Source organism: Phodopus roborovskii, unplaced genomic scaffold (genome assembly GCF_943737965.1).
Source record: "Phodopus roborovskii unplaced genomic scaffold, PHOROB, whole genome shotgun sequence".
Lineage (NCBI taxonomy): Eukaryota > Metazoa > Chordata > Mammalia > Rodentia > Cricetidae > Phodopus > Phodopus roborovskii.
Window position 1 is genome coordinate 30,894,457 of NW_026126525.1, and position 144,179 is coordinate 31,038,635.

A 144,179-nucleotide genomic window follows, 5' to 3' on the forward strand; every position below is an offset into this window, starting at 1 on the left:
GAGCCCTCCCCTCTTGTTCAGCTGTCTCTATGAGTTTCTGTAGCTTAGTCTTGACCCCTTTGCTCATCGCTCCTCCCGCTCTGAAACTGGATTCCAGGAGTTCCGCTCAGTGTCTAGCTCTGGGTGTCTGCTTCTGTTTCCATCAACTACTAGATGAGGCCTCTAGGATGTTATATCTAGGATGTTATATAAGTTAGTTATCAATTTCTAACGAAATCTTGAGCTGTCTTATTGCCTACTTCCAGTTTGTAGATTCCACTATATTTATTCAAAATATAAATATTACTGTTTCAAAATATCAATAACACTGAGCACTTGAGTTAAAATGAATAACAAGTACAAGGATAAGCATTGCCCTCTTATAACTTCAGACCTCAGACTACTATTCTGAAATCATAGGCTTTTAGTTCAGTACTTCAATAGTTTGAATTGAAAATGAGTATTTGTTTTGCAGAGTTGTTTGGAAGCTTACTTTCACTTTTTAAAAACATCAACAATAAGTTGTGTTTTTCTGTTTGATAAAGAAATAACATTGGCTTTTATGATTCAAGAATAACTACAGTAATATCAATTCTTTGTCTATAATATATAATGAATAACCAACTGAGTTGTTTGAATAAAAACATAATCTGTAGAGAAATATAGAGATATTTTTTAAATGAAAATAGATTTTTTTCCGTTCAAAAATTCTGATTATAGTTCCTCCTCCCTCAGCTCCTCTTAGACCCTCCCCAACTCCTTACCCACCTAAATTTATACCCTTTATGGATCTCTCTCATTAGAATACAAATACATATATAAAGGAAGACAAAATAAAAAGTAAAATATAAAACAAATATGCTTGAATGGAACTAAATAAACTAACAAATTAATAAACAGAAAAACAAAGGACCAAATGCACAAGGAGCAAGTATAGGCACAGAGGTATATTTATTGGCAAACACAGAAATTATATTAAAACACATTATCAGAAGCTATAATATATAAGCAAAAGACCTGTAGGGTAAGAAGACAAACAAACAAAATACCCAGATAAAGTATTCAAGACATGAAAACTATGAAAACACCACTGAGCTCATTTTTTGTTGGCCATCAACTGCTAAGCCTGGCTAGTGTATTTCCATGGAGAGTCAGCCTTGGATGTTGGAGGTCAAAACTTTTATTTTTTGTTTTTAATAATAACTGCATTGGATTCTTAGGCATATTCAATACTAAGTCAGGTTGTGCCTATAACCTTCTGAATAGGAAAAAGTGAACATGCTACTGATTTCATTAAACAAGGAAAGACAATTGTTTTCACATAGCAATCAATGTCCTAGTCACAAGTACAGGGTGAAATTTAAGGTCATTTTCAAATTTTTCATATTAAGTGTTTTTGAGTCATAAGAATATTGTATACTCAGTTATTTTACATTTATTTCATTACCAAGGGCTTCCAGGTCTCCATAAACTGGCATGTGCTGAACATAAAGAAGAGGTGATGAAAAGGGACTAACTCATAGCCTTTAACGTAGAAAGGAGAGCACTTACAAGCTTTTAATAAAGTTTGTAGTCTTCATACTGACAGTGAAGCAGGTATCCTCATAATTTTATAAATAAGAATATTTAAATAAGATTATTAGAGGCTGGAAAACACTGCAAGGTCATGGAAACTTTAAGAAATGGGATCTAGTGTGAAGTCTTTGGTTCATTAGGTTTGTGCCCTTTAGGAAATGTATTCCTAACTCTTAATTCTCCCTTTCCTTATCTCACTATCTGATCATATAATGGACAGTTTTGCATTGTTTTGTTGTTGCTCCCCACATATAGCCAAAGCTCCAGGGTCAAAGAACATGGACATAAATCCTTGAAACACTGAGGGAAAAAAATGCACCTTTGTCCTTTATAATTTAATGATCACAGATATTTTTTCTAACTGGGAGTTAGCAGAATAGCTCACCAAATTTACAATCATATATTTATATGTTTAAGTATTTATGCACCAATATATGGGTCATCTATCTGTTTATCTCTCTAAGATTATCTATCATTTATTTATAATTACCTATCATCTCCCTCTTTCATTTATTTAACATTTTATTATTTATCTTCTTGACCATCTTGCCAAAAACCAATTCATGAACTATAATGAGTTAAATTTCCCCTTTTCTTCTTCTTTTTAACTGACTTCTACTGGCCCTTCAAATCTTAGGGTGATTTCTCACTTACTTTTCAAGAATTCTAAAAGTTCATCATATTTTTATATTTGTTTGAAACTCATACATGAACATTTTGGATTAAACAAGAAATATCTCCTACAAGTTTAGTTTGAATGTGAACTGACTCCTACAAACATGGTTGGAAAGTTTTTCTTCAGTCAGAGTGCTATACTTGGGGCCAGTTGGGTATATGAGAGGTGAGGCCTTTCTGGTAAAAGTCTGTTATTAAGGGTGGGCCTTTGGGCTGGGTGGTGGTGTCAAACACCTTTCATCCCAGCACTTGGAAGGCAGGAGAAGGGAAACCTCTGTGACTTGAGTTTGAGATCAGCCTGGGCTACAGAGTGAGTTCCAAGACAGGTTACAAAGCTGCACATAGAAGCCCTGTCTCCAAAAACAGCCAAAATTAAAAATAAACCAAAACAATAAAAGGTGTGGACTTTGGCATCTTGGTGTTGTTCTCTATGCTTTCTTGCTCATAGTGATGGAAACAGCATTTAGCTCAGCTCCTGCAGACATGAGCTGACCTGCTCTGCCATGTCTTCTTTAAAACTCATGAAGCTCTCAGCCACAATAATGCTCTCCTCCTTCAAGTTCCTTCTCTTGTGTACAGAGGTGTTAGAATAGCTAATAATATGATTCAAAAGACTATTTTCTTTCTCAGATATTCATAATTTAGTAGGATTTCTTTCCTGATGTTTTCCAACATGTGAATGTGTGTGTGTGTGTGTATATATATATGTGTGAACTTTTATAAATAACCATCTTATTGTTCACAGCATTCTACAAAAATCAATGTAATTTTTCTGTACTCTCATACATTGTGATATAATAAGTTTTGCCTTTATTTGAATTTGTATCTGGGGACATAAATAATCAAAGAGGTTAAAAGTTCCAAATTCTGGAGCATCTATCCCAAAGCTTTGTAAGAACAAGCTTAAACTTATGCATCACTGTGCTTGTGCGAAGCTTTTCCAACAGACTAGAATACAATTATTTTAGGATGGAGTGACTGTTCAGAGGCTTCTGGATGTGGAGAAAATTAGGTTAGTTCATAGTCCATGGTTAAGATATCCATAAAATGATTGACTTAAAAATCATACAAGCTGGGATGCAACATTTATCAAATCAAGCAGATTTCCTTATACAGTATATCCATGTTTATATTGTCCATTTGAGGGCAGTTTATTCAGTCTCTCACATTGCAAAGCCCAATTACATTTCTCAGATATTATTGCTAGTAAGCAATCCTTTATTGTAATGTGTGCTCATCTTGTACATATTCTGGTTCCATTCTTGTGAACACTGGGAGGTGGCTCATCTGCATTCTTTTCTAGAAGGAAAATAGACTTCTGAGAGACAACTTCTATAGATAGTGTGGTACTCAAGTTGATTGCAAACTGCTAACTATCATTTGCACTAGCAGAAAATATAGAAATTATGGGGTGCTTTGATGGAATACAATACTCTGAAATATAGTTAAAGTTTTAGGTTGTGATAAATTATTTTAGCAACTCTCCTGTGGCAAGCTTTTCATGTTAAATAGAGATGTATTGTGTTATTGTGATGTCATATATAAGTTGGTACCTGAGAGGGGTAGTGTGGATTGAGAATGGGCAGATAAAGATGCTAAGAAAGAAACAAAGGCACAGGAGGGCAATCCAGTGAATACTTAATGCCCCAAGTGTATTCAATATTCTTAAATAACCCAACCAAAAGGGAGGCAGGGTTGAAGACTTCTATTATCATGTATAAGTAGCAAACAGACTTATTTCTCTTAATTATCCAAGGATTTGGTAACCACACCTGTTATCCAGCCTTGAGAGTCAACAGTAAACACACCAGAGAACAAATCTTTTGTTATTTAGATACAAAGACCAAAACATCCTTCAGTAGACAAGCCTTACACCTCTAGGTCTTTTGAATTACTAAGGACAGTTTTGAACTCTCTGACCTTGAGGTAAGATGAAGCAAACCCATGTTTATGGGCCCTGACAATATGGCATTCTTTTCTTATTCAACCTTTCCATCACTCTACTTTTGAGGAATGGAATATGTGTATCTTTTATGTAAAGAGCCCTTAACAGTCACAATATTGTTAATCATATTTTATTTTACCTGCCATGACAAGTATAAGGGCAATTTGATATAGCATTTTTGTAAACACAGGTCTCTGAAAGCCTGCAGTGAGATCTTTTCTGCTGATTAGTGTTTTACATAAGACATAATGAGAAATATGTCCAGTTCTTGTGTCAGTTGTGTCTGTAGTATAATAGACCCCCTTATGGCAGATACATACCATTTGAAAATTATTTCAAGGTATGTAGAAAATCCACATTATCATGGATATTAGTTTTCAAATCAAAACAAAGGTACCATTTTTTTTCTGTGTAAAAGAATTAATGATTGTGAATTATGACTAACTGACTCTATATGTAACTTTGAATTCCCAGTTAACTATAACTAACACCTTAAAGGAACATACTAGGCAATTGAAAACAGTTGATTTTCTTTAACTCTTAACTAGTTAAATGCTTAACTATACTTTTTTAGGAGAGAGTTTAGAATTTATCTAAAGTATTATCCATACAAAACTTGAATAATTGAATTCCTATATTTTAACTATATTTTTTAGGAGAGAGTTTAGAACTTATCTAAAGTGTTATCCATACAAAACTTGAATAATTGAATTCCTAGATTACCACATCAATAAAACCTGGCCATTGTTTCCACCGGTAATGTTTTTAACCAAAGCACAAAACTCTTTTTTTTTTTTAATTTTTATTTTATATATTGATCCCAGTTCCCTCCCTTCCTCTTTCTCTCTCTCCCACCCTCCTATATCCCCCCGACCACGTTCCCTTCCCATCTCCCCCAACTCCACATGTAGGGTGATGTCTTCCAGGAGGGGCCATCTAAATCTGTCAAGTCATTCTAAGTAGGGGCTAGGTCTTCCATCCTGCCTCTAAGTTAAGAGAGTATCCCTCCATGGGGAATGTGCTCCTAAAGTCCTTTTGTGCACCAGGGATATGTCCTGGGTCCACTGTCAGAGGTGCCTTAGACTGCCCAGGCCTTCTAACTCTAACTGAGACCCATGTTCAGGGGATCTGAGTCAGTCTAATGCTGGATTCCCAGGTTATCAGTCGAGGCCCATTAGCTTGTTCAGGTCACCTGTCTCTGTGGTTTCAGAAGCCTGGTCTTGTCCTCCCTGTCTGCATCTGGATTCCAGTTCTGCTCAGTGTTAGTTGTGGTTGTCAGCTTCTAATTCCTTCAGCTACTCGATGAGAGCTCTATGATGGTGGATAAATTAGTCACCAGTCTCATTAACACAGAAGGACATTTATGGTAGCCTTTCCACTGTTGCTCAAATTATTAGTAGGGATCTGTCTTGTAGGTCTCTGGATGTTTCTCTAGATTCAGTTTTCTCTTCAAACCTATAATGGCTCTCTCTATTATGGTCTCTCTCTCTCTCCCTCTCTCTCTCTCCTCTCTTCTCTCTTCTCTCTTATCTATCCCCTGACTCAATCTTCCTACTCCCATGTGCATTCCTCACTTCCCCTTCTCTTTCTACTACCTCCCTCTCCACTCACTGACCTCCTCCCACCACCACACACACATACTCCCAATATACTCAGGAGATCTTGTCTCTTTCTCCTTCTGTGAGGGACCTTTTATGAATTTCTTAGGTTCCTCCTTGTATCCTAGTTTCCCTGGCGGTGTGAATTATAGGCTGGTGATCCTTTGATCTATGTCTAAAATCCATACATGAGTGAGTACATACTATGTTCCTCTTTTTGTGACTGGATTAACTCATTTAGAATGGTTTCTTCAAGTTCCATCTACTTACCTGCTAATTTCAATTTTCCTTTGGTTTTTTTTGTTTTGTTTTGTTTTGTTTTGTTTTCTACAGAGTAGTATTCCATACTGTAAATATGCCACATCTTCTTTATCCATTCTTCAGCTGAGGGGCATCTAGGTTGCTTCCAGGTTCTTTCTTTTTCTTTTTCTTTTTCTTTCTTTCTTTCTTTTTTTTTTTTTTTTTTTTTTTTTTTTGTATCTGTTGAGCTTTGTTATGTTGCCTAGTATGTGGTCGATTTTAGAGAAGGTTCCATGTAGAGCAGAGAAAAAGATATATTCTTTTGTGTTTGGATGGAAAGTTCTATAGATGTCTGTTAAACCCAGTAGTGACATAACTTCTGTTAGTTCTTTTGTTTCTTTATTAAATTTCTGACTGGTGGTTCTGTCTAGAGGTGAGAGTGGGGTGTTGAATTTTCCCACTATGAGTGTGTGAGGTTTTATGTGAACTTTCAGTTTTAGTAGCATTTCTTTTCCGAATGTGGGTGCCTTTGTATTTGGTGCATAGATGTTCAGAACTGAGACTTTATGTTGATGGATTTCTCCTGTGATAAATACGAAATGATCATCTTCAAACTTTTTGATTGATTTTGGTTTGAAGTCTAACTTATTACATAATAGCATAGCCACATCTGCTTGCTTCTTGGGTCTATTTGATAGGAAGATCTTTTCCCAGCCCATTACCCTGAGGTAATATCTGTCTTTGAAGCTTAGATGTATTTCTTGTATGCAGCAGAAGGATGGATTCTGTTAGCCTGTGTCATTTTATAGGTGAGTTAAGACCATTAATGTTGAGGGTAAGGACCATTGATTGTTGTTGCTTGTTTGTTTTAGATTATTGTTGGCAGTGTTATTGTGAATATATTTGTCCTGCCTTACCCTTGGGTTCTGGTGTAGTTAGATCATCTGTTGCCTGTGTCTTTGTGAGCATAGTTAACTTCCTTGTGTTGGAATTTTCCTTCCAGATCTTTCTGAAGGACTGGATTTGTAGATACATATTGTGAAAATCTGTCTTTGTCATTGAGAGTGATTGAGAGTTTTTCTGGGTATAGAAGCCTGGGCTGGCATCTATGGAGTCTTTGTACTTGTAAAACTTATATATAGGATCTTCTGGCCTTGAGGGTTTCCATGGAGAAGTCAGGTATGATTTTGAAAAGTTTGCCTTTATATGTTACCAGGCCCTTTTCCTTCACTGCTCTTAATATTCTTTATTTTGTATGTTAGATGTTTTGATTATTGTGTGTTGAGGGGTCTTTTTTCTTTGGTCCCGTCTATTTGGTGTTCAGTATGCTTCTTGTACTTTCATGGGCATATCCTTCTACAGACTGGGACAGTTTTCCTCAATGATTTTGCTGAATATGTTTTCTGTAGCTTTGTGCTGGGCTTCTTTGCCTTCTTCTATGCCTTTTATTCTTAGGTTTGCCCTTTTCACAGTGTCCCATATTTCCTGGATGTTTTGTGTTAAGGATTTGTTGGATTTACGATTTTCTTTGGTCGATGAATCTATTTCCTCTAGTTTATCTTCAATGCTTGAGATTCTCTCTTCCATCTCTTGTATTCTTTTGGTTATGCTTTTGTCTGTAGTCCCCAAACATTTGCCCAGGTTTTCTATTTTCAGCATTCCTTCAGTTTTTCTTTTCTTTATTGTTTATATTTCAGTTTTCAAGTCTTTAACTTGAAAGACCTAAAAAGTAATGTTAATGATGGACTAACCTAGAAACCAATATCTGTTCCTTGGAATTTGCTAGCTTCCTCTCACAAGGCCCTGAGATAAGAAGAATTCACACTGCCCCTCCTTTCCTGTGAGTCAACAGGTGGTAAATAAGGTCAAGAGATAGCTGTAATTCTGGTTTGCCCAGACAAGATTAATTAGCACACCTGAGGCCCTAAGGTCTGCTGACCCTAATAGCAGACCATCTGGCCTCCAAGGGTCACTTACTCAATGGACAGAGGGTCCTACCCCCTCCCTAAGCTTGTGGGTTTGCCTTTAAAAACACCTGGGCCCAAGGAAGGGTGCTTCTTCCTAGCCTGCATGCTGGAGGAGCCTGTTTGTGCAAATGTTTCCTGTTCATTAAAGCCTCTTGCATTTTGCAGCGACTGGACTGGACATTGTGTTCTTGGGGTATCGACCAAACCTGGAAAACTCCTCATTCTGAGGGTCTTACAAACTGTTTCCTTCACCTGCTGAATTGTTTTTTTCTTGGCTTTCTTTTCTTTCGTAAAAGATTTGTTCATTTCTTCCACTTTTTTGTTTGTTTTTTCTTCCATTTCTTTAAGGGATTTCCTCACATCATCTTTGTAAGCCTCTATCATTTTTATGAAGGTATTTTTTAAGTCATTCTTTTTTTGCTTCATCTGCTTTGGGGTGTTCAGGTCTAGTTGGTGTAGAGTCCCTAAATTCTGGCGGTGTCATGCTTGTCTTTCTATTGTTAGGTGTTTTCTTGTATTGCTGTCTGCTGTCTTCCCATTGCTTCCTCCAGTGGGTGCAGGTGGGGTCTCTCTCTCTCTCTGTCTCTCTCTCTGTCTCTCTCTTTCTGTCTCTGTATGCTACTCCCCAGTATGGTTAGGTAGGTTAAATTTTTGATGTCTGTTACTTTGTGTGGTCCAAGCTCTCTAGGAGGTCTCTCCTCAGGCAGGGGCCCGGTGATGGGGTTCAAAATCAGGCTCCAGAAGAGGCCTGGATATGGAAGTCAATGACCCTGCAGGCAAGGACTCAGGATGGTCTTATAAGGATCAGAGAATCTCTGGGGGATGGGTCAGAGCTCCGGCAGAGGACTGGCAGTGGGGGTCAGAGATCAGGCAGACAGGGACTCAGGGTCAAGTTACAAAACTCTTAATTAAGGGTGTTCTGATTCATCAAGTGTAGAATAGTCATGTGTGATGAGCTGATATATTTGCATTTTTTCAGAATTTATTGGTAATCATAAATTGAATGTTTTTAAATGCTCAAAAGTACTTCTCTGTCAGTGTTAGTAGATGACACAGGTTGTCCTCTCACACACAAGATACTTGGCATCGACTCACTAGCCTATTAGGAGGTAGACATACAATAAATATTATGGTTCTAGATATGCCCATTCTACCTATCATACGCCTACTTTCTATAACAATATAATTACTAAATAGTTTGTAACTCTTAAATATGGAAGAAAGAATACTGATAATGATTATGCTTTAAAATTGTACCACATTGTAAATATTTTCCATGATGAACTTCGGTGTTTCTATCCAGAAACCATTCACATTATAATAAATGTCTACCATATTTCTTTTACTACCATTTTATTTGTGATCTTCATCATACAAAAATGACCAAATTTTCCTAGAGCAGACTTATTGCTGACAGTTCCTTATTCTCTAATGTATTTTCTCTGAATCACTAATGTAAGTCAAATGTAATACCTTGTACAAATGAAACAAAATAGAAATCAAACAAGTATATCATTGGAGCCAACACAATGGCCAATGTCAAAACTCTTCTGAAAATTTTAAGCAAAAATGCTTATAATGGAAAATATATCCAGATAGTCATAAATGGGTAAGTGGATAACAAATGTATACAGATAGTAGAATATTACTTCTCCATGAAAGAATGGCATGTTGTAATTTGCAGGAAGATAAAGGATATCATCTTAAGTGAAATTATCCAGGCATACAAAGAAAAAAATTGATATCTTCTCTCTCACACGTGAATGTTTAAATAGGTGATATAAAATGTAATCATCATTACCAGAGGATAGTACAAGTGGAGAAGTGAGTTATAGGGAAATTATAAAATAATGTCAAAAAATCAGATAGAAGAAATAAGTCCTCGTGTTCTACATGACAGTGGGGGGATGATAGTTTACACTTACCCAACATGTATCATACTTCTAAGTAGGAGGGAGAAAGTCAAAGATGCTAATCACAAAGCTTTATAGGGAAGCAGAATCGCTGACTATGCTGATTTTGTCCATGAACAAATGCAATTACAGAGGGCCCTTGTATAACCACAATTATTATATATTAAGCAAAACAGAAAGCATGTAAATAGTATTTTAAGGACCCCAAAATGTTAATTAGCCTGATTTCATCACTGAAGAATGTTCATTTCTATATATTTACCCTAGTTTACTCTATAAATATGAACAAATTAAGTGATGATTAATACAAATAATAAGCCACTTTTGAATCACCATTATTACTTCACCAAAGTATTTATATTTTATATGCAAGTTTTTTTTCCATGATATTAGGATTCTTGTACCATACATACAACTCATAATATCAAACCACAAACATCATTTGCTATCTGTTTTCTGTGGAGGAGTATTAAGAATATCTTAGCATTGTGCCCACATGCTATTTCTATGAGGTTTGTACTGAAGAACCAAAAAGTGAAGTTAAATGAAGGACAGTCTGACCTGGAAAGCTAACCAGTATCTGTTCCTTGGAATTTGCTAGCTTCCTCTCACCAGGCCCTGAGATGACAAGAATTCACACTGCTCCTCCTTTCTGCCCCTCCTTTCCTGTGAGTCATCAGATGGTGAATAGAGTCCAAATAGAGTCCTTAGGAAACAAAGAGATAGCTGCAACTCTGGTTTGCCCAGACAAAATTAATTAGCACACCCTGAGGCCCTAAGGTCTGTTGACCCTAATAGCAGACAATCCGGCCTCCAAGGGTCATATACTCAATGGACAGGGGGTCCCACCCCTCCCTAAGCTTGTGGGTTTGCCTTTAAAAACACCTGGGCCCAGGGGAGGGGGCTTCTCTCTAGCCTGCATGCTTGAGGAGCCCGTTTGCGCAAATGTTTCCTGTTCATTAACGCCTCTTGCATTTTGCAGCAACTGGAGTGGACATTGAGTTCTTGGGATATCGACCGAACCTGGAAGACTCCTCATTCTGAGGGTCTTACAGTACAATCAGTGAAGTCACAAGTTATATGCCCTGTCAGAATACTAACCACTTAATAGATTTTTAATTTTTGATTCTGATTATCAATATACTTATTCTGTTTGGAACACATTGAAAAAGGTCATAATAGTAAGAATTTATAAAACTTACTCTCACGAATGATGAACAATATTCCTGAAAAATGTTTAAATATGAAATTTATACAAAGACATAATATCCTCAGTTGAGCAGAATGCTGGTAGTCTTCAAGTTTTGACATAAGCAGTAAATAAGAGAATTATTGTCTCTTGTCCAATGTCTAACGTCCAGTTTGACATTTATAAATCATCTACAACCATGTGACTTCTATTTCAGTGCAGTAATATTATTTAGAAGAACATAATGAAAGTATTGGAATATTTTGTAGAAGAGAAACAATGCTTTGAAAAAGACAAGAAAATGTTTGCTTTTCTGAAAACAAACAACAAAAGTTAAGTAACAAAAGACTTTTATTTCATAGCAGAATGGATTTCTGCACCTATAAAGCAATGAGAAATGTGGCCTTCATATAAATATCTAGATCTTCAAATAAATAGCAGTGAAAATCAGGAGAAATCACAACATGCCCAGATTTAGATATCAACCCATAGGTGAGATGAAATAAATGTTGTGGAAGGATATTTATCTTCTTTTGAACTAAACTATCAAGTAGAATAATGTATAATTAGAAAATATAAACATATTAATTAAAAATTTCTTTAGCTTTTTTGAGATTATAATTACATTATTTTCCCTTTCTCTTTCCACCCTTCAAACCCTCACATATAAAAACATATGCTCTCTTTCAAATGCATGTTCCTTTTTCATTATGAGTTGTTATACACATACATACGTATATACATGAATAGAATGTTTTAACTGAAATAGAATTATATTACTTTACCCCTCAATCTCTTTCATCCATAACATTTTAGGAATCCTACTTCCAATTTCAATTGTGCTCCTCTCTCAGTCTGAGAGACTCTTTTTCTTTGATTATGGAACAAATATTTAAATATTACCTGATTAGTTTATATTTGAGACTGAAGTCACTGCTTTTACTTCTTTGAGAATACAGGGGCCTAGATAAAAGAAGCAAAGCATTGTGGTATACAAAGAGTAAGTATCCAACAATTAAATAGAAAAAAAAAAAATCAAATTTGAGTCTAGAAGTTATCAAGTAAGTCCCTTCTTACCACTGAGTCACATTTTAGGATTAATAATTACAGATTAATATTTGTATAATGTTTGCTTCTATAAAGATAGAATAACTTTTGATATATATTTGAGAGTTGAAAAACCAAATTTCATTGTCTAAATATATAAACTAAAGATACAAATAAAAGTTCAGGATACAATTCTATTGAGTTAAAGAAATAATCTGCACTCTTACACCAGCCCTTGGCTAGAGGTGAGCCTGGGCCCAATTCGGGCAGTCTCTCCCCTACACCCTCCCCCTGGAACTCACTGGGTTGGCACCAGATTCCCCTGCTCCTGTGTTAAGTCCCCATCAAGAGCACTCTTGAAGCTCTGATACACGCTCATCCACCCCCACCTTGAGCCTGACCTCCCCCTACCCTGTTCCCTACCATGCCCACTGTCCCACTGCTCTGGTTGAGCAAGAAAACACCTAACAACAGAAAGACAAGCATGGCACCACCAGAATCTAGGGAATTACACCAACTAGAACAGAACAAAACAACAAAGCAGAGGAAGCACAAGGGAACAACTTAAAAATTATTATCATAAAAAAGATAGAGGCCCTCAAAGAAGATGTGAGAAAATCCCTTAAAGAAATGGAAGAAAAAACAAACAAAAAAGTGGAAGAAATGAACAAATTTCTTAAGGAAAGTAAAGAAAGTACAGAAAGCCAAGAAAAAACAATGATGTTGGTGAAGGAAATGGGTAAAGACTTAAAAACTGAAATAGAGAAAATAAAGGCAACACAAACTGAAGGAATGCTGGAATGCTGGAAATAGAAAAACTGGGCAAAAAATCGGGAACTACAGACACAAGCATAACCAACAGAATTCAAGAGATGGAAGAGAGAATCTCAGGTGCAGAAGATAAACTAGAGGAAATAGATTCATCGACCAAAGAAAATCGTAAATCCAACAAATCCTTAACACAAAATATCCTGGAAATGTGGGACACCATGAATAGACCAAACCTAAGAATAATAGGCATAGAGGAAGGTGAGGAAGGCCAGCTCAAAGGTGTCGAAAACATATTCAACAAAATCATCGAGGAAAACTTTCCCAATCTGAAGAAGGACATGCCCGTGAAAGTACAAGAAGCATACTGAATCCCAGATATGGTGGACCAAAGAAAAAAGACCCCTCAACATATAATAATCAAAACACCTAGCATACAAAATAAAGAAAGAATATTAAGAACAGCAAAGGAAAAAGGATAGGTAACATATAAAGGAAGTCCTATCAAAATTACACCTGACTTCTCTGTGTTAACCCTCAAGGAGAGAAGTCCCTGGATAGATGTTGTACAAGTAGTAAGAGAACATGGATGTCAGCCCAGGGTACTATACCCAGCAAAACTCTCAATCACTATAGATGGAGAAAACAAGATATTTAATGACAAAGCCAAATTTTCCCAATACTTATCTACATATCCAGCACTACAGAAAGTATTGGAAGGAAAACTGTAACACAAGGAAGTTAACTATGCCCCAAAAGACACAGGCAACAGATGATCTAACTACACCAGAAGCCAAGGGTAAAGCAGCACAAATATATTCACAATACCACTGCCAACAATAATCTAAAACAAACAAAACAAAGAAGTAGAGGGTCCTTACTCACCCTCTACATTAATGGTCTTAACTCACCTATAAAAAGACACAGGCTAACAGAATGGATACAAAGACAGAATACATCCTTCTCCTGCATACAAGAAATATATCTAAGATTCAAAGATAGACATTACCTCAGCGTAAACGGCTGGGAAAAGATCTTCCAATCAAATGGAACCCAGAAGCAAGCAGGTGTGGCTATCCTATTATCTAACAAGTTAGACTTCAAACCAAAATTAATCAAAAGAGATGAAGACAGTCATTTCATATTCATCGCAGGAGAAATCCATCACCATAAAGTCTCAGTTCTGAACTTCTGTGCGCCAAATGCAAAGTCACCCACATTCGTAAAAGAGATGCTACTAAAATTCAAAGCTCACATAAAACTCACACACTTATAGTGGGAGACTTCAACACACCACTCTCAACACTAGACAGGACCACCAATCAGAAACTCAACAAAGAAATAAAACAACTAGCAGAAGTTATGTCTCTACTGGGTTTAACAGACATCTATAGAACATTCCATCCAAAGACAATAGAATATAACTTCTTCTCTGCTCCACATGGAACCTTCTCTAAAATTGACCACATACTATGTCGCATAACAAACCTCATCAGATACAAGAGAATTGGAATAGACACCTGTGTCTTATCAGAGCACCATGCTTTAAAATTGGAATTCAACAACAACACAAATCACAGAAAACCTGCAAACTCATGAAAACTGAACAATGTGACACCAGGGTCAAAGAAGAAATAAAGAAATAAATTAAGGACTTTCTAATGTTTAAAGAGAATGAGGACACAACATACCCGAACTTATCGGACACCTTGAAAGCAGTGCTACAAGAGAAGTTCTTTGCACTGTGCCCATATGAAGAAAACTGAGGATAGTCACATAAGAGAAATAAAAGCACAACTGAACGCCTTAGGAAAAAAAGAAGCAAACTCACTCTGGAGAAATAGATGCCAGGAAATAAACAATTTGAGGGCTGAAATCAACAAAATAGAAACCAGGAAAACAATACAAAATAATCAATGCAACAAAGAGTTGGTTTTTTGAGAAAATCAACACGATAGACAAACCATTATCCAAACTAACGAAAAAGCAGAGAGAGAACTTGCGAATTAACAAAATCAGAAACGAAAAGAGGAACATAACAAAAGACAAAGAGAAAATCCAGACAACTTTCAGGTCAAACTTTGAAAACCTGTATTCCACAAACATAGAAAACTCAAAGGAAATAGACAAATTTCTGGATAACTATCACTTACCAAAATTAAATCAAGAACAGACAAACAACTTAAATAGACCTATAACCCTCAATGAAATAGAAGCAGTCATGGAAAGTCATCCAACCAAAAAAAGCTCAGGGCCAGATGGATTCAAGTAAGCAGAATTCAAGTAAGAACTAATACCAATACTTCTCAAATTGTTCCACACAATAGAAACAGAAGGTTCCTTGCCAAAATGTTTCTATGAGACCAGAATAACCTTGCTACCCGAGCCTCACAATGACACAACAAAGAAAGAAATGTACAGATCAATATCCCTGATGAACATCGATGCAAAAATACTCAATAAAACCCTGGCAAACTGTATTCTAGAATACATCAGAGAAAGTATCCACCATGACCAAGTAGGCTTCATCCCTGGATTTCAGGAATAGTTTATTATACAAAAATCTATCATCGTAATACACCATATAAACAAACTGAAAAAGAAAAACCATATGATCATCTCCCTAGATGCTGAAATGCCTTTGACAAAATTCAACACCCTTTTATGATAAAGGTCTTGGAGAGATCAAGGATAACAGGAACATACCTAAATATAATAAGAGCAAAATATAGCAAACCAACTGCCAACATCAAACTTAATGGAGAGAAACTTAAGGCAATTCCTCTAAAATCAGGAAGAAGACAAGGCTGCCCACTCTCTCCATCTCTCTTCAACATTGTACTTGATGTTCTAGCTAAAGCTACAAGAAAACAAAAGCAGATCAAGGTGATCCAAATTGAAAAGGAAGAAGTCAAACTCTCTCTATTTGCAGATGATATGATAGTTTACATAAGCAACCTCCCAAAAAAAAAAAAACAACTACCAGGGAACTCCTACAGCTGATAAACACCTTCAGCAAACTAGCAGGATAAACTCAAAAAAATCAGTAGCCCTACTTTATTCAGACCACAAAGAGGTGGAGAAAGAAATCAGAGAAACATCACCATTTACAATAGCCACAAGCAACATAAAGTATGTTGGGGTAACACTTATCAAACAAGTGAAAGACCTATATAAGAAGACCTTTGTGGCTATAAAGAAAGAAATTAAAGAAGATTCCAGGAAATGGAAAGATATCACTTGCTCTTGGATAGATAGGATAAACATAGTAAAAATGGCAATCTTGAAAAAAGCAATCTACAGATTCAGTGCAATCCCCATTAAAATCCCTCCACAATTCTTCACTGACCTTGAAAGGATAATAACTACTTTATAAGGAAAAAGACCAAGGATAGCCAAAACAACCCTGTACAATAAAGGATCTTCAGGAAGCATCACCTTCCTGACTTTAAGATCCACTACACAGCTATACATCTGAAAATAGCTTCATATCGGCCCAAAAATAGACAGGTAGACCAGTGGAATCAAACTGAACATCCTGACATTAACCCACACATCTATGAACATCTGATTTTCTACAAAAGAGCTAAAAGAATACAATGGGGTGAGGAGAGCATCTTCAACAAATGGCGCTGGCACAATTGGATGATGGTGTGTCGAAGATTGCAGATAGACCCATGTCTGTTGCCATGCACAAAACTCAAGTCCAAATGGATCAAAGATCTCAACTTCAATCCAGCCACACTGAATCTCGTAGAAGAGAAAGTAGAAGGTACCCTTGAACAAATTGGTATAGGACACCACTTCCTGAACACAACTCCAGGGGCACAGACATTGAGGGCAACAATTAATAAATGGGACCTCCTCAAACTTAGAAGCTTCTGTAAGGCAAAGGACACAGTGGACAAGACCAAACGGCAGCACACAGACTGGGAAAATATTGTTACCAATCCTATATCAGACAAAGGGCTGATCTCCAAAATATACAAAGAACTCAAGAAACTAGTCAACAAAACACCAAATAACCCTATTAAAAAATGGGGTACTGAACTGAAGAAAGAATTCTCAATAGAGGAAATCAAAAAGGCTGAAAGACACTTAAGAAAGTGCTCAATGTCCTTAGCTATCAGGGAAATGCAAATCAAAACAACTTTGAGATACCATCTTACTCCTGCCAGAATGGCTAAAATTAGAAACACCAATGACAACTCATGCTAGAGAGGATGTGGAGAAAGGGGAACACTCCTCCACTGCTGGTGGGAGTGCAAACTCATTCAGCCACTTTGGAGATCAGTATGGTGCTTCCTCAGGAAAATGGGAATTAGTTTACCCTCTTAAGCATATTCTCAAATAATCCACATCCATGCAACAAAGACATCTGTTCAACTATGTTGGTTAGCAGCATTATTTGTAATAGCAAGAACCTGAAGCAACCTTGATGCCCCTCAATTGAAGAATGGATAAAGAAGATGTGGCACATCTACACAATGAAATACTACTCAGCAGAAAAAAATAATGGAATCTTGAAATTCGCAGGCAAGTGCATGGTACTTGAAGAAACCATCCTGAATGAGGTAACCAAGCCACAAAAAGAGGCACATGGAATGTACTCACTCATATATGGATTTAGGCCTAGAGCAAAGGATCACCAGCCTATAATTCACACCACCACAGGAACTAGGATACAAGGTGTATTCTAAGAGATTCATATAAAGTTCCTCACAGAAGGGGGAAGGGACAAGTTCCCCAGAGCACAGGGGAAGAGGCGGGGGGGGGGGGGCAGTGAATGGAGAGAGAATTTGGAGAAAGAGAGTCGGGGGAGAGGAAAACTAGTGCGACTAGGAAGACTGAGTCAAGGTATGAATAGAAGACAAGAGAGAGAGAGAGAGAGAGAGAGAGAGAGAGAGAGAGAGAGAGAGAGAGAGAGAGAGAGAACATAAAAGAGGGGGCCAATATTGGTTTGAAGAGTAAACTGAACCTAAAGAAAGGCCTAGAGACCTACAAGACTCTGCCAACTAACAATTTGAGCATCCACGGAAAGGCTAACATAAATGCCCTTCCTGGATACTCAGATCCAGGCTAACTTATCCATGGAGCCCTGTCTAATACCTGTTGGAAACACCCATACCCAAACACTGAGTTGAACTAGAGCCCAGATGCAGATATAGAGGACAAGACCAGGTTGCAGAAACACAGAGAGAGACAGCTGACCTGAAAAAGTTGCTAACAGGCACCCCAGACTGATAGCTGGGAATCCAGCATGGGACTGACTCAGAACCCCCTGAATTTGAGTCTCAGCCAGAAGGACTGAGCAGTCTAAGGGACCTCAGACAGTAGAACCAGGATGTATTCCTGGTGCACAAAAGGACCTTGCATACACGCCCCCCATGGAGGGATACTGTCTTAAACCTAGAGACAGGGGAGAAGTCCTAGTCCCTATTTCAAATGACCTGACAGATATACATGACCTCCCCATTCCCACCCCCCAGATGGCATTGCCCTACATGTGGAATTGGTGTGGGGGGATGGTAGGGGAGTGTGGTCGGGGTGCATGTGAGGGGACAGAGTGTGTAAAATGGAGAGTGGGAGGGAGGGAGAGGGAACTGGGATAGACATGTAAAATAATAAATTAAATTAAAAAAAAGAAATTATCTGCTAACTAATCAGCTTTTTGAAAGCCTGCATACAGAGGGAAGCCTTAGAGATATGATATGCTAAACTATTTGGTATCATGCCTGTAAAGTTTACCAAGTTTACCAGTTTGGATCCTGATCTTTTTTTTTTTTTTTTTTTTTTTGTATGTCAAACCCTAACAGTTACCCCTTACTCTTGGCTTAATTCATTTGCTTATTATAAAAATTCCAGATTCCAGTTCAAGTACTAAAGTATTATCTTTGCCAGCAATAATTACCCTACTAAAATATTCAAAAATAAATTAAACTAACTTTCAATTAATCTGTAGGTGACTGGATACTAACAAGGAGATAGAAGGAGAAGGAACATGGAACAATCAATCACACATGGTTAGAGAAGTGAAAAGTTGCATAGAGACACTTAGGTAATTTGGCTTGGATTTGCATTAGCTGGCATTGATCATAGACATCGGGGCTCCATTTTCTTACAAAGCAAAGGGTATAGAATGTGTTTCCATAAGTCTTAACTAGAAACAAGAACAAATTATTTAAATAACCTTGACTTTTCTCGAGCTCTAAATGGTATGATTGAGACATATTACCTTAAACTACTGGAGTTTTTGTTACTGAGTGCTACCTCCATTTTGCAGAATTATAATTATAGCCTAATAGGGATGGGATTTCAAATAAGGTCTTCTGGAGTTCAATCTGCATGTGAATTTGTGGTACCACACGAGACCCTGACATGACACTGGGCAGCTCATTCTCTCTTTTTTCCTTATCCAATCTACAACAAATCTGACAAGCAGAGGGCCTTGTTTTATAGTGTATTATCTTATTTCTTAACTACAAATATCCTTGGCTATGCCCCCAATCAGTTCTCTAGTGAAGTATCTAGTCTTGTCATAATGACTAATGAAACACTCCACAAGTTTTGTTTGTTATCAGCACTTTCTTTTAAAACAGTGAAGACGAATGTTTATTGTAAGACCTGCACATTTCTCATAGTCACAATTCGTCTTTGAATTCATCTTTGATAAAATTACTGAGTACATGGGTGGTAGTGACATAAATAACATTTATGTGGCTGCTATATAAAAAGTTTAAAGTAAAATATGACATTAAATACTCTTTATTTGCTGTGGAAACATCAACTAAGACAACCCATTGAGAAAAATTGTCACTGTAGTTACATGAATCATAGCTGGAAATATGTACTGTAATTCCTAACCTGATTAATAATAGTAAGAGAAGGTAATAGTGATTTAATGGGGGAGTGGTTAAGACTGCTGGCACTCTAGATCACAACTTTGTGACTGGTATGAAACAGAACCATAACTGGAGCTTATTCTCAAGTAAATAAAAAATATTATTTCTAAGGTGTCTTTTATTTTCTAGATCAGGTTCCAATATTAGCTTCTCCTTAGTATTTCCTAATCCTTAGATTGTAGTTATTGTGATGTCAAACTGTGTGCTAAACTTTTCTATGCTAAGCCTTAGATTTTCTTTTTGAGCTTGATTTTTGTTCTGTGATGATAATGGGTCTTTCATAGTGATAATATCTATAGAAGACAGAATATGTTCTACTATGTTCCAGTGATATGTTATGATTTTTATAGATGGACACTATAAATTATACAGATACTTTTTCAGAATGTGTTTAAAATTTTTCCCTATTAAAAAATAAAAACACTGAGAAAAATTCTAGGTACTCTATTCTTGAATTCCTTTCCTCTAACAATGTGTTTGAGTTTTGTTGCTTTCTTCATGTTGTATATACAGATCTTCCAATCCCTTCATCCGTACCTTTCATATCTGCCATCCTTTCCTTTTGCTTAACTAATTTTACATCATCATGTGTTTCAACATATGATGAATAGACTTGGAGGGACAAAAAGGTTTTCTCAGCCCCATATTGTGATCCAGTTTTTGAGATATTTACAATGCTTAAGAACAGTCTGTAATTTTAGCACACAAAAGCAATCATTGTCAAGTTGATTGGCTCACTTAACCTTTATGGAACTCTTTTCTTGAAATATGATTCAACTACATATTCCCACATATTTTGGATCTTGGATCCTGTTCACCTTAGCCAACCAGATGAATTAATATTAAATTTGAATTTCAAAGTAATATAAGACAGAGGTGTATAAACTTATTCCCTCTTGCTCTTTCTCTTTCTCTTGATCCTGAGAAATTAGGGATACAGTTTTGGGCTCAAAATGCTGGAGAAGTATTCTCAGTTCATAGTTGTTACAGGCAATTGCTCTTGAAGACAATAACTGTACTAGTCCCTATGTTATTTTCAATTCCTTACTGACAGAAGTTTAGTCAGTCATTCCTAAAGGTTTACCACTGAGTCTGTATTGATATTTTCTCTTGTTTACCATTTTAAAATTTTCCAAATGGTGCCTAGCATAACACCTCTGATCAAGAAGAGGGTATTATCATTCATGAATTATATATATCCTGCTTATGAAATTCAAAGCTTCTATGAAATAAAGGACAAACTATTTTGTTCAGCATTTTGTACAAACATCATGATAGACATATTAAAATAGAGCAACCTATGAAAGCATACTGTAAAAAATAATAACTTTATTCACAAATGGATACTGTGAAAAAATATGTTAGGTTTGAGTTGTAGATTTAAAAATACAGTTGAGGCTTTATTATATTTCTTTATCAATAAATACCTTGAAAATAATGCTTACTTTCAATTTCCATAAAGTTTTAATAATACATTGAAACATGCCCCTTAAGAAAGTTAAGTATACCAATATAATGGAAGCTAACATGCATGTCAATGCTCAATATTCATGCATGGATGACACAATAAATTCAATCTATATCACATTTAGAAATGAAAATCCTGTCATACAAATTAAATTCATTTTAATGAATATTTTGAGCACTTTAATAGAAAAGATTTACTCTGCATTTTTTCTGTGCATTTATCACAGGGAGCATGAATTAAGTGATATTTTAATTAGATTAAGAAATTATTTTTCAAATTAACTGAAGAGGAAAATATGGAATTCAGAAAGAGCCATACTCGTGATAGAATCCTTAATCTTTAATTATCTTTTAAAATGTTATATACTTCAGTAATTATTACTACATTATTCATTAAAAATGAAGGTAGTTTTTGAAAGCCATGCAGAATTCTAAGTATGATGACAAAAATTATTTTTGAAAAAGTAAGGAGAAAGTTTCCATATTTAACACCTCACTGATCCATTGTATTTATTTTAACTATGCATATGCTTTTCCTCAAAATCCTAACCTCAGCTTAATCAAAGTAGCTGATATGTGTCAGGGATAGGACATGATACTTGCATTAAGATACCAAATAATTTATTATTTAGATGTACACATAGACATACACATAAACATTACTTAAATGGACTGTGGTTTGTAAACAGTTTTATAAACAGTTTTGGAGAAATCTCATGGGAAAATATCATTAAAGAATGTGGTTGTCAGATACTGTGGAGTAAGATGAACAACAGAAATTGGGTATATGAAACCCAATGATCTGTGAGCTTGTTCCAGCCAGTTCAAGCACCTATTCTATCTTCTTTGGACAATGAGAGTCATGAAAAGTTTGCCTTAGAGTGCAAAGTTTCATAACAGAAATTGAGAACAATGAATTGTGTTAACAAGATATTTTTAAATGACTGGTATATTTCAAGGTCTACATATTCAGGGAAGTAAGTCAAGTCTACAATAGTCCTTTGATTAATGTGAAAGACATCACGTAAGACCATTTCTTTTTTGTGACCTGTTCCTCTCTATGAAGCTCCTCATTGCTTTTCTTTGTGTTAGTCTTTATTCATTCATGTTTTATTCAATTTGTTTTTAAAAACACCAAGTCCCAGCTGTATTCCACACACTGGAGACATGAAGATGAATAGTGCTCAATTCTCTTCTCAAATTCTCAGTTAACTCAGAAGACAGACGCTGAATATAATTTTTCAAATACAGTGGCAAGTGCTCCTATGATGTTTGGCATACTCAAATAGAATCAAGGCTTTTAAACACAGAATTACTTCAGCATACTCATATATAACTGAAGCCTTTGAAGGCAAAATTATTCTTTTCTTTTTCACTCTGGATAGCAAATCTTTAGTCTAACATTCAGAAAAGGCCCTTGTAATCCATATATCAATATGTAGCACTATCTGAATATACTTTTGTATTAACTTTTTGAAGATGATTAAAACTAATTTTTGTTCATTTATGAAAACTATACTGAATTTACCACACAGCTATGCATAGGGAACTGTGAGAAAGAATGAATAATTTTATATTTTTATTCAAAAAATATCAAAAATAAAATCTTGGTTCTGGCTTTTACCCCTTACTTTTCCACCTCAAAACAGCATGGGGTTCTTTTTTACATATTCTGGTTTATGCTGAATTATAGTATCTGTCTACCAATGTAGATTAATGTAGTATTAATGTTTCCGTGGCAATCTGGATAACTGTGTTTCTGGGATCTCCATCAGACCTACATATTCTCTCAGGTATCATTTTCTCCCTGCTAGCTAAAGATGGGTATCTTAGGATTTTTATTGCTATGATAAAACATCATGGCCAAAAGCAAATTTCAGAAGAATGGGTTAATTTTGTTTATGCTTTAGGAAACAGTCTGTCACTGACAAAGTCAGGATCTTGGAGACATGAACTACTTATTGCAGAGACCAAGGCAGAGAGCTTCTTATTGACTTGCTCCCCATTGCTTACTCAGCTTGTTTTCTTATAACACACAGAAATAAACACTCAGGTATAATACTGTTCATAGTGGTCTGGCTTTCTTATTTATTTATTTATTTGTTTATTTGTTTGTTTGTTTTCTTGCTTGCTTGTTTGTATATTTACTTTATTTTGCCACCTGACTGCAGCTTTCCCTTCTTCATAGTCTCCAAGCTCCCCTTCCCTTCCCCTCCCCACCTAGCATAATAAGACTCTTTTACTTTACAGCTAATATCCATCTATAAGTGAGAATTTTATTACATCAATCATCCATTGAGAAAATGAACCACAAGCCAATATGATGGGGACATTTCATCAACTGATGTTTCTTGTTCCTAAATGACTCTACCTTGTGTCAAATTGACATAAAAATGTGCAGATGATGGTATTAATTCAAGTCTCACTGGGTCCATATCAAATGGATCCCACATTGTGCACAGGATAGTTCCATGGTTACGGTCAATAATGTTCCATAACTGATACTTTCATCATGTTTTAGGAAATAGCACATGGACCACATGCAAGGGCAAAGTCAATGTAAATGTAAATTATCAGAATATATAGCAGATTTTACTGGGAACAATGTCCTCTTGGGAAATCTTACAACATGACAGCCTTTACTGTTTTGCATTATCATAACAGTAGCTTCAAATATCTTTGAGATATTACCAGGCATTTATTTTACTATCACAGAGTGACTTAGGCTTCAGAGACCATAGCTTAATATTTGCTTATATGATTGTTTTTTTTTTCTTTGTACTATTCCCTGTAGTCGCCTTACTGCTTGTATTTTTATGCTCAATAAATTATGTTCATCTCTGTAAAACAGTGGCCATTTAATCTTGTCTGTGGATAAGCCTGCGATGCCTCTGATGAGAGAATCTAATAAAGACACATGAACTGGTGTGTGTGTGTGTGTGTGTGTGTGTGTGTGTGTGTGTGTGTGTGCGTGTGTGTGAGAGAGAGAGAGACTTGATGACTTAGTTAATAAATTCTGACACCCTGAATTTAATCTGTAATCATAGTGTCCTGTTAATGAACCCATGCATGTAATAAACAAGTTAGAAAGAACAAAGGAAAAAATGGTGGGGTTATCATTAAAAAATGAGGTGGCAAAAGTAGTTTTTAGTTACTTCATTATTCAAGTCATACATTTCCCATGATTACAGAAATCGATGCTTTCTGTACCATTAATATCTGATTTAAAATTTTCTTCTTGATTTTTTTCTAGCATCATGTTATTTTAAATAAAGCAGATGTGCTCTTAGCTTTAAGCAGCCACTTAAAACTTTTGAAGTATGGTGGAAACAGTAGGGTGCTGTAGCTCGAAATTTGGAGATTTAAATGTCAGTTTTGCTATTTTATGCTGTGTAACCTTAGGCAACTAATCAACTTCTCTGGGTTTCCATGACTCCATCAAGAAAATTATTGCAATAATATCACAATATCTTTCTATTGACTGATGGAAATAATAAACCTATGAAAGAAAACAATGTAAATCCCATCAAGAACAATTATAATTTTAATAACAGCTATTATTTTTATCCACTGGAATATTAAATCTTTAGTTGTGTTGAATGTGAATATATTAGAATAATCTGTTGACTATCTGTCATGTTAATTTAGAATATTCTAGAATATTTCAATTATCCTTCCAGGGCTGGTTTTCTTCTTGTTTTTAAAACTTGTCTTGCAATATTGAAGACTAATTTATTCTTACATGGAAAGCTATAAAACTAGAAGGGCAAAAAGTGAGTACTAAACTAGTCCTGGAGGGATGCCCTAAGTTTATGAAGACATGGGAAGATGTCATTATAAAGGCATTTTTACTATAATAAAAGCTTTTATATGTTATAATAAAGCATATTTCTTCAGCAAAAAGTAATGTTACAAACATATTTTGAAGAATTTTAAATATGGGGAGGTACTTGAGAAAGCAAAATTTAAAAAAGTACCTCCAAATTAGAAAACAAATCCAGTAATTAATATAAATATTAAATATCTAAAAAATAGCAATGCTGAGTGGTAATGAAAATTCAGATAAAGTGTCCATATTGCTCCCAAAATCTAAGTTCAGTAGTTATATGAAATATATAAAATGTATCCATGAGATAATATAATATATTACCTAGAAATTGCCATACTAGTCTTATATCCCAAGGGGAGAATGCATTTGTCTACAATAATTACATGCAAATGTTACAGCATTAATATGGAAGCCAACAGTCAATCTGTTGTTGGATAATAAATCATCTTAGAATATCTATACAATACAAAAGTATCAATAAAATGATCAATATAGTGATGTTATCTAATAAAACATAATCTTCAAATTATGCTAAATAAATTATTTTTATATATGCATATATGTATATCAATCACATTAAATTATGGTTTCTCTATAGTGCATAGTAAAACATGAAAAACTGCATAGTTGGGGATTTGCATCAGTGACATCTAGATATTCTACAGTGGCAAAGTGAATATAAGGGATGCAATGAAATTTATGGGTAACAAAAATAGTTCACACCTTCCTTCAGATAGTGAACTTCCTTCAGATAGTAAACAGGATATGTTTTACCATTTGTAAATTACTTCTTGATTGTTAAGATTTAAACAACCCAGATAATGTTCTGTCTACTTTTCCCTGTTATATCTTCAACCTTTAAAAGTTGCTATCATCACTTCTTTAAAAATCTTTTCTTAGCCTCTTGTTTTTATTGTTTCAAAAGAAAAGATGTCTTTTAGTTTCCCTCCTGGTTAAAAATCAATTAGTCTGCATTGTCCACATAGATTAACATTACCAAATACAGGATAGCAATATTGTCTATTAGACTACTGAAACTGTAACTCTTTCCACTGCATTAGCAGCAAATACTATTAGTATACTTAAAGATGTTATGGAGAAGTTAGATGATGACATTATCTCATGGTAGCAATCCATATTTTGAAGACTATTATGAAAAAAAAGCAAATTACTGACTTTATCTCATATGAAATTAATATGAAAAATAATGGTAGATAGCCTTATTCATTTATAATACCATATTTTTTATTTTATTGGTGGAAAAGTTTGTGGTAACATCACCAAAATTCGAAATATCTATCATGTAGGTATGTAGAAAAGATCAACAAATAATACAAACCAATCACTATATGAGTATTAGAATGTTGGATACTTACCACTGATGGACCCATTCATCTCAATGATAAAAATATGAAAAGATTTGCTAAAATCTTAAATGCAAGGATAATACTGTATGTGAACACTTGAATCTCATCCATCTTTTCCCTTAAAGGTCAACAAATCTTCAAAGGAAACTCACCAGTAAATGTTCACCAACTGGGGAACATGTAGTAAGATCTAGGAAATATTTTTATGTTAAAAAATAATAAATTTAGCAAAGCCATAATCAGTTCATCTATGTATTCATTGCCAGTTGTCTACATAGACTAAATTTGCTGCTGTATTTTATATTTCCATGATGGCTGAGCCGTTAAGAGTATGCACTGCCCTTCCAGAGGCCCCAAGTTTGATTCCCAGCATCCATCTTATGAATCTCACAACCTACTGCAACTCCAGCTCCAGAGGATCCAACACATCTGGAATTAGCTGTTACCTTTATATACTATGTACCTTGCCTCTTCACATTCAATGAAATAAATTAAATCTTCAAGAATCTCTTGAGAAATGTTTTTAATTTAATCATTTCAAAATCATGCCTTCTCAAACTGTGCAGTAGATGTAAACAGGCAGAAAGTCTTTTTTTTTTTTTAAATTTGGCAGGTATTATTGTTGAGCACCCACCTTGAAAATATGGTTTGATTTTTGTTCTCTTAGGGTATTCCTTTTGATCTAGCTTCTCTGGAGTTGTGTATTGTAGCCTGGTTATCATTTGTTTTATTTCTAAAATTCACTTATGAGTAAGTACATACTGTGATTCTCTTTTTGGGTTTGGGTTACCTCACTAAGGATGTTTTTTCCTAGTTCTATCCATTTGCCTGCAAATTTCAAGAGGTCATTGTTTTTTTACTGCTGAATAATACTCAATTGTGTAAATGTACCACATTTTCTTTATCCATTATAGTGATATATTATTTATGACTTACTAAAACTTGCTTGAGGATTCTGAACATAAAAGCAGTGGGCCACTAGCTCTTACCACTTCCTCATACTGAATGGATTGATCCTGCTATATCTTCTCAGTGTGGTTGGAGGATGAATGATCCTGCTGTTAATGTAGTAGAAGAATGAGTATCTAATACTAACTACTGAAGACTCTGCTCTTATCTTTTATACCCATCTAGTGCTGGGAATGAAGGTGTGTGATCCCAAGTTCTGAGATCATTTTTATGAGCTGTTTCTCTTTAGGACTAGGTAGTCTTGTGTAGATCTGGGTGACCTCAGTCCCGAGTCCTAGGATTAAAGCTATGTACACCACTTCCTAACTTCTGGTTGCTGGGATTAAAGATATGTGCCTGGCTTCTATGGCTTTTGGCTGATTTGATTTCTGAATCCTCAGGCAAGCTTTAATGAATCATAAATAATATACCATTACAATCCATTCTTTGAGGGGTATCTAAGTTGTTTTCAGATTCTGGCTGTTACAAATACTGCTACTATAGTGTAGTTTAGAAAATGGTATGATTATGCTTCCTTTGGGTATATGCCCAAGACTGGATGCTGGGCCTTGAGGTAGACTGAGTCCCAATTTTCTGAGAAACTGCCATACTGATTCCCAAAGTGGGTATACAAGTTTTCATTCTCACCAGCAGTGGAGGAGTAATCCTTTTACTCCACATCCTTGCAGTGTAAGCTTTCATTAGTGTTTGTGATCTTTGCCTTCTGACAGGTATAAAATAGTGTCTCAAAGTTGTTTCAATTTGCATTTCCTAGATGGCTTAGGATGCTGAGCAATTTCTTAAATATCTCTCCAACAAAGATCTCCTGGGTAAACTGGGAGAAGGAGTAGAAGGGAAGGAATGGGGGATGGGAACATGAGGAAATTCAGATAGTCTAGTTGGGTGAGTGGCAAAGGGGGAGAACAATGGAAAAGACATCTTGATAGAAGGAACCATTATAGGGTTAGTGAGAAAATTAGTGCTAGGGAAATTTCTAAGAATCCACAAGGATACTCCTAGCTAAGACTCCTAGCAATAGTGGACAGGTTGCCTGAACTGCCCTTTCACTATAATCAGATTAGTGACTACCCTAATTATCATCATAGAATCTACAACCAGTAACTGATGGAAGCAGATGCAGAGATCCACAGCCAAACATTGGGCTGAGTTCCTGGAGTTCAGTTGAAGAGAGGAAGGAAGGATTGGATTATATGAGAAATGGGGTCAAGATCATGACTGGGAAAAAAAAAAAACCCTCGGAAGTGTTAATTGGGATGGTAAGGGGGGCGATTGGTGGGAGGAATAAGAGGAAGGAGAGGGAAATGGGGTTGGTGTTCTAAATGAAAACTTTTTTTTAATAAAAAATAAAAATGTGGTTCAAGAGTAAATAAGACTTTATATTATAATAGTCATATAGTATGAGACTGCCTAACTTTTACTTATTTCCTTTACAAAAAAAGAATATTACTGATGACAAGTATAATTCAAAAGGCCATGGAGGATGATTCCATTTCATAGCCACCTCAAAGCAGATAGGTGGGGCAGAATAATTTAATTGTGTCTTTATTAGTAATGAATGTACCATTATTGAATGTATTACTGACTTCAAAGTTAACATTCATTTTTCATAGAATTCTGAAATATTACTATTGAAAATTTCTATAGATGGAGCACCTCCTTAAAATGTCCTAGCTAGCTGTGCTTTCGTAGTGAACACCTTTAATCCCATCCCTGACAAGGCAGAGGCAGGTGGATCTTTTTGAGTTTGAGGCCAGCATAGTCTACAGAGCTAGTTCCAGGACAGGCTCCAAAGAAATAAAAAAACAAAAACAAAAACAAAAATGGCATAGCTCTTAAGATCTCACTCTCAGGACTTTTAAAGTCAAGTGTGCAATTTTAGCAAATATTCGCAACATCATGGGCATGTCTCATCAAAATCTCTCCAAGATTTCTTCTTTTACCTACAACACTTGCAAACTTTTCTAATGAATTCTAGTAATTTCTGATTTCTGCTTCATATGCCTCATAATGTTGAAGAACTTAATTATCCATATTCCTGACACAATTTCCATTGCTGCCTTTCATGTCTGGTTTTGTGCAGTATATCATAATTATAAAGGGTTCAAGTTGCAGCAAACTTGGGGTTAACTTGATTTCATCTTTGTATTGCTTATTGTTTTTATGTATCTCTCCTTGATCTGCTGTCAAGTCTTTAATTATTGATTATATTTTCATGATTTTAATTTTATCATTTTATAAATAACACAGGTAAATATAAATATATATAATCCACAGAAAAATAATTATTTGATTCTATAATTACATTGATCAGTCAGGTTTGCTTTGTTGGTTAAGAACAGGATTGGAGAAAGAGGCCTTCTGTCATTTGCTCTGTAGTTCACCCTACTCAATGATTTTGAATATTTTGCTCTGTTAAAGTGGCCTTTTGGTGAAAATTCACATACCCTGTGAATCTTCATACACTCGACTTCTTTAGGTTGGACTATCTAAATCTAAATTTCTTTTCTCCAGCCTCTTCATGTCACCAGTTTTCTAATGATTTCTACTGTACTTCTGATTATAGGCCTACAATCCACAACCCCAGAGAAGCCAGAACCTTCTTCCAGAAACAGATGTAAGCAGATGCAGAATTCTACAACTAACCATTAGCTCGAGCACCTGGAGTACAATCAAAGTGAGGGAGGAGAGATAATATAAACAAGAGACAGAACCGCGATGGAGAAACTCACAGAATTAGCTGACCTGAGCTAGTGAGAGACCACTGACTCTGGTCTTACCTTAGTTCTAAACACACATGAACAATAAAAAAAAAAACTATCATACTTTCATAGTTGGGGCAGAATATTACAAATGAATAAGTCAAACATCATACATATGCTTCTTATAATTGTGTGGGTTAGGAAATGGCAAACTCTTGAAGACATCAGGTCTGTGGTTTGATAAAAGCCTATCTACTAGGTGTACTCTCGTATAACCAAGTAACCAAGATACTTTTTTTTTTCTCTACCACGTTTCTTCTTGTAAAGGCAGTAATCTCATTTGCAATGTCTCCACCATTACAACTTAGTTACTTCACAATTATTCCTCTTTTTTATATCATCATATTAGTCAGAAATTCATAACAAACACTATGGTATTGCATGACTATTTGTGGGTCTATACATCAAACCCATGAGCTCATCATAAAAGACTAACATTTTCAGAACTGAGTTAAATTCACAGCCCCTATATGAAACACTTTCATTCTTGAAATTCTGATGACTAGTTTGTGTGCTCTACTGTGCACTGTTGCAGCCAATCACACATTGGCTCTGGTAAATTCTGATACTCCTGCAATTCTTTAACATCATCATTCCAACAATTGCTGTAAACATCATTATATTTATTCCAAAATATTTCCCATTGGCGATCTTGAACTGTGGGCCATAACAGGTATTTTAGAATCTGATGGGTCTTGTTTCATGAACACATTTAGCAACAAAGTATCTTTAGAAAACTCAAGTGTGCACATGGGAGTTGCCTAACAAGTCTTTCACAAACTTAAAAATCTAAACATTTCTCCTGAGAACTTTGGAAATTGACATTTTATCCAATGGAATTTCAATGTAAATAGTATAGGTTACCATAAAACTATTAGGAAAACAGAAAAAGCAAACTGTTAAGGGACGCCCTTAGCCTTGTTTTAACAGATTTTAAAAAAATGTTTTCAGGACTAATGCATCTCCAAAGAGTCAAGTGTTAAAACACATTCCTTAGCTTGTGCTGGTATCTTGAGGTGCTCTGGAAATTGTGGGAAGTATGGTATAGGTGGAATAAATGGGTAATTTGAAGCATGCCCTTGAGGGAAGACTCAATCTACTATTTTACTCATTTCACCATGAGGTGAATAGCCAGGTTTCTAAATATATTTGCCACAGTGATACTTTCCTCTAGGGGAAGCATCCAGAGAGCAAAGGACTAAGAAATAAAAATGTTGAAACATAAGCAAAATTAGATATGCCTCCAGTTGTCTGAGTTGGATACTTTGTCCCACTAGTACAAAATTATTAGAAGATTCTCTCCTCCATGTATTCACCTTTTCAATACATTTTATCAATCAGGTATTATAATACTTCCATGTGGGCCAAACACTTTCAGAAGTAATTCTCACAGGATTTTCCGATTTCTGTGTGTTAAGACTAGCAGTTCTTTGGGTGGTTATGGCATCTTCCTAATGGACTAAAAAGACTTGATAATAGTAAATATTTCATTAAAGTTTTTAATGCAGTTTTTATGTTTCTTGATGGGCCAATGACAGAACTAATGAGAGGGGAACTATAAAGTAGAATCTCCCCTTCTCTCTCAGTTGCTCTGTTTCATTCTATGATCATGAGAAATTATGTTATTCTTCAGCTGCTAGTCAAAGTCACATAGATAGATATATTATGGGCTATAAACCTGATGAGTAGGGAGTTAGGTACTGGATAAGACCCATCAAAGATGCCCTAGGGGCTACTATTTCAATGTAGTTCTACTAGTAAGACATTGTAAAAATAAAATATATTAGGCTATATAGGAGGTGAGTTGAATAATTGCATAATAAAGCTCGATCAAGACCCTGAGGGTTTTCATTAAATGTCAGGCTACAATAAATCTTCCAGTAGTGGATCTCTTTCCTATAATTCTTAAACAGCACTGTATACCTTTGAAAAATAGCTGATTAAAGGTCATTCTTCCCAAATCGTACCTCACTTTTGACATTTTTATGTGATGACCCTTTAAAGTGAAATATGAAGACTTTTCATATCAAATATGGACTAAAATGTGGTCAATGAAGTAATAGTACTGGTTTACCAGAGGAGAAAACATGGCATTGGAAGAAATATAAGCCATAATACTTTTGTAGAGGGTATTATTAAGTAGCAATTCCAGACATGAATTTAGAAACCTTACTCCTGTTTCTGCCATTCACTTAACAGTCCATGAAAATTAACTCCTTGTCTTCATACTTATCATTAGAACAATAAATATATTAATAATGGATAACATGTAGAATTTTAAAAGATTTCTATATGCTAAACTATCCATATCAAGTTGGAGAATCAATCCTCAGTGAACTATGAGTATTACCTAATTGTCAGCTCTTGCCAGATTAGATTTCGAAAAGAAGAAAAATCAGAATTCCTAATCATCAAACTGTGATAGTTTACAGAATAGGTACAGGTTAAATTAATGATTGTGAACATGTTTTAAGTTAAAAATGCATCATAATTTAAGAAATACCATATAATGTATTGAAACGATTATTTTGTTTATTTAGGTATCTTTAGCATGTTAAAAAGTTCTTGAATTTCAGGTGTTCTGTGGCCTTCTGAAGTTAATTGAATTAATGAATTATTATAAGACAGAGTAGTGTCAGGAAGGAAACATGGTTGAGTGCCATTAGATTTTGTAATTGGAAGATTAATTCATATTAAGAAGCCAGAGATCTCAGAGGATGTGTTTTAAGCATTATAGGAAATGACTGTGTACTTTAAACAAAATTAAAATTTCAGATTTTTACTTTCAAAATAAATATACTTGCCAATGTATTTTTTTTGCCAATGTATTTTAATAAATAGACAAAACAGGAAATGATCAGTGATTGTAAATGACACTGTAGTAGCTGAAGCCACTTTGAGTAATTTTCAATAGAGGTCTAAAGATTTGGGTGACAATATTCATAATAAATATTAGAATAAGCAGATATTGATAAAAGTGATATTGGAAAAGAGTAAGCTGTTGATATAATAAAAACAAGGCTAAATGATATTTTGTGAATGGAAATAATATTAACACTAAGAAGACAGAAGTGCATTTAATGAAGTCTAGAAACATAACTAAGCACATGCAGAGAGATAAGAATAAGTTATTCTGAACATGGAATTTTGAAAATAAGGAGATTTGAAAATGCTGGCTGGCTCAAATAGAATATCTACTGGCTTTATCAGCAGTGCTGCATTAGTGTTAGAGAAACAAAAACCAAAAGAAAGTGTTCAGTGAATGAACATGAGATGAAGGAGGAGAAAATGTAGCTGTGGATGAGAGTCAAACTATGAAGACAGGAGAACAAAGACTCCTTTTTTTTTTTTCAAAATTTGAGATAACAATCTAACTGCATTTCATTCTCTCTTGTCCTTCCTCCAAACCCACCATAAAGGTAAAGTTTCATCTAAACTATATATGCAAGTGTTAATGGTATACATGAGGAATTATTTGAGAGTTAGGGAAGAAAATGGACATAAAAAGAAAATTTATATTTAAAATATTACCTCACAATACCTCAGCTAGACATAGTGTGCTAGCAAATAAAAAACCCATTGTAGGAATGAAGTGTCTCTGAAAGAGGCAATGTTGACTTTTGAATTCCAATTACTCTCAAAAAATTACAGGCCATTGCAAATGTTCTTGCTTACCCTCCAGAAAATTCTGGCAACACCCTCTTGCTGAAGACAACATAATAAAGTCAAAAAACATAGAGAACTCAAGTTGGTGTCGATGAAGAATCTTTATTCCTACAATCTAGAAGGTGTTATGAATGCTATTGCAAGATAAAAAGAATCATCAATCTTACCCAGCACTGAACACTCTGAGGTACTAGGATGGCCATCCTGCTATACTAGTGGCAAAAATGTTATGGAGATAAGCATACACTTTATAAAAAAATTTTTAAAGGCATGTTCTACAAGATAGAACACTAGTTTTATTTTCAAGAATCTATGATGAAAAAATACTAACACAAATTAAAATGAATACACAGTGTTCAAAAATGCCATAGGTCTGCCCTATATGGTGGAATAGTCTTCAATGAGAAATCAGAAAAATGCAGTGCCATGCACACAACTGACGTGTGAGTGGCATAGTCTAAGAAGTAATTATGAGATAGAAGAAAATACTGTGCTATTTAGTGTTTTAGTTTAGGATCATGGAGTTCACAGTAGAAACATATCAACAGAGATGAGAATTAAATACAAATAGTTCTTTTCTCCGAAGAAGCCAGATATATGGATAACATTGAGAGCATAATTTGCATTCATCTTCTCTAGGACTTCAGATTCTAACTGTACTGTTAGACAAATTTACTAATATTTGAAATATACCATAAATGGTATAATAGTAATAACTAACACTTGGAGTTATTTCTAATATCCAAGCAATAAATTATATGAAATATTCAATGTATTCCTGAAAACAACTTGTACACTAGGTAGAATTCACACACACATACATATACATATATCCATATATGTATAGATAGATGTTAGAATAGATAGATAAACAGACATAGGTAGAATATATATATATATATATTCAGACACACACACACACACACACACACACACACACACACACACACACACATATTTCCAGACAGAGAATGGAGAATCCTAGAGTCTCACTGGTCAGTGTTGTTACCTTATCAGTGATCTTCTTGTTTAGTAAAGAGACATTACCTCAAAAAATAAGGAGAAAATGAAGGAAGTAGTTATCTGATGCTGAAATCTAGTTTCCACATGTGCAGAAATATACCTGTACACATATTCTGTGGAAAAAGCATTCCTGAATAGAAAAACTAAAACAACATAGAAAGAAACTAAGGCATAAAGTTGTACCTTTCTCAATATTGTATTTCAATATTAACCTTGTACCTAGGTCATAGTTTATCCATAATAGGTTTTATCATTTGTAGTTCTTGTCTGTTAGTGTCAGGACTGCACAGGGCATGATGAAATCACTGTGTCACTAGTTATTTTACTATATTACAGAATGGCAATTGCTCTCCAATTTAGGTATATGAAAACATTAACTGTTTTTTACTATAATACTTAATCCATTAAGTTCAGAGTGAAGCCTGTTTTATGCCACCTGTAGGTATAACAACTGTTTTATTCTAAAGTTATTTCAAACAACCCACAGACCTTTCTAAAATGAAAAGTAGTATAAGATGATAGACATTACAAATAGATATAAAACTAATGGGTATGAAATAGGTATGAGTAAAGCTATATATCGTTAGAGGTTACTTTATGGCTATGTTATTTTAGCAAAACAAGATCAGATAATCATTTAACCTCCATTATGGGGAAGTTTGTTTTGTTGAGGATGGCAATTAACAAAAGGATACACATTTGACAACATGCAGATACTGAGAGTCTCTGGAGCATTCAGCACTGAATGGGATGTCTTTATCAAATCCTTTCCCTCAAAGCTCAGAGATCCACTGAGAAGAGGAGACAGAAAGTGTATAATAGTCTGCATTGGTGTATGATTCCATGGAAAGTCCACATATGTAAAAGCCCATGAACACAAGGTTTCAGAGAGACTGTAAGAGTATACACAAAACCTGCATAGGCTCAAAACAGACGGTTTCCAGGATAGACAAGGGGAATTAGACAAAAATTCTTACCCTAATCAAGAAGCTGTTTTCACTTGATAGGTGCTGGAAGAGAAAAAATATCAATATTGCATGGAATGTTACTGGATATATCAACCATATTTCAGGTCAGACCCCATGAAAAGTAGCAGTTGGTCAACACAAAACTGATTCCATATTTCTCATTTAAAATTAAAAATACAACTTATTGTGTGTAACTTATTTGGCTTTAGTTGTTGTAATACTTGTGTTTTTGAGAAAAAGAAAAAAATATGTAGCTGGATGGATAAGGAAATGTGGATGATCTTCAAGTGGAAATACACTCAAAATATGTGAAATTTATTTAAGTAAAAAATTAACATTGTGCAATTTGTGTAAATAAAAAAAAATTGACAGGTAATGACTATGCCCCAGTCATTCCAGTAAATGAGTAAGGAAAGAGTGACTTGAATGATAATAAATCAAAAAATAATATATAACTGGTACAGAACCAATCCTCCTCATTCACAGCAAAGCCATTCTTTTCCCATGGCACCACTGAGAGTTTATATTTGAATTCTTCATAGTTGGAAGAGGTTTTATGTTTCAGACTGTACATAAAATATTAGCTTCTATTTACTAACATTCAATATTTCAATACCACCCTTTCTCATTCCACAACTGAAACAATGAAAAATGTCTTCCAACATTAGCAAATCTCATGTGGGCATAATTGTCCCCAAATTAAAATAACCATCACAATGAGCTCTCTCTAATTCCTCACTAATAACTACTTCTGGTTTCATTTGATGAATAGAATGGAGCTTACTATATTTATTTACATCTTAGGCTCCCTAGTCACTAAACACCATATGCATATGGCCATTTTATCTTGTCCAGAAGGAAAAACTGTTAGAATCAAGTCATCAAGTCGTAGCCAATGCACAAACCTATCATGTCTTTTTCTTTCAGATTGTAAAGGGCTGATATCATTTTACATAGTTTACAGTAAACTGTAATTGACCATTCAAGCTACAGAGGGTGAGGCTTTTGAGAAGAATACCTCAGCACATATTGGGGAAATTATATTTTGAAAAATACAAAAAACTCTCATTACTATAACCCTTTTCATTTTATGATTGTGAGGCACCTTCTCACTATCCAAGGAAACATCCTTCACCTTTCCTTGCCATTAATTTCTTGTAACTGCTGTCAGCACTTTCCAGTAACATATGATAAGAATAAGAGCAAAACCTTTTTGAAAGTTATTGATAGGATGGGTTAAGATTACTGTTGCAGAACATTAGACTGTGTCATTTTTCAATAAAAAATGTGGAAAACCCCTATTTAATATTAGGGAATACAAAGGGCAACTGGAATGTATTTGCTATTCACTAAGTCGTTCCAGTGAATTAATTCCTGCATCACTGGGTAATCCTTGAATTTATGTGTGTACCCTGTGCAACATTTAAATAATCATGCACAATACATTGTTAATTGACACAGAAAAATAAAATAAGAAAAACAGCTTAGATTTATATTTGACGTCATGGGCTACTTAAAAGCACTCATCTCAGAATTTATAATAATGTGCTTTAATTGCTATTTGAATTATTAAGTATGAGCTGCTTTAATTAACATACTTTATGGAAGAGAAAAATGCTAAATAGTATCGAGTAAGAGAATAGGAACAAGGAAGGTCAATACATATTTTCAGATTATGGGGAGTCAAAGAGAAGAAAAAAATAGTGCAATATCTACTGTTCTAAGCAATAAGAAAGAAAGAAAAAAGGAAAGAAAAGAATAAGTGAGGGAGAGAAACAAAGAAAAAGTCTATCAGTCTGTAACCCTGTTATGCTCATCTGCTTCCTTTAATGGATTTCAGTGACTATTGTAGCAACAGTTCCCTTGCCGCCGTGCATGCACAAGCAGTTACTTCTGCTTTGAACTATTTGCTTCTCAAGTAACTACATGGTACATTTCACTTCATCTCTGAGTCTGGCAATTCCAGGTGGTGTGGAGTGATTAATGATGCAGCCTAGGACCCCATCCTTGGGCGACATCCCTGGGAAGCAGGGATTTAGCAAGGCATAAAGGCAGAAGATGGCTGGGCACTGAGCCTCTTTCTCCATAGCCACGGTCTTTGCAGTACAGTTGTTCCAGCTGCCAAAGGCTTTCTGGTTGCCATAGCAACCCTTGGGCTCTGTTAAGAACTCAAAGCAGAGCCTCTGAAGTTAGGAACCAAGCACAGGGGCTCCACAAATGCAAATGAATACACTTGAGCTGGGGAATCACAACAAGATAACCCGTGTCGTATGCCACAACGCCTTTGATTGAAGAAGCCAGTACAATCAGTTTTTGTGGGTTTTGTGTTTGTAAAATGAGAGTACTTGCCTGATATTCTTCATTATTGTCAGAGATGGGAGATGTACATTGCAAATCGGCACACTAGAGCGCAGGCAGTAGGAGGGGGTGGGGCCTGAAACATGTTTAAGGGAAATGCACCCAGACTGTTCTCCTATTCACTCGAGTTTTACATTCTCCGTCTCTAGAGAGCTCATTTGTGCAGGGAATTGTGTCAGGTCATACCTCTGCAAAAAGAAACAAGAGGCTGTCCAGCAATCAAAATTAAGTAACAATAATTAATTAAAAGTAACAGGATTTTCCCGGGCCTGAAGGAAGTCTATGAAGCTCTGTCCACAGAGAGACAGTTCCCTGGGCTCTCTCTGGAAGACAAATTAAAACAAACAAACAAACAAATTAATTAATAAATAATTCTTAGCGCAGGATGGGGAAGAGGTGGTGTGACCAGATATACCCCGATACACAGAAGGGCGGGGGAGAGGAAATGCTTCCCTTGGGATCCCTACTGTCAAGGCACGCCAATGTTTCTCAAGGGTTGGGAGGGAGAGGAGGCTTAATTTTCTTTTATTAAAAAAATAAACAAAGAAACAAAGAAAGAAAAGAAAAGAGAAAGAAAGAAAAACAAAAAAACGGAACCCTTTTCCCCACTGGGCTTGATTTCTAGTATGGGAAACCCCGCCTTTCTGGAGCACGGATTGGTCTAACTCTTTTTGACATAATTTATGCCCGCGTCCTCCCTGTCTGATTGGCTCCCCAGCTCGTTTCTGCTGGGAGTCGCATCCTACCTGGTTCGGAGGTATACTGTCTTTCCACAATCGCTTGTATTCACCCGGCTGCTGCTGAGGTGTGAGACAAACTCTGGGCTTGAGCACTGATCTAGTGAAGGAGGGACAATAAAAACGAACTGATGGGTTCTAAGAAAGCCCTCATCTTCTCTCCTCTCCTGTGGAGTCAAACTAGAGGAGTGAGGTTGATGTTCCTGTTACTAACCCTGCATTTGGGAAACTGGTGAGTAAATTCAAGGACTTAGAACTGTCTCTTTTAAGTTCTTTTTAAAAAATTATTCTAAGAAATTTGCGTTTTTCCTGGGACATGTGCAATGTTTGCCATCGTTGTATTATCTGATTTTGTTTACTTGGAGACAACATGAAATGAGCCTTTTTGTGAAGCATGGATGCTAGTTCACTTGTTTTTGAGTTCTACGGATGAACAAACTAATAGAGGTTCCATTTCTACAAAGGGAACCGGGAGTAGAAATGACTTTCCCACCATATTTGCAATTGTATGCTATTGATGAACTTTCTAAGTGATTCTGCTGTTTCAGAAACTTCCTGTTTCATGGCATGATAAATATGCTACTTGTGTATAAGACAATATTGTGGGTTTTCCCCCTCATTCATTTTAGGATAACTTTCTTGATTAAGGCAACCATTTATATGCTATATTTGACCACATATTTATAAGAATATATATATATTCAGAAATAATCCTGTATGTTTTATTAGAATTGACTTGGAACTTCTTCATTGTAATTGGTTGCCAAATCAAATAAATTAAAAAACATAGTATGAATGTCTTAGGTGCATTTTTGTGTAATACTACCATGCTGAAATCTCTAATCTGACAGGAACAAGACTGGACTGTAAAACATTTCAAAAACTTTGAAGTCATGCCGACAATGAAAGACAATGCTTATACTTGGATTGTGGAGAAAACAGAGTGTGGAAGATATTGCCATGTTTTGTTAAGATATAGATACTTTAAAAGTTTTTCTATACATTATTTCTTCATTTCATCACATGTTTTATATACATTTTCAATCAAAGTTACGGTGTTTTATGCTTTAGTGCTGTTTAGAACTCCAGTAAAGTGAAATTACTCTGAAGATAATTTTTGTATATAGATTTCTCATTTCATTTCATTACCAGTAGATAGAACATCTCTGTATCTTCAGGACGTAGACACTGAATAAGAACATAATTAATATGACCTTTCTAGATTCAAAGTTTAGTAACTGGTATGTTTATGTTTTATTTGGGTATTACAGTTTTATCTTTTTGCCTTAGAATTTTAAGTGTTCTTTATTCACAGACAATGTAATGAATGATTCCATCTATATAACACTTGGTACTGGCTTATGCCCTTGAGTATATCACATTTTATAGAAGATATTTAAGTAGAATAGATACTTTTACACCACTGCAAAAGTAAAATCAGATTGGCCCAGTGGTTTTCTAGGGTAACGACCTGCATACTCTTTTTGTCTTGATAGCTGCACATTTGTATTTCAATCCTGCAGGGATACTATCTCACAAAGAGCATATTGTCTCCAAACACATGTTTCATTTGGAGTAGATTTACATCCATTGTAGCTGGCTCCCAAACTCTCATCAAGCTAGTCAGGGGTAAAGATCTGTGGTGCTGTGGGCAGAGTACTTACTAGATGCATGTTCTTACCTGCCACAGCTCTTTAAACTCACTCGACATAGTGGTTTCATCTGCAAAATGTATTATAGCAGTAGACCATTTCTGACTGCTTCAACTGTTCATCTTCAATACATCTGAGATTTGAAATGAAATATGCAGTGATTTAAGGGTCTCTTCACAGGTCTGAGTAGTACCAAAGAGGAAAATTCTAATGTGACTACATTTCCTTTTTTATTTTTATTTTTTTTTTTACTGTATCTATGAGAGAGTGAAAATAAGTTACAAGAATCAAATTTATAAATGATTTCTTTTACCTCTATTATATAAACTGGATTACTTTGTGAGATGAACAAATATATATTGAAACAGATCAAAATATTGCTACTGAGTGCTTTGGATATGAGCCTTATGATTTCATTTTATAAAGCAGACAAATTTTTGAAGAATTTTACATTCTTTCAATACAGACTTGGAGAAAATTGGCATCAATACTTGTAAGCTATGTATGATCATAAATATTAATCCCTTTTTCTGTGTTCATTTGGGGTTTCTCTTCACAGCCAATCACAAACAGTTCTGTCTGAACGAATTTTAGTATCATACTAGTTTCTAAACTATACATTCAATGTCGTCTATTTGGAGATTTCCTAAGTTGGATTCTATTACTTCTAATATCAAATCAATAAAGAGGTTTTGTTTCCTCATTAGTTCCCATAAAGAGCAAAGGGAGACAGTGTATTGACTTTCCTCTTTGCTGAACTATGAAAACAGGTCCTCCTACTGTATCTAAAAGCTCTGGCCATGAATCCCATGTTTCCTTCTCCAGGGGCGTCTGACAACTTGGTTTATGTTTCATAAGCTTGATTTCACTCTTTATAATCTTAAAATAAATGTAAGTATAATCAAGTTTAAAAAGAGTTGGAAAAGTTTCTTTAGATTTTAACTGTTCAAAAAGTAACCCATAGTAACATTTGTATGAGGACTTACATGATTAGAAAGCCAAAGAAATATAAAATTATTTATAAACTTTCCATGGATTAAAATACCATTTAGTTTTCTACACTACACTATTACACTTCACTTACTTCTAAAATGTATTATTTTAGGTCATTTCAAAAATAAGTTCATAGGTATTATACTTATAAATGATTTTTCCTATGTTTCTAGCTTTTAAGCTTATTTTTTAGTACAATGTCAGTGATAACCATGTAACTGTTACATGCTTACATATTCAAATGACTCAGAGATAAACTGGTTTTGAGATGAGAAGTTTATAATTGATGAAGTCCCCAATAGAGAAACTTTTTGATTATGCAAACACAAAATTCCAGTACAGTTGCTTTCCATTTTATAGTTTGAAACAGTTGTTGGTTAAGCAATAAGGAAATGAATCATATTGCTTTCAAGTTTCACAGATATTTTTTATCTTATACATGTGATTAAATTTGCTTAGGATTGTAAGAATGGAGGTAGATTTCCAAGGAGATGGAGGCAAACTGAATAAAGGCTGTTGAGGTTTTGGGGAAAATGAAGGTCATATGTGGCAGTGTCTTCCCAGATGATAGAGAATGATTTGGAGCAAGTTAAATGCAAGATTTCAGGTGAATAATTTTACATGGGAGGGATCAAGTAAGATACCTTCATCATCAAATTTCAGTTTTACTTTCAGCTGTCACTTCTTCATGAGTGATTTTAGAAAAACTTTGGGGGCACAGAAATCTCCTTTTCCAATATTATTTCAACAGCACTCAATATATTTGGAAAGAGGACCTACCACATAATAATTTTAGACAAAGGACAAAGTAAGAAATATCCTATAGACTCAACATGATTCTAATATTACTTATCCTTGTTAAAGTAGTTTAAAATACACTAAAACATTGAATCATTAGATACTATTATGTATCAGTTAAGTTTTGATGAGATCATCTATTACTTATTCAAACATATTTATTGATTACCAATTTGGTATAAACACAATACTGTAGATTTACTCTAGTAAATAATAATAAAAAAACTTTACCTAAATGAAGCATATCCCTCTGCTTGGTTCTTTATGTGGTGTATTAAAGAAAAAAATGTATTTCTTATAGTTCTTCTTCCAAGGGTGAGACCTTGCAAAATTTCTCCCACCTATGTTGGGATGTCAAATGGCATTTTAGTATTTAAGTTTATTTAGGCAACTCTATTGTTGTGATTTCATGGTTGCAGGTTCCCTGTCATGTCTAAAAGGCACTGTCTAGTGGAAAGTGTCCTGATCCTTTGCCTGTTACAATCTTCTCATCTCCTCTTCAATTTTTCCTTAGCCTTAAGTGTAAGGGTTGCATTGTAGATGTGTCAATTGAGGATGGGTATTCCAAGGTCTCTGAATTTTGGCCAGGTCTCTGCAATCATCTGCAATTTTTTTTGGAGAAAGAAGCTTTTGATGAGATGTTACAGCTATTCTCAGCTGTAAGTATAAGAAGAAGTACTGAGAATACATTTACCAGTTATATTGGTTTAGTGAAAAGGTGACAGGAGGGTCTCCTCTAAGGTGTATGATGTTTCTAGTCATGGGTAGTTGGCTAGGCTGCAGAATCAGTCCTTAATTTACTCCTAGGGAATAGGCCTTAAATCTGATTAGTCAGCTGTTGGTTACCCTCCAATTAAATATTTCATTATTCACAAGTGGTGTTTTTTCATCTGTTGGTAAGTGCTGTGGTTAACTGGCTTTATGATAGGTAGGAATAGCAACTACTATTCTCTCTTGGCAGGTTACACACATTTCTTATAATACAGAAGCTATCTCTCAAAGAGGAGGCTTTCAGAACACTTCCAGATTTGTTGCTCCAAATCCTGTGACCGAACTGTGTGTTGTCTTGAGCAATATGGTCTTATCTTTGAATTTTGAGAGGCAATCAAGTGTAATGGTAATAAATAGCCTATATTGTTATGATAGTTTATTTGATCCACCTGACAAACAACTCAACAGGCAGACTCTCCTGACTAGTATTGCAGCTTTTGTTAGATAGTTCTTGGCTACTGGGATGACCATTATAACCACATATTGAATGACATTATACTCTAAAAAGTTGCTTTACTGGGTCTTGGTTACCTCACTCAGGATGATTTTTCTTGTGCCATCCATTTGCATGCAAATTTTATATATATATGTATATATATATATATATATATATATACATATATATATATATTAGCATGAAGCATCCTTTGGGTATATGCCCAAGAGTGGTATAGCTGGATATTGAGGTAGAAGGATTTCTAATCTTCTAAGAAAACTGACATTGATTTGCAAATTAGCTGCACAAGTGTGCAATCCCACCAACAATGCAGAAGTGTTCCCCTTTTTTCCACATCCACACCAGCATGAGCTATTGTTTGTGCTTTTGATCTTAGGCATCTGACAGGTGTAAGATATAGTTGTTGTGATTTGCATTCCTCTGATGGCTAAGGATATTGAACATTTCTTTGAATGATTCTCTGTCACTTAAGATCCCTCTGTTGAGAACTCTATGTTTACATTTGTACCCTATTTTTAAATTAGACTTTTTGGTTTGTGGTTGTGTAGTTTCTTGAGTTCTTTATATAGTTTGGACATTATTCCTTTTGTCATATGTGGTGTTATGAAATATTGTTTTCCATTCTGCAGGCTGTCATTTTGTTTCATTGATGGTGTCCTTTGCCCTATAGAAGCTTTTCAGTTTCATGAGGTCTCATTTATTAATTATTGATCTTAGTGCCATGTTATTGCTGTCCTATTCAGGAAGTTAAATCAGAGAAAGCAAAAATTGGAGATTCCTGTTAGCTTATCTATTTTGAGTGCTCAGCCACTCCACTCTATATAAGAACAACACAAAATGGTTTCAATAGAACATGGATATATCTAGTATAGTTTATTACCTCTCTAGCCATATACATATGATAAAAAATAAAATGTGAAAGGAGATAGAGAACTCTGGATACTGCTATTTGCCTCATTTTACAAAGGAAAATAGAAAGGTACAGATAATTTTAGATTATATTAAGGGTTTCTTACTCTTAAGTGCTGGATTTAAGATAGAAATTCACATGTTCTGTGACCAGAACCTGTATTTGTAATAGCAAATAGTTCACATCACAAATGCATTGTAAGTGTAGTTCACAATGGATGGGAACTGGGGAAGGAAGAATAAAACAATGAAAATACTATGTAATGGATAAGAGGGGAGAAACAGGAAAGGAAGAAAAAGGAGTGGAAACCTATGGCTGTATAATTGTGGGTTCATTGATGCAGACACAATTAGTGCAAAATCTTGTATGTACCTGCCACAGAGTTCACGAGATTTACTGTTTAGGGCAAATACTTGGTACCCTGGAGTACTTGATCATTAAAAATTTACCACAAGGAAAAAAATCAAAAGCAACAACTTAACAGTTTAGGTCCAATTTACTTTAAGAAATGGCTATTTATTTTTCAGGGTTCTGTAGAAAATCATGGTGGAATTTATTTTGTAGGGGTAGGCCACACACTACAATCAATAATGAAAGTCACAGGAAGCCAGTTTTTCTACAAAGAGATGCCTCATCCCCAGATCTATTCAAGCAGAAGCTTGTTAGAGTGTTCATGCACTCAGTAGGAGGCTGATGAGATTTATGGGTTTTATCTATTTTTAAGCAGTATCTAATTTTCTCAGTACTAAAATAGTTTGGCCAATTGAATTCTAATCCTTTAACAAATAGCCTTAGCTATTAATTCATTCAATGAATATTTCTTACCCATTATTCATCCAACAACTATTTACATAGTGCTCACCATGGGTTAACCAGCGTTTTGGAACTCGGTGGTAAAGAGGAAAGCAAGAAAACCTTTGGCCCTTGTGTTTGTAAGGCATAAAAGAGGGACATCGATATGACACATATGCTAGTGACACAGGGCAGAGATATTATGCCTTATTACTATTGATCCAGAGTTCTGTTGCTCTGTGTGCTTTTGTGGTTTGTTAATAGAAACAAGTAAATGTAATACAATCTGTAAGTTTTGTTCCACATGTTCAGTAAGGTGCATTGCTAATGGTGAATAATCTGTCATCAATGCCAAGTCCAAGTGAAGACCAAATTTCTGAGTTGTATTAAACCAGAATTCAGGCCAGAGTATAGAATGAGAGCTTGTGTGTGTATGTGTGTGTGTGGGGGGGGAGTTGTATTTGAAATCTTGGGAAACTTTATTTTGATCATATCATATAGCATTAAGTAGGAGAAGCATTTTTGTAATGGTTCTTAATTTCCTATCACAGTGAAGTTCTGAATTACAGGAATCATATTCTTCCAGAAACAATGTAGCACATGATTTGACATTTCTCCTTATGTTTTTACAGCTGGGTAGTAATGCTAAGAGACTGTATTCAGCCACAGAGACATGAAAACATGTAGAGAGTCTGTACTCTAACTTGTAGCTGCATGGGTATGTTAGAAAATCAGTGCTAGCAAGGCAGTGTTGGCACATGCCTTTAATCCTAGTACTCCTCGGGAGGCAGAGGCAAGAGGAGCTCTATGACTTTAAGACCAGCCTGGTCTACAAAGCGAGTTCTAGGCCAGGCTCCAAAACTATATAGATAAACCCTGTTTCAAACACCCCTACCAAAAAGCAAAAAAGCAAAAAACAAACAAACAACAACAAAAACAACAACAAAACAAAATCAATGCTTAACATATCATAGGTTAATATTTACATTTTACTATTGATGTGGTCATGTTTCTGAAATTGTTTTAGACATGTTAGAATGAAGGGTTCTGGCCACCAGTTCATAACTATGTGTACTTCTGAGTTGATCTTTTATGGTTGGGCAATACATGAAGTTTAAACGCTGGGATGCATCTGCTCTTTAGTCATCCTTTATGCACGTATTCATCAGAGCACTCACTCATTTAATACATGTAATTCAGTTTCTTCCACAAGGAGTACATTTTCCATAAAGAAGCCTACATGACTAGATTGAATCTGATCTCACAGAGACAACTGCACTCTACAAGGGAGTTCGTTTTCTGTGCAAGTGATTTATGAACAAATGCTTATTTCCAGTATTTGCTCAGTAGCAGTTCCTTGTTAACAGCCATAGATTGTCGTAATTAGCATAGACGAGAAAGAATGATTGCTTTTTACTATTACATGGATTTGTATCCCTTGCTTTCTGAAGAGAGTGTTTCAAGAGGAACTTATGTTAATGATTATTGTATTCTTATTTTAGATTCCAGCACAAGAGATAGGTATAGGCCTCTTATTTGGATGTACCTACTCATTCTCAATTCTTTCACTTTTAAGATAATTTAAAGTGTTCTATAATTGAATAAGAATCAACATGATTCCTTTACATAATTCTTGCAGACATAAAGCATTTATCTGATGCATAAAAGCATCAAAGATTTAGAATCTGTGAATGCCTTGAAGGATTGTGTCACATATAAATCTAATTTATGTCCTGTCAGGCTCTGTGAATATAAATTGAAATAGCAATTTGGCTGTTCATTTTAAAATAATCTGTACACAGTGGCCACTTAAAAAAATTCTGTACTTAAAATTAAGCATGCTTCCTGGTATAATAATAATAATAATAATAATAATAATAGGAAGCAGTTACAAAAGACATTTATAATATCCAGTTACTCCCCATACTCCTGAAGATTTTTCATAAGACACATAGTTGCTTGTTTTCTAAAGTCAGTTTTAGGGGTTTAGCCCAGAAGTTAGGCAGGCAGAGAGGGTTCAGAAGAAGAAAGTTCAATTCCTAGATTTCATATTGGGTGGCTGCAAACTGCAATTCCATCTCCATTTGAGTGTATCTTTTACTCTATTTTGTCTTCCAGAGGCACCTGTATTTGTGTTACCTCTATTTCCACATAGAATGTTAAAAATAATCTCTCATTTGAAGAATAGAATGAACCTAAAACATAAACACAGGCAAAAATATTGGTAAATTAGATGTTTTATTATCAATATTTGTTACTATACTGTGGATCAATAAAGAATATGCAGATTTCAATATCTAAAATATTAGGAAAAGATTTTTATCATTTTCTCTTTTTTAACTTAACCCTAAATATATGCCTCTAGTTATGATTTTTTATTATTTTATTTTTATTTTACATATTGATCCCTATTTCCTCTCCCTCCTTTCATCCCTCCCTTTTTCCATCTGTCTCACTCTCTCATGCCCCACGACACAACACCCCTCCTACCTCGCCCCCCACTACACATGTAGGGTGATACCTTCCAGAAGGGGTCATCTAAATCTGTCAAGTCATTTTGAGTAAGGACTAGGCCTTCTCTCCTATGTCTAGGATAAAGGAGTATCCCTCCATGACGGATGTGCCCCCAAAGTCATTTTGTGAACCAGGAATACATACTGGTTACACTGTTCGAGGTCCCTTAGACTGCTCAGGCCTTCTAGCTGAGACCCATGTTCAGGGTGTCTGAGTCATTCCCATTCTGGATTCCCAGCTATCACTCTGGGAGCCCATTAGCTCCTCCTTGTTCGGGTCATCTGTCTCTATGTGTTTCTGTAGCCTGGTCTTGTCCTACCTCTCTGCATCTATATTCCAGTTCCCCTCATTGATTAGTTGTGGGTGTTTGCTTCTGTTTCGATCAGCTAGGAGATGAGGGTTCTATGATGGTGGATAAATTGTCATCAATCTCATTATCAGGGAAAGGCATTTTTTGGTAGCCATTCCACTGTTGCTCAAATTGTTACTTGGGGTCAGTCTTGTATGTCTCTGGAAATTTCTCTAGGTTCAGTTTTCTCTTCAAACCTATAATGGCTCCCTCTTTTATGGTCTCTCTCTCTCTCTCTCTCTCTCTCTCTCTCTCTCTCTGTGTGTGTGTGTGTGTGTGTCTGTTTCTCTCTCTCCTCTTATTTATTTCTCCCCTACTCAATCTTTCTAGCCCCATGTCCTTTCCTATCCTCCCCTACTCTTCCTCCTATTCCCTCTCCACTCACTTCCACACCCCCACTCCCCATATGCTCAGGATATCTTGTCTCTTTCCTTTCCTCTCCTGTGAGGGATCTTACATAAATCTCTTAGAATCCTCCTTGCATCCTAGTTTCTCTGGATTATAAATTGGCGATCCTTTGTTCTATATCTAAAATCAAGACATGAGAGAGTACACACCATATTCCTCTTTTTTTGACTGGATTACCTCATTCAGGATGGTTTCTTCAAGTTCCATCCACCATTACTTTTTTTTTTCGAAGAATACTGTTCTGTTGTGTAAATGTGGCACATCTTCTTTATCCATTCTTCAGTTAAGGGGCATCTAGGTTGCTTCCAGGTTCTTGCTATTACAAATAATGCTTCTATGAACATAGTTGAGCACATGTCTTTGTTGCATGAATGTGGATCATTTGGGTATATGCCAAAGAGGGGAATTGCTGGATCTTGTGGTAGACTGATTCCCATTTTCCCGAGGAACCGCCATACTGATCTCCAAAATTGCTGTACAAGTTTGCATTCCCACCAGGAGTGGAGGAGTTTTCCTCTTTCTGCACATCCTCTCCAGCATAACTTGTCATTGGTGTTTCTAATTTTAGCCATTCTGGCAGGAATAAGATCGTATCTCAAAGTTGTTTTGATTTGCATTTCCCTGATAGCTAAGGACATTGAGCACTTTCTTAAGTGTCTTTCAGCCTTTTTGATTTCCTCTATTGACAATTCTTTCTTCAGTTCAGTACCCCATTTTGAATAGGGTTATTTGGTGTTTTATTGACTAGCTTCTTAAGTTCTTTGTATATTTTGGAGATCAGACCTCTGTCAGATGTAGGATTGGTTTGTGGAGTGCTATTTGGTCTGGTTAACTATACCCTTTGCCTTACAGAAGCTTCTCAGTTTGAGGCGGTCCCATTTGTTAATTGTCGATTTCAGTGTCTGTGCTATTAGAGTTATGTTCATGAATCAGATTCCTGTACCAATTTGTTAAAAGGTACCTCCTACTTTCTCTTCTAAGAGGTTCATTGTGGCTGGATTTATGGTGAGGTCGTTGATCCATTTGAACTTGAGTTTTGTGCATGGAGATAGACATGGGTCTATCTGCATTCTTTTACACACCGTCATCCAGTTGTGCCAGCACCATTTGTTGAAGATGCTTTCCTACCCTCATTGTATACTTTTAGCTGTTTTGTCAGAAATCAGGTGTTCGTAGGTGTGTGGTTAATATCAGGACTTTTTATTCCATTCCATTTGTCTACTTGTCTATTTTGAAGCCAATACCTGGCTGTTTTCATGACTATAGCTCTGTAGTAGAGCTTAAAGTCAGGAATGGTGATGCCTCCTGAATTTCCTTTATTGTACAGGGTTGTTTTGGCTATCCTGGGTCTTTTGTTTTTCCATATAAAGTTGATTATTATCCTTTCAAGGTCAGTGAAGTATTTTGCTGGGATTTTAATAGGGATTGCATTGAATCTGTATATTGCCTTTAGCAAGATAGCCATTTTTACTGTGTTTATCCTACCTATCAAAGAGCATGGGAGATCTTTCCATTTTCTGGTAACTTCTTTAATTTCTTTCTTTTAAGACACACAGTTCTTGCTATATAGGCCTTTCACTTGTTTATTAAGCATTACCCCAAGATACTTTATGTTGTTTGTAGCTATTGTAAATGTTGATGTTTCTCTGATTTCTTTCTCAGCCCTTTTGTCATCTGAATATAGTAGGGCTTCTGATTTCTTTGAGTTTATCTTGTATCCTGCTAGTTTGCTGACGCTGTTTATCAGCTGTAGGAGTTCCCTGGTAGAGTTTTTTGGGTCACTTATGTAAAATATCATATCATCTACAAATAGTGAAAGTTTAACTTCTTCCTTTCCAATTTATATCCCCTTGATCTCCTTTTGTTGTCCTATTGCTTTAGCTAGAACTTCAAGTTGAACAGATGTAGAGAGAGAGGCAGCCTTTTCTTCTTTCTGATTTAAGAGGAATTTCCTTAAGCTTCTCTCCATTCAGTTTGATGTTGGCTGTTTACTATAATATTGTTTTTATTATGTTTAAGTATGTTCCTGTTGTCCCTGATCTCTCCAAGACCTTTATCATGAAAGCGTGTTGAATTTTGTCAAAGGCTTTTTTTAGCATCTAGTGAGATGATCATGTGGTGTTTCTTTTTCAGTGTGTTTATATGGCGAATCACCTTGATAGATTTCCGTATGTTAAAACATCCCTGAAAACCAGGGATGAAGCCTACTAGGTCATGGTGGATGGATTCTCTGATGTATTCTTTGAATAGGTTTGCCAGTATTTTTTTGAGTATTTGTGCATCAATGTTCATGAAGCATATAGGTCTGTAGTTTTCTTTCTTGGTTGTGTCTTTGTGTGGCTTGGGTACCAAGGTGATTGTGGACTCCTAAAAAGAGTTTGGCAATGTAACTTCTGTTTCTTTTCTATTGGTTTGAATAATTTGAGGAGTATTGGTATTAGTTCTTCCTTGAATTTCTGGTAGAATTTTGCACTGAAGCCATCTGGCCCTGGGCTTTATTTGGTTGGAAGGCTTTTGTTGACTACTTCTATTTCATTGGCCATTATATATCTATTTAAGTTGTCCATCTGTTATTGATTTAATTTTGGTAAGTGATAGTTATCCAGAAATTTGCCCATTTCCTTTGAATTTTCCAATTTTGTGGATTACAGGTATTCAAATTATGACCTGAAAATTGTATGGATTTCCTCAGTGTCTGTGTTATATCTCCTTTTTTTTTTTTTTTTTTTTTTTTTTGAGTCTGATTTTGTTAATTTGAATGTTCTCTCTCTGCTCTTTTGTTAATTGGATAAAGGTTTGTCTATCTTGTTGATTTTCTCTAAAATCAACTCTTTGTTGGGTTGATTTTTTTGTATTGTTTTCCTGGTTTCTACTTAATTGATTTCAGCCCTCAAATTCATTATTTCCTGGCATCTACTCCTCCGGGGTGAGTTTGCTTCTTTTTCTTGTAAAGCTTTCATTTGTGCTGTTAGTTCTCTAATGTGACTATCCTCTGTTTTCTTCATATAGGCATTTAGTGCAATGAACTTCCCTCGTAGCACTGCTTTCAAGGTGTCCCATAAGTACGGATATGTTGTGTCCTCTTTCTCGTTGAATTTTAGAAAGTCCTTAATTTCTTTCTTTATTTCTTCTTTGACCCAGTTATGGTGCAATTGAACATTGTTTAGTTTTTATGAGTTGGTATGGTTTCTTTTGTGTTTGTATAGAATGTTCTATAGATGTCTGTTAAACCCAGTTGAGACATAACTTCTGTTAGTTCTTTTGTTTCTTTGTTCAGTTTCAGAGTCATGGTCTTGTCTAGTGGTGAGAGTGGGGTGTTGAATTATCCCACTATAAGCCTGTGAGATTTTATTTGAGCTTTGAGTTTTAGTAACATTTCTTTTACAAATGTGGGTGCCCTTGTATTTGGGGCATAGATGTTCAGAATGGAGACTTATTGCTGCTGGATTTCTATTGTGATGAATACAAAATAACTGTCTTCATGTCTTTTGATTGACTTTGGTTTGACGTCTAACTTGTTAGATATTAGGCTAGCCATACTGCTTGCATCTTGTGTCCATTTGATTGGAAAATCTTTTCCCAACCCTTTACCCTAAGGTAATGTCTATCTTTGAAGCTGAGATGTTTTTCTTGGATGCAGCAGAGGGATGGATTTTGTCTTCGTATACATTCTGTTAGCCTGTGTCTTTTTATAGGTGAGTTAAGACCAATAATGTTGAGGGAGAGTAAGGACCATTGATTGTTAATGCTTGTTTGTTTTAGATTTGTTGTTGGTAGTGGTTTTGTGAATATATCTGCCCTGCTTTACTTTTGGGTTCTGGTGAAGTGGGATAATCTATTGCCTCTGTCTTTGTGAGCATAGTTAACTTCCTTGGGTTGGAGTTTTCCTTCCAGAACTTTCTGTAGTACTGCATTTATAGATGTTGTGAAAATCTTGCTTTGTCATTAAATATTTTGTTTTCTTCATCTATAGTGATTGAGAGTTTTGCTGGGTATAGTAGACTAGGCTGGCATCTATGGATTCATAGTACTTGTAGAATATCTATCCAGGACCTTCTGGCCTGAGAGATTCCATGGAGAAGTCAGGTGTAGTTTTAATAGGTCTGCCTTTATATATTACCCAGCCCTTTTCCTTCACTGCTCTTAATATTCTTTCTTTATTCTGTATGTTAGGTGTTTTGATTGTTATGTGTAGAGGGGTCTTTTTTTCTTTGGTCCAGTCTATTTGGTGTTCAGTATGCTTCTTGTACTTTCATGGGCATGTCCTTCTTCAGATTGGGAAAGTTTTCTCCAGAGATTTTGTTGAATATGTTTTTGGCACCTTTGAGCTGGGCTTCCTCGCCTGTTTTTCTATGCCTATTATTTTTAGGTTTGGCCTTTTCATGGTGTCCCACATTTGCTGAATGTTTTGTGTTAAGGATTTATTAGATTTAAGATTTTCTTTCGTTGATTAATCTATTTCCTATAGTTTATCTTCAGCACCTGAGATTCTCTCTTCCATCTCTTGTATTCTGTTGGTTATGCTTGTATCTGCAGTTCCCTATTGTTTGCCTAGTTTTTCTATTTCCAGCATTCGTTCAGTGTCATTCTTGTATTTCTATTGTTGGGTGTTTTCTTGTATTACTGTCTTCCCATTGCTTCTTCCAGTTGGTGCAGGTGGGGTCTCTCTCTCTCTCTCTCTCTCTCTCTCTCTCTCTCTCTCTCTCTCTCTCTCACTTCCTCAGTGGGCTATGGATGGTCAGAAGTTGAATGTCTTTAGCTCTGGGTGGTCGAAGCTCTCTAGGAGGTCTCTCCTCAGGCAGGGGCCCAGCGATGGGAGCCAAAGATCATGCTCCAGCAGAGGCCAGTGGAAAGGGGTCAAGATCCAGCAGGCAGGGACTTAGGATGGTCCTGGGATGATGGGCATATTTCTGGCCAGGGCCTGCATCTCTGGCAGAGGCCAGGCAGTGGGGGGTCACAGATAAGGCAGGTTGTAATTCATGGTGGTCCAGAGTGTGTAAGTGGGTCTAGTGTGTTCAGTGCAGCTCCAGGAAGTTCCCCGAAGCTGGTGGAGCTGGAGGATTTGTTGGATCTGCCTTTTGTTCCAGTGTTCAACTAGGGCAGTGGGACAGTGGGCAGGATATGGCACAGGGTAGGGGGAGGGCAGGCTCTTCGTGCAGGAGGGTTGGGTGTGTATCAGAGCACCAGGAGCGCTCTTGCTGGGGACAGAACACAGGTTGGAGCTAGATTCTGGGCTAAATCAGGAAGTTCCCAGGTAAGGGTGTGTGTGGGGGGGGAATCAATGTGAACTGGTCTCAGTCTCACTTCCAGCAGAGGCCCAGCAATGGGGGGGTCAAAGCTTAGGCAGGCAGGGGCTCAAGATGATCCTGTGGCAGATAGGCTTATCTCTGGGTGTGGCCAGGAACCTCTAGTTATGATTTTAAAGAAAAAATTCTACTTGTTATAGTCCTTTCTCATTAGTGAAAATATTTATACTATTATAGCTTTCATATGATTAAATATACTATGTTGCAAAAGTTTAGGACTTGCCAACTAGATACCTAGGGTTAGGCTCATTTCTTAGCTGTGGGTGTCAGTTTATGCTTCAATCAGCTACTGAATGAAGGATCTAGGATGGCATATAAGGTAGTCATCAATTTCATTATAATGGAAGGACATTTAAGGTAGCCTCTCCACTATTGCTTAGATTATTAATTGGGATCATCCTTGTAGATTTCTGGATATTTTCCTAGTACCAGATTTTTTAGACCTATAACAGCTCAAGGGGGATCTCATGGCCCCCCAGACTGATACCTGTGAAACCAGCCTAGGACCGACCCAAACTCCCTAAACGTGGGTGTCAGTTAGGAGGTCTGGCCAGTCTATCGGGCCTCTGGTAGTGGATCGGTATTTAACCTTCATATACAAATAGACTTTGGGAGGCCACTCCACACAAAGGTAGTAAGTCATGGGTTAACCCATTGAGATTAAAAGCCTTAATCTATGTCTAGTTCAGTTTCTCTGCTTCCTGATTATGGTTGAGGTTTTGAGCTCTCTTCTTCCTGTTCCTATTTTCATTGCTGACATTTGTTGCAATGCTCTCAGCAGTGATAGACTCTCATCTTTCAGGAACTGTAAAACAAAGCAAACTCTTTCACAAAGTGTCTAATCCATGGTATTTCCTCATGGCAGGAGAAATGCAACAGTGTGTTTAATAAAACTCACCCTCCATTCCTTTTGTTCTATTTCCTTCTTCACCCTCCACCACTACTCCCTTCCAACCTCATGTATCCTGTGTTCTGTTTTTCTCTTTTCTCTGACATGTCCACACAGTGCTGACAGTAAGAATATGCACAACTGTAGGAACATCTATTTGAACATGAGTATTCCTTCTAGGAGATGAATCCTAAAGGAAATGAACTCTTTTCTCCTAGCAGTCATTGCTGGCCAAAGGATCCTGAGCTGAGAGTGGAAACTCTTGCCACATTCCTGGAAATATAAACCAAGTCTCCACTTCCTTCCTGAGAATGGCTACTTCATCAATCTGCACACTGGGATATTTCTTGTGTTTGTGAATGAAGAAAGGAAAGCTAAAACCAATGGTATTAAAAAAATCATAAAGAAACCTACTACTATAGAAGATTCCAAAAATATGTGCACACATATACAAAGAGTGTCAATGAGTTATCTTTGGATTGGATGGCAATGCTCTTACTATAAAGAAGAGGTTAACAGTCTAGTATCAGAATGTGTTATTATTATTTTTTTTGAAGTTGTTGGAAAGTGAGGTACCATAGTTCCTCTTACGTTACAGACCAGTGCCAATGTTCAGAAACTTCTGGTAAGACCTTATAACTGACAATACCATGTACTTGATCCAGTGAGAAATCAAACTGGAACACACCTGAAATAGTCACACATAGTGTCTATCTTTCATAATGCCAAAAATGTCAATGCATACTGTCAGAGTATAAAAATGATCATCAGTTGAAGTATGAATTTGGGTAAGCTCTTCAAACCTTTCAGAAACTTTCTTCTAGTTACTTATAAAAACAGGCCATAAGGTAGACCTCATATATACAATATGACTAGCATTGTAAGAAATGTTTATTGGTATAGTAATGGCACAACTGTCATGATACCCATCACTTTATGATTAGATTTAAAACTCAATCCACCATATGAAAAGTATACCAAGAACCATGGTTGGGTTGACAGATATATGGCTGCCCAGGTCATAGGACCTATGGCAGAACAATCTGTTATTATTCTGCTATATGGTTATGTTATTAAGGCAAATACCCATAATAAATGCATTGCTTAAATCTTCATGGAGAATATTTTCAGTTAGATGGTGATTAACACAGAGATTCTCAATTGGGAAAAATGCACACAATGTAAGAGTGCCGAATGTGCAGTCATAAATGGGATATCTGTGTCACACTCTCTTCTAAAGGCTAAAGAAACATAGTGGAAGAAAGTACATAAAGATTACAAATGCTGGAGTGGGTGTATTATCCATATACAATGAGGTATTTGCACATAAGAGCACTAATTGTCATGAGAGCATGCACAAGATGAATATTGCCAAAACCCAGCATTGAAAGATGAGGTGGGTTTGAAATTCTGCTTCTAGTCAGCAACTGATAGTTGCTAGAAGAGGGAGAGTCGGTTTTCTTACAGAATTTTGGCCCTGATAGGTGGAGCATAATTCACTGGATGGGCATACATCCAAAAGAATAGAAGCAGCACAAATTGAAGGGGCAGGGGAAAGACACAGAGTTATGTATGTAGAGAAAGAATTGAATTCCACAGAGGTGAAATTGGGGGAGAGTACTGAATATGACCAAAATACAAAATTCCCAAAGAGCCAATAAAAATGAAAATAAAAAATAAAGATTATTTGGCTTTTCATGAGCAGCAGATTTCAGGTGAAGTCTGTAAGAGGAAATACAACTTACCGTACTTAATAAATTTTGCTCAAATATTTATATGTAATCTGATACCTTAATTGTTATTTTGGAGTTGATATTGAGGAAGAGAGAAAACTAATATACTTATTCATAATATATATATATATATATATACATATATATGTGCAGCAAATGTTTTTTCTGCCTCAATGTTTTGTTATAAATTATCCAATAAATTATTTACAGATTTTAGAAAGATAACAGAGCTTTAAAATATGAAATAATATCCTAGTTTGAGGGTATGGAATTTGTAGGCCAGATTAAAATGTCACAGAAGATGATCAAATATATTGCAAATAATATAAATAGCTGAAGCACTCACTATGCATGGTTAATATTTATTTGAGGAGAAAAAAGTTTGATATAGGAGACTAGATTGTGGAGTCTGGTGGAGTTGTTCCAAGGGCCCTAAAACCATCACATTAGGATCCAGGACTGTGAAAATAGAGATTATATATACATCACGTGCCCTGTATTTTTTTATAGCATTTCAGTGGTTGTTGTGTTGATCACTAAGTACAGGGCTAGAATGGTTGAAAGTAAAGATATCTCTGAGAGTTTCTTCACAATTTTGGACTTTCTGGTGAATTCTGTCTTAACACTTGAAGTATGAATTTGGGTAAGCTCTTCAAAACTTTCAGAAACTTTCTTCTAGTTACTTATAAAAACAGCTATGTGTGTTGTGGCAATTATCCTTTGCTATTCTTTCAGCTTCATTGAATTCACTTTCATTTCATTTAATTGTGTTTTATTCAAGTTGTTTTCAGAATGGACCCATATCTGCTGCCAGTACATCTGTTTGAGTCTTTACAGAGAGTTTACCTCTGACTATAGACAAGATTATTTTCTAGGTCTCTAGATATGTGCATCCCTGTTGCTCATTGTACAGTTTGGTTTTAGAGGTCTCTTTGCTAGTCAACAGTGGTGTTTGGGAATTCCCACTTTTGACTTCTCTCATAGGTTGCTGAGAAACACAGAGTACCATAAAACTGTACTCTTTTAATGCAGTATGCTTCCAGTTTCTAAAGATTTTCAGATATATAAGAACACTTTGAATCAAAAGCTTTTAATGACTTGTTCAACCCTCCCAATTTTATTAACAAATTAATTGTAATACAGGCTCTAAACATTCTATCTTCTATATGTTCCCCTCTGGTATTGTATTCACCCTTATATACTCATCATTCAGAAAGATGTCAAGCCCATAATAATTACCCAGAAGTTATTGTAAACAATATATCATCATTTGTTAAAGTAGCATTGAAATTGCAGATAGACCATAACTCACAGGTTAGTTGTCTGACAAATTCTTTCAAATAAATAGGTGCTATATATTCAGCATTATTCCCACTTTATTCATATATTATTATAAATAACCTATTTTGCTAACGTTCAAGGAAATTGTGTAGTGTTTAATATTCATCATATTTACGAAATGAATTACATAATTATATATGTCAATATAATATGTATGTGTCATTTATTGATAAATGTGTATATAGTAAAATGCAACAACTATAACATTATTTAATTTACTATAGCATTCCAGCAATGAAGATTGAATAAATAAAATGGTTCTACTCCATAAATCGTTGTTGGTTTCATATATAATTGACAGTTGTATGATTATCTATGGTTTTACAATTACTAAAAGACTTCTAGAATTTCTAAAAGTTGAGGTAACAATCTCATCCTTAGCCTATATCATGTATGATGGATGGGTTTATAGACTGATACAACTCTGTCTGTCTTTGTTTGAAATCTTTCCTCATACTTGTGTAACAAACATTTTACCTACTCATTCATCCCCAGCTCTGCAAGCTGACAATCTAATGCCTACAGATCCATTAGCGAAATCATCTGTGTCTTATACTTAATTACCAATTGAATTAAATTAATAAGTCTCAACTTGAATTTGTTTACTGAATGTTTTATAAAAAATAATAAAGTATTTAAAATCTGTAATTTGATACTCAACATTTCTTGAAAGGGCATTTAATCACTATTCCTTTCTCAGCTCCATAAACCAAAACTAATGACCAACTAATCTAGTTAGTTACATTTATTAATATTAATATCATTTAAAATTAAAAAGTTAAGGCAATTAAATGTACAGAATAATGTTAAAATAAGATCAAAACGTGTAGTCAGAATTTATGAGCATATTATTATCATCCTTTGAAAATGTCTAATGCTGCCAATACAGGTTCTTTCTCCAAGTATACTTATCCTGTATCATTTAATGTCTATTACTCATTCTTATTTCTGGACAGCCAAGTTGGTATAATCTCAAAAAAAATAATAGCAATGATCACATAAATTATTAAATTTGATATTTTTAATAAACTTAGTAGCAGTAGTAATAATAGTATGAATTTTTCTTGTGATGATAATAGCAATCGATTACTATGTGAGTAGCAGTAGCAAAATATACATTATATTTATTACCTCGAGGATTTCTTCCATATATACTCAATGCAATAAGCAGTAATGAGTCTGTCTTTCCCAAGAAAATATATAGGGTATATCTAAATGAAATTTATGACCCTATCAGTGGTTGCACTTGAAATTATAACCTTTTTTTAAAACCATGGGAAACAGGCTGATCAATACTCCCTCTGAGTTAGAGAAATTCCTTGGGCAATTCATTAAACTGGTCTGGATTACACTCTGTTTCCTTGTAGATTAATGGGACACGTTCTCCTATTTGTCAGAATCAGAACACACTGCCCTTTTTATGTGATCTATCTATGGAGGTACTCTATAATTCATCATCCAAACTAGGTCATTTTAAAAGTGAGAGGGAGTCATTTAAAACTATTCCAGGGAAACATGTCTACAGTAGTCTTGTTCTGAAAAAACTTAAGAATATTCATTTTATATATATACCATCATTGGTCTATGGTGGTTGCTTGATTTGCTTTAGACACATGTATCTTACCATAGTGATAAACATGACCCCTCTCCTGGTTGTATGGTGTAGTCTCACTAGTCTTTACATGAATTATCTCTTAAATACCAGGTAAAAGCATTTACTATATGAAAAATAAGTAATATAGCTTTCAATGTAATTTCATGTGCTAAAATGTGTCATCAGACAACTTTTCAGAGTGCATTACAGTTACACTTAGGACCACATGACACATGTGGCTTAAAACTTTCTTCTAGTTATAAACCAGTTATAAAACACTGTAGAAACAGGAGCTTCAGAGTATAATACAGATGCTGAATGAGACAAGGCATATTTGAGATACTTGCGAGGAAGGTATAGGAAAAGTTATAGCAAGAGGAAAATAGAAGAGAGGAGCTTTGTGCAAAAACATACTTGATATTGTGAACCTGGAGAGGGAAGAGGAAGTTTAGACTGAATATCTCCAGGGTACATTGCTTTTTTTTTTTTTTTTACATATCAGTCACCAGTCACAGTTTCACTTTCCTCCTCTCTTCCCATTCGCCCCCCTCTCCACCTCCCATCTACCCCATCCACTCCTCCATTCAGAAAGGAGCAGGCCTCACATGGGAGTCAACAAAACATTGCATATCAAGTTGAGGAAGGACAAGCCCTTCCTCCTAAATCAAGGCTGAGTGATATATCACAGCATGGGGAATAGGTTTCAAAAAGCCAGCTCATGCACCAAGGACAGGTCCTGAATCCACTACTAAAAACCCTCAAACAGAACAAGCTACCTAAGTTCTACCCACATGCTGAGGCCTTAGGTTGGCCCCATGTAGGCTCCCTAACTGTTGATCCAGAGTCCAAGAGCTTCAATGAGCTCGGGTCAGCTGTCTCAGTGGGTTTCTCTATCATGATCTTGACACTACCCACCTCCCTCTCTTCACCTGGACTTCTGGAGCCCAAAACTTGGCTGTGAATCTCTGCATCTGCTTCCATCAATTACTGGATGATGGCTTTCTGATGACAATTAAGATAATCACCAATCTGATTACAGGGGAAGGCCAATTCAGCTATCCTTTCCATTATTGTTAGGAGTCTTAGCTGGAGTTATCCTTGTGAATTCCTGAAAGTTTTTGTCACTCTTCTAAGAAAGGCCTAGTTACCAGGATGCCTTAGTTGAGTGGCAGTAGGCAGGAGTGGATTCACTACTGCCCCCTCATGTTCAGTTATTACTTGAAAGCAGCAGTTGAAAGACGGTCTGTATAGCCACAGAGCTACTCCCTGGTGTCAGCAGTTGGAAGATTGGAGAGCAATGTTCCCAGGTCATAGAGCTAATAGCAAATTTCAGGGCTGTCATGGCAATTTTGTTGACAGAATAATGTTCTGTCCCTTCCCATAAACGGCTCAATTTAGTTATTTATTTTTCCATGATTAGAAATTCATTTCAGAGCAGTTTTTGGTATAGATGAAACAACAGTTCATTTTCAGGCTGTGGTGTCTACTATATTAGCACATTTCTGTACATTAATATTACAAATCATGAACTGAAAAATTGTGTAGTATTATTAATAAAAAATCTTCTATAAAACATCTTTGAGGTGACAGGGCTGACCTGCCCCTGTCACCTCAAAGGATGCACTCAGGCAGTATGCTGATAAGCCCAAGGTTTCATGATTGTATAGTCTGCACACAGATACAAAGAACCCCTTTAAAAGAAAGACTCCCACCACTTAGGCTCTCTCCCTGCTGTGTCTTTACCTTCTCTCTTTCTTGCTCAATTCCCTATAGTTCCTCTGGGGCAGAAAGGACTTTTCTTGTCTCCCTCTTCTTTTCTGTCCTCTCTCTGTGTCTCTGTTCCTTTTTTCTCATTCCTCTTCCCTCCCTTTCCTTTCTAATGAAACTTTTCAGTTAAGCTCTGTCTGCTTGGCATGTTTGTTCCTGCCTTGTTAAACCTTGCCTGCCCTGGAATCCACCTAAGTTCCCCTCACACATTATTCCTTACCCTCACTTGTGAGGCATATTAAGTATACATGTTATCTGTTTTATCACCAAATATTTAGAATCATATTATATATTAGTGATGATGACTGAGACAAACTGCTTAATCTTGTTTTTTCATATGGTATTGTGATCATAATATTTTAAGACATTGTTAAGTAAACCTGGAGATTGAAATCCAGACTATATGCATGCCAGATAAATGCTTGAGCTTTCAACTGCTTTGAGAAGTTCTTAGTCTTTTTTCAGATTATCTAAAAACATCAATTGAGTAAAGGAGTACAATCTATTGTGTACATATTTTACTATTTGCTAAAAGTATTCATTGTTTAAAATGTATGCTGTTTCTTAATTCAATAAACACTGTTGTGTTTAATGTTTTTCAATGTCATTTGTCTGAACAGATCTGCGCCGTTATAGGAAATATTCACTAGGTCAGGAATGTCTCATTATTTGTCTTTCCATTTCCAGAACATCACAGGTTTTATATAATGGTACTTTCTGCATAAATGAATGAAAATTCTGAGTTGGAGTCTGAGTTCCTTAGAAAGCCTTTTTTACAGGGAAGGTGTGATTCATTGATATTCACACTTTCAGAAATGTGATCACTTGAGGTTATTATTTTACCTTCTTGGAACAAAAGGATGAGTAAGGATGCTTTATTTACTCATGTAATTATCAAGCTTCCTAATTACCTAACATATATGTTGTGCTCCTTCAAAGTAGCAAATCTACATCCCACCATCTGGATTATTCAATAAAGATAAACCGATAAATCAGATGATTTAGTGAAACTTCATAAGGAAAAGAAAATCCTATTTCTATTATTTAACCTGTAATGGCCTATAAAAACAAGCCCATTCTTATCTGTTAAATTGAGATGTGTGTTTTCCCCATAATTAATGCAAATTAGATGATATGTGAAAGGAACCACCACAAGATATGCTGTACACAGTTCCTGAAATCCATTGGTATTTGGTATGTACAGTTGCTGTTAACAACAATGAAATCATCAGTACTATACAATAAGGAAAATGATGATACAATCATGAAAGAAAGACTTATTGATGTTACAATGGTATCAATAGAAGTTTATGGTAGACATCTTTGAGAATGAATCCAGAATCATTTCTAGTGTTAGTAAAGAAAAATTAGTAATGAAAATTTAGCTATTATAAATCAATAGGTGTCCAAAATATGTCAATTTTATGGCAATCTACCATCTGTTTGCATTATCTACTTATCCAGTAGAGTGTAAAAATTATGTTTCAAAACTCTTATTTTTAATTATCCAAATAAGACCAAAGCTTAACAAATATATTGAAATTGATTTGGGTAGCTTGACGGAAGGTGTAAAAAATTAGCACTGATCATTCAGTAACAAATTGTAAAATCAGAATAAAATCTGATTCAGTGGGGTAGGAAAACAGAAATTATCACTAATGAAATTACTTTCTGTTATGAGATAAATTCAGGAAAGATAGCTATGTCATATTACCACTGTCAGTTTTCTGTGTTGCCTAGGGAAGGGGGAATATCATTGTGAATGTGTGTTTTATTCTTTATCAAACTAGAGTGAAAGTCCTTTAATTTATTGAGATATTTTACAATCATGTTTCAAGAGAATGTCAGCTGTTTTTATATTCAGTGGCCCTTCCATATCCACCAAATAGTTTCTTCTATGCAAGAGAGAATGACAGATGAAAGAAAGTCTAAGTCATAGCTTATTAATAATGCCCCAGTCAATAATAGTTTGTATAGTAATATTTAAGATGTCTCAGTAGCCTGAATTTCAAGAATTTCAGTGTTGGCATTGTCTTAGTTTACTAAATATGTACTTACTTATTTTAGAGATAACAAAAAAATTATTGAATGAAATAATATAAGGCTGTGTAATGAGAATGCACCAGATACTTTTCAAACAACTTAAGCAATAAAATACTTATGTGAAAACTAATAACTACATGTGTATGGCCACCTGCCCTTTCGTTCTTTGTAATAGCTATTATTCTTTGAAGTGTAGTGGAGAGCTTTCATCTTCATTTAAAATTTTCCCACAGTGAAAACAGTATTTCCTTGTCTTTGCTGAGAAGTGCAAGTGTCAGATCTCAGAACCACTGATGTTTCATGGGTCAAATCAAGTAATACCTCAGGATCTGTTTCCTGTCTGTAATGTAATAGAATACAGATAATGTGGCAAAAGTGTGGCACTGTGGCCTGGTAATTACATTACAACTCTAGAAAGGATATTTCTTGAGGTTATACAAAAAGTACCTTCTATTTCTTTTAATTTTATCATAATATAAAGAGATAAAAGGAAAGGTAACGAGCTTGTTCAGGCTGCTTGCTTACTTGATATGGCATCAGTGAGAGAAAATGATCGAAGTTTAGGTAAATTTATCCCAGGCAAGAGTAATTAGTACATGTCCATTTGTTTCCTAAAATATGAAATGAAATTCACACAGACTTTCCTATGAATAAAATGGAAAAATGCAATGTTAAAGTGTGGGGGGGGTAACTAAGTAGTCTTAAATATCTGTGGCTTACAAACCTGTAGTTCAGATATTGCTTGTCCATGACACCCTCATTCTCAGACTGAACAGATGGAATGGGTTTAAATGTAAGTACTCATCTGGCATGGTAACTTTATATGATATTAGACTTTTTGTTTGGCTGTGATAACTCACTTTTCAAAACCATTTAAAGAGTCAAATATGACTTTTAGAGGCCAAGGTTTGTATAACCAATCCTCTTGTAGATAGCCAAGTCAGAAGCTAGTGGGCTGATAATTTCTGGATAGAGAAGAACAAACATATATTGACAAGAAAAAAAAAACTCATTATATGTTCAAAATATCAGAATTACTGAGGATATGGGCTTTGATTTATTATATTAACATTGTATTAGTCAGGTTTATGTACTATGGAAAATAACAGATGCAATCAATATATGAGGAGAAACATCCCATTTTAGCCCATAATTTTGGATGTTTCGTCTCATTTTTGGTTTTACTATGTTGCTTATATAAAGCCACATGCCAGGAACCTAAAGGCAAGATTGGACAACTTACTTACCTCCTGGAATTCTGGAGGAAAGAAGATTGGGAAGCAAAGAGAATGGTGCCCCACTATGTCTTTCAAAAGACTATTTCAAGTACCTAACTTTGTGGCACTAGATACCTCCTTTAAAGATTATACTCTTTTTAGTAGTTCCATAGACTGGAGACCAAAATTTTATGCATTGTCATCAGAAAATACAACATTAAATATAAAAGAAAATGTACAAATATATAAACACAATTCAATATACAAGAAAAGTTGTATATTTTCTATCAATTCATGGAGACAGGATCAGATGTGACATAATAGTATAGAATGGTTTAAATATACTAAGAGGAAATTGATATACATTGATATAAGTAATTTAGAATAGGACATTTTCTTGCATTTACCAATGTCAGGTTTAGGTTTTGGAACTTTTCTGCTGAATAAGTAAAGACAATAAAATTGGGTCTATGGCCAAATCTAGAAAGATTTTCATCAAGTAAGAATGGGGTAATTAAGTTTTCTGTGATAAAGAAAACTTGTTTACTCTCTAGTTTTAAATGTATCTAAATATCTATAACTGCATCTATATCTGCATTCCTTCAATTCCTCTACAGTTATTTGGTAATAAATCCTTACACTTATTATGAATGTAGCTGTGTTTCTATGTATAGAGGCAAGCAATGCACATAAGGTTACAGTATAACACAAAAGGAGAGGAAAATTTAAACATAAGGGGATGAATAAGGATTAAACATAGGTAATGGACACGAGTTAGGAGAAAGGATATAAAGCTAATTGTTTTTCAAATTCTGATTCTGTCTTGGAGTTTTTGGGCTTGATTTTGGTGGTGGATAAATACATAATATATATGTTAGTGAAATTATAAAATTTAATGTGAAGATCCACCACCTCTGTTCTGAATGAGGATGCAAACTGTGTAGAAGTTCATTGAGTTATATACACTTTAAGTCTGGTTAACCTTATTGTGTAACATTTTCATTTGCAAAGTTTTATAATACGTTTTATAAAATTAAAAAGAAACACTAAGAATCAATAAACGTTTAAAAAAGAATGCCGCTAGGGCAGGGAATATTAAGATAGTACATAGACTATTGCAGTTGTGTTTCTAATCTTGTGGATAAGATTTATGCTTATCTGGTTGCCATTGACATTCAGTTCCTCACTTAGAAACTAAATTCTTAATATTTGTGACTCAGGTCCTTCATGTTCCCTAAAAATATGTTAAGACTGCAAGCCTCTCTATCTTGATCTTATAATCACAAAATCTTTTTGAGATGTTTTCAATATTTGATTAAGCATGCTTATTATTTTTTAATTTAAATGTATTTATTTCAATACTACCATATAAGTTATTATATTTTAAAGTAATATATATTATTTTATGTGATCATATTACCATATGTTAGAATAATTTTTTGATAACTTACATAATTTAATGCACAGATTTTAATGAATCTCTTACTATATAATGATCTCTTTGAATTGTTTAGTGTTGATAAAGCAGATGATGAAGATGATGAAGATTTAACTATGAATAAAACTTGGGTCTTGGCACCAAAAATTCATGAAGGAGACATCACACAAATTCTCAATTCATTACTTCAAGGTTATGATAACAAACTCCGTCCAGACATAGGAGGTAAGTCTGAATTATCAGTCTGGGATTTTGATGAATTCCCTGATGCTGTTTTGGTTCTAATCTGCCACAGATTGTTATGGTTGAGGATGATTGACTGCAGTGTTCAGTGTCTTTGAGGATTTCACAGTCTGAGAGAAGACAGAACACAAACACTTTTAATGTGGTTGTTTGTCAATTGGTAATATAAAGTTGTGAGCAGAGAGTTCTGATGAAACTGCTTGCAAGACAAAGATGAAGCTCATAAAAATAAAGATGCCAGTTTTGTGGCAGTGGCACACATTTAATTAGCATAGAACTATAATAGTGCTGACAATGTTATTGGAGGCAATCAGCTTGGTTCAATATTGTATCTCTATGTCCGTTACAAATATGTATACATTTAAAGAAGTAGTAAACTTCTCACAGTAATTTTAAAACAAAACCAAAGAAACAAACTCTACAGCATTTTAATTGAAATTTTGTTAAGATTACAGTTAACAATGAAATATTTACATGCTTGCATTTTCCTGTGGATAATATACTTAAAGGTGTAAAATATTTTTCCTTGCATAACTAATGAGAGAAATGTCTTTTTTGATTGTTTCTTAGTTGTTTTGGTTTTATTTTATTTTTTTCTCAGAGGCACTGCAGGGGTAAGAGGAGGACATGGAGGATCTGTGAGCTGAGTATATTTAGGTACATGATGTGAAATTCCCAAATATTAAATAAAAAATTATGCTAAAAATGAATAAAGCTGTTATGACCATAAAAAGAAATGTTGCTAAATATTTTTATTAATGTTTAAAGGTTTTATGAACAGTAACAGTATTTTCATAAAATGTATATTTAGGATATACAAATAAAATTTAATATAATTACTCAAAATTGATTATTAAACTTCATTATTTATTGTAAGATAACTGCATTTATTTTAGTAATATAAAAATTTGATTATTTTCCCAATAGTGAATACTTTACATCTTTAATTTCATTCAAAGTCCCTGGCAGAACTATAGTAAATAGTTGAACAGTTTTGGTTGTTTCAGCATCCTTAATCCCCATTTCCTTTGTATATAGGAGTGATAGTGGCTATCAGAAAATTTTAGGATGATCTGCTTGTTGTTTTCTCTTCATATAGAGAAAGGATTCTTATTCCATTAAAACTTCAAATACTTTCTGATGTAGATCGTATTTTGTCAGTATTTTATATGGTCTCTCCTCTACAAAATTAAAATAGATTTTTTTTATTAAAAAAATTGTGCTTTTGAGTATATCTTGTATGCTTTAGTGTAGGGTAGAAAAATATTCTGATCCCCTGGAGTTGGGAATATAAGCAATTTTGAGCTACTTAATGTTGGTGACCAGGATTAAACTTTAGTTTCTGTCAAAGAAATGTGTATTTTGTTTGTTTGCTTTTTTTCCCTGTGTTTTTAAGTTTTCCATATTAATTTTTATACATTTGTATTTTTAATTTTTAATGTTATCAGGATATTAGCATTCCCCGTCATCATTCCTTTTGTTAAAAATCTGTTCCTTTATTTATCAAACAATCTTGAATAACCTTTTAAATTTACTTTTGTCATAGAATCCTGTTTTGCCTTAACTAATTTTCTTTTTTGTTTTTTGCCTCTGCCTTAAACAATTTCTTTTTTTTTTATTTATTATTTTACATGTCGATCCCAGTTCCCTCTCCCTCCCTTATTTTTCCCTCCCTTTCTCCATCCCTCCCTCCATCCCTCCATTTTACCCTTTCTGCCCCCTCACATGCACCCTGGCCACCCTCCCCTCCCATCCCCCCACCCCAATTCCACATGTAGAGTAATGTCATCCAGGTGGGGTCATATAGATCTGACAGGTCATTTGAAGTAGGGACTAGGGCTTCTCTCCTGTCTCTAGGTTAAGGCAGTTATCCCTCCTTGGGGGATGTGTTTGCAAGGTCCTTTTGTGCACCAGGGATACATCCTGGTTTCACTGTCTGAGGTCCCTTAGACTGCTGAGTCCTTCTGGCTGAGACCCATGTTCAGGGGGGCCTGAGTCAGTCCCATGCTGGATTCCCAGCTATCAGTCTGGGGGACTATTAGCTCCTCCTTGTTCTGGTCAGCTGTCTCTATGTGTTTCTGCAGCCTGGTCTTGTCTTTTCCATCTGCATCTGGGTTCTAGTTCGACTCAGTGTTTGCTTCTGTTTCCAACAGGTATTAGATGAGGGGTCCATAGATAAGTTAGTTGTTGATCTCACTATCCCGGAAGGGCATTTATGATAGCCTTTCTATGGATGCTCAAATTGCTAGTTGGCGTCTCTAGCCATTTTTTGGGTTCAATTTTCTCTTCAAACCAATATTGGCTCCCTCTTTTATGTTCTCTCTCTCTCTCTCTCTCTCTCTCTCTCTCTCTCTCTCTCTCTCTCTGTGTGTGTGTGTGTGTATGTGTGTGTGTGTTTGTGTGTGTCTGTCTGTCTCTCTCTCTTCTGTCTTCTATTCCTACCCAGACTCAATCTTCCTAGTCTGGCGTGTTTTCCTTCCTCCCCCTCTGTCTCCTACTTCTCTCTCCATTCACTGCTGTCCCCCCCCCACTTCCCCTGTGCTTGGGGGGACTTATCCCTTCCCTCTTCTGTGAGGGACTTTATATGGATCTCTTAGAATACACCTTCTATCCTAGTTCTTCTGGTGGTGTGAATTACAGGCTGGTGATCCTTTGCTCTAGGTCTAAAATCCATATATGAGTGAGTACAATTGTGGTGGCGCATGCAGGTAGGATTTGCTGAAGGAGGCAGAGGCAGGATGATCACGAGTTTGAGGCCAGCCTGGGCTTAACTAATTTTCTATATTGACACAAGACTACTATTTAATTGTCAGATCTTCTAACTTTACGCCTCTCAGACACCCTGCAACATTTGTGTTTATATGACCTTAATAATTTAATAGAGAAAAACAAATAGTCTTCTCTGTTTTTTCAAGACTAAGTGGTCATTCCCCAAATCATATATATGTATATATATATGTTACATATATACAAAACAAACATATGTGTGTGTATATATATATAATATATGATATATCACACATGTATACATATGTATTAATATGCAAGTTAAGCTAAACACTAAATATAAGCAGAATGTATTTATATAATTAGGCACACAGACATCCACATATATTTTATATATAATTTAATAATAAAATTAGAGAAAGAGTCATTAAAGATTTTTTTTCTTTTACTGAAAATATATTTTCACAGAATGCATTCTGATTTTGGTTTCCTCTGTCCCTCCACCCCTCTCTTCTTTCTGTGTCTTGTTAGAAATCCCAACTCTGAGGAATAATACTAAAATAAAATACAATAAGATAAATCAAAATGAACAAATCAGATTACAACAAAACAACCAAACAAGAAAGAAGCCAAAGAAAAGGCTTAATAAATGAATATAAATAGAGACTCACATATTTGCACACACAGATATCCCATGAAAATGCCAAACCAGAAGCTATAACATATATGCGAAGGCCTGCAATGAAATTTTAAAAAATGAAGCCCCAACTTAACATTATGAGACAAAAAGAATCTCAAAAGTTGCCTTTGAGTTCATTTTGTGTTTATCATCTACTGCTGAATATTTGGCCTCCCCTGAAGAGTGTTTTGTGTTCTCCAGTGAGATTAACTTATAGAAAATGAATTTTTCATTTGCAAGTGGCTAACACTGAGGATAGCTTGGGTTATGGAAGGGGCCATGTGTCCATTTTTTGTTTTACCTCTAAGATCTCAATTGGTTCAGACCCAACTTATATCTAAGCATGCTTCCCTAGTCTCTTTGAGTTCATATTTTTACTAACAGTGTTGCATCTTGAAGACCTTGATTCTTTGGTGTATTGCATTTACTCTACTTTTACATTTTTCCCATCTCTTCTGCAGTGATCTCTGAGCCCTGAGAAGTAGGAGATATTACATTAATGATTTAAGTTTATAGGAATGCGAAGTACAGTGGAAGGACTGAAAAGAAAGGGAAGGGAGAATATTGTATAATTATATCTTAATTTAAAAAGAAAGAGCACTGAGCAGTTGAGTGCCCTTGAATTTGAATTTAGCTAGTAGTTTTATAACAGTCATGTCAATCCCTTTTCCTAAAATACACAGTGATGCAGTCCCTTTCCAGTACAACTCATGAGGATGTGGTACTTCTATGACCTAATCCAAGTTACTGCTTGTGATATTAATGTTTTTTGCTTAAGTATTGAGTCCTTCAACATCCTTGAATAAGGGTGTTCATTTCCCATCTTTTCTGATTTATATAATCTAACATGATATTGTGAAACCATCAAAAGTCTTGCAGCACATTCCTGTCCATTATACTAGCATCATCTGTGAGTCATACCTCTGACATTTATTACTGCTTTATTTTCCAAACAGACATTCTACACATATTGACTGTAATTCTACAATAAGGTACAGTTTATCTTCCCCTTGTAATCACTTACCTATTATTACTAGCATTATCAAAGATCATGAGCAATTATTTTGCCTTACACTTTATAATCCATCATTGTCATTACTCATCATATTGTACAATGCAAAACATTCAGTCACAGGAACTTCTTATAATTAGTTTCCTTTGTTTGTGTTTGTGCCCCTATTGTTTTATAAGCTCATGGTTTCTCTTCTCTCATCAGACATTATAGCTCATCTTGACCCAGAACTAGTATTCACTCATTCTCCAAGGACATTCAGTTCTTTTGTACTTTTATTTGATTTTTGGAGTGACATTTGAAAATAAAGATCTAAGCCTTAGGTTTACTCATCACTACTCAGTTTAATTCATTTTTTTTAACTTCTCAGTGAACTACAGTAAAAGATTACTTATTTTCTGCAAACATTCACAACCATCAATACTCATGGTTTTTTTCTTTTACACATATACTATGAGGCATGAATTTGTATGGTAGTTTTGACTTAAAAAACAAACATTACCACTTTCATTCTGGCCCTCAATTCCTTCTTTTCACAGCTTCCATTTCCAACAATGAGAACTTGATTTTCATGACTCTACAATATATTATTAATTGGTCAGTCCTCATAAAGACATAATTTTAGAACTTAATGTATTTCTATGTACAAAGCAAATTGCATAATGAATGAACATGTCATACACAATTTTATGCATCATATTTAGTTTACTCATATAGTTTGAGTTAATTTCTAGATTTGGTATAAATTCTAAATCTAACCAACTGCATTTTTCAAATTATTATTGTGATGACATAATATCATGCATTATTTAACTACTTGAGATTTTATTACATATTATATTCTAAGTATTTACTTCAAGTTTTTCATTCTCTAGTGTATTAAAGTATTTATTTCAAGTTTGTCATTCTCTAGTATATTATTTATATATAACAACCATGAATATTAAGTATAATATGGATGCTAAAACATTTATATTTATATATTTTTAAGGCAATGTTATCTCATAATTCTACATTGTCTTTAATTTCCTATGTTTTCTGGGCTTTTCTTTCATGTATATTTAAATATATCAACTTTGCTACCTGTAGTGATATATTATTTGTGATTAATTAAAGCTTGCCTGAGGATTCAGAAAAGTAAAGTCAGTTAGATGTCATAAAAACCAACCACACAACTTTAATCCCAGCAGCTAGGATCTGTGAGGTGGTGGTACACATCTTTAAATCTAGGGCTCAGAATTGAGAAATAAACAAATCTCTGTGAGTGCAAGGCCACCCAGATCTACACAAGAGTGAATCAGTCTAAAAGTAAATTATAACTCAAGGTCTCATTTAAGGACATTCATTCTCCAGACACACTAAGGAGAGGCTTGGAGAAGAGCTTGCCTGTGGATCAGCCATTTCAGCTTGAGCTAGAGGTGAACTAGTGGCTTTTATTTTCTGAACTTCAGCTTGAAGCTTGAATCACAATATCTGTCCCTGGGTCATTTATTTGTTTGTCTTACATATCGTTTCTGAGTCCTCTGTCAAGCTTTAACAAATCATAAATAATATATTATTACAGTTACCAATATATTTCTTGTAAAAATCTTGGTAGTTTTATTGGATGTACTGTATTTGTGAATTTACTTTGAGAAAACTGACATCTTTAAGATGACATTGCTTAATAGAAGGATGTGGACTCTTCATTTTAAATATTTACTTTGTGCTCTCCAGGAAAAATTAAAGTGCTTCTCATATGGTTTATTTTTACATGTATGCTACTTAATCTTAATATTTTTTAATATTGCAAGCAATGTTGTCTCTTCCATCATATCAAAGATAATTGATTTATAAATCATCATTTCATTACAAAGTCTACCATTTCATGACTTTTATTTTAAACAGAATTTTCATAATATGATATCAGAGCCTATATAGATAATAACCCCGTGCTTTGTCAATTAATATGCAGTCTCAATAATATTTGTAAGCAATCCAGTGTTTATATGTACTGCTATCTCTCAGAAAGCAATAATCAAATTGAGTTTCATTTAGTTCTAATATTTTAGTGTTTTTCTGCATTATTAAATCATCAATTCTTTTATATTGATTTATACATATTGATCCAAGTTCCTTCTCCCTCTCCCTCCTTCCCATGTCCCCTCACGCTCTTTACCCCTACTCCCATCCCCCCTCACTCCACAGTGAGGATGATGCCTTCCAGGAGGGATCAACAAATCTGTCAAGTCATTTGGAGTAGGGACTAGGCCCTCCCTACTGCCTCTAGGTTAAGGGAATATCCCTCCATAGGGAATGTGCTCCCAAAATCCTTTTTTTGCACCAGGGATACATCCTGGTTCCATTGTCAGAGGTCCCTTAGACTGCCCAGAATTTCTAACTGAGACCCATGTTCAGGGGGTCCGAGTCACTCCCATGCTGGATTCCCATGTCAGCTGTCTCTATGTGTTTCTGTAGCCTTGTCTTGTCCTCCCTCTCTGCATCTGGATTCTAATTCGGCTCAGTGTTTAGCTGTGAGTGTCTGCTTCTGTTTCCATCAGCTACTAGATGAAGGCTGTATGATAGTGGATAAGTTAGTCATCAATCTCATTATCAGGGAAGGGCATTTAAGGTATCCTTTCCAGTGTTACTCAAATTGTTAGTTAGGGTCAGTCTTGTAGGTATCTGGACATTTCTCTAGAGTCAGTTTCCTCTTCAGACCTATAATGGCTCCCTCTTTTATGGTATCTCTCACACTGCCAGAGAAACTAGGATACAAGGAGGAACCTCAGAGATTTATACAAGATCCCTCACAGAAGGGGAAAGGAACATGATCTCCTGAGCATATTAGGAGTGGGGGGTGGGGGGCAGAGATTGGAGAGGGAACTATGAGAAAGAGAAGGGGAGGAGAGGAAAGGATGTGGGACTAGGTTGAGGAGAGAAATAATCATTTTTTTTATCACTTTTATTAATCCTTTTTGATGTTTGAAGTTTTCTGAGTCATGCCTTCTGTGGGTAGATTTTTGTACCTAATGTGTGAGTGCAAAGCTTTTTATGTTGACTTTGTCTCTATGTGTATAACTTAGAGATGCAAAAGCTTTGGGTTCACTGTCCCTTTACAGAGTTTCCTCTTGATAGAGCATTTCACCTCAGGCTTTCTTGACTTGTTCCTTTTGAAAAGTGTAACTGCATGTCAATGTTTTATTCATTGAAGCTTATTTGATCTTAAGGTTTTTTGTTTGTTTGTTTGTTTTCTTTCTGGGGGTTCCTGAAATTTTAAATGTATTTCAGAAGAATAGCTTTACTAACATATGCCCAAAAACCATTCAGTTTACTTAACTTCTCCCCTCCAAACACTTGATATTTCTTTTAAAAATAATGAACTGTTCTTTTAATGCCAGGGAAAATAATTCATTTATTTCACACTACTGCATTATTACTTCTATTCTGATGTGTTGATTTCTTCATGGATTCAATTATAGATAAGTTAATAATAGTTGCCTGCCTTGTAGCCTTGTATTTATCTTGTATTTAAATCTTTTTATAATAATATTTACAGTCTATTACTAAATTTATTCCATATTCACTATTGGTCACCTTTGATGCCATTATTGTGTCTTGTTTCACACACTTCTGCAGCTGACTTCTGCCTCTTGTTTTAAAGCACAGGAACTGCACTCCAGGCTCACTGTCTGAAATTCTGTTTAGTGATTAGTTTTATTTTCCAAATGCTTGCTCTATTATAGGCAATAGGGAGTATTTAAAGTTTTTCCTTTGAGATTTCTGCTGTGGATATTTTTCTATTCTTTACTCTTTTGGCTTTTTGAAGGGTCCACCACCTAGTTCCAAAAGAAATCACCTACAGTGACTCATTTGTAAGTATGAATGCCCAGACTTAGTTTGAATTGTTTCTAGCAAGCTTTTCTTAACTTAAGGTGACTACATTTTGCTTCTGGGCTTTTTCCTTTTTTTACATTTGTAATCTTACTTTCACTCTTACTCCTTGACTGAGTGGGTGGCTGGGAGGTTGGCTTCTGAAGTTCTTCTTTGTTCTCTTCTTACTCTTCCTATTCCTTATTTCTCCTTCTATTTATACTCTCTGCTGGCCAGACTAGCCTATCCTTGCTCCTACCTTGCTATTGACCATTTAGCTCTTTATTAGGATCATCAGGTGTTATAGAGAGGCAAAGAATCACAGCTTCACAGGGTTAAACAAATGCAATTTAAACAAAAGTAACACCTTAACATAATATTTCCCTACAGTTTCTATTGCCTATTGTTTGTAAGCATTTTTTCCATAGTTCGATTATGGTGGTTCTTTAAATCATTTTTGCAATAATTCTATTGTCTAATGATTTTGTTATTTGTAGACATTTTACCATAGTTTCAATCTTCGATGTTCTCATATGGTCACTTACATAGCTTTAATGGGTTTAATGTCTGTGATGGCTGTGTTTCTTTTGTCTTGGAGAGGACTGATTGACATTCAGATTCTGGTTCCTTGTAAAAATGTATAATTCCCTTTTTGCTATTTTTTCTTTTTCCATCCATTTTAAAAAGCATGTTTCTGTTTTCACTTTTGACACTGTGCTTTGCCCAGAAACACCATGTTTTGAAGAATGCTCATCTATAATACATTTAGTCATAGATTTCCTTCTTCTTACTATTTATTCTAGTCTCAGAACACAGTTTTCAGTACCTTCAGGTTGAAGATACACAGGTTCTCTTTAATGGGATTTTTTTCCATCAGTCTAAAGCCTGTTAATGACTCCCTTCTCTCACAAACATTCTCTCTGTTAACAGAAGAACGTTTTACACAGAGTAAGACAGTGCTTGAGATATTTCTAACTGAATTTGTTCTCACTCTTCTCGCTCCTCACTTTTTTCTCCTTTATCTCTCTCTCTTTTCCCGGAAAGTGGTTTTGGAATTTGAACATGGATGTTTTCAGTCTTCTCTACACTATTTGTCCCTTTTTGTTAGTCTACTGTTTCGTTGGAAATATTAGAACCTAAGGCAGGTTATACATATTTCTTTAAGAAATACTTTGGTCATACAGAGATTATTCCTGTTTAATTTCTTCCTAGAAAAAAAGGGAATTAATGGCTGTTGCTTAATCTTAATAATTAAGCAGTGTGTTAGAAATATTTTTATCCTTGGATTTTTTTTCTCCTGAGCAATAGTGATTTCATTTAGCTAGTCTTAAGATATTGTGTTCAGAACCTGCTTTCTTGGTAGCACAGTTATCACTGAAGTAAGTGAAAAATTTTCCACATTATCATAAATATTTCACAGCTGTTTATATTCTATTTGTCAGTATCACAGGTATAACTTCTGGATAATATCTACCTGGAGAAGTTTCATGCAAAATTCCTAATCCCACTCTATGTCCCTTCCCTTGTTGCAGAGAAATCCTAGCTGTTTCAACAGCACTTATTCCAAGTTTCTCTCCAGCTTAGTGAGGTAGTACAAGCTGTGATATGGACCTCAGTGTCTTTAATAATACAGGGATTCTTCATGGATAATTTCTGTGAGTTCTTTTATAACTAACACAGACTTGGCTTTGTGCTCATTTTGAAACATTTGCTTTCATAGATTTTTTTCCTCATCTATGCGTTATTTTGCATACCCACATCCAAAATATTTTAAGGTTTTCATATACAAGTGTGTGAGGATATCAATACATATTTGTATTTAGTTTCTATTTCATACATACACTGTACAAACATCAAAACTATAATGAAAATACTAATATATTGATATGATTACTGAGACTGCTTTCCCAATTACTCTAGTAGTAGGTAATAACTGTTGCCATTGTTTATATTTGTGATTTTACCAAATTTGTAATAAATAAACACTGAAAAATGAATAAATCAGATTCATATTCTCATATATATATATATTCTCATATATATATATGGGAATATATATATATATATATATATATATATATATATATATTCCTAATTGTACAATTTGGATGAAATAATTCCTTTGAGAAGCAACTTGAAAGTATTTAATTCCTCAAATTTTGAGTAAAACTTCATAAATATTTGAGTATTATTTGATAACTAAATTTTGTATTTGGGAAGGACTATGAGATTGTGAGATAATCTATGCATGTAATTGGGTTGTTTTGTCTTTTGTTGTTGTTGTTGTTGTTTTTGTGGGGATGGTTTTCCAGCTCCCGAGAAAGGAGACAGGGAAGGGGTGACCAAAGAAAACCATGAGTTTGTTCTCTGGGGGGGGCAGTTTAAATACCCTGTGGAACTGTTCTTGAGCATCTCTGGGGCAGGGGTCATTATTTGGCGGGATTTCTGGGAAGTAACATGGTTTGGAGGGAGATGGGGGAGAGAGCTTTGGTGGCGCCTTCACCATAACATCCCAGACTCTCTCTCTCTCTCTCTCTCTCTCTCTCTCTCTCTCTCTCTATATATATATATATATATATATATATATATATATATATATATTTGGGGGGGGTAGAGCCAGGAGTTTGTGGTTCACATTCAGTGGAATGTGTGGGTGGAGAAGCATCTGGATAGCTGCCATCCTGGAAACCTCAGGCATCTGTTCCTTGAGGTGGACAAGTCAGGTTACTAGGAGAAAAAAATAGATTGTTTATCATTGACCTTAATTGTACTGACAACGGTGAGTATGTCAGCAAAAAGAACAAATAGGCCCTTTATTGTGGTGTCTTGGAAAACCGGAGGGTGGAGGGTCCCAGCTGCTGGACAGAGAAGTATCCTGAGAAGGTGCCTACTTGAGCCTGGAGAGGTGGTACAGGATGGATGTCCTAGGACCTTAGCAGGTATTGACATTATCTGCAGGACCCTCTTTTCAGGCATTGAAAACTTTAAAAGCCATTTTAAACCAATCCCTGTATGAGAGTTTGGGGACCCTCCTCAGCCTTTTATAACTGTTTTTTAATATCTGGTGCTGACTGAGAAAGGAAATAGATGGCTAGGACTGTGGCTCCCACTGAGAAGGCTAAGTCAAATATGGGGGGCTGTAGGGGGAAGGGAAAAGAGGAAGTTGGGTAAGGAGGAGGAAATTGTTACTGGACCTTTGCTCTAAAAGAGAAAGGAAGGTGGCTATTGGAGGAATGAGATGAATGTGGGCCCCTGAATGGAACATGTGGCCTCATAGGAGAGGGTTGGGCAGGCAGGGGTGGTGCGTGGAGAAGGGGCTAGTGTTTCAGGCAGCAAGGTCAGGGCGAAATTTTCAGGGTCCCAGTTCCCAGATAGGCAGGAATCTGGAGTTGCTATGACCCTAGCTAACAGGACAGATGCTGTAAGACACTGGCTACTGAGGTGTGAGTGGGAAAGCAGTATCCAGAAACGGTGGGCATATGAGGATACTGTTCACTGGTTCCCACGCTGGCAAAAAATTTCAAGATCACCGAGGATTATAAAATCCAAAGTTCCCTTCCGTGGCCATCTGGTCCCATTGTTAAGGGCATATTGATGCCAGGCCTTAGTGTACAGAGAAATTGGGCATTCAGGACATATGGTGGCAGATAGTCTCAATTTATATTTTTTTTTTGTTATTTTTTTCTTATTTTACATATCGATCCCAGTTCCCTCTCCCTCCCATCCTCCCATGCCATCCTGACCCTCCCTTCCATTCCATTTCCCACCCACTGCACAGAAGGGATCATCAAAATCTGTCTCTAGGCTAAGGGAGTATCCCTCTGTGGGGAATTTGCTCCCAAATTCCTTTCATGCACCAGGGATATATCTTAGTTCCATTGCCAGAGGTGCCTTAGACTGCCCAGGCCTTCTAACTGAGACCCCGTTTTAGAAGATTTCGTAAATGGCAGACCAAGGGCGTTTGGGTATCAGGTTTTGAATGCAGCTGCCCATTTCTCAAGTCTATTCAAGAAAGAGTAATGTGATGCCAAGAAAAATATTTTCTCAACTTGTAGCCTTTAGTTTTGAGGAATTTTGCTTATAAACAATATTCATAGTATAAGTCAGTCATAGGGGCAGGTTTCACTGCTATAAAGCAGTTACATATTTCTGTTATTTCTTTCTTAATTCTGTATTTTGTACTTTATAAACATTAAACTTTGCTTCCAAATTAATCTGAATTATTTTCTTTAATTTTCACATTCATATTTCCTCATCTTCTGCAGGCCCAATCTGATTAAATACTAACATGCAAAAGTTACCATACTATAAATGGGCTCATAGTTAGAAAATATGTCTTTTATGATTGTTAATGGAATATTTTTGTAAGCACTGAAAAACAAATAGGATAAAGTGAAAATTGTTCATTTTCTACAAACAAACCTGGAGACTATTTTCTATTACTAATACTTTCATCTTGGTATCTTTTCCTTTTCTTGTGACCTTATGAAAACACAGTTCTTAAATATACATTGTATATATCTTATCCAAATTTTGTTTCCTTAAACAATAAGGAAATAATTAGCTTACATAGTAATAGAATATCTTTATTAACAGAAAATACTTTATGTTAAACTAATGATGATCCTTCCCTAATTGGATCCTCAGTGGCCTTATTTATGTTAGTCAGCCATTTCCCAGTAATGGAATGCCATGTAGCCTGTGCCAATGACAGAATTAATATTTTTGTAACATACACAACTTCATCTTATAATTGGCTTAGAAATATTGATATTATGGAATCAGGGTAACTCATTAATATTTAGATGTTCCTACATTTTCATTTGATAAACATGTCTTGTAAAATGAATACCCTGAAGATTCATTTGTTTTTACTGTAGGCAATACACAGTGCTAAGTATTGTGCTTTAAATACAGGAATCAAATATTTGTTGATTTATGAGTATAAATAAAAATATGATTATGAAAGTCTCGCATGTTTAGATCAGTTGTAATTGCTTAGGAATGGCAATGAATATACTTATAAATTCAAATAAGGAACTGGTTATATTGTTAATTGGCTTCATAAAAATTATCCTTTAAATCTTGGCTGTAATTAGCTTAATTATCTATTTATTGCTTCGAGTAAATAGCAGAAATAAATGACAATTAAAGGCACTGATCTCAGAAGTCATCACTCTCTTATAAATTTCAAACCTCTGAATCATGTGACCTATTTTTATTTAAGATAATTATATTATCCTAAATTATATTAGGCTTGCAAGTTAAATTGCTTTTTTTTGGTGCTTTGTCCATGTGGAAACTCAAGTTTAAAAAAAAAAAAAACCTTATTCAAAATGACTTATTTGATGATGGAATTTTTTTTACAGACAGGACCTATAGTCCATTAGTCCCAAATAAACACACAGAGGCTTATCATGATTATAAACTGTTTGGCCTATAGCTTAGGCTTCTCATTGGCTAGCTGTGTCTTAATATTTAGCCCATTTCTATTAACGTGTGTTTTGCCACAAGGTTGTGGCTTTGTGAGTACCAATTTTCAAAGTAACAACCAATTTCCACTGCATTTTTATAGCTTGAGGGCTTTGCCAGATTGACTAGTAAACCACAGCTGGAAGAATTTTGGACTTACAGATTTGTCCATGTGCAGACAAGAAAGTTATCTAGTGAAGACTAGCACAGCCCTTGAACATGAAGGTTGAACATCAGTTCATAAAGGGGAAGAGTATACAGCTTACAGTGGTAGAATGTGAACTGAACAAACACAGCTAACAGGATGTTTGTGACTTCAGATAAACATCTAACCCCATGGTGTCTTCTCTCCTTGTCCATGTTCTTTATCAGTTTCTCTGGAAGATATGATGGATACTCTTATTGTAACTCTTATCCTCTCAAATCTACTTTGAGAACACTTTTTGTTTGTTCCTCAACTAGAAGCTATTGAACCAAAGACTAAAGGATCCTCTGCATGTTATACTACGGAGGTTATGAGTAAGTTTAGGAAACTAGGTAAAGTGATTGATTCCTCATGGCAGAAAAGAGCAATGTCAATATTCTTGTAAATCCCATTAGAGGAAAGTTTAAAAGGGGACAAATGACCCCAGTCACCATCAAATATGGGACTGTAGTTAGTGGATAAGCTTTAGTTATAAATTATATCACTTTGTAACCATTTAAAATGCCTGCCATTGAAGTGCATTTTGGTAGGATATGCAAAGATCTTATAGACCATCTAAAGACTACCTGAGAACTCCTTAATGGCAACATCAAAGCAAAGTAGATGAGGACCATGGAAGCATCTATATAGTGAACAGTAACATTCAACTATCAACATAATAAAGGCAGATAATTTCAAGACAGAAAGTAAGGAGGAATGAATGAATATTTATTGAGGTCCTCATGTGAGTAAGTCATGGAAGCAGTGTCTAAAACACATTGTCTCCTTTAATACCCCTTCTACAGTTTTTAATATATGCTAGAACTGGCTCTCAAAATACACTTATTATATATCTTCTCAACTCTGTTTTAGGAACTTCACATTGTATATTTAAATTAGCCAGCTTGGAATAATTAACTTTTTAGAAATCAGCAACAGTTAGAAACCAGGACCTTTTTCCTTACTTCTGAAAGCAAGATTGTTACATACCACAAACTCTTCATTAACTTTACATTTATGTAAAAAATATATTCTAATACTAAAGATCTAGAACTAAAAAAATGGCTAGTAAAATTTTTACTAAATTTGAAGTCTATTATTATTTAGTTCAACAGTTTTCAGTTATCCATTATATCTTTAGACTGAACCCATGAAAAATTAGTTAACTCATTAATGTATGCCTATATAACTGATTTCAAATTGAAAAGTTTTATTTTCTAACAGGCTTTTGTTGCTACATTTTATAATGAAATATATTATGATTGAAATAATGAAATGTGATTCACTCCTAAATATAAGGTTCCTCTAGAACAATTCTTGATATCATTAACTATTTTGTGTTTGATTTGCAGTGAGGCCCACAGTAATTGAAACTGATGTTTATGTGAACAGTATTGGGCCAGTTGATCCTATAAACATGGTGAGTAAAAAATGTTACTGATTTCTGAGTGTGTGTCTCATAAAAGAATCAGTAAGTGTATGATTTCAGATGGTTCATTGTGAAGTAATTGCTTTAAGATCAAAATTACTATTGTGCTTGTTAGTTTGCCAATTTGACACAAAGCAAGTTCATCTTGGTAAAGGAACCTCAATTGAGGGAAAACCACTCTATCAGATTGGCCTCAACCATGTGAAGAATTTTCTTAATTAATGGTCAATTGGGGAGGAAAAAGTTCACTGTCCACTGGGGGGGGTAGTGTCACATTGGGGCAGGTGTTTCAGGGTTGTATGAGAAAGCAGAATGTAAAAGCTATAGAGAGCAAGCTGGTAATTCTTCCATGGTCAAGGCTTAAGTTCCTTCTAAAAAGGCTTCATCCTGCCTTAGTTCCTGACAAGGTTTTCCTCAATGATGGACTTTGACCTGTGAGCCACATAAACTCATTCTTCATGGAGTTGAATTTGGTTGTGATATTTATTACCTCAATAGAAAACAAACTAGGAAAACTATGTACCAAGCATTGACCAGTGGAACTAAAACACTCCTCACAGAAAAACTAGTAATCTCTTGTTCCAAATGATTGCATTTCTAGTGTATAAGTAATTATCGGATCTATCAAAAGCCAATCTTTAAAGAAACATGGGAGAAGATGAACTAGAAATCCTAATGAGAAAACAATCTGAGATACACTGAGAATGATAACCCCATTATAAGAGCCAAACTCTGTGTCTAATAATGTACTAGTAATGTAGTAGAATAGAAAGCTCCTTTAACACTGCCTTAGTGCTTAGATGTCCAGGATTGCCTTAAACAAATTGAGGCCTGTATTAAAGAACATTACTTCAAGACTGGAGGGGAGAAGTCTAACTTCTTCTGGGGCATTGATCATGGACACTTTCTCCCTGAACCCTCACGATGTTTCAGTCTGCTTGTTCATTCCTGATGTGTCTTTTAATATGTTTTTAAATATTTCATATTTTCTTTAAAATTATATATATGAAATTATGTAAATACAGTATTCTTGGGTTAAATGCTTAAAAAACTGAAGTTTAAATTGAAAAATGTGTGTGTACGTATGTGCATGCACACACATGTGAGTGCATGTGCCTGTCTGTGTTTTGGTCTGCCATGTGAAGTACTACATATAAAAACAATTATGGGAATAAGTCTTTGTGTACATATGCTAATATGTTCATAATTGATTTTTATATGTAGTATTTACTTGGAATTGAACTTAGACTCCAAATAGACTACTCAAGTAGTCTACAAATGAACTATGTGCCTAGCTCATTGATCAATTTATAGCTGGATAACTGTCATGATATGGTTAAGTTTACTTGTTTTTCTTCATCATACTGGATCAGCACCTAAGCACACTGATTATCTCTTCAGAAGACCTGTGTTTGATCCCCAACACCCATATGAGAACTTGTAATCATCTATAACTCAAGTCACAGGCTGACAACCTTTTCTTAGTGGAACTACACATAAATGGTGCATGGATATACATGCAGACATGACATACATACATACATACATACATACATACATACATACACTAAAATAAAATTGAATAACTTTTCTGAGTATGGTGTTCTCATAGCTGCCATCAACTTCACACAGCTGTCTGTACTGAATGCTGTAATGTTAGCATTTTGATTGTAACACAACTGATGTATTAGTTGCCTTAAGACAAGTGAATATAAACAGGATTTTGTTAGAGTTTAAGGTGACAATATGAGTCCCCATTAGACTGGCCTGGAAGATGCTTTTAATTATGGGCTAGTACTCAGGGGAAAGATGGGGTTACATCAGAATTACCAAACCTTTTTTTTTTTCTTTTTAAAAGCTAATTAAAGAAAACTGCTATTGAAACTACTGACACAAAAATATGTGAGGAAAAAAATGAAAACAAAAACCACTGTCATAAAAGGGACTAATAATAATCCTGTGTAGAAGACAATTTTAACTAGGAATTTTGGAACAAACAAAGCTCACATTTCATAAAACAAACAGAATGGCTTTGTTGTATAGTCAAGTAATGGCATGTGAGTACAATTTATCAGTTAAGAGGATAGCTTCATATTTTTTCAATTTTTTCTCAATAATTGCTCATACAACTGCAGTAAGGAAAAAATATTCATGTGTTCTGTTAGCTGTTTTATCGACCAGATATTTTCTTGTTGCAAAAGTGTTTTCCTTTTTTGGAAGATGCCTACATTATGTAGCACATTATAAGAACTAAAATATTGTTTCATAATTAGAAACAGATTTCTTCACATTGTTTCAGGGTTGGATTATGAGTTTGCAGTTTCATACCCTTATAAAAATGGGGTATTAGATATTTACTGCATGAATGGACCAGTCAATTATAGTTCATTTCCTTTATTCTTGTTTAGAGAATTTATAGTAATATGAAGGCAGAATACACTAATGAAGGCTTAAAACTAAGTAATGTGAAGATGCATTTTAGTTTGCTTACATTTTAATTAAAATGATTAAACATAAGTAGAAAAGCAGATACATCTAGATTTGAAGACAAGATGATGTCAAATGATGTTAGAATAATGGAAGTAAAGTTATTCCATTTCCCCTGGTGGATTTTCAGTCTCTGAGAAGCAGTTTGACTTTACTTTATTGATGACATATAGCCATGTAATTGCCTTCTGACTACAGGGTAAAACTATCAAGGGTTAAAAAAGTCAAGAGAAAGGAAGAATCTAGAAAGTGAAAGATATGCTGATCATCTACAGTAGATTACAGCAGGAGATTAGGAGGTATAAACACCATCTCATTGACAATTATAAACATGCCCTGGATATGAGTGGCAACATGGAAAATGAAAGGCAGGAGGGAAGCAACTTTAAAAATCCTGTTTGGAGGGAGAAACCAGACCATATGTGCAGAACATAAAACCACTGCTATCCTTGTCAGGAGAGTGAATACAGTTTCTGAAACTGCAAGGATCATTCTTGCTAGCATTTGTAGCTGACTCTGGAGACAGAGCTGATGAACTGGTCTCCAGATGTGCAGTTTGTAAGTCAGAGATAATGTGAAGAATCAATGGAATTTCAATCCAAAGTAACAAACTACCAGAGTAGACTACGTGGACCACAGAACAAATAGGATTAGGTCAATTTAGTAAATAAAATGAAATTATATTAGTCAATTTAGAAATAATTAACAAGCACAATCATTTTAAAATTAGTTGTAATGGAAAATAAAACACAGGAAAAATTTTAAAACAAATGCTCTTGTAGAGATGTGAAATCAGAAGCATAGATCAAAATAGACTGGAGATACAGGGTAGTCCTCTTCAAGCACAAGGAAGAGGTTTTTTTTTTTTTTTAATTTTTTTGGTTTTGTTTTCCATGTATTTAGTGGAATAGGCAATTGTCAAAGCTGTGATGAGTTTGTGAGCATGCACTCATGAGAGAGAGGGAGAGGAAAAGAAAGTGGGTTAGGGAGAGGGAGAGAGAGAAGGTTAGGGAGAGGGAGAGAGTTATGTGGTGTGAGGAAGAGAAAGAACTAGATGATGGAGGTAGGGAAGGAGATGCAGATGGGGAGGGAGGCCATGTGTGTCCATGTTTGTGTCTGTATCTTTGTACTGAGAATAATTACACAGTGTCTTTCCTTTTCAATTACTTTTGGGGTTAAGAACAAAGAGTGCAAGATAGAACTTTTACACATCAAAGAAAATATCTTCTTTTCTTTTACTATATTAACAGGAATTGTTACCGTGCCAAGTACATCAACTTGAAAAGTTATGAATAGGAAATGTGGCACATAAGGAAAATACTTTTTTTTCCTTCTCAGATTAGGTAGCTTGCATGTGCTCTGGAGTGGAGAAAATGATTTGGGTACTTGGGGGTGATGAACATTTGGTTTGAAGAAACACACCTGCCCTTCCCAGTTTGTTTCCTTTGTTTTTATGATACTAAAAATCCTATGACTATACTTTAATTTTTTTTTACTTATGCATCCATATTAACTTTTGTCACCAATTACATAAAATCTTTTTACCACACATCTTATTTTAGAGCAATATAACACATTTTTAATATGGTACTAGCAAAGAAAAAAATGAAGTTATACATGAGTCATATTTCTTTCTCTAGGCTTCTTTGATCTCGTGTGCTCATTTGACATGAATTTACATAACACATCAAAATTATATTAATGTCTAAGTGCTGAAAATTTAAAATAAATTTTGTTTCTTACCTTAGGAAAAAAACCTTATTTGTTATTGCTTTGTCAAATTTATATTATATATTCCTGAAGGGGTTTGTTTGCATTTACAAGCTGTGTGTAGAGGTCGACTTTGTGGAAATTGTTCTCTTCTTCCACCTATGACCTGGATTCTAAGTATCAAACTCAGGTCACTAGACTGACATGGAAAGAAGTTTTACATGATAATCCATCACACTGACCCAACACTTTCACTTCATTAAAGTTCGAAATATTTATCATTGCTATCTGATAAAAATTAATGCAGTTGCTTCTCAGAAAGATAAGGCCTCTTTCTATGAGAGATTAAAAAAAAACACAAAATGTGGTGGTATACGATTTATGATCTAATAAAGCCACTGAAGATAATCCCAGCAGCCATACTACCTAGCCCTAGAGGCCATGCAATGGTGGCATGCACCTTTAATTTCAAGAGTCAGGAGACAGAGACAAATGGCCTCTTTCAAGGCCGTACTGAGAGCTTCCCAAAATTGATCCAGTCTAAAAGAGAATCAGAGCTCACACCAAGGTGATCTCAGCACTTGGGATCACATGCCTCTAATTGGAGCACTAAGGAAGTGGAGACAGGAATGATATGGCTTGGCAGAGAGAGGAATGTAAAAACAGAGAAGACAGGAAGGAGCACAGCAGTCTGAGGCTTGGTGGAGAGCTGTGCAGTCAGCATTTTCACTCTAAGGATTCATGGAGACAAGATCACCTATTCTGGTCTGAGATAGAGGTAAGAGCTACTGGCTTGGCTGCTGTGCTTTTCTGATCTTTAGTGGCTTTATTAAATCATAAATAATATATCACCACAAGGGAAGCTGCCCCATTTTGAAAAAAAGAGACCTATTTTTCATCAAGTAGATAGATATAGAGAACAAGATCTATGTGTATTGATTTAAAATGTTAACGGTGAGCCTAATGAAGTTTGTTATAAAAGATAATTTGATAATGAGATGCTTTCCTCCATTGTAAAACAGACATGGTGGGATTCAGCCTAGTGATGCAATCACCAGTAAATCTGGTAGAGAGGGAGAAAGTGGGAAGGAAAGAGGAAAGAAAGGAAAAGAGGAAGGTGCCATCTGTGTCATTATGAAGTTACAGGTGTGGTAGGTAATTGCTATCAAAATGTCCTTAATGTTTGTAGACCCTTATGAAGATACTTCCCTGCATTATAATTTGAGCAAGAAAAATCAGGACAGCATGAAAACACAGAGATTGAAAATGTAGAATAATGATTTTGCAAATATAAAATGCAGGCAATGAAAAGAAAATTAGAATGCTTTGAAGAAAATTATATTTAGACATTTGTGCAATGAAATACTTAAATGTGTAAATTAATACATTTGTATCTTAAAAATTGTGTTTCATACACCCAAATCCAAGTCCTAATGGCTTTTCAGGTTTCATTTCCGGGGATTGTCCCTGAGTGTCTCTGAACATCTCTTCAAGATTGCTTATTGCTTTCTATAATTGATTATCATTTTGGTAAAACACAGAATACAGTGAAAATACAAATGCAAACCTATAAATGTAAATCTTATTTCTTCCATTCAACTGAGAAATATGACACAAAACTGACTGAAAAGGAAAAGTGTGATAACATGAAAACAAACGTAAACACTTTTAAAAAGTGATATAATTTTTTTTCCTACCACCAAAAATACTTATTTTCCTTTGTCTGGAAATAGAGAGGTGGATATTTTGTTTAGATGTTCCAAAGCCCCCCCAAAAAAGAAAAAAAAAATCTAGCCATTCCCAGTGTGAAAGCACCATGATTGGAATTTCTCTGTTATTTTGCCTTGTTAAGGTTACCAGGTATTTCCCAAAATACTATCCCTGATCATTTTAAAGATTTTTTTTAAATGTTACTACCATACATTACAGCAGTTTTTTAATAAAGCAAGCTAGTTTCCATAGGGTGTGTTATACAATCACAAGAGAGCGTAAGAGTCAGTTCCTCAAAGAAGGACTTGACTTCAGAAATTCCAAGCTTGAGACTCTAGCTGTCTGCTCTGCAGATTTTAGACTAGTAACACCTCTAATAGCACAGTAGCCAATTCAGTATAAGTGGTCACTTTCTCTTTCACATGTCCATCTAGCTTAATTGCTCTTTATCTGGAGAACTGATGAATAAAAATCCATGGAGGAAGTTTTGTGCTGACATGTGTGTTGATACTGGCCTCTCAGCTGTGCTAGAATCTTCCTTAGGCTGGGGAGGTTCTTATCTTTTATATTTTGGCTACACTTTAGTTGTTCTGTGACCATACTAATTTTCATATTTTACTCTTTAATATTACATTCAGATTATCATGAAACTTATAACTGATTGTAAATCAAGCATTATACAGAAAAATCAACAAATGAACTGTTAGGACTTTGTTCTTTTAATCCAATTGTGGCAGAGTATGGATTTAGACCTATATTTTATATCTCAGGAAAATGAGATTTTATAATGAATTTACAAAAGCTTACAGATGTAAAATGTGGTGTGTATTTGAGGAAAGCACTTCTCAGACACAAAAACAAGACCACTTATTTGCTCTGTGAGGTATACACTCCATCATTTTAATGTTTTGCATTTTAGAATCTTGTGACCAATTTGAAAATAAGAGTGCCTTGGATTTCCCAATCTTCTGTCTTCATGTACCTTATATCAATAGGACTTTCAGAATTTCCCCAAGATGAAACCAATCTCTACCAGTTTATTTCTCATTTATCTATACCTATTCCAAAGTTTTATTGATTTTTAAGCTTTTATCAAGCTCATATTTGTGGTGATATATTATTTATGACTTAATAAAGCTTGCCTAAAGGATCAGAATAGAAAACTAGCCACAGCCATGGAAGCTGGACAGTAGTGGCACACAAATTTAATCCTAGGACTCAGTAGACAAGACAGATGGATCTCTGTGAGTTCAAGGCCACCCAGACTGAGAGTGAATCAGTCTAAAAAGGGTAACAGAGCTCAAACCTTCAATAGTTGAAAGGTATATAAGACAGAAGCAGAGTGTTCAGTATTCAGTATTAGGCATTCAGTCTCCAGCCATACTGAGGATTTGTGGAGACAGGATCACCCATTCAATCTGAGGTAGAGGTAAGAGCTAGTGGCAGTTGCTTGGCTTATCTGATCTTCAGCTTGAAACCCTAAAATCTGTCTCTGGGTTTATTATTTGTGTTTCACATTCTTTTGCTTAGAAGCAAACAAATTGAAAGATCACAGTAACTAGATTGACAAAAAATATTTGCAGAAAATGTTAACAAATTAATAGGCATGATATTATGTGATATTTACAAGCTCCATTCACACGAAGAATCTGACCCCAGAGTCAAAAGGTTCACAGCTGAAACCAGGATTCACGGGAATGTCTTAAATTTCTAATTATATTATCACATGACCTCAATGCACTCATTTGAAAATTTGAGAAAAAAGGCAATCAAATATTTTACTCATTATGATATTCTCAAGCAGATTGTATTTTCACAGTAATTGAGCAAAATATATTTGAAATTTGTGAACTGTTCAAAAATACTGGTATAATACGGATTTACTGCACATCTTTCTCCCTGTCTTTGTCTTTACTTTGGCTTAGAGCTGGCTATGGTTTAATCAATAATTTTATTTTAGCCATGTGATTAGGTAGCTTAAGTAGACTGACATGATCAAGATCAATCAAACTGCCCAATAAAATTTTCTATCTATATTAATTGCTTAGGGAGATTATGCATTTTGTGTGGAGATTCTCCCATTCCAAAAGCAAAGAAAACCCCACTAATGACACTGAACTATTCAATACTTTTAAGTATGGGATGTGGTACATAGTTGCAATATACAACGTTGGTTTCTGTAGTAATATACACTTATGATTTTGTCTTACTATATTATAAATTAGACTAGCACATTTTTCACATTTATTTATTTTGTTGGTTACATTTCAAAGAGACAGTAAAGTTTACAAGTCATGTCAGACCTCAAGTATTAAATGTACTGTTCCTTATCTCAAAATGTTTCTTCTAGAAGCTATTATACTTGTTCTGAGTCAATTGAAATTCCATTTCAAATTTGTTTTTATTTTTGTGCAGATGATTATAACCTTTAAATAGGAACATGAAGTGCAAGAACATAGTTTGATCATTTCTTGGAAATTACTATGAATGAGTAAACAAAATTGGTTTTTTGATTACATATAAAATGGCACAGACTTTAATAACCTTCTTATCTCAGTAAGGTTTTTATTAAGGATTAGCACTTTAAAGGGACTTGGAACTATAACTCCTACAATGCTTTGTAAAGGACAGCTTACCAAGAAATGTACTTTGCATCTCTGTCTTTAGATCATAGATTAATTGTGAGTAGAAGATTTCACTTTTCTTTAGTATTTTCTATTTAGGGAAATCTGACCTGTTGAAAATCATAACCCCTCCAATAGCAATGAGCACATTTAGAATTATGTATTATGAAGCAAATTTCTGTGCTGAGCATATAGCCATATAGGTATAAAACTCTGGGTTTGTGGTCCAGTATTGGAATTAATACATTCCTTGAAGCTACTGAACGGTATATATGTTGTTTGAAAAATTCTGTTACTGGGAAATTAGGTCACAAGTGCTAGTTTTGGTGCTATCTTAGGAATCTGAAGTCAAGTATGCTTAAATGTCATGATGCTCCTTATACCAGCCAATGCTCATTATTTCCTAGGTCATTATCTTGCCTAGTTTCATAGGAATTTTCTGCTTTGAATTTTTCATTTCCAAATGTATGATTTATCTCTGCTAAATAGCATTAGCCATATTATCTTTGCAGCCTGTACAAGGTCTCCTTTCTGTTCATATTTCTTATTACCAAACAACCTTCCATCATTGGTAAAGTTAGCATTGGGCTTAAAATAGTTAATCTTTTGAGTAAGTGAGAAGGACATTTAAATAAATCACAGTTGATCTCCAATATTTATTAAGTGACATTTGTCCTGGCAAGGATGTGAGTTCAGCTGCTAAAGATAATATACATCCATGTATTTCCACAAGATTCAGTGATCATTCAGGACAGTGACATTTACCTTGCTAAACAAATGCAGAGATTATGTATCACACCATTGATAATATTCCATAAGGCAATTAAGAATCTATACCATAAGTGTGATAAAATGAAGCTTCCTTCTCAATTTATCTCTATATTACAGTAACCAAATGATAAATAATCTTGCTTTAATCTAGGATTTTATCCAGCTTCCCTATTCCCTATTGTTGAGTTGAATTCCAGTCTGTTTTCTCATTAGACTCCCTGGTTTTAAAAATAGATACTAATTATTCATTAACAAAACTCACACTTGTGCATTGATTTCTTATTGTAAATATTTCCATCCAGGCAAATTGACCAATTGCAAATATTACATCAAGAAACTCTTCCCATGCTACATGTAGCCAATATGCTATTTTATATTTTTAAACTGTTTTTCCTTCTGCTTTTAATGTCAAAACTGTGAACAACTTTGTGCAAGCAAACAGCCACACAGAGACACTTTTTATCAGTTACTTTCTGGTACTTTTCTTCTTTTCTTAATTTTTATGAAAAAAAAATTAATGCTTATTAGATTGCAGGCCTTTGTCAGTACCCCAAAGTTGGCAATACCCCATCTCTTTCTTAACTACACAACTTGCTTTTGCTGGTGAACACCCTGTGAGTAGAGTGTTGACACCTAGGTCCTCATTATGAGCCTTGTAAATATTCATTGGGAATTATGAACTCTAACATTGGAAAGAGTTCTTTATCTTAAGTCATTGGAAAAATTTGGAAAACATTTATTATTGTGATATGTGCTTTACAAAGGGTTAGAAAGTTTTAATAACAGAATAGCATATAGAACCATAAATATGGTGTTTAGCAAATTGTAATTGCTTAGTTGATGACTTTGTAGTCAATATAAGATATTTGACACTACTGTACTAAAATAATGGGATTCAGGTTTTCAGACCAAAGATATTTTGAGTAATTTTAGATAATTTGATGTATATTTGCACCTTGACTTTAAACATTCTTACAGAGGTATGATGTAATAAATATAATCAAATTTATGAATGTTAACTATAAGGCAACTATTCATTGCTAAAATTGATGAATTATGAAACTGAAAGTAATGTAAAAGGTTAAAGTCACAGAAGGCATCTAGAATTTCTGCATTTCACTTTATGTGAATCATTTAAAATCCTTTTAAAAGAAGTTTAAAACACCAGACTTATTTTCTTCAAAAACACTGAGACTAAGTGCTATTTATTTAAAGTTATTTTATACTATGAAAATTCGAATTCCTAAGGAAAACATCCAAAATAGTAGCTTTATCGATGTCATTTTTTTTTTAAATCTTTTAGGAGTACACAATAGATATAATTTTTGCCCAAACCTGGTTTGACAGCCGATTAAAGTTCAATAGCACCATGAAAGTGCTGATGCTTAACAGCAACATGGTGGGAAAAATTTGGATTCCTGACACTTTCTTCAGGAACTCAAGAAAATCTGATGCACATTGGATAACAACACCTAATCGCCTGCTGCGGATTTGGAGTGATGGAAGAGTTCTATACACTCTAAGGTAATTTTGTTATAAACTTCTTTGATAAATTTATATTAACAATTCTTAAATGAGCCTTCCTAACACCAGCAGAGCAAGACATATGGGCCCCCATTCCTTTGAAAATAAACCTAAAATGGTAAAGTATTTTTGTGATATATTTTTATATTCAGTGTCTATTATATGAAAGGCATGGGGAGAAAAAAAATCAAACTCCCAACTTGTAAGCAAAGAAGGTTATGATTTCTATTTTTATTTTATTCATTTTTTATTTGGTGTTAGTTTAAATGTTTTTATTTTGAATGTATATGAATTTTACTTGCATTTATACAACACATATGCCAGATAAAAACCAGAAGAGGGACTTGGATCCCCTGAAACTGAGTTGTAGATGGTTGTGAGCCACTATGTGGGTACTGGGAACCAAATCAGGTCCTATTACAGATCAGTGAGTATTTAGCTTCTGAGTCATGTATCCTGCCTTGACTAATATTTCTAAGTGTATAATGGAAATTACTGTGATTATTTCCCTTATAATTTATTAATATTCTGATTTCTAGCACAGCACTAAAATATCATGATAATGATGCATGATTCCCAAAGTACACAGTTCATTCCCTTCAAAATATATGCTTATTAAAATCACTTCATTTTTACTATTTGATTTTTGAGATTATATTATATTTATATTTATCTCTTTCTTGTCCTGCCTCCTAATCTTCCCATATAAGTATCCCTGCTCTCCTTCAAATTCATGGCCTATTTCTTCAATAATTGTTACTGCATGTATATATTTATAAGTATCTCTTTGTGTATGTGTATATGAATATACTCAATCCATATGGTGTTACACATATTTTCTGGGCTAACCACCTGCCACTGAACAACCAATGAATGTACTGTACTGTTCTCTCTGGGAAGACCACCCCTCCTGCTCCCAGCTTTCCTCAGTTGTCTGTTCTTCCTTGTGTAGGACTAATGTCTCTTGGGATTTTCCCTTTCTAATTTGGCTTATTTGTTGGTGTCATATTTGAAGATGATCATATTAGATTCAGAGAAAAAAAATCATGCATAGCCTTATCTAATGTATTACATTCATGTGCCAATGAACATATATTTGCAATTGTATATATGTATATACATTCATTGCATTCTTGAAGCTTTAGTTTTTTAATGTAAATGTAACAAATGACACATATAAAGTATCATCCTACCTGACTGAAGAAATGTTTGAATTTCATACTCAATATTGAATAATTTAATATTTATCACTAAATTTTAAGGCTGTCTTTGTATTCTATTATATCACAGTTTACAGGATCTCCAAATGATGTTATAAAATCAGATATGTGGTTATTCATGACTTAAACAATTCTGTTTTATACAGTACCTTTTTTATCTAAATAGATTAACAATTAATGCTGAATGTTATCTTCAACTTCATAACTTTCCTATGGATGAACATTCCTGTCCACTGGAATTTTCAAGCTGTAAGTGAAAAATTTGATAACTTTACCAATTTTAATTAAAAATACTTTATTAACTAATAAAATTAAATCAAATATATTCTTTGAAGTGTGTTGAATATTCTTCAACCTTTAAGTTAAAAATTATAAATAATATGTTTGTTTATTGACTTTAAATAAAAATTTAAAATAAATGTATAGTGAGTGTATATATTACAAAGTAATCTTTAAAACTTTCAGTTTTATTTCAATGCCCTTTCCTTTATTTTTCTACTTTGCTTTTACTGAAAATATATTTTATGTAGTATATTCTAATTACAATTTCTTTTACCTCAAATTTTATAAAATATTCCTCACTTCCTCTCCTCATTTGAGTCACATCCATTCTGTCTCAGAAAACAGACAACTAAAGAATAACAAAATAAAATGAAACAAATGAACTAGAGTAGTAAAAATAAGCAAATATTCCTTTTTCTTTTTCTGAATACTCTGCTGAGAGGTGAATCCATTCTCTTGCATTCAAATGTTGTTACAACCAGAATAAAAATTGTGTGCGAACAATATCAATCTTCCTGATGCAAAACCTAACTTTATTAGATTATTTTAAAGCATGTTTCAAAAATTGGTTGAGCAAAAAGTGTTTACTTAGTCAATAGCAAGTATTTAGAAGATTTTAATGGGTTGGAAAAACTGTGGTACTTATAAGTTTATTTAAATAAAGAAAAATTGGTGAAATACAGAAAAGTGTTTAAATCTCAATTACTTGAAAATAAAAACTAATCTAGCACTTTCTTACAATATGACAAAAAGTTTTTTTAAAAACTAATTATATCCAATGATTACTAATACACTTATACTCATGAATATTTTATATAATCTTATGTAAGTATCTATATAACATTCAAGTCTTGGAGATATGTAGTCATTTCGCAAGTGTCATTTATTATATTGATGAGTTATCTATTATGTTATCCTTATTAGAAATTGGGATTTTTGTTTAGAGTCTGAGTCACTCCTGACCATAGTGTGGACTAGCCATTCTCAAGTTTTACCAACTTTGTTAATTTATCTCTAATATTCTTTTGACTTCATTATTTTCTTGAAATATATTAATACGTTTGCCATAGTACAACACAATTCTATATTAATCAGCTCAGGTTACAATTCTTTGTTTTTCAAACTGTGTCTCAAGGAGGTAAATTTTAATTCCCAGCCAAGATATAATTATTGGTAATGTTTAAGGCAACCTTTATAGGTAAATATTCATGATCTGTCACTATCCTAAAGGTTCCATTCCAACCTCTGGGTATGATCTTCACTTGACATTGATTGGTCTTGCAGCTCATACACCCTTGTGAAGGCAATTGGGTGTCAATGGCACAAACTTATTTTAACTATAATCACAGTGTTGAGGATAGTTATACAAGTCCATTAGGAAAATTCAAATTTTCACCCCCACTACTTCACAACAAAATACAGAAAATTCTAGTATAGCCTAATAGTAACACTCAAAGTCACAATTCTGTGTTTATTAGTGCCCATAAAACTCTGTGACTATACTGTCTAGTTTCTGTATCTATAATGAGTAAGAGCTAACTAGCAAAACACAATGTGACAAGAGAAAAAGGCATAGAAGATAATAAAAGAGAAACTACCTCAAAACTGGTCAGCAGAGATGACAGATATTATATTGATTTGACAACAGAGTATCTTGCAAAGAAATGTATTTATTTGAAAATACAGTGATTAGTGGACTTTGATTATGTAATATGATATCCCAACTTATCTGTAGAAACAACAAAAATTTCCATTTTATTAAAATATCCCACCAAATTATAAATGATTACAAATAGGAAAATATTTTAACCATGGGAGCTCATATAATAAGCAAAAAGGTGTTCTTTTAATCAACCCAGACATGAGGATATTGTAAAAACATGTTGATTTCCCATGTTGGTTTGGACAGTATTTGGGGGGAATAAAATCTATTAGAATATACCAATTAGCAGTCTACAATGGTGTAGACTTGTAATTCTAGCACATGATAATCTGAGATGCTTCCCAAGTTCCAGGTAAATAATGATTGAGACCATTTGAGATTTGTGAATAATGACAGTAGGTCAACATCAAAAAGTTTCCCTTATTCATAAACTACTCAATGCTAAAATAAAATTCATACCTTTAATAATCTTAACTCTTTAAGCATACACACACACATGTAAATTTCAGTTAATATTTTCTAAATTAGACAAACCTAATAATATTAAATGAGGGAAGATTGTATAATTTATTTAAATTTTGTTATATATTTAAATTTTGTTAAACTGCATCACTTTATTACAATTTTCTCTCTAGATGGATACCCTAAAAATGAAATTGAGTATAAGTGGAAAAAACCCTCTGTGGAAGTGGCTGATCCTAAGTACTGGAGATTATATCAGTTTGCATTTGTAGGCTTACGAAATTCCACTGAAATCTCCCACACAATCTCTGGTAAGAGGCAACCAGAAGCCAATGTTCAATGCTAACTGTGAATGCATTGTTACTTAGTTATGTAAAGTAGAATGAGCATTTTGTTTTTTTACTCACTACAAAAACATATCCATTTCTTATAGGAGATTATATTATCATGACAATTTTTTTTGACCTGAGCAGACGGATGGGCTATTTCACGATTCAGACCTACATTCCATGCATTCTAACAGTTGTTCTTTCTTGGGTTTCTTTTTGGATCAATAAAGATGCAGTTCCTGCCAGGACATCACTGGGTAAGACTATGCTACTATATAATAAGAATTTAATTAATAACTAAAACTTCATTGATGCATATATTAGAAATGTTCCCTAGACTATAATGAGGAGGTAATAAAGGATAAAATGTTTAGTATTATGCCAAACTGAAAGGATTGATTTTTAACTATGAATGTAATGGCAAGATCACGTGTGTGTGTGTGTGTGTGTGTGTGTGTGTGTGTGTGTGTGTGTATGTATGTATGTATTTAAGAGCTTTAAACATTCCATTCATCCATTCATCAAGGTATGGTTGGTGGAAGGAAGAATGTGAATGGTGTGGGGGTAGCTGGAGAGGTAACTTGGTGGTTAGTTACTCTTGCAAGCACCTGAGTTTGGTTTCCAGCACTCACGTGGACTCACAATCATCTACAACTATAATTCTAGAGGATGGGATCCTGTCCTACAGCTTCTTGCAATGCATCCAAGTGTTGCACATGCAAATATACAGGTAAAACACTCATACACAAAGGCACTTAAACAATTGTATCTGTAGAAGAATGAGAATGACTGTGGTTTAGACACAAAGAATATAGAGGTCCTTCTCATTTAACTGACCTAAGGGTATAAGAGTTAAGAACAGTAAGAAGACTGACATATGAAGAGAGAGGTAAATTAGTTCAAAAATGAACACATAGGCTTGGCTCTGACACATATCAGAATTACACATACTAAATTCATGGAAATATAAAATTTCATTCAGTGTATTTGAAATGTTAAATGTTTATTGACATAATTCTGCATGCACCTTTAAATTTGAAGTTTCAGAAATTAAGTTCAAATTACCATATGTGAAGACATTACATTAGTCCATCAGTTTAGGTTACTTTCACTGAGTAAGGCAAAACAAACAAAAATCCCAACAGCAAAAACAAAAACACCCTGCAATAAATGTTGCTTCAAGTAAGTCAGAAAGTATGTTTGTGCTGCACACAGCCAGAAGGGATGTTTCACTGTGGTGTTATACACTCTGGCAAGAGAGATTCAAGGACATCTGGTTTTCAGATGTGTTGTAGGTGACTTATATTTCCATAGTCATCTTATAGTTTAAGGTGGCTATGACTTCTGGTCATTTTAATTCAGTAGAACAAAGTAAAGGAAGGGAAAAAAAGTAAGACATCTCTAGTACTGTTGTCTTCTAGACATTAATTCCTGACTTAGTTCTCCAGGCAAAATCTTACTCTGTGGTCAAATTCTGTTGCAGAAGCAGTAGACAATGAGATTATTCTTTAAGAAAGCCTCTGTCAACTAAAAACTGTTTCCTTTTTAACTTCAGAGGAAGGGAAGAGTGAATATTAGGAGCCAACCTGAAATCTATAGTAATTCAAATCATTGAAATTTCCTCCACAAAGAACACAGTGAACATATTGTAGCCATGGTTACCAGTAGTTCTTTCTGGCAATCATATCCTTTTGTTTCCATTGTTTATTTCAGCTGACATTATTGTTAAATTAGACAAAAGAATAAAAATGTTCTGCTAAATTACTTTTAATCATCTATTATTTCTCCCTTTCTTCACAGGTATCACAACGGTTTTGACTATGACAACCCTCAGCACAATTGCCAGGAAATCTTTACCTAAGGTTTCTTATGTAACAGCGATGGATCTCTTTGTCTCTGTTTGTTTTATTTTTGTGTTTGCAGCACTGATGGAATATGGAACCTTGCATTATTTTACTAGCAATAATAAAGGAAAACCCACCAGGGACAGAAAGCATAAAAACAGGACTTCGGTATGATTTATTTTTAACTTTTAATAGTACTTTTTAAGAATTTCATATAGGAACATTGTATATACACCACCCTCTCTCCCTTCCTTTTCTTCTTGTCTTCTTTATCTTCCAAAATCACAATCTGTTCTTTAATTATTATTGTTACATGTACATACATATACATATGTAAATATATGTGGACCCTCTGGGTCCATTTAACTTGCTTATCTACACATTTGTCCAGGATTATTAATTGAGATTGTACTAATTATGTGGGAGTTTGTTTCTGGGAGTTTGTTTCCTGTCAGAAGCAACTGACTTCCAGTAGAGGTGGCATCTTGTAGACTTCTCTTGCCTGCTTTGGCATGTTAACAGGTCTTGTCATGATGGTCTTGTTCAGATGAGTAGGTTGCTGGTAATTCATGGATGTTTTACCTTGTCATATCTAGGGAACATGGTCTCTCAACAAGCTTCCTAATCCACTATCTAGTACAATATTTCCACTTCCTCTTCCATGATTTTCACTTAGCCTCTGCTTTTGGAGTTACATTGTAGGCAGTATCACCTGTGGCTGGGCACACCATAGTCACTTATTCTCTGTATTTTCACTTGTTGTGCATCTATGTAACTGTCTCCATCTCTTGCAAAAATAAGTTTCTTTGGTGAGCAGCAAGAGTTACACTTATCTGTGTGTATAAGGATAGGCACTCTGAAAATGGTTAGAACTCATATTGGATTAGGATTTGTTATGGAAATGAGATGCTTGAGAAATAGGATAAAACATAAAGTGAAAGTAAAACTAGATTGCCTATAACTAATCAGACAGAAATACTTACTTATAATTTTTCAATTAACTCTATTGGTCTTCCTTGTAAAACTTGACCTTTATTTATTTTTTTTTAACACAATATCCATCTTGACGCTACCATCCTTCACCAACACTATTCAACATCCCCCCAGGACACTAGCATCACATATTCCTCCCAATTTCCTGTTCTTTTTTTATAACTATTTGTTTATTTTAACACGTTTAGTCATATTGGTCTTGCCAACATGTACATAGGATCATCTGCTTTGGCCTGCATGGTAGTCTAATGGTTGAACTCCTAAAGAAAAATGATCCTCCCTTTTCAAGCAAGCATCACCTCTTAATAGTTGCTCATCTAGTGGGTAGGTTCAGAATTCACAAACTGCCTCAAACTAGAATTTTTAACTGCCTTGATTCTGTGTAGGCAATCACAGATGCTGTGATTTAATGCATGGAAAAGCAATGTCCAGAAGATGGTGTTATACCATAGCCTCTGCTATTTCATTCTTTTTGTCTCCTTTTCCTGAAATGTCTTGGGAACCTTTGTGGGGGTGATGATGGTGATGTAGATGTTCTGTCTGTGACTGAGCCCCAACAGTTATTCCCAACAGTTTGAGTAATAACCATTACTCACTGAAATAAACTTCCCTGACAAAAGTTGGGGCCAGCAGAAATCTCTGTATAGACACCCAAGTACTTATAAGGCAGTTTGAGAGCATGACTATCTAGAAGAACAACATGAACAGGTTCTCCGACGCAGTCTAATCCTTCCCTAGCCAAGAGTTTTGATCTTGTTTTCCTTTCTATGAAACAGGCCTCAAGTCCAGTCAAGAGGTCAGCTGGTTACCCCTTGAACACAATTTCATTACTGTACAGTGCACATATCCTGTTTAGAAGGCCAGTAACAGAGTTAGATGGCACCATAGCTGCCCTTTCTTTCTTCCCCACCAGCCTGCATCACAGTTTGCAGTGCTATGAAAGATAGACAGTAGGTAGAGTTCCCTGGTAAGTTAAGGATTTATTTCTCTGTAAACATATATGATTTCTTCAGCAACAGGCTGTAGTTAAGGTAAACAACCAAGAATAATGGCAAAAGACTGTATTGTTTTGGATGCTCAGGCCTTTCTCACCAAAACTCTTAAGGAGGTAACTTTGTTTCTTCAGCTAAGAATTTCTTTTAGTTACACATCTCTGCTTGCAGTAGTATTGTTCACTAATGTGGAGTACTTCTGTTAAAATGCCCCTTTAAAAGAATGTATTTTAAATTAGCATATAAATGAATGGAGTTTCATGAGATTACTTCTACATAATTAGTTTTGGTAAATCCATCCCTTACCCTCTTCCTCCCTCAGTCTTTGATTTAGTTACTGCTTTACTGATATGAAGAGACACAATGATCAGTGCAACTCTTATGAGTGAAAACATGAATTGGGTGCTTGCTTAGAATTTCTGAAAGTTCATGGCAGGAAGCAGACAAGTACGGCACTGGAGCAGTAGCTGAGAGCTTTACATCCTGCTACACAGGTTTCACACACACACACACACACACACACACACACACACAGAGAGAGAGAGAGAGAGAGAGAGAGAGAGACATAGAGAGGCAGAGACAGATTTTCGTGACATGGTTCTTGGGACCACAAAGCCCATTGTCAGTGACATATCTCTTCCAGGAAAGTCACACTTCTTAACCCTACCTAACAGTCTACCAACTGGGAAGGAAACATTGGCATCTATGAGCTTATGGGGGCGAGTCTTAGATTCAAGCCACCACATTCCCCAATTTCCCCTTAATCCTTCATTGTCCCTCTGTTACCTCATATTATGTGATTCCTATTATTTTCTCTCACTGTATTTGATGAGTTGCAGGACCACAGGTTCCCAATATGCTCTTCAAGTACACTTCATTTTGGTTAAGCCTTCCCATGGGCCCTCTTGTCTACAATCTCTGTTACTCCACTAAGTAATTTAGCGTTTCTGCCCCATGAATTCCCCTTCTCTGCTTTCATTTCAAATGCATTTTACCACACCCTTCTCTAAATGCATATCCCTCACCAAAAGCTCTTTTCATGTATCCTACTCCCCATGTGCACATGTCAAACATACAGAGGAAAATAACTGAGAGAGAATATACATTTGTCTGTTGGTGCCTAGATGACTACAATATTTAAAATTATTGTGAATAAAGCAGCAATCAATATGAAAGTATAAAAATCTTTATCATAAGCTACAAAGTGCTTTGAACATATGTGTAGGAGTAACATACACTTGGTCATATGTAGATCTCTTTTTAGTGTTTGAAGAAATGTGCCTATTAGTTTTCTGAGTAGGTGAACTAATTTATACTGATACTAAGTTATAGGTGATACTGACAAACAAAATCTAGTATTATATGAAAGGACCAAGACCAAGATAGCTTCATTCCATAGATGCTGGCATAGTTCAATAAATGTAAATCAGTAAGTGTTATCTATTTTTACAGACTCAAAACATTTCCACTAAGATCAAGGACAGTAAATGCATTTTCACCATGTATATCCAATTAGTGCAAGATTATACTACATTATTTTACATAGGTGGAATAGTGTATAAACTTATTTAAATACATTTTTTGACCTGGTTGTGGTTTTCAGACCTGTGAAGCGCGAACTTGGAAGAGAGACTGTCATGTGTGCTGAGCTATGAAATAAGACCTTGTTTCAGAACAACAAAACAAAATATTAATAACATCAAGATTTCTATTTCACAAGTACATTTCGATTTCCAGTGAGTGGCACACAGAATGAACTTACTTTTAGAGAATTATGTCTCTTAAGGTTAAAACCCAGGAAGAGCACAAAGTCATAGCTGTTACATTTTCACTGGATTTTGTAGAATTATAATCTTTCACTCCACATTCCCAATCATAGTGACTAAGTTAAAAATTGCATCATATTATATAATAAAATTGATTTTATTCATTCTGATACATGTAAAAATTAAATTATTGAGTGTAATTTAAGTTTATAATAGCTCCTATAACAACCTGAATTCAATATCTAATATTTATTGAGGGTTCCAGGTAGATCTGAGCACTTTATATGTTTCATTTGTGCTCATAGAAAGCCTAAAAACCCAAGTACAGTGATTTTCACAAAGATAGCTTTGTCAGCGATGGATCCAAAATTCATGCTCAGCTCTCTTTTGAGCCCAGAGGTCCATATTTCTGGTCTTCCTTTTAACATTGTCCACTGTTCAAAGCACTTAAAAAAGCTGGCTTTCATTTCACCAATATTGAGAAAGTGACGATATGTTACTGATTTCAGGAAATACTTTAAAAACAGATTATGCCAAAACTCAAATAATGATAGTGCAAGACATCCGTCATTGGCAAGCCGTTTGTAGGGCTGCTAACATGTGCACCATGAGACTGATGGGATCAAATTATTTTAAATTTTGGGACCCAATATTTTGGGGTCTATTTTCTTCTTTTTATGATACTTACTTTAGATATTTGGGCATAATTTTAATTCTCCTTTAATTTTCATAGTATATATTAAGAGTTAAAGCCTAGTAAACTTTGCATTCATGTCCTATGAAGTTCAGTGTCAAAGAAGACATTCTAGTTTCAAAAATTCGAGGACTTGCTTTAATCCACAAGTCTTTGACGGTAACAAACTCATGAATTTAAAATATCACATTTATGACATGATATTGTGATAAATGAACAAAGTAAGAAGAACAATGATTTATACTTGAATAATCACTCTAGATTTAAAAATAAATATAATTATCAGTGCACTGATATGAATAGCAGAGAGCTCTCTCCATTTTGTAGCAGATTATCCACAAAAACAAATTGTGGAATCTAAGTTTTCCATCTCTTTCAACATTACAGCACAGCCCAGGCTCAGACCCTGCAACATTCTATGCATCTACTTGATTATCTTGTTTCAGATTACTTATTCGAGACTAGGTTTCTCTGTGTAGCTTTGGAGTCTGTCCTGGCACTTACACTGTAGCCAGGCTGGCCTCAAACTCACAAAGATCCACTTGCTTCTGCCTCCTGAGTGCTGGGATTAAAGGCAATCATCACTTCTGCCCAGCTTTTTAATTTTATTTATTTATTTATTTATTTACGGATCTCAAATGTGTTAATGTGTTAAATTACAGGTATTTATTTTTCATTTGGAGACAAAAGAAATTGAATATGTATGCTGTGTCCAGGAGTGTTTAGAGCCAGGTGTAGACAAGCTTGCAGACAGGCATGGTATCCAGAGTTCTGTCTTCCACACTCATGTGAACACTGACATATTCTCCACAGGAAGCCTTGCACACTTTTACCTACATCAGACCCCAGTGGAAGATGCTGTTTAAAATAGAAACAAGTAGATATCTTAAATGTATTAGCATCTACTATTAACCTCTGTCTCCTTTACACACATATATCAGTTTTTCATAGAATGGAGACTCTGATTTAGATGATTGGAAGCTCATCCACATTATCTTCACTCAGCAGAGCATTGTTTCTTGAGCTAGTACCATAGCCTTTAAATTTATCAGCCTTCCTATTTTTGCCTATTAAGGATACATATTATGCATGCACATTCATATATGCACTCATGTAAAACCATGGTAACATACATATAAAATATAATAAATAATTTATAAATCCAAAGTAACCATATAGGCTTCAAGAGCATTATCAAGGAGAATGGTAGCTTTTAAAACGATTTCGAAAATCAAGGCATTTGACAAAAATAAATAGCAGTAAGGTGAAAGTTATTTTTAAAAGAGCATGAGAGCTACTATTACTGAAATAGACATTGACTGCAAATCTGAGTGCACACTAGCTACACCTAACATCTATGGAGTTCATAAGACACTGTGAAATATGGTCTGTGAGGTACAGATTAATAGACACATTGCGTAGAAAAGAAGGTTATGAGAATGTGGGTCACAGGGGCCTCAATTCTTCTTTCATTTCAGGTGAAAAGGATTCATTTATAAAGCATTTAAACTAAGTCTAAAGGAAGTTTTGTGGTGAAAAATTTCAGAGACAGTGTAGCATTGTATTTGGGGAATAAGTTGAAGTTTTCAGAAGAATAAATTGGGAGACCATTTAAAACGGAGATAGTCACTTGATCTGACTTGAGACTTATAGGTTGGAATTGGCGGAGACAGCTTATGTCCAGCAATGTGATATCTTATACATTAACTTTTAGAAACTGGTTAGGTGGATTCTAAATGACACAAATTGAACAAAATTTGAAGCATAATATCACCATAGAATTGTTGCACTACATGCCTAACAGTCAGTCACATTTGGCTTCTAACCTGGCCAGAGTCAATAGAAGATAGTTTCCTAGTTTCAATGAACACCATTGGCTTACAACACAGTAGCTTTAGTAACAAAATTCCCCATGTTGAAAATGGACTAGAGTTTGTGGTCAGCTTGTGCACTTCCAGTGTCAGGTTAAGACTATAGCTTTTTTTTTTTTTTTTTTTTTTTCTGCTTTGGTGTGTCAGAGACATTTCTAAACAGAACGACATAGTGGCATCTATGAAATGTAAAGATAATGGGACATAAGGGCACAGTGTGTATTCTTTAATTCCAGAAGAGGTGGAGCCAAAATTTGGAGGCTACTGTAATAGCTTAAGAGGCTATCTGGAGACTCAAGGGAAGTTAATGTGTAGAAGGGCCCGCCATCCCTTCAATTTACAATCTCCTTTCTGTAAAAAGCTAATATTTTTTCTAGCCAGTACATGTCTGCATGAATAAACATTCATCTATCCTTCCGAGGATGTAATGGAATAACAAACACCAGTGTCAATCTGCAATTTCACAAAACATAAAAGTTTTTTTTCTGAAATGGTGTTTGACAAAGCTCTCAGGAGGTGTTTTTCTGATATTGGTGATATGTGAAATACAGAAAAAATGCTGCTTAAATAATTATAAAATGTCAGTGCATGGTGGGATGTTCGACAGTAATCATTAAATGTCTATTGCAACAACAGCCAGGTGATGTGCTTCTGTGTGCAATGAGGGCCCACTCAGAGTTAGCTATTTTGTAATCATAATAACATCTTTTTATGTTACTTTTCACAGTCTAAATAAGTGTATTGATGACTGAATAAGACTCTCGTTAAAATTCTAAATTTATACCTACAGCAGTATGTGAAAGCAATTGTAGCAAATGAACAAAAAGAACAATGTTTATGTGAGGGATGAAGACTCACAGATTTCAGAATTAAAATTATATCCATTATTGTGGCTTTTTTATAGATATTTTCATTTATTTATAATACTTGTATAGAATATTTCAAAGCATCAGTATTAGAAAAAGGGAAAAGTTGTATGAATCATGGCATTTTTACACACACACACATACACACACACACACACACACACACACACACACACACACATAGGTTAAATTTAAGTTTATGTTTATGAACAATTCCAATGCCACTTTTGTTTCTTCTTACCTCTAAATTTTATCATAAATAAAATATAATAAAACAAATACCAATTTACCATCCATCTTTTTACTTGATATTGTTACCTTTTATTTCTGTGAATTTTACTCTTTTATTTTAAAAGATGTATTTTATTTTATTATGTGTATGACTGTGTGCACATGTGTTTGAGTACAGGGGACCTTAGAGTATGAAAGAAGTCACTGGATACCCTGGAACTACAGTTATAGGCATCTGTGAAACATTCATAGTGAGTGCTAGGGCTAAAACTCAGCTCCTCTGAAAGAGCTGTATGCCTTATGTGCTCTTATGTGAGGCGTTTCTCCAGCCCCTTCTTGATTACTTATTGTGAAAATGTCTGTGTTCTCCTCTAAAAGTCTCACTATTTTTTTTAACTTATTGTTTGGGAATTTCATAGGAGCTTATGTTTTGACCAAATAGATCACATTCCCTCATCTCCAATTCTATCCTATGCCTCCCAACCATTTTCACTTCTAATTCTGTGTTTTATTTTGTTTTCATACTCACTGAGTACTGTAAGAAGTATGGTTTTTCCTCCCACTGCTGGTCTTGTCCTGCCGCTGCGTCAGCCCCAAATAACACACAGAGACTCTGTATTTGATACAATGCTGTTGGCCCGGTTACTTGTTTTTTTATCCACTAGCTCTGTCTTAAGTATTAACCCATTTCTGTTAATCTATGTATTTGTCTTACCGGGGAGCCGGCCGGCATACTCCTTTCTCCTGACTCTCCATCTTGGCTCCTTCTTACTACTTCCTATTTTCTCTTTGTCTCCTAGTCCCGCCTATCTTGTTTTCCTATTGGCCAACAGTGCTTTATTCATTAACCAGTATGAGAAACATATACAAAATGACATCTCCCATCAGAGTACACTTACTAGTACTAATATGTGAATAGACATGGGGACACTTACTGGACCACATGCCTGAAGAAGACTGAACTTCTTTTGCCATCATCAATTGTCAGTACCTCCTGAGATATGAGTGGGATTTCATGAGGTTCTCCCCAGCTTACCCTGGGATTGGCAGTCTTTATCTTGTGCAGGTCTTGTGCACTCATTCATAGGTGCTATAAGTTCCTGTCATGATCATTGAAAATGTTTCACTGAACATATCCACTGCCTCTCAATTTTATAATATCTTCTCCTCCCTTTCCACAGTGATTCTTGAGTCTTGAAGGTAGGGTGTGTTATCCCATTTTTATAGCTCTTGTTTTCTGCTCATTGAAATTAGCAGCTTCCCTGATGAGGGTTGAGAGACATGCTAATCTACATATTTTGATTTCCTAGGCATCACACACTATAGATTATCTTTTTTATATCTTTTACTTCTAATTACATTTTAATTAGCTTACAAACAAGAGCAATTTTTAAATTATTCGTTATAAGTATTACATTTTCTTTAGATTACTCTTTCCCCCCCTCTGTGTTCCCATCTCCTATCCTCATCCCAGCTTAAACCTTTAGTCCCTGACTTTGTTCAGGCCCAGTATTTCATATCATATATGTTCTGTCATCTTTTCAGAGAGTTTACGTTGTGGCAAGATCATATGTGTACATATAGCTTTCTTATGGAGAGTTCATTTTGTTAAGCCCTTCCCTTATATCATAACTTTACTTCCAGCTTGAATCTTCGGCTCTGCCTCCTGGCTACCTTCATTTCCCCCATATTCTACTACTGCTTATCCCTTGATTGAATACCATCCATGGATCATTGCTATCTGCTTCTTCTTCTTCTACCCCTCCTCCTCCACCTCCTCTTACTCCTCCTTCTTTATTTCTATTTTTGATTAACCAGAGTAAAGAGTAAAATTTTTAATTAATTTTTATTTAAATTAAAACAATGTTATTTTACTTGCCAATCTCAGTCTCTCTCCCTCCTGTCCTCCTATTCCCATGACCATCCCCTACCCCATGCCCCATCTACTCCATATAGGGAGTGAGACCTCATAAAAGGGATCAATAAAGTCTGTCACATCACTTGGAGCAGGAGCTAGGCACTCCCTGATGTATCTAGGTGAGAGAGTATCCCTCCATAGACTCCCAAAATCCAGTCATGCACTAGGGATAAATACTAGTTCTACTGCCAGAGGTCCAATAGACTTCCCAGGCCTCCTAACTGACACCAATGTTCAGGAAGCCTGGTTCAGTCCTATGCTGGTTCCCCAGTTATCACTCTGGGGCATATGAGCCCCACTTGCTCAGGTCAGCTGTTTCTGTGGGTTTCCCCAGCACAGTTTTGACACCTTTGCTCATCATTCCTCCCTCTCTATAACTGGATTCTAGGAGTTCAGCTCAGTGCTTAGCTGTGGGTGTCTGTTTCTGATTCCATCAGCTACTGGGTAAAAAGCTCTAGGATGGCATTTAAGGTAATCATCAATCTCATCATAGAGGAAGGGCATTTAAGGTATCTACTATTGCTTAGATTAGTTGGGGGCATCCTTGTGGACTCTGAGATATTTCCCTAGTGCCCAATTTCTCATTAAGCCCATAATGGCTCTCTCTATTAATGTACCTTTTTCTTTACTCGCCTTCCCTCCTGTTCCCCCAACTCGACCTCCTTGATCCCTCATGTTCTCTTCCCCTCTGCCCTTCTCCCCAACCCTTTCTTCTACCTCCCTCCCTCCTCCTCACTTGCTCCAAATTTATTCAGAAGATCTTGTCCCTTTCTCCTTTCCACAGGGTTCCACATACTCTAGAACAGATGATAAGAAGCTAGGACCCTCCACTTTGTTAACATGAGGTCTCCCACTGAGCCCATGCCTCACTGAGTATGCTGCTAGGCATAAACAGCTTGTCCTGGGATCCTCTGTCTCTTGTCTCCCTAGCTCTGGTCTAACCAGCAGCCACCAGGCATTTTACCTGCATTTTAAGAATCTGTGCTTGACTGCTCAGACTGGAATAGCAAATGCTCTATCCACTAATCTATTTCTCAGCCGGCATGTGCTTGATATTTATCATTCTGTATTTTTCCTATTTAGAAGCACAATAGCTTTGCATGAATTTCAAATTTTAAGAAATCCACATATGTTTGATTTTTAAACATTTCCCATAAAAATCTTTTACGTCTGTGAGAAACAGCTTTTCAAAATTTAACATAAAGAAAACTTGATCAACACCTACATTAGAAAGAATTAATTTCAGTAAAATGATTTGTATAGTCTTCTAGTTCATTGCTTAGATCACAACAAAACAGTGATTACTATGAGATTTACCATCCACAATTTAGGTAAATCAAAACATTCAGAAGTTCTGAAGGACAGAAGGTGACTACAGCTGCCGTCTTCTTGCCAGTTTAAAGGATTCATTGTTTTTCTTGTAACTGTTTTTGTTGTTAGCAGTGTGTGTGTATGTGTGCTTTACCATGAAGTTTATAGTCTGATGTGACATGACCTTTTCAGAAAGTAATAACAACAGAAAAGCAACAGCAGTAGTAAGTACTGTGTACTTGCCACCAAATGCTTGCTGTACATGCCCCATTGAGTCATCAAGCTTATCTGTCATATTGTAATTGTCACCTTTGAGTGATGGGCATCTCAGAGACAGAGGAACAGCCCCATTTTCTGTCCCAGTTTATAGAATCACTGTTTTCACTGGACACATCTCTCCCCAAAGTGTTGTGTCTGACTTGAAAAGTGCTTTGTTTATGTCCACTCTCTCCTGAGGTATGATATTTTCAAATGTTATTTTTATCACTAATGGATATTCAGATCCTGAGTCAAAATGGTTTCTCAGCACGTAAAGAACCACGCTACAAAGACTGACAGACTTTGTTCAATATCAGCTCTCAAGAACTTTACATATATCCTGTATCACATGCATGTTTGTTCTTGCACACATGCATATATATACATACACAAAGAAAGCTTATAAAATAAAAATTTTACTCAGAACATATTGTGAAATGTGATTTTGATATTTATCTCAAGTAACTCTGGTAAAATAGGAGTTATCAATATTATCATAGTTTGATTTTTCTGTAATAAGTTATAAAACTTATGCATGTGCTAAAAGAATATCCACAGGAGGGATCGCTACTTACTCTTTCCTATATATGCTTATTTTTTCTGTCCTTTCTTTCAAACTGTTTTCACCAGCAGAATGTTTTTTCTTGTTATTCTTTTCTCATTATAACTAAGATAAGTAAATTATATAATGTTCAATATCGAAAATACTTGTGATATTTTAATTGTGAGTGTTCAACATTGTAGAAACAAAGTTTATTCTCATTTTATACTTAGATTCATGGTTGACAAGAGTTTTTTTTTTTTTTTTTTAGAGTTTTTTTCTAGAGGTACATGAGTTTTATTCCTACAGTCATACTTTTGGGATAGAAGAAAAGCTAAGTTTAACAGTAAATGGAAATCTAAAAATACATTTCAATTGGACATGATCGATATTTGGAAGTCGTTTTCTAAATGACTGATTATCAGTTTCCTGGTGCATCCTTGGCAGGGGTCTGTTTATTTTCTTTGATTCTGTATCTTTGCCTCACATTCTCACATATCATTTGTTCAGGTGTCCCCAGGTCTCCATGCTGGATCCACCTTGATCCCCATGAACAGCATTTCTTTGCCTCAAGGTGAAGATGATTATGGCTACCAGTGCTTGGAGGGCAAAGATTGTGCTAGCTTTTTCTGCTGCTTCGAAGACTGCAGGACAGGGTCCTGGAGGGAAGGACGGATACACATTCGCATAGCCAAAATTGATTCCTATTCAAGAATCTTTTTCCCAACAGCTTTTGCCTTGTTCAATCTGGTTTATTGGGTTGGATATCTTTACTTATAAATTTTAAGTGATAAAAAAATCATAAAAGTCTGGCTTAATACATCATACTCAATTGTGTTCCAGTAACATGAAGTTTAAATTTAAGATGAAAGAGAGAGTCTATTGGTAAAAATCTGAATAGTACTGTTACAAGACTAGGGTTTTCATACACAAGTAAGACAGAAGTATTCAGGTTAATTTATCTAAATGGACATGAAGTTGATTGTCAGGTACAACACATTAAAATCATAACATATATTTTTTATTTACTTTCCTTTATTTTGCTTGTATACAATTAATATTGGAACTTAATACTTCTGTGAGACATATTTTGAATATTAAATAATTTTAATACATATTTTATTTAAATATAACTATTGCTTATATTGAAAGATTAATGCCTAATATTACAATATTCTTTGCCTAGATTAGTCATTAATTTGATTTTATTTCTTGTTTTACTATATTTGGGATATAGATTGCTGAAAACAAAGCCATGATATTTTCAGATTTATTTCCAGGATATGTTACTCTTGAGAAGAAAATAATATGTGTTTTAATTCCTTTTTAAATAATTTCTCTTGTGAATTGTTAATTTGTAACTGTACATATTTATGGATTTACAAAATAAACAGTGCTGCCATGCCTTATGTTTGAAATGTGAAACAATTAAATCAAGCTACTTGGCAATTACAGTTTCTAAAATGGCCACTTTTGTCTGTAATCCAGTGGATTTTCTGATCAAGTGTTGAACAGGACTCAAGCCACATTTAATCTGAAGATTTCCAAACTTAGATAGAAAATACTAAAGCCATTTTCTTTTATTTATTTTTTTCTTTGAAATGTAAGGTGAGAACAAAATCAAAATTATTTTCTGCCTTGCAGGATTTATGAGGTATAAAGAGGTTAATGCTAAAATGTTAAAATGCACCAACAGAGAAATCAAGTGGGAAATATTCTGTGTTTTCATTATGTGCTACAAAAGACTGTCACAAGTTCACATAAGCAGTAGGTAAAATGCTTGATTTAACACTGCTTAGGGGACCATATGGCAATCTAAGCTGCAGGTTGTCTTGAAGATAGACTTAAACATATTCTATTGACATTTTATAAAGCAGATATATTTGGGAAACATTACCAAAATTTTTTTACATCCCCACTAATTTATGAGGTAAATTTTACAACTGTATTATAATCACTGTGTTCTCTTTTTTGAGACATGTGGGAATTCTCAAAATGTATCTTATAAATGGATTTTGTGAGAGGCATCTGTATTGAACTTGAGTCAGGACATCCCAAAATCCCCACAGAGAGAAGCAGACTCCAGAGAGTCTCGTTGTAGGGAAAACTCTTCACAGTTGTCAATGCTACATGTGTGAGCTGAGGCTTCAGCTTAGACATAAGTTGTATAAGTCTTCACTGTGGGTCTGGAGAGATGGCTCAGTGTACATGAGAATTTTATGCTCTTGCCGAGGACCCAGGTTCATTTCCCAGCATTCACATGGCAGGTTACAACACTCTGTAATTCAGGGAGCCTGAAGCACTCATCTAGTGTGGCAGAGAACATGTACATGGTACACACACATATAAGCAGTCAAACTCTCACATATAGTATACATTTTCAATGTTCACAGCAGCTAATACAATGAAAAGCAATATGAATAAAGGCATATAGAGTTTGAAGAGGAGGCAGCCATGTAGTTGTTTGACACACATATTTTTATTTCAATAATTGCTCTACTTGAGGTGGCAGTCTCTGGGTGAAGCCCCAGATGTATTATAATGTGTGTTCCCCAGTTAAATAAAACTCTTCCATCTTTCTCACCGGCCTCTTAAAATTACACAGGATTTGAAGGACAATAAAATATTAATTCTTTTTAAATGAAGAGCCAAATAAATAAAAATCTGGTTATATATGTATTAGCTTTTAGATATTCCACTCTTTTATGTTGACAGCATTAATTATTGGTATATGTTAATAAGATTAACATGAATTTAAGAAATAAATGAAGTGTGGAGTATCCATTAAGGCATAACATGCTCCACAATATTTTTATGGCTGTTTTCATATTTGTAGTGATGGCTTGCTCATTGTTAACAGTGTTTAATTTAGGGGCTTTTTGGTTTGAATTGAAGCATGAGTAATTGTTAAAATACTTTTAAATGCTTGGTATAAGTACCCTTGAGTTTCTCATTGATGCTTTATTAACTAGTTTAATATTTACAAGAGAAAATAAACTTGCTAAAATATTGCATTTTTACATATATTCCTTGTATATAACATCAAATAAACACTTTGTTTCAAAGCCAGTGGTATTTAATTTAAACGGAAAGATTAGGAAAAGAGGCATGCAAACCTAAGAAATAAACAGATAAAATTGTATTTAGATCTTAAGGAATCATATAAGCTTACAACTTATTTTTAAGGAAGTACAATCCAACTCTTACTTTTTCTTATTTTCAAATTTAAAGTCAACTATGAATAACTAAATAAATGCATCTTCTTTTTCTAGATGAGTTGAAATAACTTATTAGATTCATGTGGAAAATTTTTCCTATACACATGGGAAAATGATTTTTAATGCTAATATAATGCAAAAATATGGTCACTATTAATGACAGGTAAATGTCAAACAGGAAGATGTAAAATCATTTGAAAAGTTGTTAATTCATGTAGACCCTGTTTGTAGTTACACAAACACCATGTAAAATTTTGAGAAGCTGAATGTGCATAGCAACATTTAATACACTTAGAATAAACAGCATGGTAGCACTTTGTATACTCTTGAATTGCACTCTAAGTGGTTTACTCTATATTCTCCATTGTATCCAGATTACTATTTTGAGCAGTAATTTTAACATATGTTAAAATGCAAACAAAAGAACTGGCTTTGCATTTGCTGGCAAAGCCTGGTCATTTGGGATGACCTTTAGGACTGAGTTGTGTTTTCTCCCAGCTTAAAGTGACATGTACATACCATCCAGCAACTGAAGTAAAATTATGCAATTCAGGGACACAATGCCAGCAGAGTCTGTCCTTCACATTTTAGGACTAAGAGGAGCTTAATATTTTGTGTGTATGGTGCACATGGAAAAAATTTGAAGAAATTACTTCCAGTTTCTAATGGAACAAATGGTAAATATCTTAAAATGTATATTGTGACACTTCAACCCCAAATCTGGAACCATGAGATAACTATAAATGGGGTTTCCTATTGCAGGAAATGTGACAAGGACGAAAGTAAGCACTGGCACAGAAATTTGACAAGTGTGTGTACAGACACAGACATAAACATAGATTATGTGAATACAGATATAAACACACATTTGCTACTTTGTTGTTTATTCAATCACTAGTTATTAGATTAAATTTACTGATGCTGTTTAAAGTTATTTTCTTGTATAATCATAGTTTATATTTAGTCGCAATGTGTTTACTTGAGACACATGATTTTGAGACACTATGATTTTCTGTTGCTGAGAGCTTGGCAACAGTGCATACCTAAATGTTGTCTGTTCTGAAAGAAAAAATAATTAACCATTTTATCACTGAACAAAGATATCAGAACCCAAGAACACTGTTAAAGGAAAATTTTTGCTTATTTACAAAAATATACTCTTGTTTTGTCTAGTTGATGACTTTTAAAAATGCATTTATGAATACTCTAACTTTAAAATGTATTCAATGAATTCTCTAATTTTTACATCACAAATTCATTATCTAGGTTAGTTGGAGAATTTTCTTGCCTGCGTTCTGACTTTTCAGATATTCTACTTCTTATTTTATTCTACAAGAATTTGAACCCATAGGGATTTAACTGAAATACATTTAATTTTAGATTAATTTAATTTAATATTTAGAGTAATTAATTGATTTTAGATTACTGAACATTACATTAAGATATTTGAGTACAAATGAGCCATTAATTAAATTGCAGGGCTTTTATGCTGTGTGTGTACTTGGATATTGGGGGTCAGAAAATTAATAAAGTGTAATCTAGGACTGAAAGATGGAGAGCTCACTGTTGACAGATGTTACCAGTGGTAAATGGGTAGTTGGCTTGGAATATGTGTGTACTTGGATATTGGGGGTCATAAAATTAATAAAGTGTAATCTAGGACTGAAAGATGGAGAGCCCACTGTTGACAGATGTTACCAGTGGCTTGGAATACAAGAGAAAAAGGCTAGGTAGTAAATTTCAATTAACAAACACAATTAACTAATATATAGTGTGTTTTGAAACCTTGACATGAACATCTGAAATTAAGTACTTGCATGTTTGTAAATGGATACTAAAGCAAATTATGGATGTAATAAGTCTTGTTTATTATTGCTCCTCAATCCTATTTAATTTACATAGTCTTTGCTTTTGCCTTATTGTATGTGAAGAAAAGGGACTATATCTCAAAATATAAGTGATCGGTGATCTACCTATATAATTCTTTTATAAAATATCTTCCTTATTAAAAGTTTTCCACTACAAAAATCAGATCTTTACAACCAAGAAATATACCCCTCCTCCTCCCCCAAACTTGGAAAAAAACAAAGAAAATTTTGTTGTACTTCAGATTATAAAATTATTGCTGCTCACTTGGTGACCTGATTTTGCATCTCCAGAACCTTTGTAAAATACCATACATATTGGTACATGCTGATAAAACATAGTGTTCGGGATCAGAGACAGGTAAAATCCTGAAGTTCATTGGCTAGTCTATAAATTCAAATCAGTGAGTTCCAAGGAAGATGTGAAACTTGTCTCAAATGGTGAGGTGGAGACCAATCCAGGAAACACCTACGGTAGACATCTGGCATCCACACATACACTTTTAAGCACACAAGCACAGGCACACACAAGGATACGCGCATATATCAAATACATACATACAATTTCATACAGACCAACATAAACACACATAATTTTTAATGTAAACAAACCACTATTGGGATTGTTAAATCAGGAATTAGATTTAAAAAAAATTTTTGAACACAAACAACTTCTGATTTTTTGTCACAAGAAACAGATGAATATTTCACCATTAGTCAGTGAAATGTCCAAGAACTCGGTGACTCTGTGAATAAGAAAGATTGTGATAATTGGAAGGCGGGTAAGTAAGTGGGGATTATATAAAAATTATAAAGCAGAGCTTACTTAAAAGAAAATAGTTTGTGTCTTGATAAGTCACTGTAATAACAGTTATTTGCATCCATTAAGTGTGCACAGCCACTTCACATAATAAAGTATCAGCTTGTGATTACAGTGACTTTTGTTGTGCTTCTGAATCTTCATTTTGTGGAACATTTGTAAGTGTCTCGCAAAGAAATATGTTGCAATTTTGAAAACAATTTGTACTTTCCTGATTCTAAATATAAAGTAAATCCAGAAACTTTTATGACATAAAGAGTTCCATGTTGCATTTTCTTAAAATCTGTCCCTTTGATAGTTTCAAATATGTTACCTTTGCTGTGGTGATGTCAGCATAGTTAAATTCTGGTTAAGGCAGTTTCATATTCTTAATCAAAAAAAACCAATCATTTTTGATAGGAAGTTCTTTGAAGGAATTAAGCTATAAGAGATCAGGTAAACATGTTTGTTTATGAGTTTCATTGCTAAGTATGTATTTCTGAATTATTCTAATAATTGGCGATTTAAGTTGTAATTTCCTTGGTAAATCCATGGAAGGAAGGAGGGCATAGTTTTTCTTGTGTTCCTTCTGTATGCTGCAACTTTAATGAACTAGACATTAATATTTTAATTTTTAAGGAAATGGAGATCTGCTTCAGAATGAGAAGACAAGATCAGAATGTAAAATCAGTTCTCCAAGCCCTTGAATTTGGAAGTAAAATTGAATTTGTTTACCTCTGCTCACAAACTATGTTTCAATTATACAGGATAATCCCAATGACAAAGTAATTGTTCATTTTCTAGCTATTGAACATGCTGCTTTCCAAAAGAGAATTGAGTTCCAGAAAGAGGCAGCAGCTCATTCAATTCTGTTCAAAGAGTAAAATCAACATCCCAAGGTGTTAGTGATAGTATAAGAGCATCTTTGTTATTCACTCATTATTTCCAAAGTGCATTTTGTTTCACCTGAATACTATCTATAGAAAATAGGCTTTTAGAGAGTCAGATTAGTTAGGAATGGTAGGTCATTCCTTGAATCTAGGAGCAAAATAATCATGAAGTTGAAATCAATTGGGCTACTCAATGAGAACTTATAGTAAAATAAACAAAAAGAGCAAACCAATAAACAAATAAAAAACAAAAATACTATGAACCAAATCCAAACACAGGAGTTCTGAGTTTTTGAAAACGACACTATAAACTACATGCTACCAGTGTCTTAGGTCATACACACAGCTGTTTATTTACATATCACCTAGGCTGCTGTTTGGTCATATTGAAAGTAGAGTGAGTACATCAGAATTAATTAGACAAGACAACTATAATATCACTTACTCTCTATCAGCTTACAAAAGAAGTTTGTCAATACCCATTTCACAACAGATTTACAGTAAAAATTAGAAAGTTCCATATTGAAAATATAACATTTGACTTTTCTTAAAATTTTAACTGAAATTTTAATTAAAAAAAAAAATGATGATGCTCTTACAGTGGAACTAGGATGTATCCCTGGTGTACAAAAGGATTTTGGGAGCACTTCCCCATGGAGGGATACTCCCTTAACTTAGAGGCAAGAGGGAGGACCTAGTCCCTACTCCAAATGACTTGACAGATTTAGATGACACCTCCTGAAAGGCATCATTACCCTACATGTGGATTGGGGGTGGGTGGGTGGAAGGGTGGTCATTGGGGGGATGGGAAGGAGGGAGAGAAGGTAGGAGGGAGGGAGAGAAAGAGAAGAAACTGGGATTGATATGTAAAATAAGAAAAATAAATAAAAATATTTGTTAAAGTCAGTTTCCTGTAAGGCAGTACAATTGATGTTTTCCTGCCTTGCCTTCAATTCATCTTCGCAAAGACTGATTAATCACTTATATCTCCTTTTTAAAAGAAGCATAAGTCAACATATATGTCTGTTTCATTAGTTGATTCATTAAAATTATTTCGATGTTCCTTGACCTAGATAAATTAGTAGGATGATCTACAGATGAGTGTCAACATGAAGTGTTTACTCATTAAAATAGCTTATAATAATATAAATTCTTGCATTATCATTCTTCTTGTCACTAAAACCCAAGCAGTTATATATGCACAATTTTTTATACAGTGTTTCACATTGCACAACATTATGCTTTCTGTCTTCTTTTCACCATATATGTTTTAATTAATCCAATTTACATTTCAAATACTCACAGAAGAGCTCATCAGACACCATACATAATGAACAAGTAGGAGACACTCTTAAAGTTAGTTCTGTATGGTAGCTAATCTGTTCCATTGCAAGACTTAGATTTGTAATGTTTATAGCTTCTTGGCTTTAGATAATTTGGCAACTTTTCTTGATTTTTTTTTTTTTTTTAGGACAGGATTTCTCCATGTAGCCCTTAGCTGTCCTGGAACTTGCTCTGTAGACCATGCTGGCTTTCAAATAATGGTCATCTGCCTGTCTCTGCTTGCTGAGTGTTGGGATTAAAGGCATATACCACCACTGCCTAGTTTGGCAAATTTTCAATGAACAAACATTTAATTAAAATTCAAAATAATAAATAAAAATGAGTAAAATTGGCAATTACAAAAATTATTAGGAGCTTTAAAAACTACGTATAAGCTTAAATGTTTAAACATTAATATTTAGAGTTTATGTCAAAAACAGATATAAAGTCTAAAATAAATTCCTACTTTTATCTTTCTCAGAGTTGTCTCTTCTTTCACTTTTTTTCTTTTTCATTTTTGTTTGTTTATTTATTTACATTTTTTTTCTTGTATTGAAAATAGAGTCTTAGCCAGGCAGTGCTAGAACATGCCTTTAATCCCAGAATTCAGGAGGCAGTAGATGTTCTATGTGTTTGAGGACAACCTGTTCTACCAAGTAACTTCCAGGACAGCCAGGACTGTTACACAGGAATCCCTGTTTCGAATAAAATACACACACACACACACACACACACACACACACACACATACATATACCTATATATATGAAATTATATATGTATAGGTATATGTATATATGTGTGTGTACATGTATGTATACACACATATATGTATATACACATACATGCATATATATGTGTGTATATAATATACACATACATACACACACACACCACACACACACACACACACACACACACACATATATATATATATATATATATATATATATATATATATAGTCACATGTCCTGCTTATGATTTTCCCTCACTCTGTTCCTCCCAGTTCCTCCCCACCTCCCGGACCATCATGTCTTTTTAGAAGCTTACTCATAATACAAAATTTAGAACATGAATGGCATTTTATATAAAATATCAATAACAAATATTAACAAAGTATTTTCATACAATTGCTTTTCCTATAACTGATTTCAAGGTACCATAAGCTACCCTCTGGAATATCATGAGCCTATATTGGCATTTCACTTGAGAAACATGTAGGGAGCCCGGGCACTTACATACCATTACATGTAAGGGTGTAGGGCTTTGCTTTATACTTTCCACCCTCCCTGACTTTGCTACTCAAGGATGAGTAAGGAACATTAGAAAATTTAGACTCATGTCAAAATGCCTTCAATGTTGTTTCAGGAGTGCCATGAGATGCTAAAATTGGTTACTTGAAAGCTCATAGTAATCTCACACTTTGAAAGGTACAGGGAACAGTTAAAAAAAAATCTGGAAACAAGTTAGAACAAAAATTGAGACATAGCACTAAAGGATAGAAAGAGCATAGAGGAAGAGTTAAAGAACTGCTTTGGTTCTTAGGACTCATGTTTGTGTAGGACCAACAACTGCTCCTGTCCCTTGGGAGCTTGCTTAGGAACTTCAGCTGCTATGACAGTCAGTTATCTGGGATGAGGCCCTCAGGTCAAGTTCAGTTCAGTTGCTCCAACCCTTGTGTTCAAAGTGTGTATGTAATACATTCAGCATTGAGAGCTTACTTCAAGTTCTGGAAGGCAACCAAGTGTAATAGCAATGGCTGGTGTTTTTGGAAGTCTCTTGTATTCCTAGGACCAACAACTAGAGAAGTTTATCATGCCTGAAATTAGGTTTTTTTTTTAGGCAGTCTATGTTTTGAGGTGAAAAACATTATCAGCCAGGTGATATAATCCCTCTTAACACTCTTAACAATCTCTCTCTCTCTCTCTCTCTCTCTCTCTCTCTCTCTCTCTCTCTGTAGTTTTGAGTAGCCTATAAAATATGTGTCCCTAGGTCTTTTTTGAACCAAGGGTTATTTCTCCTCCCTTCTCCCAATGAAAATCTTTCCCATTTTTCTCATTTTGACATTATAGGAAAGAGACATCATGCCTGGCTTTAAATCCTATAATTACTTAAAATTGCTTCTTCAGTGTTTCAGGAGTTCCAGATGTGTGTGTGTGTGTGTGTGTGTGTGTGTGTGTGTGTGTGTGTGTGTGTGTGTGTGCATGCTTGTGTGCAATTACATTTGCACAAATTGAACAGAGTCTTAAAAATATACTGTTCAGGCCTATCTATTCAGGTCCACTCTGACTTCCCACATGCAAGATTCTTGACCCCCAAAGCAGAGCCTCTGCTAAAGAGAGAGGCCTCAGGTGGAGAGTGCCAGTTCCCAGTGAGATCCCACTATCATGCAGAAACTTCCCCAGTATCAGCCCAGACTTTGTCCTCTTCTGCCAGCCATTGGGTCTGGGCCCAATTGGGCCAGCATCTTCCCTACAACCTCCCCCCACGAACTCCCTGGGTTGGCCCCTGACTCCCCTGATCCTGTCTCCTGTCCCCATAGAGAGCACCCTTGGAGCTCTGATACACCCCCACACATACCCACCATGAGCCTGCCCCCCCACTACCCTGTGCCCTACCCTGACCACTGTTCTGCCATCCTGCCACTCTGGCTGAGCAATGGGACAGAGGGTGGAGCCAACAGTCCACACTACTTCGGGGACTTCTCAGAGCAACTCTGAACAAAGGGGTCCTGCCTATCCACGTAGGAACACCCGTAATTTCTACTTTCTTGGTCTCTGACCCCCACCTCCAGTCCTCTGCTGGAGTCCCAGGCAGATCCCAGAGATCCACCTATCTCTGCAGGTCCACTCTGAGTTCCTGCATTTAAGATCCTTGACCCACAAAGCAGAGCCTCTGCTAAAGAAAGAGGCCTCAGCTGGAGAGTTCCCAGTGAGATTCAACTATCATGCAAAAACTTCCCCAGTATCAGCCCAGCCTTTGTCCTCTTCTGCCAGCCATTGGCTAGAGGCATCTTCTACTGGATCCTCAGCCTGACTCCATCCCTGAGTCCCTGTCTGCAGAGAGACCACCTATAGAGCTTGGATCACCCAGAGCTACAGATATTGAATCTCTGACCCACATAAGCCCACAGGGGAAGTACCATAGAGAGACAAGGAGACCCCACAAACACCTAATGGAAAAAGCTATGGGAAGAATGAAATACAAGAAAACATCTAACAACAGAAAGACAAGTATGACACCACCAGAATCTAGAGAATCTACCCCAACTAGAAAAGAACACAACAACAAAGAAGGGGAAGCAGAAAGGAATAACTTAAAAATTAACATCATAAAAATGATAGAGGACCTATCTCTGTGGGTCCACTCGGAGTTCCTGCGGGCAAGATCCTTGACCCCCAAATCCTGGTCTCTGCCAAAGAACAAGGTCTCAGCTGGAGAGCACCAGTTTCCAGTGAGATCCCACTTTCCTGCAAAACCTTCTCAAGTTCCAGCTCAGCCATCATCCTCTTCCGCCAGCTATTGGCCAGAGCTATTGGCCAAAGGGCCACTGTGAGTACCTGCTGGCATCTTCTTCTGTATCCTCATCCTTGACCCTATCTCTGGATCCCTGTCTGCGGAGAAACCTCCTAGAGAGCTTGGACCACACAGAGCTAGAGATATTGAATCTCAGACCCACATAAGCCCATCAGGGAAGTACCATAGAGAGAGGGGGGAGACACCACCAACACCTACTGGAAGAAGTTATGGGAAGAAGGCAATACAAGAGAACACATAACAACAGAAAGACAAACATGACACCACCAGAATCTAGGGAATCTACACCAACTAGAATGGAACACAACAACAAAGCAGAGGAAGCAGAAGGGTACGACTTAAAAATTACCATCATAAAAATGATAGAGGCCCTCAAAGAAGATGTGAGAAAATCCCTTAAAGAAATGGAGGAAAAAACAAACAAAAAAAGTGGAATAAATGAACAAATTCCTTAAGGAAAGTACAGAAAGCCAAGAAAAAACAATTAACCAGGTGAAGGAAACGGTTCAAGACTTGAAAACTGAAATTGAGAAAATAAAGGCAAGGGCCACTAGACTGATAGCTGGGAAGCCAACAGGGGTCTGACTCGGACCCCCCTGAATATGGGTCTCAGCCAGAAGGTCTGAGCAGTCTAAGAGACCTCAGACAGTGGAGCCAGGATGTATCCCTGGTGCACAAAAGGACTTTGCAAACATATCCCCCATGGAGGGATAACTGCCTTATTCTAGAGATAGGAGAGAAGCCCTAGTCCCTACTTCACAGGACCTGTCAGATCTACATGACCCCAACTGGATGGCATTCCCCTACATATTGTATTGTGGTGGGGGGTTGGGAGGGGAGGGTGTTTAGAGTGCATGGGAGAGGGTAGAGAGGGCAAAAGGGAGTGAAGGAGGGAGGGAGGGCTTGGGGGGAGGGAGGGAGGGAGGGAGAGGGAACTGGGATCGACATGTAAAATAATAATTAAAAAAAAAAAAAAACAAAATAAAAACGCTTTGACTCCAAAATTTAAGTTGAAGAACAAGTTACTGGGGAAAAGTATTTTTATTTTTGTTTCCACAGAAAATGAAAAGATGTGGATTCCCTTCAGACTAATGGGGTTTGATCACACCAGACCGCCTGAAACAGAGTACAAGCTGATCCTACATTCCAAACTGCTGGACAAAACAGCCCTACAGACTACAGCTAGGATATCTGAATCTTCTTCGAATCCCCCAAGACAGCGCCCCTTACCAGCAGAAAGTAGTTTGGAAAGAACGACGCCCAAATTCCAAAATATTGTGTATAAATGTTTGTTTTCATTTATTTGGACTTTGTTATATAAAATTAAATAAAAAATACTCTATATGCATAAAAAAAAAAAAAGAGAAAATAAAGGCAACACAAATGGAAGATCAATCCAGCCCCATTGAACCTCTTAGAAGAGAAAGTAGGAGGTACCCTTGAACAAATTGGTATAAGAGACCGCTTCTTGAATATAACTCCAGGGGCACAGACACTGAAAGAAACAATTAATAAATGGGACCTCTTCAAACTTAGAAGCTTCTGTAAGGCAAAGCACACAGTTGACAAGACCAAACGGCAGCCCACAGACTGGGAAAAGATTTTCACCAATCCTATATCTGACAAAGGGCTGATTTCCAAAATATACAAAGAACTCAAGAAGCTAGTCAACAAAACACCAAGTAACCCTATTAAAAAATGGGGTACAGAACAGAAGAAAGAATTCTCAATGGAGGAAATCAAAAAGGCTGAAAGACACTTAAGAAAATGCTCCACATCCTTTGCTATCAGGGAAATGCAAATCAAAACAACTTTGAGATACCATCTTACCCCTGCCAGAATGGCTAAAATTAGAAACACTAGTGATGACCTATGTTGGAGAGGATGTGGAGAAAGTGGAACCTCCTCCACTGCTGGTGGGAGTGCAAACTCATACAGCCATTTTGGAGATCAGTATGGTGCTTCCTCAGGAAAATGGGAATTAGTTTACCACAGGACCTGGCAATCCCCCTCTTAGGCATATACCCAAAGGATTCACATCCATGCAACAAAGACATCTATTCAACTATGTTCATAATAGCACTATTTGTAATAGCAAGAACCTGGAAGCAACCTAGATGCCCCTCAATTGAAGAATGGTTAATGAAGATGTGGCACATCTACACAATGGAATACTACTCTGCAGAAAAAAATAATGGTATCTTGAAATTCGCAGGCAAGTGGATGGCACTTGAAGAAACCATCCTGAATGAGGTAACCCAGTCACAAAAAGAGGAACACAGTATGTACTCACTCATATATGGATTTTAGACCTAGATCAAATGATCACCAGCCTATAATTCACATCACCAGTTGAACTAGAATACAAGGTGTATTCTAAGAGATTCATATAAAGTCCCTCACAGAACTGGGAAGGGACAAGTCCCCCAAAGCTCAGGGGAAGTGGGGGAAAAGCGAATGGAGAGAGAAGTAGGAGAAAATGAGGGGGATGAAAGGAAAACATGTGTGACCAGGAATATTGAGCCTGGTTTATCTAGAGACAGGAGAGAAGCCCTAGTCCCTACTTCACAGGCCCTGTCAGATCTACATGACCCCAACTGGATGGCACTCCCCTATGGAATTGGGGTAGGGTGATCGGAGGGGAGGGTGTTTAGAGTGCATGTGAGAGGGCAGAGAGGGTAAAATGGAGGGAAGGAGGGAGGGAGAGGGAACTGGGATCGACATGTAAAATAATATATTAAACTAAAAAAAATGCTTTGACTCCAAAATTTAAGTTGAAGGACAAGTTACTGGGGAAAAGGATTTCTATTTTTGTTTCCACAGAAAATGAAAAGATGTGGATTCCTTCCAGACTAATGTGGTTTGATCACGCCAGACTGCCTGAAACAGAGTACAAGCTGATCCTACATTCAAAACAGCTGGACAAAACAGCCCTATAGACTACAGCCAGGATATTTGAATCTTCTTCGAGTCCCCAAGACAGCGCTCCTTAGCAGCAGGAAGTAGTTTGGAAAGAATGACGCCCAAATTACCAAATATTGTGTATAAATGTTTGTTTTCTTTTAATTGGACTATTATATAAAATTAAATAAAATTAAAAAAAAATGATAGAGGACCTCAAAGAAGATGTGAGAAAATCCCTTAAAGAAATGGAGGAAAAAACAAACAAAAAAGTGGAAGAAATGAACAAATTCCTTAAGGAAAGTAAAGAAAGTACAGAAAGCCAAGAAAAAAAAAAAAAAAAAAAAAAAAAAACAATTAAGCTGGTCAAGGAAATGGTTCCAGACTTGAAAACTGAAATAGAGAAAATAAAGGCAACACAAACCGAAGGAATGCTGGAAATAGAAAAACTGGGCAAAAGATCGGGAACTATAGACTCAAGCATAACCAACAGAATTCAAGAGATGGAAGAGAGACTCTCAGGCTCAGAATATAAACTAGAAGAAATAGATTCATCGACCAAAGAATCATAAATCCAACAAATCCTTAACACAAAACATCCAGGACATGTGGGACACCGTGAAAAGGCCAAACCTAATAATAATAGGCATAGACGAAGGTGAGGAAGCCCAGCTCAAAGGTGCCGAAAACATATTCAACAAAATCATCGAGGAAAACTTTCCAAATCTGAAGAAGGACATGCCCATGAAAGTAAAAGAAGCATACTGAACCCCAAATATGGTGGACCAAAGAAAAAAGACCCCTGGACATATAATAATCAAAACAATTAGCATGCAGAATAAAGAAAGAATATTAAGAGAAGCGAAGGAAAAAGGACAGGTAACATATAAAGGCAGACCTATCAAAATTACACCTGACTTCTCCATGGAAACCCTCAAGGCTAAAGGTACTGGATAGATGTTCTACAAGTATTAAGAGAACACAAATGCCAGCCTAGGCTACTATACCCAGCAAAACTCTCAATCACTATAGATGGAGAAAACAAGATATTTAATGACAAAGCCAAATTTTCCTAATACGTATCTGCAAATCCAGCCCTACACAAAATTCTGAAAGGCAAACTCCAACCCAAGGAAGGTAACAACACCCACAAAAATGTAGGCAACAGATTATCCAACTACACCAGAAACCTAGGGTGAAGCAGAACAAATATATTCACAATACCACTGCCAACATCAAACCTAAAACAAGCAAGCATCAACAATCAATGGTCCTTACTCAACCTCAACATTAATAGATTTAACTCACCTATAAAAAGACACAGGCTAACAGAATGGATACAAAGACAGAATCCCTCCTTCTGCTGCATACAAGAAACACATCTAAGCTTCAGAGTTAGAAATTACACCAGGGTAAAGGGTTGGGAAAAGATTTTCCAATCAAAGGGAACAGAGAAGAAAAAAGGGGTGGCTATCCTAATATCCCACAAGTTAGATTTCAAACCAAAATTAATCAAAAGAGATGAAGATGGTCATTTTGTAGTCATCGCAGGAGAAATCCATCAACACAAAGTCTCAATTCTGAACATCTATGCCCCTAATACAAAGACACCCACATTTGTAAAAGAAACACTACTAAAACTCAAAGCTCATATAAAACCTCACACACTTATAGTGGGAGACTTCAATACACCACTCTCAACACTAGACAGGACCACAAATCAGAAACTCAACAAAGAAACAAAAGAACTAACAGAAGTTATGTCTCAACTGGGGTTAACAGACATTTATAGAACATTCCATCCAAAGACAAAAGAATATACCTTCTTCTCTGCTCCACATGGAACCTTCTCTAAAATCGACCACATACTAGGTGACATAACAAACCTCAACAGATACAAGAGAATAGGAATAGTCCCCTGTATCTTATCAGACCAGCATGCTTTAAAATTGGAATTCAACAACAACACAAATAGCAGAAAACCTGCAAACTCATGGAAACTTAACAATGTGCAATTTCACCACTCCTTGGTCAAAGAAGAAATAAAGAAAGAAATTAAAGACTTTCTAATATTCAACGTGAACGAGGATACAACATACCCTAACTTATGGGACACCTTGAAAGCAGTGCTACAAGGGAAGTTCATTGCACTAAGTGCCCATATGAAGAAAACAGAGGATGGTCACATAAGAGAATTAAAAGCCCAACTGAAAATCTTAGAACAGAGAGAAGCGAATTCACCTGCAGGAGTAGACGCCAGGAAATAATCAACTTGAGGGCTGAAATCAACAAAATAGAAACCAGGGAAACAATACAAAAAAATCAATGCAACGAAGAGTTGGTTTTTTGAGAAAATCAACAAGATAGACAAACCTTTATCCAAATTAACGAAAAAGCAGAGACAGAACATGCAAATTAACAAAATCAGAAACGAAATGGGGAACATAACAACAGAGGAAATCCAGACAATTTTCAGGTCATACTTTGAAAATCTCTATCCCACAAAAATTGAACATTCAAAGGAAATGGACAAGTTTCTGGATAACTATCACTTACCAAAACTAAATCAAGAACAGACAAACAACTTAAATAGACCTATAACCTGCAATGAAATAGAAGCAGTCATCGAAAGCCTTCCAACCAAAAAAAGTCCAGGGCCAGATGGATTAAGTGCAGAATTCTACCAGACATTCAAGGAAGAACTAATACCACTACTCCTCAAACTGTTCCACAAGATAGAAACAGAAGGTTCATTGCCAAACTCTTTTTATGAGGCCACAATAACCTTGGTACCCAAGACTCACAAAGACACAACTAAGAAAGAAAACTACAGACCAATATCCCTGATGAACATTGATGCAAAAATACTCAATAAAATACTGGCAAACCGAATTCAAGAATACATCAGAGAAACCATCCACCATGACGAAGTAGGCTTCATCCCTGGATTACAGGGATGGTTTAACATACAAAAATCTATGAACGTGGTCCACCTTATTAACAAAATGAAAAAGAAAAACCATATGATCATCTCCCTAGATGCTGAAATGCCTTCGACAAAACTCAACACCCTTTCATGATAAAGGTCTTGGAGAGATCAAGGATAACAGAACATACCTAAATATAATACGAGCAAAATACAGCAAACAAATTGCCAACATCAAACTAAATGGAGAGAAACTTAAGGCAATTCCTCTAAAATCAGGAACAAGACAAGGCTGCCCTCTCTCTCCATATCTCTTCAATATTGTACTGAAGTTCTAGCTAAAGCTATAAGAAAACAAAAGGAGATCAAGGGGATCCAAATTGGAAGGAAAGAACTCAGACTGTCTCTATTTGCAGATGATATGATAGTTAACATAAGCGACTAATAACCTCTACCAGGGAACTCCTATAGGTGATAAATACCTTCAGCAAAATAGCAGAATACAAGATAAAATTAAAAAAAATCAGTAGCCCTACCTTATTCTGACGACAAAGAGACAGAGAAAGAAATCAGAGAAACATCATGCTGTACAATAGCCACAAGCAACATAAAGTATCTTGGTGTAACACTTGCCAAACAAGTAAATGACTTATATAATAAGAACTTTGTGGCTCAAAAGAAGGAAACTAAAGAAGATACAAGAAAAGATCTCCCATGCTCTTGGATAGGTAGGATAAACATAGTAAAAATGGCAATCTTGCCAAAAGCAATTTAAATCCCTCAACAATTCTTCACTGAACTTGCAAGGATAATAATCTATTTTATATGGAAAAATAAAAAACCCAGGCTAGCCAAAACAACACTATATAATAAAAGAACTTCAGGAGGCATCACCATTCCTGACTTTAAGCTCTACTACAGAGCTATATTTCTGAAAAGAACCGGGTATTGGCACAAAAATAGACAGGTAGACCAATGGAATCGAATTGAAAATCCTGATATTGACCCACACACCTATGAACACCCGATTTTCGACAAAACAGCTAAAAGTATACAATGTGGGTAGGAAAGAATCTTCAACAAATGGTGCTGGCACAACTGGATGAGGGTGTGTAGAAGACTGCAGATAGACCCATGTCTGTCACCATGCACAAACCTCAAGTCCAAATGGATCAAAGACCTCAACATCAATCCAACCACATTGAACCTCTTAGTAAAGAAAGTACGAGGTAACCTTGAACAAATTGGTATAGGAGTCTGCTTCCTGAACTTAACTCCAGGGGCACAGACACTGAGAGACACAATTAATAAATGGGACCTCTTCAAACTTAGAAGCTTCTGTAAGGCAAAGGACACAGTGGGCAAGACCAAACGGCAGCCCACAGACAGGGAAAAGATTTTCACTAATCCTATATCTGACAAAGGGCTTATCTCCAAAATATACAAAGAACTTAAGAAACTAGTCAACAAAACACCAAATAACCCTATTTTAAAAAATGGGGTATAGAACTGAAGAAAGAATTCTCAATAGAGGATACCAAAAAGGTTGAAAGACCCTTAAGAATGTGCTCCACATCCATAGCTATCACAGAAATGCAAATCAAAACAACTTTGAGATATCATCTTATTCTTGTCAGAATGGCTAAAATTAGAAACTCCCATCATGACTCATGCTGGAGAGGATGTGGAGAAAGTGGAACAGTCCTCCACTGCTGGTGGGAGTGCAAACTCGTACAGCCATTTTGGAGATCAGTATGGCTGTTCCTCAGGAAAATGGAAATTAGTTTTCCACAGGACCGGACAATCACTCTCTTAGGCATATACCCAAATGATCCACATACATGCAACAAAGACATCTGTTCAACTATGATCATAGCAGCTCTATTTTTAATAGAAAGAACCTGGAAGCAACATAGATACCCCTCAACTGAAGAATGGATAATGAAGATGCAGATGGAGAGGACAATACCAGGCTGCAGAAACAAGTAGAGACAGATTACCTGAACAAGGAGGAGTTAATTGGCCCCCAGACTGATATCTGGGAAGCCAGCATGGGATTGACTCAGGCTCCCCTGAATATGGGTCTCAGCCAGAAGGACTGAGCAGCCTAAGGTACCTCATACAGTGGAGTCAGGATGTATCACTGGTGCACTAAAGGACATTGCAAACACATCCCCCATGGAGAGATAACTGCCTTAACCTAGAGACAGGAGAGAAGCCCTAGTCCCTCCTTCACATGACCTGTCAGATCTACATGACCCTGATGGGAGATGTCATTCTGTATATTTTTCTCATACTGGTTAATGAATAAAGCACTGTTGGCCAATAGGAAAGGAAGATAGGAGGGATTAGGAGACAAGGAGGAAAGAGGAAGTAGTGAGGATGAGTCAGCATGGAGAGTCCAGGGAAACCAGATGCCTGCCTTACTCCCAGGTAGTTGAAACCACGTGGAAATGCATAGAAATGGGTTAATACTTAAGACAGAGCTAGCTGATAAGAAACTAGTACCTGGCCAACCGCAGTATATCAAATACAGTCTCAATGTAGTATTTGGGGCAGGCGCGGGGGTAGGACAAGACCAGTGGCAGGAGGAAAAACCATACTCCTTACAGATGGCGCCCACGTGGCTAATAAGAACTTCCACTTAAAATTTAACAAAAGCTTTAAAAAGGCTTTTAGAAACAAAAGAACAGAGACAAGCAAGGCTTTTTGGTAGCAGCATTTTTCTCAGTTGGTTTCTGTTTTGCTAAAGACAATCAGAGACTTTCAAGCAGCTCCTTTAAGGAAAGTTTCCTGACTCAGCATAAGCAGCAAAAAACCCCAAGTCTTTTAAGAGCACTGCTAACAATTTATTGGTGTGTACGATAGCTTGCAATGTCAGTGACAACATCTCTAAGCCGGCCTCATGCAGACCAAGGCAGTGAGCCCAATTCTCAGTGCTGGTGGTAAAATTGCTGCTGCCATCTTTGTTAAACCGAGGCAGAAACAACTATGACTTTCATTTTACAATGTTGTTATTTACCAGATAAAAGACTCATGTCCAGAAAAAGATAAAGATTTACAATAAAGACAGATTCACATTTAAAAAAAAAATAAAGTTTACAGTGTGTTCTAAAATATATGTAGGCTTGGGAGAGAAAAGTGATAAAATGGTTTTAAAAATTCAGTGAGGAGTTGGGTGTGTGGCACAAGCCTTTAATCCCAGCACTCAGGAGACAGAGGCAAATAGACTGTTGTGATTACAAAGTAAACCTGGTATGCAGAGTGAATTCCAGGACAGATAAAAGTTACAGGGAGAAATCTTGTCTCAACAAATGAAAAAATAGAAGTAAAAGAAACAGTAATAAAAAGCCACGTAAAGATGGAAAGCACAGAAAAACTGTGGATACTATACACTATTCTTTTGTCTTCAAATTGTTTGACTGCTAAAGAAATAACAATAACCGATAAAAGAAATGCTGCTGGATTAATTCAATTTATATATTTTAAAATGCTTTGACTCCAAAATTTAAGTTCAAGGACAAGTTACTGGGGAAAAGGATTTCTACTTTTGTTTTCACAGAAAGTAAAAAGCTATGGATTCTTTCTAGACTAATGTGGTTTGATCAAGCCAGATCCCAGACATCAGAGTTCCTGGTGACCCAAAATTCAAAACATCTTCAACAAGGCAGCCTGGCAAACTACAGCCAGGATTTCTGCATCTTCTTAGAATCCCCATGACAGGGCCCTCTATCAGCAGGAAGTAGTTTGGAAAGAACAATTCCCAAATTCCCAAATATTGTCTATAAATGTTTGTTTTCATTTAAACGGGGTTGGTTATAAATGGTTAATGACCACAACCAATATCTTTTTAAATGTAAAATGAGATTATGGTATAGAAATAATTACTTTATTTTGGAATGGATTTTCATTTATTTATACAATTTATGGTCAATTTTGTGATATGTATATTTCTCCTCTTGTTTAGGTATTATGTTTATATAGCTCATTTAGAAATGTAATATATAATGTAGTACAGATTATAGATAATTACCTATGATAGTCAAAGCTTAGAGTTAAGTTAGTTAGGTTTTTCAAGATACTCAGAGATGTATTTGAGATAGATAGGCATTCTCCAAACCTTTCAAAGACCTACAGAATATAGCATTTAAAATAGTTTAGGGTTTTTCTTTACACTGAGACTTAAATGCTCCTGGCAACACCACCTGCCTCAGAAAGGAAGATGGACATGGAAGAAATGTTATGAAGTTTACTTCCAATATTGCAAGACTAGCCATTTGGACAAGATACTGCTGTTGTCTGGACTTTTTGACTTCATGCTGTATAAATTGGACATGCAGGACCCACAGAAAAGTGACTGCTGATTCAAGATGGACATTGCTACAGAGTTCCTACTTTATGGAAGAGACTGCCAGACAGTCTGCAGGACATAGAGAAAAATGACTGACAAACTGCCAGTACAAGAATACAGTTTAAAGTTTCCTGCTTTGCTGAAGAGTCTGCCAGACACACTATGGCCTATGGGCTGAAAATGGAAGATTACAAAAGAACTTTGGGTGACAAGGCAGTGAGTTGTCTCTGTCATTTCTAGAGTTTATATATTATCCTTCTGTGGTCTTTGAAGGAGTTGAAGACAGATAGTTATGGTTATAGTTTTCCTTAGGATTAAAGATAAGTTACCTATAGGACTTGAGATTCACAAAGATAGGATAGATGATGGAATATTTTCTTCAAATCTTGCTAAATGTTAATGGACTAAATATTGTTAACTGTGATTCTTACTTGATAACTGTTGTGTGATATATTTTGCTATGTTAAGGTTAAAACCCTTCTTTTTCTTTAGACAGAAAAGAGGAGATGATGGGAGATTTCATTGTGTATATGTTTCTCATACTGGTTAATGAATAAAGCACTGTTGGCCAATAGGAAAGGAAGATAGGAGGGACTAGGAGACAAGGAGGGAAGAGGAAGTAGTGAAGAGTCAGCATGGAGAGACCAGGGAGACAAGATGCCTGCCTCACTCCCTGTAGGTGAAACCACGTGGAAATACATAGAAATGGGTTAACAATTAAGATAGAGCTAGCCAATAAGAAACTAGTACCTGGCCAACAGCAATACAGAGTCTCAGTGTGTTATTTGGGGCAGGCAAGGGGGTGGGACAAGACCAGAGGTGGGAGGAAAAACAGTACTCCTTGCATGACCCCAAGTGGATGGCATTGCCTTACATATGGAATTGGGGTGGAGGGATGGGAGGGGAGGATGGTTAGGATTCATGAGAGGGCAGAGAGTGTAAAAGGGAGGGAGGAATGGAGGGAGAGGGAACTGCGATCAACATGTAAAATAATAAATTAAATAAATAATTAAATAATAAGATACTGTTCACTGAAGAATTTGTTAGACTCTCCCAGTGTCCCCAAATGCTCATGTGATACTGATAGATGACAAAACTGTGGGTTAGTTCTTTACAAAGAAAGATAATGTGATACTGTTAATGACATGAGTGAACGCTAAAGCCAGTGTTTAAGGTAATTAAATTTGTTACAAAAAGAAAATCAATGGAAATTACTATTGATATGATGGATCTAATGTAGTCAAAGTAGAGAATTGTAAAATAGTAAAACGGTAGCTGCTAGGGGCTTTGAAAATATGTTGGAAGTTTTGGTCTTACAAGATCCATATTGTATATTTTATTTGTTTCTGGATTTGTTTTATGAGGCAGAATCTTCTGATATATTTTAGCCTAGCCTTAAGTTCATTGTCATCATGTGTCAAGCTCCTGAGGTTTTGAGATTTAATACTTCTGTACCCATGCCTAGCTATATAACACATTTTAAGCATATACAGGTATGTACACACACATAGGTATATCCACATTCTTTCCATTCTAGATATAGTGATGTTCAATAAAGCATGGCTTTTGTGTTTAGAATAATCACAGGATTTTCTGAGTAGTGTATATGAAAACAACTTAGCTTTGCTTAATTTTTCTCCCACAATTCAGATTGAACCCTTGGCTTAGAGATTATTGAGCAAGTGGTGTCTTCATAATATACCCATTACATCTCATTTCAGGAAGCAAATTTGAAAGGTTCCAGAATGGAATTCTTGTTGCTTCTTTTATTGACACAACTATAAACAAATCACCTAGCTTTCTAATCTTGATTTTCATCAAAACAGGAGAGTAATATATATTCCTATTGACTTTAAAAGGTAATATTTGTGAAAATGTTCAGCATCCTGCAGACATTCAAAATTGTCAAGCACCATCATTGATGTCTATGTAAAATGTTTAGGAAAAGGAGATCTGGAAATAGTGATTTCTTGATTCAGAACTATAGTTCAGTCACCAGTGAGGATGGACACTCCACAATCAGTCTTAACAAGTGTTTTCATTGATTTTCTCTAAACAGAAGCAAAGAATGCCTCCTGAACATTTCCCTTGCTGCTGTGGATAAATCTCTATTTGGAGAGTGTTCCTCCAGCATCCCTAAAGTCATGGATGCATATCTCAATTCCCATAAAACTGACCATGGTAGTTATCTGCTTGAAATCCCAATATTGGGCAGTTAGACATAGGATGTGAAGAAATTCAAAGTCCTCTGACACTACATGTTAATCTGAGGTTAGCCAGAACCATAAAGATCCTGTATCTAAAAATAAAATCAAACAAAATATAAACCAACTAGCCAATGAAAACAAGCTGTCAAATGATCAGAATTTGATTTAAAAATCACATGCGGAAGAGTTAAAGGCAAATTCTGTAATGTTTCTATGACCTCCACATGAGATTGCATGCATACACACATATATAAACACAAAATACATGTGTAAAATGGAATGAAATAAACAATTTTACAGTATAAGAGTATGTATATAATACAGTCCAAATTAACAACATATAAGGCAAGATCTAGACCTCTTATCAAGGTTTATCATTTTTAATTAATTTATTGGGCTGATGTATGAAAGCATTCTTTAGAGCTATCAACTATTGTCCTACTCTTTCATCCACTCTAGAATTAATATATAAGCCCCAGAGGTGAGAGAGATTATTTATTATTTTAGAATTTCTTGTCTCTATGAGCTAAATTTTAAAAAGTCATGTGTATTTAAAATAGCAGAAGTCTACAAGATTAAAGGGAGCAAATGGCAGAGTGACTTAACTCACATCCGCAGCAGACCGGCATGCGAGGGGAGGGTACCTCTCTGCTGCTTTATATTTCATATTTTTTAATGCTAAGCATTGGTAAGAAAAATGTGTTCATGAGTGATCTATAATTATGTGATGATCAATATTTGTATTATGTTCTTGACCCTTTTCACAGTGCCGTGGAATGCAAATTGTACCAAGGCTTTATACTTTCCCTGGAACTTACTCCAACCCATTATTTTATTTGTTTCTTTCTTTTTTCTTTTCTTTTGTCTTTGTTTTAGTGAATAGTGAACCTAAAGCTCATGAACCACATTGCCACCTCTTGTTGCCAGCCCTTGCTTTCATGATACAATCTTACTAAATAGTTCAGAATGACTTAATCTTAAGATTTTCCCTTTCAGCCTCTCTCACAGGCTTGCACTACCACAATTGCCAAGTACCAGTATACTCTGATTGATTCATTGGAAAGTTATGGAAATAGACATTCAAGATCATGAAAATATAATGTAAATTCTTCCAAAGGAAGTCACAATCATTCTGGATATGAATTTCACTGTTGCATTAAAGTATGCAAAGTGCATCTTGTTTGGACTATTTTGATGAATCTTAAAATATCTTGTGGGGAGTAGATTGTCCTTGCCATATGCTCCATCCTTAGTTCATTGATTGGTTTATTGAGCTGTGCTGTCTCCCTAGTGTAAAGCTGATTCATTTTATAATTTATCACAGGAAAAGCTAATGAAAACCTCAGATGCTTTTTCTGCTCTCCTGGAATATGTATCTTTCCTAATGGCTTTTAAATGGTGTGGCTCTCAACCATGACCTGGATTTCATCTTTCCAAGATGAAAATTAAGATAGCTTTTAAATTAAAATATGTTATTCAGTGAAGTAAGTATGTCTCTGCTTCTTTAAAAGACACATAGACCATATTATATTTCAGAGTTCATTATTTACTTAACTAGCGTGTTCTAATGTGGTTTCCAGAAATGGCCGCAGCAACATTTCCCAATGCATATGTTCTAATAGTAGGACTTTAAGTTGTCTTCCATCAACAAGTCAGACATGTAATGCTTCTACAAAAATCTGGAGAGCCTTAAAAGAAAGGCAAAATTATTGAACCCAAGACCCCTGAAATAAATTTCCTGGAAGGTTTGGTAACAGTAAAATGTGGAAGATCTAGGATTGATATAAAAGTGTTAGCTGGGACATTAACAGCAGCAGTGTACTTCAAGGGACAAAGGCTGGGACCAGAGAAATGTAATAGTTAATTATTATGACATCTCAGGGAACATACAGGTAAGAACTTTAAACCAAACAGTCTTACTGTCATAGGAATTGCCCCTTAAAATACAAAAGTGATAAAGCAGATCTAAGAAAACCACTTCGCTTCACCCTGTAGCATTGATGCATGTAGGCGATGCATCCTCATATAAAATTCTAGGAAGTTAAATTTATCAAATGGAGTTTCATGGCAGAGAAGGTGCAAGCTAAATACTCCCATGATCTTCTGGAATGGCAATGAAGTAGTCTGTGACCAGCAATAACTCATAGAGATCACAGAGCTGTAGCTTCCACAAACAATTTTTTGAGGCTGGATTTCTGACATTATAGGTTGAATATTCAATATAACATCAAATGGTAAATTAACTTTTCAAAAGCTTTTTTTACTTTACATAATGTATTGTTAATGTATTATCTGTGTATGGATATTTCTCTCTCTCTCTCTCTCTCTCTCTCTCTCTCTCTCTCTCTCTCTCTCTCTTGCTGGCTTGCTTGCTCATTCTCTCGCTCTCTGTTTGTGCCCATTTCTGCCTTAGCATGTTTGTGGAGGTCGTGAACATCTCTCAAAAGACCTTTCTCTCCTATTACATGTGGGTCCCACTTATCTAACTCAGGATTCCAGGTGTGGCAGTACATGCTTTTACCCACTGAGCTTATTTGTTAGCATACAATAATAAACAAAATATATTGTTCATAGAAGACACAAACTAATGGTAAGCTCCTTGTTCCTCTGGCTTTTATAATTTTTCCACCTTGTCTTCCACAATGATCCTTGAGCCTTAGGTGCAGAAGTTGTATTGAAGTACATATTTAAAATTGGGCTGTATAACTCTGCATTTTTTATTGGTTGTAGCTTTCTGTAATGGTCTAGAAATATCAAAACCTATATTCATAAAGTCTCAGGAACATCACTAACTATATATGAACAAACAAGGACAACAATAGCCATGTTAACTTGGAAGAAGGAAAGCCCAAGACACCTCAGTCATACTCAGGGAACTACAAGCCACCAAGTAATAGTGGGAGAAGGAGAAATAGTCTTTCCTAATGAAGATCACACCAATTTGTTATTCAATCCTAAAAGGCCAGCCCTAAAAACATACACACACCCAGCAATGGAAGTAATTTTGAAAAGGATAGTTTGCTTAAATTTCTATAAAATGTAGAAATATATACTCATACACAAGTTTACCTTTAGCATTTCAAAGAAAATTATGTAAATATTGCTGTCACTGTAACAACCATAGAAAAAATATTTCTAGGGAATGGGAACCATAAGGTCAATGACAGCTCTTATGCCCTGTACATTGAACTTTTTTAGCATATAGTTACATATATGTATGTATGTACATAAATATTTGAATAGATGGCATATACATGGATACTTCAGTTTTCAATAAATGATAACTAATGCCTCCCCAGCTAAATATACTTGCATATACATTCACCATTTTTATATATATATATTTGTTTGCCTGCTTTTGTCAAGTCACTGAACTCAGCAATTGAAAGTGTCTTATTCTGTCAGGATTCTAGGGAATCTGCAATAGTTTCCTTCTGTGAAGGAGGACTTTACCTGATGTATAATATCATCTCACATTTTGTGTCCTTTGCTTATGCAAGATATTTTGGGGAAGCATATCATTTAATTTTAATAGTGATAAGAACAGCCAACATTATCAGTTGCATAATATATATATATATATATATATATATATATATATATATATGAAATAAATTTAACTTTATTCAAAAATGGTTCAAGAGCTTTTTAATTTTATTCCTTTTGGGTTTGTTGTTGTTGTTGTTTTCTCTGTTTGTTTTGGTTTTTGCCTCTACCCCACTTCTCCTTGGTTAATGAGCTCTCATTTTAACCTGATCAGTTAATATATTCTTGAAGGGTGGGTCCAATGGAGGAGTTAGGAGATTTTCACTGAAAGGATGTGCTAAGAATGATATAAAATAAATGTTATTTGACAAACCAGTATCTAAGTCATTATAGTTGGTAGGAAGTGAGATAGATCAGAGACTCTGAAGACAGTGAAGTGTAGCTCTGCCATTTAGAAAATCCAATATATCCTATGAATACCTTAAAATGCATATTAAATAAAAGTAATACTGCATTGGGTTATATAACATAATATGTAACTGTACAAGATTATTTACTCCCATAACAATATTAAAATAAAATTTATTTTATTTTAGAACTATGTAAATTGAGACTCAGAAATGTGGGAATTTTAACAAAACTCATCTGCTAAAATGTTTCAGAGTGAAATATATACAGACTTTGACACCCATCATCATTTAGCTTCATCTTACATAAGTTTCACTAAACAGCTAATTTCATGTCTAAAATATTTTGCTGGCTTGACTCCTAATGACACTATTAAAAGTATAACAGAAAGAGGCCCAATTAGAACAAGACAATGATATATACAAAGGCTGTCTTGGAGAGAGCACTGTGTGGTTTTAACAAGTTGTGAAAAACAAGCATGATGGTCAGCTTTGATTGACAATTTGAGTAGTTTCCAAAAACACTGGTATGTTGGAATGTATGGTGGTAGATTATTTTCAGAGAGGAGAACTTCCTGAATGTAGGCCACAGATGGTGCTATACCATAGACAGATAAACAAAGGGAAAAAGGAAAAGGATAACTGACTGCCAACTCTGCTTCTTGCACACACCCCCTTGTGAGCATGCGTTTGTTAGTATGGCTCTGAGCCACTCATACTACTCATGCTTTCTGTGTTTTCTCTACCAGGATGAATTACAGCATCAAACAATGGGACAAGGAAGTCCTCCTTTCTAAATTTCTTTGTTGTCAAGTTTTGGTTGAGTCATGACAATATATAGCTATACAAATACAGCTAGAACAGGATGCATGAGGAATGGGAAAGATGGTAATAGATGAATTCATAAAATACTATAGAAATTTTAAAGATTTTGGAATTTTACTTTAATGAGATAAGAAGTCATTAAATGTTTCAAGAAGAGAACTATAATTATCTTATTTTCATATACTTCAAAAGGCATTCTTTTACTATGGCATTGAATATAGATGAAGCAGACTAAGTTACTTCTAAGCAAGGAACATGAGTTGGAGGTGTTACTGGCCATTCTCTCTTTCTGAAAAGACTTGCTTCTCCCACTTTTGATCCCCTTTCTTTCCTTAGATTATTATTCAATTATTTTCTCATGATGAAATCTTGCTTAATTTTCCTACTCAGCCAGTATTTGGAACAAGAAATTAAACTACATATAAAAATGTTCTCAGGATGGGCTACATTAATTTTCCTTACATTACATAGTTATGTCAGCACAAAGATTCTATGGGTTCTGTCCTAAAGGGAGGGCTGGAGGGGAGGGAGGGAGGGAGGGAGAGGGAACTGGGATCGACATGTAAAATAATAAATTAAAAAAAAAAAAAAAAAAAAAAAAAAAAAAAAAAACGCTTTGACTCCAAAATTTAAGTTGAAGAACAAGTTACTGGGGAAAAGTATTTCTATTTTTGTTTCCACAGAAAATGAAAAGATGTGGATTCCTTCCAGACTAAAGTGGTTTGATCACACCAGACTGCATGAAACAGAGTACAAGCTGATCCTACATTCCAAAAAGCTGGACAAAACAGCCCTACAGACTACAGCTAGGATATCTGAATCTTCTTCGAATCACCCAAGACAGCACCCCTTACCAGCAGGAAGTAGTTTGGAAAGAACAACGCCCAAATTCCCAAATATTGTGTATAAATGTTTGTTTTCATTTAATTGGACTTTGTTATATAAAATTAAATAAAAAAATAAATAAATAAAAAATAAAAAATAAAAGGTCAGGACAGACCTGGTTGAGCAATGCATGCCACAGCATGGGAGTGTGTTTTGGAGGATGCTCACACCATGTTGGACATGAAGCTTTCCTTGTCAGGACTCAAGGATTGAGAAACTACTTCAGAAACCCTTACCTTTTATTCCTGTTTTTCTCTACAGGTTCCAACACCTAAATTATCCATATTCTTGTAAAAATATGTCACCATCTGGAAAAAAGAAAGGATGAGACCACGAGGACAATCACATTCCAGCAAAGCCAATAAATAGACATATTTAAGATAATTGTTCTCAAAGGAAACAAATATCTTATCTGTTTAGTCATGCATTCAGCCATTCTGTATTCAGAGAACACTCATCTCCTTTTATATCAACCTAAAGTCAGCCATTCTATACACAAAGATAAAACACATTTTTGATTTATACTGTTTTGGCCATAATTGATCTAATATAGAAATTATTTGAAGTCTTTCCACTCCAAGTAAAATATTTTTATGTGTTAGTATTATTGGAAGATATAGCATCTATTATTTGTAGATATTATTGATTTTTATTTTCTGTGATTCTGAGTTTTTGGAAATCCTAAAATGTTTGTAATTACACATAAGTGATATTTATTGATATTACTCATATTTATGGCCTTATAAATACCTGTTTTGTGGCCATTTATAATAAATATGGCTTATCCTTTGACTGTCTTATCAAGGTAGCTGGCATTATTTTCTCCTACTTATATCTTTTAAAAGATTAACATGCAGCGAGTGCAAGAATGTCATCTTATCAATATTTGCTGCAATTATTCAAGAATGATTAACATACTGTCTCAGTGAAGAAAGTCTAAGTTGACAGCTTTTTAATCTTGGATGCTAACAAAAAATGTTTATACTCTATTCACTAAAAAAATCTTTTTTTATAAGGTAATCTATGTAAAATGTTTTAAAAGCATTGATAAGTTATGGGAACATTACTTCCCCTAATTACTTTTATAGTACATAAAATTAAACTTCTCTGGGTAGATATATTTTGTACTTTTGGTTGTTAGATTAACCTTTAAAGGTGGGACTATCTATCCAGACCTAGGGAGATATATTTTATCCCACAGGATATAATATTTACGAAGCTACTTTGAAACATGCTAGCGTATAACCCCACCATTTAAGAGAAAAAAAGTACATTTGATAAATCAAGGAACTTTATAACAATTTTAATTTTGGACAAATTGTTTCATGTTGAAATAAAAAAAATTCATTTTCTTTAATTTTTGTTTTTATACGCTTTTCTGCTAATAGAGGCAGTAGTGAAGGTTACCTCAAACTGGATTTTAAGTGATTACAAAATGGATGTCCTTTATGGTAGAATGTCTGAGTGATACACATAATTTTAAATGTGCATGTACATATATCTATTTGAGATCACAGAGCTTATAAGGGAAATTTTCTATTTCTATAAAGAAGGTATAGTGTTAAATTTCACACCTGAACTATAATACATTCTAGGTTTATAATATACATATATACCTTCCTAGACAAAAGAAAAAGAAAAAAACTATAGTACTAAGCATTAACTGAATCATTAATATTAACTCCTTCACCCCTTGGTCACCCAGGGTTGCTGTGAAAGGGGTAACTGAAAAATATCACAGCCAAAGAGAGTGGATGTCTTCAATTAATAATTATTTGCCTCACATTACAGGGTTGTTGCACACATAAATTGACAGGGCTGTGATTTAATGCAAAGACCTGCACATGATGAAACTACAGATCCCAGCACAGTCAGAAGAGAGGCTCATGAATTCCCATTCATATCAGAGAAACTATTGTGTGATGAGAGATGTTATTCTTTAAATATGTTCCTCTTATTGGTTAATGAATAAAGCACTATCAGCCAATAGGAGAGCAATTTAGGTGGGACTAGGGAAGTAGAGGATTCTGGGAAGCATAGTAGGGTCTCCATGTGATCTTAGGAGGAAGGATGCGAGTCTGGCATTCTCAGTAAGATAAGAATATGTAGAAATATATATATTAGTAACTATGGATTAATATTTAAGACAGAGCTAGACAATAAGAAGCTCTAGACACTGGCAAACAGCAATAAAATTAATATAGCATCTCTGTGTGTTATTTGGGGCTGAAGAGGCTGTGCGACCAGGCTGGTGGGAAAGTGCTGGTAACAACTTTCAACTGATGCCTGTTGAAAGATGGAGAGTATATATATATATTTTTTAATGATATGGCTCCTAAGAGGACTTGATCCAGCAGATGGTCCTACAACCATATATACATACAAAAGGCACTAAGAGGACTCAGTCAGGTTAAAAGTGTGGCAGAGATAGTAGAGGTATTGAAGAGAAGGAGGGAGGGCAAATTTGATAAAAACATATTGTACACATGTATAAAATTATCAATAAAATGGAAAAATACATAGCAAGTACTTGATATTTAATTATTGCATTATATATTATTGATTATTATAAGGTAAAATACAGCTAAGATATAAATTTTCTTAGGATTTGAAAGTTATATTTTTTCTTAATCAGATTTTTTTAACTTGAAGACAATATGAGTTCAGAAAACTAGTTAGATATTTTTATAGTCTTCCTACAGTTTCTTATCAGTTTCCTAATTGTTTTATCCACTTATTAAATTTAACAAATTCTTTAAATGTGTAAAATAAATGCAAAAGTACTGTCTCATTGAATAACAATTGCATATCAAACAAAAATATTTAATATATAAACAAATAAAATATATCAGTAAATTAGTTAGGTTTATGCTTTAAACTTGCTGATGTTTGTTCAAATTATACAAAAAATTGGAATAGAATAGACAGGATCTCAAATTTTATTAAGAAAAGTATTGACCCTGAGGACTAAGGAGAGTAATAGAGAATAAGCCACTAAATTTAGATAGTGTTGCAGGAGTTTAAAGGCACACAATTCATTTCTGTTAATTTGGAAAGCTTAAATTAAAATCATTACATTCAAATAATTAACAGAACTCCTCAATGGAATTTTTTTCATATATGTTTTATTTATATACTGTTTTTCATAGATTCATATGAAATGAATTAAGCAGTAGACAAGCATGGTATAGAGTATCATCCTTGTCCAAATTCTTTCTTAGGGTGGAGGTGGTATATTTTTATGACAAGAAGCCTAATGTATTATAGTACAATGGCAATAGCAATGGTGGTGATTTTGTAAAATCTATTTCCTTATCTGTTTCTCTGTCTATATCTCTGTGTGACTCTATCTCTGTCTCTGTATCTTATTCTATCACACAGAGAGATACTAATTGACATTCTATTGTATAAATACCTTTAATATTCAATTTTTTGTTTGCTTTTTACTGTGAATACATTTGTATCCCATGATTCTGAAGCCTGTGAACAAGGAGTGAGAATGTTGAAAATTTTTATAGGAAATCTCACTATCCCAGTGTCAGCTTTTTAAAACAAATATTTATTATTATTATTATTATTATTATTATTATTATTATTATTTTACATCAGAGGATGTCCACAATTTGTCATGGATGTGACTGGACAACAGGAAATGGAAAATACACACTAAAAAGGGGCAATAAAACTTTAAAATACAGAGGAAAGCATAATCAAAAAATGGTGCTGGCACCACTGGATGATGGTGTGTAGAAGACTGAAGATAGACCCATGTCTACCACCATACACTAAATGGATCAAAGACATCAACAAGAATCCAGCCACATTGGCCCTCTTACAAGAGAAAGTGGGAGGTACCCTAGAATAAATTGGTACAGGAGAACACTTCCTGAACATAACACCAGTAGCACAGACAGTGAGATTGACAAATAATAAATGGGACCTTCTCAAACTGAGAAGCTTCTGTAAGGCAAAGGACAATGTCTACAAGACCAAATACTCCTCCACTGCTGGTGGGAGTGCAAACTCATACAGCCATTTTGGAGATCATTAGGTAGTTCCTTAGGAAAATGGGAATCAGTTTACCACAATACCTGGTAATTCCACTCTGAGGCATATACCCAAATGATCCACATCCATGTAACAAAGACATCTGTTCAATTATGTCCATAGCAGCATTATTTGTAATAGCAAGAAATTGGAAGCCACGTAGATGCCCGTCAGCTGAAGGATGGATAAAGAAGATGTGGCACATTTACACAATGGAACACTACTCAGAGGAAAAAATCCAATAGAATCTTGAAATTTGCAGGCAAATGTATAAAACTTGAAGAAACCATCATGAGTGAGGTAACCCAGTCACAAAAAGAGGAACATGGTATGTATTTACTCATATATGGATTTTAGACATGGAGCAAAAGATTACCAGTATATAATTCATACTTCCAGAAAACTAGGATACAAGGAGGAACATAAGAGATTCATACAAGGTCCCTCACAGAAAGGGAAAGGAATAAGATCTCCTGAGCATATTGGGAGTGGGTGGGGGTACAGTGAGTGAGGTATTAGAAAAAACAGAAGTGGGGGAGAGAAAAACATGTGTGAGACAAGGACGATTAAGTCAAGTTATGAATAGACAAGAGCAAAGAGAGGGAGAGTGAGAGAGAGAGAGAGAGAGAGAGAAGAGAGATAGAGAGAGAGAGAGAGACCATAATAGAGGGAGCCATTATAGGTTTGAAGAGAAAACTGACTCTAAAGAAATAAATGTTCAGAAACCTTCAAGGATGAACCCATGTAACAATCTGAACAACAGTGGAAAGACTACCTTAAATGCCTTTTTTAAAATAATGATATTGATAACTAACTTATATGCCATCATAGAGCCCTCATCTAGTAGTTGATGGAAAAAGAAGCAGACATCCACAGCTAAACACTGGGCAGATCTCCTGGAATCCAGTTGCAGAGAGGGAGGAGTGATAATTA

General features: G+C 35.3%; 1 protein-coding gene across 1 annotated transcript; it reads left to right on the forward strand.

Annotated features, from left to right (window-relative positions):
* Nucleotides 1–39,041: 39,041 nt before the first annotated feature.
* On the forward strand, nucleotides 39,042–110,397 carry Gabrg1 (gamma-aminobutyric acid type A receptor subunit gamma1). Its single transcript, XM_051198399.1, has 9 exons — nucleotides 39,042–39,173; nucleotides 65,990–66,138; nucleotides 81,435–81,502; nucleotides 92,117–92,337; nucleotides 93,724–93,806; nucleotides 96,138–96,275; nucleotides 96,398–96,550; nucleotides 98,094–98,305; nucleotides 110,089–110,397. Exons 1-9 carry the CDS (start codon nucleotides 39,073–39,075, stop codon nucleotides 110,356–110,358), a joined length of 1,395 nt encoding a protein of 464 aa, XP_051054356.1. The 5' UTR covers nucleotides 39,042–39,072; the 3' UTR covers nucleotides 110,359–110,397.
* The last annotated feature ends 33,782 nt before the right edge of the window (nucleotides 110,398–144,179 follow it).

What these genes read in the sequence shown, in the direction of transcription:
- Gabrg1 (XM_051198399.1), top strand. Translation starts at nt 39,073, where the DNA reads ATGGGTTCTAAGAAAGCCCTCATCTTCTCTCCTCTCCTGTGGAGTCAA. An exon ending in ACTCCGTCCAGACATAGGAG is followed by an intron (nt 66,139 to 81,434) that starts GTAAGTCTGAAT and finishes TTTGATTTGCAG; the next exon opens with TGAGGCCCACAGTAATTGAA. An exon ending in TCCTGCCAGGACATCACTGG is followed by an intron (nt 96,551 to 98,093) that starts GTAAGACTATGC and finishes CTTTCTTCACAG; the next exon opens with GTATCACAACGGTTTTGACT.